Below are 144,179 nucleotides of genomic sequence, written 5' to 3' on the forward strand. Positions count from 1 at the left end.
AAAACAAAAAACAGTGACTTTCCAGAACTCCATTACATAATCACACTCAGCAAACAAATGTGGTGCCGTTTTTGGATTAGAATAACAGTATATACACTGGAAAGATGTCACATTTAAATGTTGTAATAAAATAGGTAAAAGAGCAGTAGAAAAATGTAAAAATTCATTTCTTTCATGCCTTTTAATCTCTTCAAGGTGCAGACCATGACAATAAATCAAACGTTTGCCTTGACATTGTGTAAATAATTAATGAATTGCACAGACTAATTATGCTATTTGATTAAATGTATAATATATCTCACTCTCAGTTTATAAACGATTATAAAATAGATCATCTTAAATTAGTTTACGTGAATTGGATTCACATCGCTCTGCGTAAATGAAACGCAGCAGTGAGTTTTCGGGTGCCTGTGAACGTATGAAGAGCACGTGGTACAGAGCTGGACCAATAGGATTGCGAGTCGTGTTGTACAGCCCACGGATTGAAAACAACAGTATCGGTTTTGATCATTTTCAACCGTGCTGACAGCGAGAGTAAGTACATACTCAAAAAACAAAACAAAAAATGTGTTGAAATTCAGGTCGTATCTTAACTGTATTTTTGAACAGTGTTAAAATAAATTTAAAGACCCGTCTATCTAAATGCTTCATCATGTTGATTAAATTGGGTTAGGATTAGAAGAAAGTCAGATATGGTAGTACACTTGCTAATGCATTTTCTTCAGTCTTGTGAAAGTTGTTTTTGTTTTTGGCGGTTTCGTAAGGTACAGCACAAAGGCATTCTTAATGAATGAGACATTACAGAATATCTACAGTAGTCTAGTACCAAATATTGCATAAAATGTATCAAAACATCTGTCTTACACTGTCTGGCACATATAGTAATGTTAAGCAAAAAATGCTCCGTAGGTACTATTACATGATATTATGAAATAACAGTAAAAAATAGTAGTCTAACATTTCACACACACACACACACACACACACACACACACACACACACACACACACGATTATGTAAATATTTGTAAAAAAAAAAAGAAAGAAAGAAAAGCCATTGTGTTAACCAAGGGGGCGTGGTGCGAATGTGCAAGATTTCACTGAAGATGTCTGCAAACGCCTAGACACAGCATCATGAATAATATTATTGACAAGCACATAATGGTTGAACAGAATATAGAGGACTCCATTGAGCTGTTGTTTAAAAAGCAAAATATGTTTGAATTTAATTTATTTTTTAATTAAATTTAGTTTGTGTGTGTGTGTTTCAATATTACTATTAATGCTGTATGAGCTATTGTAATTCATTTATTAGGGTGGGGTAAAACTGACAAAAGCTTTTGCTCTTCCTCTCCCTTATCAAACAGCCAGAAGAATGGCCACGGCTCAGTCAACACTGATGTTCGCAGTATGCATCTTGATGATAACAGAACTCTTATTGGCCAGAAAGGACTACTACGACATTCTCGGTGTCCCAAAAGATGCTTCTGAACGTCAGATAAAAAAAGCTTTTCACAAGCTTGCCATGAAATATCACCCAGACAAGAACAAGAGCCCTGATGCAGAAACACATTTTCGAGAGATTGCAGAAGGTATGTGTTATTTAATGGCTTCTGCAGTTGCCAATAACTGCGTAGTCATTAGTTTCATTTAGTGATCTAGAATTAAATCGTATGATCATGACCACAGAAGAATAGAAATTAGTTGTATTGGTCACAACCGTATATGTAAACTTGTATAACTCTTGTTCCTCAGCATATGAAACTCTATCAGATGAGAAGAGAAGACGAGAATATGACCAATTAGGACACAGTCCATTTGCTAATGAAGGCATGAATGGAGGAGGAGGTGGACAGCCTTATCATTCCTTTGATTTCAACTTCGATGATATGTTCCGAGACTTTGACATTTACAACCAAAACAGGCACGCTCGTCCAAAACGGCATTTCGACGAGCACTTCAGGGCTCACCAGCAATCACACAACCGTCACAAGAGACACTTTCAGGGTACTTTTGGCACCGGAGTCTTCGAGGACATGTTTGAAGATATGGAGAAAATGTTTACATTTGACAGACACGTAAAAAGGACTGAGAGCAGATTTCAGGGCACAGCCAAACAGCACTGCAGAACAGTGACCCAGCGGAGAGGAAACATGGTGACTACTTACACTGACTGCACCTCATCCTGAACATCAGAGTGGACCACAGCTCTGAGGATCATGCTATTTTTATTTTTTGTTTTAATTTGCTGCTGCAATGCATGGAGTTTGACTTTATCAGTGAGTGATCTATTATTTATGATAAGGAAGCATGGAGTTTTCTGTTTGTTTGACATTTATAAATGACACTATTTTATATAGCAGTTGGCCTCTTAATTGCCTCACAACAAACTCTAAATTCAGGCTCTTTTAGTTTGTTTTCATCCCTGAAGATGCAAAAATATTACAGTTGGCCTCTTAAATTAGAAAATTGGTCAGTAATTTGTCAACAACATTCTATATTTAATAATCTTAAACCTAAATGTGGAAATTTTGACCCCCTAAAATTAGCAGACATATATGTTTAAATTGCACTTTCTTGCCCGTACAAACTATTATATGCACAGAAATGAACTAAATTCACTTTAATCACCAGTTATTATACTAGTTAACAGCCTGTTATTAAGAAAACACCCTGATGTAATGTGTGTAATTTCTAAATCGTGACAAATAGCATCAAACAAACCACTTAGCTCTTCCATTACCTATCTACTTATCCATGATTTAATTTGATCATGTTGGTGCTAAATGTTCACAGTACGAATCTTTGAGATTCATATCTTCATGTACATCTGCTCTTTTAGTTTTGTGTGAAGCTAAACAAATGTTTGCTGCATTGCTGTGAATAATATAGTTTGCTATATTGAAACTGTTTCTTTGAAACTCGCACTTATTAGATAGTGAGGTGCCTTTCCCACTCATTGTGGTAGATTTAGTTTTAATGTAAACATATTGTAGCACTTTTATGACCTCGTGTGTACTATAGTTTGCAAGACTGAGAGAAATAGGGTCTCAGCTTTGTCATGTACATCGGTTGTCAAGTTGGGTTTGTAAAGAACTTTTGTTTAAAAGAAAGAAAAACAAGTCTGACATTTTTCTCTGAGTTGTTATTTTGACCCAACTCATGAATGTTTATGAGTTTTCATCATTCTGGTTGACTTGTTTTATTAACGGGAGTGTTACCCCTTAAATAATATCAGACACCAGGGGAATGTAACAACAATTTGCCTGAATATGTGAATAAGTAACTCTTTAAGAGTTGATTCCTGATGAACATGGACCATTTAAATAATATTCTTTTTTGTTGTTGTAAATAATATACATTGCCCAGCTGTGTCCCTTTATGACATCACCTATGACCTCATGTTTGTGTTGAATAATCTTGTGTGCAATATTTCAAGGCAGCTCTCCTGCTGATCAAACTGTTACCCGCTGACATAGTTGTAGTGAGTTGAGTCTCAGCCAACTCATCAGGCACTTTCTTTATTTTAATCCTATGGATGAAAAGTACAATTGAAATAGCCTATTTGAACCCACATCTATAATGTAATGCACTTGGGTAAACAATAAATCATGTTAAAAAATATTTATGCTTTGTGGCTTTTTCTTTAGGGATTTCAAATATAAATGTATTGCTGTCCCATTAGTGATCTGTGACCTCTTACGGTATACTTTTAATTATTGTATTTTAAATATTAAATTGCAGAGATAACTATACTTTCGACACTAATATCTACAGGGCTAAATGTGTCATAATTTAAGTAGAATTCCCACGGTCATGGGAAACTTCTAAATATCATGGCATTTTAAAACTTGTTCTTGGCCTGGAAAAGTCATGAAAATGTATCATTAAAAAATTATAAGATACAAAATGATAAAAAATTATGAAAATTGCTATAGTGAATATGCATTTTTCTAGTTACGCTCAACTTCTAAACTACAAATTTATTTCATTTCCAGAAATTGGAGGTTGAGTGCTAAATAAAATTATTTTTAAAATCCTTTTCTAGTAACGCGATTAATCATTATCATGGAAGTCCATTGGTCAAAAAGTGTAGGAATCATGGTTATGCAATATTGAGTAGGGTTTTTTTTATTTATTTTTTTAAATATTGACCACCATGCCACCTCTCTCAAAACATGTTTTCCTGTATGCTCCAAAATGTTTTTGTCGCAGCCCCTAGTTACGGTTGCCTTGGCGCAGTCACTCAGAACAATGCTCGGAAATGTAGTTTATTTCCAGAAATTTCAGAAGTGGATCAACAGCTGGTTTGCGCATAAAACTACATGTCCCACAATGCACCGGTGCGCAGTTTTTCCGCGGCTGAGGTTGGTTCATGGTGCCTGCGTGAGGGACATTGGATGACTTTGTGTTGTGTTTAGCCGGTGTAGTCGCCTTTCATTCATTTTGACAGTGAAAAGAGATCGTCAACACGATGGAGGCTCTTATTCCTGTCATTAACAAACTCCAGGATGTTTTTAACACAGTGGGCGCAGATATTATCCAGCTGCCACAGATTGCAGTGGTGGGAACGCAGGTAATGTGTTTTAGTTGCGCTTTCCAGTATAACTGCCAGCGTACATGTACAGCTGTGTGCCAAAACCTAGTGAGCTGCCTAGCCAGATAGCATTTTGGCCATAAGAGTTGAACTCGTGCGCGTCTTTTAGGCCCATAAATTTTGTGGCTGTCTAGCTCGGAAGTTCACTAGGATTTTGAAACACAGCCTATTTTAAGCTACATGTCTTTATTTGTTTGGCACTTGTTATGCATGGCAAGGTCAACGACAAATAAAAGTATGTCGCTTTGAATATATTGACCGTTTCAAAAAATAAAAACAAATCAATTGTAGTGACAAGCAAGCTTTGAAATAATATTATTAGCGCTATCTAGCTACTAGCGTGCTAACATTGAGTCCTCGCGCGTTTCCTCATCTCATTTCCAATATGAATGTTTGACATAGCGGGCATATTTTGTGAAAATCCCTATTGTTATGGGTGTATTTGAATTTTCAGCAGTACAAAATAGTATCAGGAAGTGAATTTTGTGGCTGTGGTGCTGTCAGTACAGTAGCTAACACATGAAGTGATGCGCCATGGTCGGTCTGAACTTGTCAGAAAGCGTCTCTGAACAGCTGCAGGTCTCATGTTGTAAAACACTGATCAATGTATAGATGAAGGACAACATGAGAAGATATAAGGTTAAAAGTGTTGTATTACTTGCTGTTTATCAACTAGTGTTTACTGTTCTGATAATACACAGGGTGTCCTGCTAGGTTTGTTGTGGAAAAAAACAACAAAAAACATCATGTCATGGCCTTTAGAATGCAGCATTCTATCAGCTCAAATCAGAATGAATTAATTAACTGTCATAGACTTTCAATAGTGATTCCCCAAGTTTGTCTCACACCTAATAGTCTTTTTAGAGACTGCGGTTCCTACAACATCACTACAGCAAAGGTAGAAAAGTTTCCTACAATCTGCCACACACACTTAAAGGGGTCAAGACATGCCTTTTATTTATGTTGCTTGAGGTTCACTCATAATATTAGTAACACAAAAAAACAGTCATATATTTGTAAAACAGGATCTTTTTCCACCCTCATTCTGACCCTCTGTCAGAAATGCTCTGTTTTGGTGCTGCTTCCCCTTTAAGATTTGACAGTAAACTAGAGGTCTGCACAGGCCTTAAAATGAAACCCAACCTGTACCCGAGTCCGTGTGGTAGACCCTACCCAGCCCAAAGCTTGTTATCTCAGAACTGTAAGATCTCTGGCTCTCTCCTTGCCATCTTATTGCTCACTGCTGCTGGCTGGGGCTACGGAAGTGATAAGGTAAAGTAAGCATTGATGTGTTGTTGTGGAGGTGGTCAGATGCAAATGTCTACCACAGTGTGATGTCACAATCTGGATGAAGTAGAGAACCAGTTGGCAGCTTGGTTTCAACAAATGCTCTTTTTGCAGTGAGGAGGAAGTTTTGAGTTCTGAAACTTACAGTATGTTTTTAGTGCAAAGACCTCTTATTTCTTAAAAGATCAAGTAAAATTTAATTCCTCATGTCATGACCCCTTTAAGGTGTAATAAGTTTAAAGAGTATTTCACTGACTGGTTAAGAGGATGCGTTTTTCTGGATTTTGCAGTGACATGAGAACAGCCTGCTGTGGTTAAGCTGTCTGGGCACAAGTTTGATGTCCAGCTAGGGGACCTTTATTTTCTACTCCATGCATACTTGAGTGTTTGATCTAAATACATTGATCCAATGGGAATTTTAGTTGTAATACATGACCAATGTGTCTGACCTATAAGATCCAACGTTGAGCATTGCTCATTAGGGCTGTCAATTGAGCAGAAAAACTAAATTCAAATTTTTACCTTAAACATTTTCAAAATTCGAATAATATTTGAATTTTAAAGTCAGCTGATTCAAACCATACAGCACCGTTATATTATTGCAAAGAACATTCCTGGCTGTTAAAAAAGAGCATTTCACAACTAATGTGCATAAAATAAATAAATAATTTTTTTTAGTCTGTCCATATTCTTTAAAGTCAGCTGATTCTTAAACTGATGTTGTTTCCTTAGTCCACACGAGGGCACTATAAATACATAAATCATACAGCACCATTATATTATTGCAAATAACATTCTTGGCTGTTAAAAAAGAGCATTTAATTTTCAGCGAGTAAAGACGCTGACTACTACCCCTGGAGTTGCGAGTTCAAATCCAGGGTGTGCAGAGTGACTCCAGCCAGGTCTCCTAAGCAACCAAATTGGCCCGGTTGCTAGGGAGAATAGAGTCACATGGGGTAACCTCCTCCTGGTCGCCATAATGTGGTTCGCTCTCTGTGGGGCGTGTGGTGAGTTGTGGAGGCTTCACGCTATTCTTCGCAGCATCCACATGCACTGTCTCTGCGGTAACACGCTCAACAAGCCACGTTAAAGATGCGCGGATTGACGTCTCGGACATGGAGGCAACTGAGATTCGTCCTCCGCCACCTGGATTGAGGCGTGTCACTACGCCACCACGAGGACTTGGAGCACATTGGGAGTTGGGCGTTCCAAATTGGGGAGAAAAAAAAAAAAAAGAGCATTGCACAACTAATTTGCATAAAATAAATAAATACTTTTTTTTTTTTTTAGTCTGTCCATATTCTCAAATGTTAAGTCAAAAGTAAAACGAGGGGTGAGAAACGCTTCAATATGCAGTCCACGTGGTGTTACACTTGCACTGATGCCAGTTTACTACCCCAGACACAAGCTATAATAACAGCAAAATACCACATTGTTTTTTATTCATTACAGTTGTATGTAGTGTAGCAATATTCCCAGATAGCAGAGGTATTCGGCTGAACTCGGTGGTGAAGAGAGTGGTTAACTGTATTTGTTGCGCTGTATCTAGCCTTTTTTAGCACAAGAATGTGATCGATCTGAAGTCATAGTCAGGTCTTGGCACACATCCAAAATTCGAATGCACAGTTTTAAAATTCGAATGTGCATTTATTTATTTATTTTTTAATTCGACGAATATTCAAATTTTGAATTTTAATTTGACAGCCGTATTGCCCATTCAGGGCTTAATTCTGTTAGTTTGATACAGTCCAGACAGATCTGGATTTCCTCTGTTTTAAAGTTCCTGATATTGTTTGTGACAGACTCGCCTTTGGCTTGCTCAATGGGGGCCTAAAGACAATAACTTATAAGGCATGATTTTCCATTGTTATTCATTTAAACCGCACAATGAGAAGCATGGTTTTCTGTTGTGCTGTTTTGAAATGATGTGTGTTGTGAAAAGCACTATACAAATAAAAAAGACTTGGCGTACTGTATTTTCTGTTGTGCATCTGGTTTACAGAGCAGTGGGAAGAGCTCTGTGCTGGAGAGTTTGGTTGGCAAAGACCTCCTGCCCCGTGGGACGGGTATCGTCACCCGCAGACCTCTCATCCTGCAGCTGGTTCACGTAGACCCAGAGGACAGGCGAAAGACTGGAGAGGAGAACGGTATATGATTTATTTTCCTTTATGTTTCACAGTGAATGCAAGGAGCATGAATTTGTGACGTTTTGCATGGAAAAATTCTAAACAGTGTGAGAAAATGACCGCTTGAGCTTGTTACTTGGTGTTTGTATCTTATTCCTTCATTCTAAGTTGGTTTGTTTTGCTCAATCAAACATTCAGAGGGAGTGTAGCAGTGTCAGGTAGTTGACTTGGCTTATGATCAGCTAAATTAAGTTAAAAGAAAAGGGGGGAAACCTGTTAGATTAGTGACCTAAGCTGATTTGTGCAGTAATAGCTGTACAGGAAACCTGAGATGTTTGTTTTCATAAAGCGCCAGTTTAATTTTTGTATTTGCAGTACTTAAAGAACTCAGTCGATCAGAATCTGTCATAACTTTGAGATTAAAGGGATAGTTCACCCAATAATGAAAATTCTCTCATAATTTACTTACCCTCATCCCATCCCAGATGTGTTTGACTTTCTTCTGTTGAACACAAACAAAGATTTTTTTAGAAGAATATCTCAGATCTGTAGGTCCATACAATGCAGGTGAATGGTAACCAAAAAGCACATAATGGCAGCATAAAAGTAATCCATAAGACTCCAGTGGTTTTCTGGAGTGATCCAATCATTTTTGGATGAGAACAAACCAAAATGTAACTCCTTTTTCACTCTAAATCTTGACATCAGCAGTCTCCTTGGCGATCGTGATTTCAAGCTCAGTTACACATCCTAGCGCCATCTAGTTCTGCGCATGCATCAAGCACTAGGAAATGTAATCGAGCTTGAAGTCATGATCATGCCGAGAGACATCTTCTATAGCCGCTTGTCCTATGGAGGGTCGCGGGTAGTGCTGGAGCAGTGTCTCGGGCCGAAGGCAGGGAAACACCCTGGACAGGTGGCCAGTCCATCACTGGGCAACACACACAGACATACACATTCACACTCTCACTCACACCTACATGTGTTTTAGGGTCTTAACCTGTATGTCTTTTGGACTGTGGGGGAAACCGGAGCACCTGGAGGAAACCCATGCGAACACGGGGAAGACATGCAAACTCCACACAGAAAGGCCCAGTTGAGCCGGGACCTTCTTGTTGTGAGGCGACAGTGCTACCTACTGAGCCACTGTGCCGCCCCTGCAATGGCAACCAAAACTGATTGGATCGCCGCAGAAGACATGGATTAAATCACTGGAGTTTTATGGATTACTTTTACCAAAACAACCAAAATTGATTGGATCGCTTCAGAAGACCTGGATTAAATCACTGGAGTCTTATGGGTTACTTTTATGCTGCCTTTATGTGCTTTTTTAAGCCTCAAAGTTTTGATCACTATTCACTAGATTGTATGAACCTACAGAGCTGAAATATTCTTCTAAAAATCTTAGTTTGTGTTCAGTAGAAGAAAGAAAGTCATACACGTCTGGGATGGCATGAGGGTGTGTAAATTATATTTCATTTGTGGGTGAACTATTCCTTTCAGCACTCAACGTGGTCTGTCTCTACATTTGTTTGGTTTTGGCTGCTCTAGAGTCTGCTCTATAAGAGTTCATTGCTGCACTTACAGGTGTTGCAGGCTAACCCTCTGTCATCTCTCTTTAAACACAGACCCCAATGCCTGGAAAAATGGACGCCTTTTCAAAGGTCTCCTTTTCCTTGTTCATTGCCCTTTTGCTTGTGTTGAGCAGCTTCATTTTTATTTTTTGTTTTTGCACTCATCCTGCCTCCATTATTTACAGTTGTGCTCAAAAGTTTGCATACCCTTGGAGAATTGGTAATATATGTACGATTTTTAAAGAAAACATGAGTGAGCAGACAAAACACATTTCTTTTATTTCTTATGGGATTCACATTCAACTGTAGGTTATAACAGAATGGCACAATCATAAAACAAAACATGGCAACAAAGAAAAAAATGAAATGACCCCTGTTCAAAAGTCTGCATACCCTTAGTTCTTAATACTGTGTATTGCCCCCTTTAGCATCAATGACAGCATGCAGTCTTTTGTAATAGTTGTCAAATTCTTGCAGGTGCTATAGCTAGCCATTCATCTTGGCAAAATGCCTCCAGGTCATGCAAAGTCTTTGGTCGTCTTGTATGAACCGCACGTTTGAGATCTCCCCAGAGTGGCTCGATGATATTAAGGTCAGGAGACTGTGATGGCCACTCCAGAACCTTCACCTTTTTCTGCTGTAACCACTGGAGGGTCAACTTGGCCTTGTGCTTAGGGTCATTGTCGTGCTGGAAAGTCCAAGAGCGTCCCAAGCGCAGCTTTCGTGCAGAAGAATGCAAATTGTCTGTATTGTAACCGGGCTTTTTTGTGGCATTGGCGCAGTAAAGGCTTCTTTCTGGCAACTCGACCATGCAGCTCATTTTTGTTCAAGTATCGTCGTATGTGCTCCTTGAAACAACCACACTGTATTTTTCCAGAGCAGCCTGTATTTCTCCTGAGGTTACCTGTGGGTTTTTATTTGTCTCCCGAACAATTCTTCTGGCAGTTGTGGCTGAAATCTTTCTTGGTCTACCTGACCTTGGCTTGGTATCAAGAGATCCCTGAATTTTCCACTTCTTAATAAGTGATTGAACAGTACTGACTGGCATTTTCAAGGCTTTGGATATCTTTTTATATGCTTTTCCATCTTTATAAAGTTCCATTACCTTGTTACACAGGTCTTTTGACATTTCTTTTCTGCTCCCCATGGCTCAGTATCTAGCCTGCTCAGTGCATCCACGTGAGAGCTAACAAACTCATTGACTATTTATACACAGACACTAATTGCAATTCAAAAAGCCACAGGTGTGGGAAATTAACCTTTAATTGCCATTTAAACCTGTGTGTGTCACCTTGTGTGTTTGTTACAAGGCCAAACATTCAAGGGTATGTAAACTTTTGATCAGGGCCATTTGGGTGATTTCTGTTATCATTATGATTTAAAAAGGAGCCAAAAAACTATGTGATAATAAATGGCTTCATAAGATCACTATCCTTAAATAAAAGACTGTTTTTTTGCATGATCAGTCATATTTTCAAAATCAATGCCAAAATGTTAAAATTTCTGCCAGGGTATGCAAACTTTTGAGCACAACTGTAATTGCAAGCTTTCATTAAACTGCCAGTATTGTAGCTTAGCTTAATTCAGACTCAAACAAACCCAGACAGTGGAATTTAAATTATCCTGTCTTGATTTTATTGAAGTGGTGAGTCTGAGTACTGTTAAATTAAAGTGATCCCAAACGTCCAGTTCCTTTGGGTTTATTCGCTACACTAATAGTCATTCTCTGCTATTTAAACTTCACCTTGTAGTGAAGATTCAAGGTCTGTGTGTGTTAGTGAGAGCCAAAAGCTTAGGTAGACTGTCCTATTCACAATGTACTGCACTTGGCCTGTTACATAGCTGTTTGTTTTTGTATAATTTGCTGTGGTGACGCTTTCTAAAAAAATACTTTTGTTCAATAGTGGAAATGAAATATAGCCAATACATCAGAATAAGCCAATATAGGCTTCTCAGCTGAGTAAACAAATCACAAAAAAGTGAAAATGAAACAGCTAGTGCACAAACCAGAATGTGTCATTGACAAAACTGTCAACAATTTTCCCACAGGAGTAGATGGAGAAGAGTGGGGGAAATTTCTACACACTAAAAACAAGGTATTTAAACCAGCACTATACACCATTGGACTAAGAGAAACAGTTGACACCCACTGAGGTCAAATGTGTGTGACCCTTGAGGGTAGCTGTTAGCAGCCATTGTGAATTCTTAGATTTTTAGCATTTTTGCACAAAAAAAGAATAATGTAGATATATTTGAAACAGGATTGACCAACATCCAGTTTGGAGTTTAGTACCTCACCTCTGAGAGAGTCCAAGTGGGAAAAGTTTACAGTTTAGTTTTACTCAGTTCTTGCCATCTTTATGTGCTATAAACCACTGTGAATTGAGTTTGTTTGAGGGTCTCATTGTCTGATGATTAAGCAGATGAAGAGCAAGCCCTTTAATTTATGAAGAACAAAAATGTATTGGGAAAAATGGTCACACAAAAATATACAGCAGTGTGGCATTGAGGGCAGTCACATGCTTTGCATTCACCTCATGTAACATTCACACTGTTTCCCTGTCTAAAAATTGCTCTGTAATTTTCTAGTGTTTTATTTCATTTAGGTTTAATTCGTGTCTATATGTTAAGTTATGATATTGTGAATATTGTACCTCTGCTTTTTAGATCTACACAGATTTTGATGAAATCAGGCAAGAAATCGAAAATGAAACAGAAAGAATTTCTGGCAATAACAAGGTATGAAAGAGCTTTCTTAAGAGGTAATCTAAAGAAGTACTAAAATAATCGAAATCAGATGTTAAACTGAAGTATGTAATTTCTGCACCACCAAATGGAAGTGCAAAAATAAACGTTGTTTTCAAACAGCTTTCTGAATATGCCTCCGTCTGCCATTGGTCAAACAAAGAGATAGTCCCGCCCCCAACTCAAGCCATTGGTCAAGTCAATGTAATTGTGTTTGTATAGATGAGTTACTTAAAACAGAGGATTTTCTTTTCTACTTTTTTTGAGAAAATTAACCTATGAATGGCTTACTTATAGTTGTCTCTGCATATTAAGCTGGGATAGGAGAAAGTATTTTAACAGAAAAAGTGACACTTCAGCTTAAATATTTTTAACCCTGTATGTAGTTTCTGTTGGCTTAAGCTCTGCAGTTTCACCAGTACTGAACATTGAGGACTGCACTTGTACATAAATATTCTGTCATGTGTTTTACAGGGGATCAGTGATGAGCCCATTCACCTGAAAATCTTCTCACCACATGTTGTAAACCTCACACTGGTTGACCTGCCTGGCATCACAAAGGTGTTTTATTCCACAACCAATACCACAATTACTAACCTGTATCAGTTTTTTATTTCTGGATCATGTTATTGGAGGTTTTGATGCTGATATTGATGTGTTGATGTTCAGGTCCCTGTTGGAGATCAGCCCAAAGATATTGAGCTTCAGATCCGTGAGCTGATCCTGAGATACATCAGCAACCCAAACTGCATAATCTTAGCTGTCACTGCGGCAAACACCGATATGGCTACCTCTGAAGCTTTGAAAGTTGCCCGTGAGGTGGATCCAGACGGTCAGCATACAGTATTCGTGTTTATTTTTTTCTTTTCATTATTTTTGCACACAATATCTGCATTAAGTTTGATTTTTAATGTGTGATGCATTTTCTGCACTGGCACTTTAATTTTTGTATTCAACTTGTCCTGCTGTCAGGTCGCAGAACACTTGCTGTCGTGACTAAATTAGATTTGATGGATGCCGGTACTGATGCAATGGATGTACTTATGGGAAGGGTCATTCCTGTCAAACTTGGACTGATTGGAGTGGTCAACAGGTAAAAATTAAAGCAAAGGAATTCTTATAAAACATGGAACTGAGGGTTCCAAAAATAATTTCTAAATATATAAAATATATTCTAAACCATATAATGTATAAATATATATATATATATATATATATATATATATATATATATATATATATATATATATATATATATATAACATATATTCTAAATTAATATAAACGGTCAGAATATTTTAATGAAAATGCATACCTTTTTTTCCACACTTATCAGGTTGATCTCATGAAAAATATCAAGAAATGTCTTGTCATATTTCACTCCAATGTAAAATTATATTATATCAAGTGTGTGTGTGTGTGTATATGTGTATATATAGATAGATATTCAGTTGAAGTCAGAAGTTTACAAACACTTAGGTTGAAGTCATTAAAACTCAATTTTTATCTACTCCACAAATTTCATATTAGCAAACTATAGTTTTGGCAAGTCATTTAGGACATCTACTTTGTGCATGACACAAGTAATTTTTCCAACAATTGTTTTCATACAGATTGTTTCACTTTTAATTGACTATATCACAATTCCAGCAAGTCAGAATTTTACAAACACTAAGTTAACTGTGCCTTTAAGTAGCTTGGAAAATTCCAGAAAATGATGTCAAGCATTTAGGCAATTAGCCAATTCGCTTCTGATAGGCTAATTGGAGGTGTACCTGTGGATGTATTTTAAGGTCTACCTTCAAACTCAGGGCCGCTTTGCTTGACATCATGGGAAAATCAAAAGAAAACAGCCAAGACCTCAGAAAAAAATGTGGACCTCCACAAGACTGGTTCATCCTTGAGCAATTTCCAAATGACTGAAGGTACTATGTTCATCTGTACAAACAATAGTACGCAAGTATAAACACCATGGGACCATGTAGCATCATACCACTCAGGAAGGAGATGCATTCTTCTCCTAGAGATTAACGTTGTTTGGTGCAAAAAGTGCAAATCAATCCCAGAACAACAGCAAAGAACTTGTGAAGATGCTGGAGGAAACAGGTAAAGTATCTATATCCACAGTAAAACGAGTCCTATATCGACATAACCTGAAAGGCTGCTCAGCAAGGAAGAAGCCACTGCTCCAAAACTGCCATAAAAAAACAGACTACAGTTTGCAAGTGCACATGGGGACAAAGATCTTACTTTTTGGAGAAATGTCCTCTGGTCTGATGAAATAAAAATTGAACAGTTTGGCCATAATGACCATCGTTATGTTTGGAGGAAAAAGGGTGAGGCTTGCAAGCCGAAGAACACCATCCCAACCGTGAAGCATGGGGGTGGCAGCATCATGTTGTGGGGGTGCTTTGCTGCAGGAGGGACTGGTGCACTTCACAAAATAGATGGTATCATGAGGAAGGAAAATGATGTGGGTATATTGAAGCAACATCTCAAGATATCAGCCAGGAAGTTAAAGCTCGGTCGCAAATGGGTCTTCCAAATGGACAATGACCCAAGCATACCTCCAAAGTTGTGGCAAAATGGCTTAAGGACAACAAAGTCAAGGTACCGGAATGGCCATCACAAAGCTCTGACCTCAATCAGACAGAAAATTTGTGGGCAGAACTGACAAAGTGTGTGCGAGCAAAGAGGCCTACAAACCTGACTCCGTTACACCAGTTCTGTCTGGAGGAATGGGCCAAAATTCCAGCAACTTATTGTGAGAAGCTTGTGGAAGGCTACCCAAAATGTTTGATCCATGTTAAACAATTTAAAGGCAATGCTACCAAATACTAACAAAGTGTATGTAAACTTCTGACCCACTGGGAATGTGATGAAAGAAATTAAAGCTGAAATAAATCATTCTCTCTACTATTATTCTGACATTTCACACTCTTAAAATAAAGTAGTGATCCTAACTGACCTAAGACAGGGAATGTTTTCTACGATTAAATGTCAGGAATTGCAAAAAACTGAGTTTAAATGTATTTGGCCAAGGTGTATGTAAACTTCTGACTTAAACTGTATATATAGATAATATATACAGTACATGTGTGTGTATATACATATGTATATAAATACTGTATATACAGTGTATATATATATACAGTGTGTGTGTGTGTGTGTGTGTGTGTGTGTATATATATATATATATACACACACACACACACACACACACACACACACACACAGGGGTCATTTCATTTTTTTCTTTGTTGCCATGTTTTGTTTTATGATTGTGCCATTCTTTTATAACCTACAGTTGAATATGAATCCCATAAGAAATAAAAGAAATGTGTTTTGCCTGCTCACTCATGTTCTTTAAAAATGGTATATATATTACCAATTCTCCAAGGGTATGCAAACTTTTGAGCACAACTGTAAATAATAACTGTAGGTTATAACAGAATGGCACAATCCTAAAACAAAACATGGCAACAAAGAAAAAATGAAATGACCCCTGTTCAAAAGTCTGCATACCCTTAGTTCTTAATACTGTGGATTGCCCCCTTTAGCATCAATGACAGCGTGCAGTCTTTTGTAATAGTTGTCTATGAGGCCCCAGATTCTTGCAGGTGGTATAGCTGCCCATTCATCTTGGCAAAATGCCTCCAGGTCATGCAAAGTCTTTGGTCGTCTTGCATGAACCGCACGTTTGAAATCTCCCCAGAGTGGCTCGATGATATTAAGGTCAGGAGACTGTGATGGCCACTCCAGAACCTTCAACTTTTTCTGCTGTAACCACTGGAGGGACAACTTGGCCTTGTGCTTAGGTTAATTGTCGTGCTGGAAAGTCCAAGAGCGTACCAAGCGCAGCTTTCGTGCAGAAGAATGCAAATTGTCTGCCAGTATTTTCTGATAACATGCTGCTGCATTCATCTTGCCATCAATTTTCACAAGATTCCCCGTACCTTTAGAGCTCACACACCCCCAAAACATGAGTGAGCCACCTCCATGCTTCATAGTGGGGATGGTATTCTTTTCACTATAGGCCTTGTTGACCCCTCTCCAAACATAGCACTTATGGTTGTGACCATAAAGCTCTATTTTGGTCTCGTCACTCCAAATTACAGTGTGCCAGAAGCTGTGAGGCCAGTCAAGGTGTTGTCGGGCATATTGTATCCGGGCTTTTTTGAGGCATTGGCGCAGTAAAGGCTTCTTTCTGGCAACTCTACCATGCAGCTCATTTTTGTTCAAGTATCGTCGTATGGTGCTCATTGAAACAACCACACTGTATTTTTCCAGAGCAGCCTGTATTTCTCCTGAGGTTACCTGTGGGTTTTCCTTTGTATCCTGAACAATTCTTATAGCAGTTGTGGCTGAAATCTTTCTTGGTCTACCTGACCTTGGCTTGGTATCAGTAGATCCCTGAATTTTCCACTTCTTAATAAGTGATTGAACAGTACTGACTGGCATTTTCAAGGCTTTGGATATCTTTTATATCCTTTTCCATCTTTATAAAGTTCCATTACCTTGTTACGCAGGTCTTGTGACAGTTCTTTCTGCTCCCCATGGCTCAGTATCTAGCCTGCTCAGTGCATCTACGTGAGAGCTAACAAACTCATTGACTATTTAAACACAGACACTAATTGCAATTTTAAAAGCCACAGGTGTGGGACATTAACCTTTAATTGCCATTTAAACCTGTGTGTGTCACCTTGTGTGTCTGTAACATTCAAGGGTATGTAAACTTTTTTGATCAGGGCCATTTGGGTGATTTTTGTTATCATTATTATTTAAAAAGGAGCCAAACAACTATGTGATAATAAATGGCTTCATAAGATCACTATCCTTAAATAAAATACTTTTTTTTTTTTTTTTTTTTTTGCATGATCAGTCATATTTTCAAAATCAATGCCAAAATGTCACAATTTCTGCCAGGGTATGCAAACTTTTGAGCACAACTGTATATATACTGTATATGAACAGTCTTGGGTGTGTTCTCATAAAGTAATTAGTTACTGTAATCGAATTACTTTTTGTCAACAAAAATAAGGAAGTGTAACATTACATTAAGTTCTTGTAATCAGATTACAGTTACTGACTTTCAGTTAATTACTTTTTAGTACATTAACTGGGTTACACACATTTCTGAAATAATATTTATTATGTAGAATACATTTACAACATGAATTTAGTTATGTACCTCTATTTGTTTGTCTGTGATAGCTAAATTGCCTCAAGACAATATAAGGGAGAAATGTGATGTTGAGTGGATGACATTTGTGCCAATGAATGAGGAAAAATATAAATGATTCTGTAATCTGTAAAGGAATCCAATTTAAAAAAAAAATAGATAAGTAATTAGTCATTTTAAGTGGATTACTTTTTAAATTATCATGGCTAACACTATATATATGAAATATATTTTTTCTTTTTTGATTTTGGGGTGAAATGTAACCTGGACATTTCATTGTGAAATTCCCCCTATTTTATAAATCTGGCATCAAACAAGGATCTACCAAAATGTCCATTTGTGCTAATGAATGTCTTTATTCAGGAGTCAACTGGACATCAATACTAAGAAAAGCGTGGCAGACGCTATCCGTAATGAGCACGCCTTCCTACAGAAGAAATACCCCTCCCTCGCCAACAGAAACGGAACCAAATATCTCGCCAGAACATTAAATAGGTAAGTGTCTGCTTTTAAGCTGTGGCCTGAATTATGCAACGAGAATTCAAATGGAATTTCAAATTTCTCTTTTTATCTGTACTTTGAAAATACTCTGTCTTTTCCATTAGGTTGTTGATGCATCACATTAGAGATTGTCTACCAGAGCTGAAGACACGTATCAACGTTCTAGCTGCCCAGTATCAGTCTCTGCTCAGCAGCTACGGCGAGCCGGTGGAGGACCAGAGCGCCACACTACTACAGCTCATCACCAAGTTTGCCACTGAGTACTGCAACACTATTGATGGAACGGCCAAATATATCGAGACAGCTGAACTGTTAGTGTCTCCCTAACAGTTCACAACCACAGTTATAATGTCCATATTGAAAACTATGTTTTACTGATGTGGTTATTCAGTATTGTTAGTGCTAAACTCAGCTGATTTGTGATTGTATTGTAGGTGTGGTGGTGCAAGAATTTGTTACATTTTCCATGAGACATTTGGCAGGACACTGGAATCAGTCTACCCTCTTGGTGGACTTACAACCATAGATGTGCTTACAGCTATCAGGAATGCTACGGTGTGTTAAAAACAGTCTTTTTTTTTTCTTGTGTAGTCCTGCATATCCATCATCTAGTATTAGAGTTCTTCACAACCATAGTTAAAAAGACTGCAGTCTGTTCCTGGACTGTCGGTTTCTATTTTAGCACTGGTCCTCTGAGAATTTTTAAGTTATAGTGTCTTGGAGAGGCTGTTGTGCACTGTAGAACTACATTGCAACAGTTTTTTGTGTGTTTTTTTGTACCATCATATAAAGGACTGCTGGTAATGTATTTCTTGTGTGTCTCTGCAGGGTCCACGTCCTGCTCTGTTCGTGCCTGAGATTTCATTTGAGCTGCTAGTGAAGAGGCAGGTGAAGCGTCTGGAGGAGCCCAGTCTGCGCTGTGTGGAGCTAGTGCATGAGGAGATGCAGAGGATCATTCAACACTGTAGTAACTACAGCACTCAGGTATTTATTTTTCAGAATCAAACTATGCTAAAATTACGAAACTGAAAGAATAAGCTTTTCTAATTATTATTATTTTTTTTTGTATTTGTTTTGTATTTTTGTATTTTATTTATTTCTTTTTGTCACTAGGAGTTGCTAAGGTTTCCAAAGCTTCATGATGCCATTGTAGAAGTGGTCACCTCTCTGCTCAGGAAGAGGCTACCGGTCACCAATGAAATGGTTAGTCTCGATTCTTGTTATTCTTTTTTCAAATATATGGGTCAGACATCTTAAACATCTTTATTAGCAAACATCGCTTTTCTAATGGTGATGTGCACTCTGTTTCAGGTTCACAACCTCGTGGCGATTGAGCTGGCTTATATCAATACAAAACACCCAGACTTTGCAGATGCTTGTGGACTCATGAACAACAACATTGAGGTTTGATTCGTTTTAATGCATTATGATTTCCATTGATTGGAAAACATCAGTGTTAAGTTGATCCTTTTTTTTTATTATTCATAACAGGAGCAGAGACGCAACAGAATGAGAGAGATGCCCTCAGCTGTGCCTCGTGATAAGGTATGCTGTTAGATTAGGGTGTATATTTTATGAGCTGTCAAGGGGGAATTATGGTTTCTCCCAAGCAGTGGGATTGGCTGCTATTTGCATCTTTTTTGTTTTGTTGCTGCTTTACTCTTAAAAACCTTTAGCTTCTTTTCCTCTCTATATAGAATAGTTTGTATCATGAACCTAAAAGCCTCTTGCTCTTTGCTCTAGACCAGAATAAGACTAAAACATGCTGCTTTCACCTCCAGCTAACTAGTCTCATTCCCCTCTCTCTCCCTATCTAGTCCTTAAAGGGTCCTGGTGGGCAGTCTGTGTCACCCACTGAGCAGCTGCCCGCTGAGGGCGATGGCCCCAAGGTGTGTGGCGCCCCTTATCTGTAGGGGCAAAGCATGGAGCTGATTTTCAACCAAGTTTCTTTGCTCCTCTTTTAACACCTAAACCCCCAAATCCCCTGATTCAGGGTTCCGCGGATCCTTAAAAAGTCTTAAAATGTCTTAAATTCAGTTTCCCAAAATGTAAGGTCATATAAAGTCTTAAATATCTTAAATGATACAACAGAAGTCTTAATTATCATTTAAACAGGTCTTAAATTTGGAGACAGAAAGACACGAATCCTGATATGACCTAATGTGATTATCAAACTTCAAAAGAATACGATTTAATTAAATAAATGCATGCGCTGCGTCCTTCAAAGTGAAACGCAGCACTGTTGTATTTTCTCCAAGCACACGGGGGCTTGTGAGTGTTTCCAGCTGTTGCAGAGCAGTTCACATTAGGACATATCGGAATTTATGACAAACTATCACAAATGATCACCTGTTGATTATGATGTTGATGAAATATGACAGTGTTTACTTGTAATTGTTTATATTGTAATACATTGTAGATTATAGTAGGAGTGCACATTTTATATCCCTTATTTGTTTGAATGAGCAGCTAGAAGCAGTGAAGCACATACATTTCAAAATAAGAGTCCCTGGTGTATTTCAGCCTTTAAAGTGAAAAGTTCCTCGCTATGAATCAGATCTTTATTTATTTATTATTTTATTATTATTTTTCTTGGTTATTATTGTTTTGGTTGCACCATAAACTGCATCTAGAATTTAATTAAATTTGGACTCTTGTAGCCTCTGTCTAACCCTCCCCATCACAGGAAGGAAAGACTGAGAACATTTAATGTTGGCTACCAATTTTAAAAACTATTGGCAGTTTAATGTCTTTCTTTCAACACATTATCATATCAGTGAAATACAATATTGGTCGACCTCTAATTTGTATTTATTTATATAATGGTACATAAACTAGGGTTGCACGGGACACTGGTACTAATAAAATACCGCAATACCAAAAAAAATTTAAACGGTAGGATGTTGTTAATTTCGGTATCAGATTAAAGTATGCTGCCATTAGCAAAATGTAATGTAATGTGAGAGTTTTGAGATGACATCAAAGACCATTTGAAAATAATCATAAAGAAGCCTCTATATGGCCAAGTGTGATCATTAAAAAGCAGAAGGATGTCATTTAATGAAATAATATACAGTCACATGCGCTGCACGCCACAGTATAAGAGTTGCCTCTCTGCCCTGTCATCTACACACACACACACACGCACACACAGGCACGCACATGAACACACACACAAGCACAACACACACTACTAATACTTGATTTTCATGCAGTGTGTCCAATAGTATCCATCTGCAGAGCCACAGATCAGTGTGTTTAGTGTATACATGGCTGTGAACTCTCAAATGAACTCTTTCTCCGTTGCAGCTCAGAGATTTTAGCTCGCAAGTTGCGTGAAGCTTGATATAATGAACGAACTCTTAACATCTTAAGAACTTCAGATATCTTTCAAAATAAATGTCCCACTGAAATGAGAACTCTATTCAACTGATTGCGTGAAATTGAAGACATTACAACAGAAAAATATTACTACTGTATAAAAGTGTATTATTCAAAGCAGTCACAATAATACTCATAGTAACAGTAATATAAAATGGTTATATTATTAGTATTATTATCTGTAAGCAATATCACATAAGCAAGTGTACTGAATATCAGCATGTTGTGATTCAGCCATGGCATCATTTTGCCTCATGTAATCAGATTATTTATATTTAATGTTTTCATTAATACTGTAAAGCTCTGTTGTGCATCTTTTCTTTTTTTTTTTTTTTTTACCAAAAATAATTTGTATGAGGATACGGTATTAATTTCATTTGTTCAGGTCTTAAAAAGTCTTACATTTGATTTTAAAAATGCTGCAGCAACCCTGCTGACTGCATGGTCACCAACCACTAAACCAATGGCAGATCATGTATTGCTGTGACATTTTATTTTACTAATAATTACCTACTTTCATTTTTTTGTGTAGTATATTCCTTGATTAATACTTTGCGTTTGAGTGTATTGCTCTCTTGAAAGGTGTCATGACGTATTTTATATATTATTAGCAATAATTAATAATTATCAAAGATAATTATTAAAATCAATAGAACATTGATGAGAATCAATGTTAGCTTTTCTTAATCCTTTAAAAAAACAATTATCAAAGATAATCGTTAATTGTTAACATCGATGAAACATTAATTAAAATTAACACTAGCTTATTGATCATTCAAATTCAATCATCAAAGATAATTGTCAATGATCAAAAATCAATAGAATATTAATAAGGATTAACATTGACGGGGCACCACCCTAGAATTAGGGACTAATAACCAGATAGTAAAACAGTCTCAATATTAGATTGTTTTCTTAGGAAAATCGACATCCGAAGAATATCGATTTTCGGGAAAAAAAACAATGAATCAAGGTTTGAATCTGAGCACTGACATCCCGTCAGCATGACACAGGCGTATGCAAAACAAACCAAAACACTTTTCTTTGTAATATAAACAAAAGTTTATTTATGCAGTAATATCTATTAATAATTAATACAATGCAGTCAATAAACTTCCGACTTACAACTACAAACTAAACAGTGATATGATTAGATATGGAAATAAAATAATCCTATAACACATAAGGTGTGTGTGTGACTGTGTGTGTGTGTGTGTGTGTCAGTGCGGTTAGTGAGAGAGAGAGAGAGAGAGAGAGATTATTAAGTGACAGCCCTAAAGCTGATTTCACGATAGCGGGAGAGAAAGCAGCCGTGTTCATCACTCAGAGACGCGGTTTTACGAGCGGGGCTCGTAAAAGTCCTGCGTTATTTGACTGTAATGGATGAACTCAGTTTCTGTCTCACCCGCGACGGCGAAATTTGCACAACAATCCAATTTGGTTGGACCACAATACAGCAAAACAAATTCGTGATAATTAATACCCTGAGTATTAATAATGAGCGGACATGGCGGTCCGTAAACTGTACAAGCAAAAACCTTGAAACACAAGAATAACACACTATAATATTCTATCTCTGCCCAGACGTAACCTCTTACTTGAATCGCATGAGGACACAGGTAGAATGTGTTTTCCTCCGTCCTTTAACTTTGACCCGGTTCCTTGAGGCTTGTGTGATGACGGGAGGCCATTTCCTCACGCTGTCGGCGGGCGGTACGGCTGTTGATTCTCGGCGGGCTGGCGGAGAACTCAGAAATGTCGACTTGATTGAAGAGGGAAGAGAAATCATATATATATATATATAACATTTTATTATCTTCCCTGAGGTCCACTTACAATGTTAGTAGAGTCATAACAGTCATAATTTAGTCATATAATTATTTTCCATCCTGTCTCTGGCACTCTGTCTGAAACGCTTGGTTTTAAGCTATCTGGCCCTTTAAGACTTTAATGTAAACGGCCACTGTTATGACTGACTAACATCATGCAGCCCCTCCAATACTGTCAGATTGGAAAACTCAATCGGAAGAAAATGAACAAGCTTCACAGCATTATAAAACTAAATTTCAGGGTTCATACATAACGTACACCCAATACATTGCATCCGAATACATTAAACTGTCCACTCAAGCACAGCAGCACCTTAACTATAAAACAGTCAATGACAATATTTGTGAATGAAACTGTTTATTTACAGTTTTGAGTCGATGTTGAGTTTTAACTTGCTGAAGAAGCAATCCTATGCAGAAGTATTTGGTCCTTGTGATGTCACAAGTTCCACAAATTCCAAACAAGCTGTTTCTAAAGCTTGGTTTAAATAAATGCTCTTTTTCTATTATGGAGGAATTTTTCAGTTCTGAAACTTACAGTATGTGTTTATAGAAAAATGACCTCTATATGTCAAAAGATCATGGAAAATTGATTCCTCATGTCATGACCAATTTAAAAGCACTTCCTGTTTTTGCATGCTGAATATTTTCTCCTGAGGATAAACCAGTGATTTGTTATATCAAGGATGATGTATTTTTAGCATGTTTTGTGAAGGCAGCTAGGGTTTTGCATCCAGATGGATCACAACTTACTTGTACAAATTTGAAATGAGTGACACTCACACTCTGTTTAAATAAAGGTTGATTTTGAATTTCCTTGGCAACTTTAAAATTATTCCTAAGTTGTATTTTCACAGCCATCATACACCACAGTTTGATCATGCAATATTTATCATACTCTACTAAAAGCAGAATATATAAAATAACTGTTTTAAGACAAATGTTTTTGTGACAAATATTAAATACTGTGTATATATAGACATAATATACTGTGTATATATTCTACATAGACATATAGAATACACCAAAATATATATATACTGTATGTATGACCACTAATGCAATGTACACAAAATTGCAGAATTTAAACTAACACTTATTTTACATAATAAATTTACTGTATATATACTGTATATATTGACCATTGGCCCCCTGCTCTCTAGATAAAGTCATTGGCCTTGGCCAAAAAAAGAAAAGCATATCGGTTGACCACTAGTATTGTTTTTTTGTTTGTTTTTTCCGTTATTGAGTGCTGTATGCTGCCTTTTAAGTTTTGTAGCCAGAAGTGTTGTTTTATGTGTGGACCATTATGTACATACTGCTGGTACCACTTTGTGTTCAATTATAATTTTATCAACACATAAAACATCAGTAGACTGCAGCGACAGTGAACAGAACTCCAGTGGCTCTTTTTCTGTTTGTCTCTGTTAGATGGCCGGAGGAGCTCAGGGGGAGCAAGAAGGAGGAACAGGGACCTGGAGAGGCATGCTGAAGAGGGGAGAGGATGGTCAGGGAGACGATAAGACTAAATTGTATAGCTCCATCCCAGCCAGCCCTCACAAAGGACATGCAGTCAACCTACTTGATGTGGTGAGTCCATAAAACTGCAAAACCTGACTAAACATGGTATATAATGACATAAGATCTGCATGTATTGTACAGTAAATACACTATAGTGTAAGTATCTGCAAGCGTTTGCATGTGCTCTGCTGTTAAAGAGTTGTTGGAACAGCACAGTCTAAATTAATTATTGTTGATTTGTTCTGATCTTCCAGCCTGTACCAGTTGCCAGGAAACTCTCTGCTCGTGAACAGAGGGACTGTGAGGTCATTGAGAGGCTGATTAAATCCTATTTCCTAATTGTCCGTAAAAACATTCAGGACAGGTATGTGACATAAACCAGCTCTTTTGAACTTCTAGATCTGGGGCTATTGAGACTGAATGCGTTCTTGCGCTAAAAAAGCTATGCCAAGTGCAACATATAGACAAGAATGCAGGTGTCTCGAGACTCGCTTTTAAAAGTTGATGTTCTTTTTAACCTTACATGACATCTAAAAAACTCTGCGCTCCTGTGTAAGACGCTGACAAAACAGCAAGACGTAATGGTCAAGAATGTCTGTTTCCATAGAAAAATCATTAAGAAACCACACACATAAACATAATGATCTCAGAATGCTGACTTGGAGATCTTGGATCTTAATATAGGAAGCTTCAGTAATACAGTCTCTGTTGGTTTGCATTTGCTCTTTGCAAATATCTGATATTCAGATCAGCACCCTGTCCCCATCTGTCATTGCAGTGTACCAAAGGCTGTGATGCACTTCCTGGTGAACCATGTAAAGGACAGCTTACAGAGTGAGCTGGTGGGGCAGCTTTATAAACCCGCCGTGCTGGATGACCTCCTCACAGAATCAGAGGACATGGCCCAGCACCGTAATGAGGCTGCAGATATGCTGAAGGTAATAAAGGGGTCTGGTGTGCTGATGCTACCTGAAATGCTACCTATAAAGCAAGTAATATAAGTCCTTGCTAAAATTACAAATTGAAGATGTAAAAGTGTATTCAAGCATGACAGAAGTGCAGAACACAGTTGTGTTTGTAATGTATGCTACTTCTAAGATCTAGTGGCTGAATTAAATTTTTCAAAGATCAGGAGTCTACCTTTCTGGCAGAGTGATTTCAGACCAATTTCAGATTTGCCTGCTTCTAAACATGTTAAAAAAAAATTGGTTGTTACATCTTAGTCGGACAGCCTCTTCCTGTCTAAATGGGCTGCTCTGTGCCAAAATAAGCTGCAAATGGGACAGTAGTTAATGTTTTTATACTCTCATCCTGTCTTCTCATAGGCCTTGCAGAAAGCCAGTCAGGTGATCGCTGAGATCCGAGAAACACACCTGTGGTGAAGTCCCGTGCAGATGCACAGCCCCCTTCTTCTCTCACTCAAGCCCTACAGGCTGCACAGGCCCTGTTCCTTCCTGCCTGGATTTCAGACACCCAACTTGAAAAATGCACTGGTGTCAATTTGTATGTAATGAAAATAGTTTTATTATGTATGCGATGGACTTGAACTACATTGAGTGCAGCACATATCACGTCACAGCTTCACATCCCATTCAGTGATATCTTCTCTCATGTATGTAAGCTACCATGTAAGCTCCAGATAATGTGTGTGGCTTGTTAAAGGACTGTGTGTCCCTGATGTAGATAAATTAAAGGTAGTGATATAAACAAACGCCTGAATTTTTGTGTTCTGGGCTGTGCAAATAGCTGTGCTCTAACTCGTTTTAAATGTCAATACGATTTTGTTGTACTTATGCCATTATAGTAATTTAAGAAAGGAAAAGTGTTATTGCTTCATTTGCAACTTTTGAAATGCTTTGATCTTTCATAATATTAAAAAAAAAAAAAAAAAGTCTACATTTAGGACCATTAAGAATTTGTGCTTTATCTTTACAGTAAAAATATTCTGTTGTATAATATTTTTTTTATTAAAATCTGCAAAAATGAAAGGCAGTACCCAGGGAATACTGCTGATATATTAATACTTTACAAATTATTTTTTAATTCATGAAAATGTCACAATTTTAAAAAAATCAGCTAGTGGCCTGAAAATATACTTCATTTTCAACATGCAAAATATAATATATGTTTCTTTTTATTTTAGAGGAATATAGGACCAGGTAATTTTTTGACAAGTGTTGTGAAAATCACACTTATGCTTTCCAACACAACTTCATCTTGTTCCTTAACTTGAATTATGAATTTTATCATGAATTGATCCAGACACAAATCAACAGTCATCATTTATTTATTAGTGATATCAAGAAGCAAGGCACTGCAAAGCAAAAATGTACAACTTGAGCAATTATGTGCTTTCAGAATAATGAATCTTTAAAATATCTCCATGAAACAAACAACAACAACAAAAAAAAAAACACTTATGTAAGAACTAGGAAGAAACAAACTCCTCTCAGACCTGTTGTCTGCTGTCAACACCTTTATCTCAGCCTGCCTCCCATCTTGCCTTTGCCACGTCCCTTGGCACTAAGATTAAAAAAAAGCATTTATTTATTTAATTAGCTTTTGCAGATTGTGGCTTTTAAATTAATTTGACTCACACAAAGCAGTTTGAGATTGTGAGCTTGTAATTCTTACCTCTGGTGATCCTGGACCCGTGAAAGGAGCTGATTAATCTGTGAGACAGGATCAAAAGCTGATGCAGTGATAATGAACACAACCTGTTTACCTTGGAATAGACCTCAAGCCATAGAGTTATTTGAAATGAAAGGTGCATTCAGTAATATTTTTCCTAAATAAGTTTTACTCCTAAAGAATTTTGAAACGTATAAAATCATGACCACTCAAGATATGAAGACTCCAGTCATATCAGTAACATTATAAAAGCTTTATATTTTACATCGAGAGGGTCTTCTTGTGGGGGCTGCCATTTTAGAATCACATGACCAGCTGAATACTACTCTAAATTTCAGTAACTGCCCTGTTATTCTACAATTTAACTCATGGATTAAATTAACCATGGCTGACTGTGAATAGTGAATTTGTACAAAGGCATCTACCTGAAAACTATTGATTTTGAATGATTCTGCATCCAAGCTACTAAGTGCCAGCGCCAAAACGACGTAAAAAATCAAATAAAAATACTGAGTGCACCTTTAAACCATCACTTGCTGTAAAACTGTGCTCAAAAACAACCAGTTTGACAGAAGCACTACAAAAGTACCATATTGCAAATTGTTTAACTGATCACTAGTTCTCTTCTGTAAAGTTCTCTACTCTTGAAGTCAATTCAGGTCGTTTGAAGCATATCTTGCCTTTTTGCGTAGTAACAAATGTTTAAAAAATGGGTGAGGGACAGCCTTTGGTCACCCCTGCATCATAATGGATCTGGGTATACAGTTAAAGCAGTCATTCTGTTTGATGTTTGATAGATTTTTTCTTTCTTGAAAACCATGATGGGCTGTACCAACATCTTAAACCTGGAAAGTCACCATTTACTTGGATCTTAATAAATTTAGACATCACTTACATCATATTTCTGCCGTTTAAATTTCTCGTTCAGATCATATTTTTCTGCCTCCAGCTCCATCAGCCACTGCCACAACTCGTTGGCTTTATCCCTGCAAAGAGTGACAGTAATGGCAGAATTTCTTTTTGAAAGTTGATTTGAGATATTGAGTGCAGTTTCTCATAATATTAACTGGTTAAGGAGAGATCAATGGTAAATGACAACTATCAACCAGCGGACAGTGAAAGAAAGAAGTCTTAGAATACTATCAAATTTACAGGGTTGCAAGGGTCATTTAAAACCTCAGAATTTTAAAATTGTGATTTCAAGGCCTGGAAAATACATGGAAATTTCTGTAGTCAATACAGATTTTTTCTATTCATGCATGTCTAAAATTTCTATTTGCTAAAAATTTCTCTTTTTGAGTACTTTCAATAGAATGATACATTTAAAAAGCCTTATCCAGTAACCATGAACGACTGGAAAAGTCATGAAAAAGACATGAAATTCCTTGATTTCACTTGTCAGAATCCTGAATTAAAATTACTGTTAGCAGAAAATGTGGCTTCTGAGATTTGTCTTTAGCATATTGTAGAACAGTCCATAATGTGAATGTAAAAAGACTCGTACTTGAGTTTGTCCTCACTCAAATGGTCAGTGTTAAGTGGTTTTCGTCGCTCAGCCAGGATCTTCTTCTTTTTCTCCCTTTCTGTCTGTTTCTTGGCACCTTTGCGTCCTTCACCCTTTTGGTCCAACAATAATTATAACATTAATGGGAATATCAGCATAGAATGAACATGTGACTTGAGAATATTATGGTCTTAAATATAGTGCACACTGACCTTCTGTTGTATGCCGCCGTACTGATGGGTCTTGTTAGTGAGAGCTTTCTTCTTCTTGGCATCTTCATCATGTTTCTTTCTGTGCTCTTCCTGTTCCTTTCTCTCTCGCTCTTCCTGTAAAGATTTTAGATTTTAAAATGATTTTTTTTTTTTTTTTTAATTATGTATCTTTGGTTTACTCATTAAAGGGATAGTTCACCCCAAAATGAAAATTATCTCATGATTTACACACCCTCCTGGCATCCCAGATGTGTATGACTTTCTTTTTCTGCAGAACACAAATTAAGATTTTTAGAGAAATATTTCAGCTCTGTTGGTCCTCACAATGCAAGTGAATGGGTGCCAACATTTTTATGCTCCAAAATCCACATAAAGGCAGAATAAAAGTAATCCATAAGACTCCAGTAAATAAATCTGTGTGTTCAGATATGATAGGTGTGGGTGAGAAACAGATAAATATTTAAGTAATTTTTTATCATAAATTCTCCTCCCTCCCCAGAAGGGCGATATGCACGAAGAATGTGAATCACCAAAAACAGAGGGAAAAAGTGAAAGTGAAGGAAAATAAGACTTAAATATTGATCTGTTTCTCACTCTCACCTATCGTATCAATTTACAAGATATGGATTCAACCACTGGAGTCATATGGAGCACTTTTATGTTACTCTCAGAGGCGGACTGGCCATTGGGAGAACCGAGACTTTTCCCGGTGTGCCGGCCGTGATATGCCAAAGTGGACCTACAGAGCTGAGATATTCTTTTAAAAATCTTCATTTGTGTTCAGCAGATGAAATTTAGTCATACACATCTGGGATGGCATGAGGGTGAGTAAATTATGAGAGAATTTTAATTTTTGGGTGAACTATCCCTTTAAGCAACTGCAATGCTAAGCATAGCATAGTGTTTCCCATTAGCATGCATTTATCATGCTAGCATTCACTGTACTAACTAGTTAATCACAGAAATAGGTTTGAATTTAATTTACAGTAGTTCAGTTTACTCTGTTCAATTAGGTTCACGCTACTTGAAGTATTTAAGAAAACTCATTTTAAACATGTGGAACCACTGTCCATGACTGAATCAAGTTCAGCCAAAGAGTTATTTTTTAGAGTGCAGCCCTGAGTTTAAAACATTTGTACATTTAAGTTTGTACATTGTACATTGAGAATTCTAATAGTTTAGTCTTTTATTCGTAAGGATTTGGTCCATGTTGAAATAAGCAGCAAGTGTCTATGCCAAAGACAGAAAGTGGTGACAGTTAATATCTGCAGGCACTCACGGCAAGTCTGGCCTGACGCTCTTTCTCTCTCTCGGCTCGTACTCTCTGCTGCTCGGCTCTCTCGGCACGCCTATTCTCCTGGTAAAACACAGCATTTACATATATATAAGGAGCTGCATAACAGGAGTATAAACTCAAGACATTTACATCAGCAATAAACAAATGCTCAGTAAGAGAATAGGAGAAACTCACAATTCTGTTAACCAGAGCAATAAGTTCCTCCTCATCTTTCTGCCTCTGGATGAAGTGAGCTTCAATAAGAGATTGCAGCTCAGATAAATCCTTCTCTTGACGCTTACGGTGGATGTCCTGTTACATACAAATGCTGCAGGTTACAGAGAGTGTGTGTGAGATTAAACGGGATGTCACAGATAGAAAATCTCAGACTTACATCAAAATCTACTTTATCTCCCTCTGGAATCTTTGGTGCTTGGATATTTGGTAGAAACCTTAGGATAAAAGATTATGACACAGTTAAGGAACCAAACAGTTTGTTCGAAAGATACATCTGATTGTTTGAAGAATATAATGGAACTCACTTTGGTTTAGACTTGGAGTCATCCACTACATTTGGAGAGTTGGTTGTTTTTTAACAGCAATGGAAATGAAAAGAAAAGCACATAAAAAAGCAATTTCAAGTCAGTAATATAACTTATTTTAGTGGAACAAATGAACGTATTGCACGTGATGCCATGTGATACAATACCTTCCTCCCTTTTTAAATAATTGGACAAAAATCACACACACAGACAAAAGAGAAACAAAAGATTTGCAAGTGAAAATGCAATACATACAAAATTAATTGCATGGTTTATAATCATTTGTCATTGATTACTGTCAGATTCTATTCCATTCTATTCTATTATTAAAATGCTAAAATCAAAAACATTGCAAACTGAGGAAATTAAAATATTGTTACTCACTGAACCCCCTCATCCATCACATCTTCTGTATCAGACATGTCTGTCAATCCATCAAACATTACAAGCAGGTTAGATGGGCAATCTGCATCTACATTTACTAACACATCTACAGAGCAACATCAGTGTGCAAAACTTGTATATCAATATATTTGAGCAAACAACCCTCTAAAATATTTTGAAAAGCACTTTTGTGGATGGTCCATGTTATTGTCATTTACATAAAGAATTGAATGTAATGAACTCTAGCTAAATGTTCCTATAATGGAAAAAAATGGGAGAAAATACCTAAACTTAAAGAATTATTTTTATTTATCTCAAAATTCCTCTTACCAGGTTCTTTGTCAATCTCTGAGGTGGAGCAGCTCTCCTTTAGAGTGCAGCGTTGAGGCAGGTGACTCAGTCTTAAGGCTAACATACTAACAGACCACGTGACCACATTGCCCTCTCATTGGTGTGTGTGTGTAGAGAGGCTTCGTCTATTGTTAGACCTTCGAATGCATTTCAGTGAAATTCTAAAAGCACACATTCTATACAACCTGTTCATAGCTGGCCTTGTTTTGCTGCCCCATGAAACCCAACACATTCACAGAAAAGCAGTTTCTTGAAAGTAGACAAATGCCAAATGGTCTACTGGACCTGTGAGTGCTGTGCACAAAATACACACAGTGAGAGAGATACAGTATGTGTGGATGTATCTGTGAAAACTTGTTTGGCAAATACAGTAGTCGTACACTCATTGTGTTTTACACTGACAATTTAAATTTGTAAGAAAAGAAATAGGACATACAGCAAATTAATGGATTTTATTGATTTTGTGCACGGGTTTAGCTATAGTACTACCAAACTTCTAAACACTTTATAATGCTGAAACTGAAGTTATTTTTCTTCTCTGAACACAAGGCATTTGATATACAGTGTCCCTAAAAAAGTATTTGGACACTTAACCACACTTGAAAATGAATGAATGTTATTGTATTACATAAAATATCAAACCAAGTGGATTTTATGTATGTATTTATTTATAAAAGAAATATTAATATGCATTTATAAATAATTAATATAAATATTATAAATATTTTTATTATAAATAATTGATATTAATATGAATTATTACTATTATTAATAATGCATTTTATTTTATTTAATCACTAAAATGACTTTGGAACCAATTGTTTAAAATCAATTACACAAAAGTACGTTCTGAGAAAAGCTCTAACATGATTTGTTTACTGTTGCCACTTGACTTTGTTATAATGTATCATGTACAATCATTTAAATGTGATTAATCACGATTAATCATGATTAATCACAGAAAACTGTGCGACCAATTAGTAAAAAAATCATAATTATCGATTCACAGCCCTAATTTTATTATCTATGCAAGGAAAAGTGTGGCTTAAGTGCAAATACTTTCTGGTAAAGCAAAAAGCAATATGATCAGCACAGCACAATCAAAAACCTACAAGTCATATGTTAGATTGAGCATGGGAGTTCAAACATTTACACTTGACAATTGAACTACACAACAGGACTTAAAAAACAAAAAATCAACTGAGCCACAAAGTTCTGTTTTCGCTAATCAGTTTTGGGAGTCAAGGGGAGGTGATCCCCTTGAACTGGTTAGTATGTCAGCAATGATAACATATCACAAAGTATTGCATCATGAGGGTAAAATTAACAGCTACTGTATTCAGTCATTTGATCCTCCATGCACATGAGGCTAAACTGAGAGAAGTGGGAGTTCCAAAGTCTCAAGGCATCATTATGTTTATTTAATGAATCAATGATAATAAAGAAGGAAATTATATCCAGGGAAATTAACTTTTTTAATCAAGGCTAGATTAAGCTCAAGAATTTTGTTTACTGGGAGGTATTATAATTCTGCTCAAGAGAGCAAAAATCTCCTATGAATAATTACATTTAGCTGTAATTATTCAGATGTACTGTAGTGTAAGAGTTTATATGATTCAAATGTGCAAATGACCTTTTCATCAGTAAGAAAAGGAAAAATGGTGTGCTTCAAGCACAGAGCCAAAAGATGATTTTAACCTTATATCTGTCCTTTATTACAGGTTCTGTCTCTCCTACTTATTATTTCATCAGATTAAATTTATAAAGCATAAATCAGTGGCTCCCAACTAGTTGGTTGAGACCCAACAACATTGCCGATCTGAACTGGTAAGGTAGCAGACAGCAGGGTAAAACATGTCTAAATGCAAATAATAAAATGCAACTAACACATACTGTATATATTAATGCATAGCTAGCAAAACAAACTAAATAGGTAATCAACATTCAGAAATGTTCCGGGTTCAGTACATATTAAGCTCAACTGACAGCATTTGTAGCATAATGTTGATTACCACAAAAATATATATTAAAAAAGCAAAAACCAGGGTCAGTGAGAAACTTACAATGGAACTGAATGGGGCCAGTCCATATACATTAAAATACACACTGTTTCAACAGTATAGCCACAAGATGTAAACATTATGTGTTATTCTGTACTTCATAATTTTAGTGTGATAAAATCGCTTACAGGGTTTATTGGTGTTACATCGTTATGGCAACAAAGTTGCAGGCTATTATTGAATATACCTTCACAAATAAGGTTAATAAGCAATTATATCACACTAAAATCAAGTAAACACATATAATGTTTGTCTTGTGGCTGTGCTTTTTGAAACAATGTGTATTTTTTTACATGTATGTATTGACCCCATTCACTTCCATTGTAAGTGCCTAACTGTAACTGATTATTTACTATTATGGCACAAATACTGTTGATTGAGCTTAACTTGTACTGAACCTGGAACGTTTATTTGAAAGGGAGGTGAAAATGCTTCCAATATTTTTAGCTTCAGCAATCAGACTTGATTGTGTTTTGGCACAAATTTATCTGTCACTTGGTATAATATCTAATACTAATTCTAATAGCCCAGTATTTGTTCCATGTGTCAGGCTGGTAAATCACAATTCTGCAGTAATTTTTGTTAACAATTCTGCATATTGGGGGGCCTGGGCAGCTCAGTGAGTGTTGATGCTGACTACCACCCCTGGAGTCATGAGTTCGAATCCAGGTGTGCTGAGTGACTCCAGCCAGGTCTGCCAAGCAACCAAATTGGCCCAGTTGCTAGGGAGGGTAGTGTCACATGGGGAAACCTCCTCGTGGTCATGATTAGTGGTTCTCGCTCTCAATGGGGTGGAATGAAAGTTGTGCGTGGATCGCGGAGAGTAGCATGAGCCTCCACGTGCTGTGAGTCTCCGCGGTGTCATGCACAGTGAGCCACGTGATAAGATGCGCGGATTGACGGTTTCAGAGGCGGAGGCAACTGAGACTTGTCCTCCGCCACCCGGATTGAGGTGGGTAACCGTGCCACCACGAAGACCTAGTAAGTAGTGGGAATTGGGCATTCCAAATTGTGGGAAAAAAAATTAAAATAATTCTGCATGTTGTTTGGCCTATGCATTACATGATAATTGTAATACATTTCAATGTTTGATTTTGAGGACTTTTGTTTGTTGTACAATAAACAATTTTGCTACTGGGTCGGGTTGCCACTTGACGTCTCATGTAAAATCTAGATCCTAAAGCAAAACCAACTGAGAACCACCTGTACAAATCACTGCATATTTTATGGATACGTCTTTAATTTTGCCTGATCTGGGGTCTGGTCAGATGTCTTCATTTTCTTGTTCCTGCAAAATACAAGGGAATAATGCGAAGAAGAGAACTGTGTTAGTGAGTGAACAAAAAAAAAAAAAAAGAATAAGAGAGCTAAAGAGAAATCAGTGGATACATTTGTTCTTCATGGCTACTGTATGAGTTACATCATATTCATAACTTACTTTTTCAACACATCCTCAAATACACAAAAGCAAATAGATCACTCCTCTTCACCTGTTCCCAGTTAGTTTGTTAACATGTTGGTGTCATGACCCAGATAAACACACATGACTTGGTCAGAGGTCTCAAGTTATCATCTATGTGACTTTCAAGGACAAATTCAGCTGAAAGACCAGAGCTGTGGATAGCCTAAGTTCTTACTAAAAGAACTAAACCACATAAACATGGTCCTAGCCAAAGTATATGCTACATTTGGGTGTTAAGGCAGTTAATGTGACACAATCTATCACAAAATACTTTTATCCATTCCCTAACTCTGAATATTAAAACTGCATTAATGCAGTGAAATGCGTCCATGCAGAGTGACAACAGAACAGCTGCGCCAGGGAATGCGATGCGTCACGGGCCTCTGCCACACAATGCTGCACGGGTGGTGCAGTGGGAATCGAACACGTTGGAATTATGCCTGACACGTCGACAGCCCACAGAGTACCAATGCAGGAGGACATGGTCATGCCTTTAAATATAATGTGGCGTGATGTTTGAATGAGAGATTTATGACTGTGCTGGCCAGTTATGATTATGACTTTAGAAGACATTTACATTTACATTTAATAACATTTAGTAATCTAGCAGATGCTGTTATCTAAAGTGTCTTACAAATGAGGAATAAAGCAAAAGCGATTCGTCCTAAGGAGGCAATAACATGAGAAGTGCTGCAATCCAGAGTCTCAAACTGCTCAGAGAAGTACAAGGGAGGAGGGTGAGAGACAGCGGTAAGAGAATGCACAAAGTTTTTTTTTTTTTTAAAGAAAGACAGTTAGTGCATTAGTAGAGTTTATGCTGTCACCACGCTGTCAGTTAAAACCCCTCCCACTTCAACACCACTTTTTTAGTTTGTTCGTTTTTTGGGAAGAGCAGGGATAATTTTTTTTTTTTGTGCCAATTTATTCACATAATGTCAAGGCCAAACCTACAAAATCAAGCCACAAAACAACACAAAAACATAAGTCACTTTTGAAATAACAATAACTGTTTAAAATGTCTTATTGTTAAAATTATGAAACAACTTGCTCAAAACTGTTCTTATTGAAACTGTCCATTATTTTGGGGAAAAGTAGAGGATTGAATTGTGTGTGCACATACCTGATATAGCCACTGTGTGTACATAATGCTTTAAGTTATAATTACTAATTTCAATTGTACCTGCTCTCCCCTATACTGTGTAATCTTATATCAGAACTTTACAAATATAAAATGCAAATGTAAAAAATTGAACTTAACAAATGTAAACTTTACAAATGTAAAGTTCTTTACAAACACCTTGTAAAAAAATATAGGTATATGGAACTGAATTGCTGAAAAAAAAGAAAGAAATCCCCCCACACTAAAGTCACTCACCATTAGTGACGAATTTACTCCTGGCTGTGAACACCTGGAAGAAAAGCAACACCTCAAGAACGTGATATGAAATAAAGCCCTGTCCACACTATTCTGTTTATGTTTGAAACTTCCATTTTTCCAGACATCATCGTTTTCCAAATTATGCGGTTAATGGAGAGTTTTTTCCATAAAGGATAATGGCATTCTAGTGTAGATGAGAGGTGTAAACATAGCAAAATCAAAGAGTTTTCATACGAAAATGTGTTAATGTGGACGTGGCCAAAGTCAGGTAGAAGAAATTTTTGGTACTTTTAAGGAATAGTTCACCCAGAAATGAAGGATAGAAGAATGTCTCAGCTCTGTAGGTCCATACAATGTTAGTGAATGGCGACCAAAACTTTGAAGCTCCTAAAAGCACATAAAGGTAGCATAATCCCTAAGACTCCAGTGGTTTAATCCATGTCTTCTGAAGCGATCTAATCAGTTTTATGTGAAAACAAACCAAAATTAACTCATTTTTCACTGCACATTTTGCCATTGCAGTCTCTAGACAAGATAATTATTTTAAGCTTGATTACACTTCCTAGTGCTTGACGCATGTGCAAAGTGCTAGTTGGCGCTACGAAGTGTAATCGTGTTTGAAATCATGATTGCAAGATGTACAGTGAATTAGGAGTTACATTTTGGTCTGTTCTCACCTAAAACCGATTAGATAGCTTCAGAAGACATAGATTAAACCACTGGAGTATGGATTACTTTTATACTACCTTTATGTGCTTTTTGGAGCTTCAAAGTTCTGGCTGCTATTCACTTGCATAGAATGGACCTACAGAGCAGAGAAATTCTTCTAAAAATCTTTGTGTTCTGCAGAAGATAAAAGGTCATACACATCTGGGATGGCATGAGGGTAAGTAAATGATGAGAGAATTCTTTTTTATTTTTTTTGGGTGAACTAGTATTAACAGTATAAACAGTGTTTTATACATAATTTTATCTATTTGATTTGTTGACCAAAAAAAGGGAAAAATTAGCACTGCAAATAAGTGATCATTGTTTTTGGAATGGGGGTGAAAGGATACAGGTGTGGTGATGGATCATTGTACATCAAACCAGTGCCACAAAAAATCAAGTCATACAAAACTAATCACTGAGAAGGTACAGAACCTTGAAGATGGAAGAGCAGCCACACTTTGAAACAGACTAGGCAGAGTAGTAACTAACAATGAAGCGGGTATAGGTGAGCTAATAATATTTGTACAGTGAATAACAAGCCATAAAACAAAGTGAAATCAACAAGTTTCAGGCACTTCTTCTGTACTCACTGATACCTCAAGATATGGGGGTTTATATCAATGCTTTTTCTGGGTAAGTCAAGGAAAACAGTGAATAAATGGAAAGTTACTTGACTTTGTCGAACTGTACACTGTGTAATGTTTGACTCTGCTTACCTTGGCAGGTGATGAGCCTTTTGTTTCCCATAGACCACGTGTTTTAGTTACATCAGCTGGCTTCTGGTCCTGTCAAAAGCACAAAATAGAATCACAGATAATAGGCTGCCAGTGGCTTTGCCTATTAAAGCAAGCTTGATTTAAGTTTACCTTTCATGGATTAAGTAGAAGCAGAGGAAAGACAATGGAAAGTGTAACAGGAAAGGTATAAGGAAAAGGCCAAGTCTAAAGGAGTGGGAAAGAGACAGTTAAAATCAGTAATGAAAGAGGAAAAAGTACAGTGACTGTACCATTGCACAGTGATGGTATCAGATGGCAATACCATGGTACTTTGATATACTGTATATAGTTCTGAATGATTACCATATTCATAATTTTGCATGAAAAGATAATGAGAAACATTCATTCAGTCAAGTGTGTCCAAACTTTTGCCCAGTAGTGTAGTTTATGTAGTGGCTTGTAGGAAGTTCAAAATAATTTTGATTAATGTAGTACTTCTTAAATCTAAACCACCAACAGATGGTCAGAAGCAATACATTAAAGACTCACTGGAGGGCCACCATGCACCATACAAAATATAATAGACTGTTCAGCTGAATATATTCTTGCTAGGACAACAACCTGTGTGAAATCACCCTTGACTGTTCCTGTGAGAATTTTGCATTGTCTGATTTCACTGAAAAGTTCCCTAATGTTTTGCAGTCTAAGAGAATTGGTTAAGTTAAACCTGATACAATGTCAAATGAAAATTGATTAAGCTGAATTCTGTTTGAACTAAACCTAGCATAAAACAACTTTTAAAAGAAATCCCCTCTTAGACACTATATCTGTGTTGTATTTCAGTATTTATAACATTTTGCAGACTCCAACCACATATATCATTTTAAGTGAAATCTCCACAGAGAGGGTCATCTGATGGTCATAGATGATGGTTTGAGCAAGCCACAGTATTCAATGTCTCCTTCATATACAGTTACTGAGCTCTGTTAGACTCTCATTCACTTCTAACTGTATGTGTTTTACAGTAAGAGTGACTCTGATCTTAAAGGTTGGTAAGAGAAGCTTGAAATAAACATGAGTGAATGTGAAATAGCTCGAGAGAGAGAGACAGAGAGAGGAGAAGACCAACACATCAGCACAAACGATACAGAATTGCAACAGCTTAACCTCTTATTCATTTCTACTCAATATTTATGTTTTTGTGTTGCAAAGACAAAAATTCGCCAAGGGGTTGACAAGAACATTGGCAATTTAAAAAAAATCTGCTATACCTTTGGATTTCATTTTGAGTTGGCTAATTTCTGGTACCTCACTAGATTTATGTCCACTATATGGCCAATAAGTGCCGTTAAACATATATAAAGCTTCTGTCCGATTCTAGAATCTAGAACTAAAATCTTTAACATATGCCAGTACAGAATGGTCATTATTCATCGCATACTACATATTATTCTATACACATAATATTTTATATTATTAATACAATTTGTGAGTACTTTTCCTTTTTCTCAAATAAAAATATTTCTATAAATATAGGTAATTTAAGTTGTCAGCCTGTAAGATTTGTTGTAAGGGAAACAAATAATGTTGCAACAGCATGTTATTTCCAGTAATTACTTTTATTTTAATTTATAAAAGGTTTTGTGACTATTTTCCTGTCTGAGATAAAATAAAAAAAATAGTTGCAAACATCTTTGTTTTATTAGCTTGCAAGTCTTTTTTTTTTTTTTTTTTTTACACTTTTTATTGTTATCACACAAGCTGGACTTGAAATAGCATAGTTTATATTGCATGGAGCACAGGTGCTTGCTAACCTTTAAGCCAAAGTTTTGACTTTCTCTTGCATGGCAACCCGTTCTCACTCCTGAGGCGTCAAAAACTGCCGCTTGTGCAAGAGCCCAGTGCGTCAAATAGAAAAGCACCCACTGGCATCTGTATCTGATGCATGCAGAGGGCAGTCTAAAAGGGAGGTGTCACTGTCTTCGGATAGTATTGCGTGTGATTAACCGCAATACACTATCATGTCGATTATTTTAGATCCCCTAACCCAACCCCGTTCCTGAACCTAACCAGTTATAAATGATATAAATCATGAATAAGGTTTCATGTTTAACATTGTTGATAATTGGTTAGGTTTAGGAATGGGGTTGGGTAAATTTATATACACCCGGAACTGAATAGGTCACTTCAGCAGAGCAGAATGTGTATATAAAATAATGCATAAATGTGAATAAATGTGGCTGATTTCAAACATAATGAAAATCATACACCAACATATCATGTCAGAATGACAAAATTATACCCTAACATTTAATTTGACAATGATAAAAATTGGATTCCCGTCAGTCTTTGACAATGAAATTTTGTCATTGAAAGCAATGCGCTTGCCGAATGCATCAGAAACTGATGCCAAAGGGTGCTTTTGGCGTCCACTTGTTGACGCTCTGGGCTCTTGCACAAGAGGCAGTATTTGACGCTTCGGGAGTGAGAATGGGTTGTGCATGTCTATAAAGACTCATTCAATCCTTACTGTTTTGGTGGCTGGTTTGTCTGGTTCAGGGGCTGGCTTTGGTTCAGCGGGTTTCTGCTGCTCAGGAGTCTTGGTCTTCCAGCTGTTAATGCGACCAGCCATGCCAATGTTCAGGCCAGCTGTTTCCTGAGTGATTGGCAGAAATGTATACTTTCATTTCGACTGGAATTAATACAAACTATTTAATAATTCTTTATAATTTGCTGAAGGTTTTTCGTAGGTACAACTTTTAAATAGACAGTAAAGCACAAACTTTCTCTCCTCTCACATACCTTTGTGACAGCAGGGGGGCTTGCAGGACTAGAGGTGGGACTGACCACGTTCCCCTTCTCCCACATACTCTTGATGTTCCGCACACCTTCAGCTACAGGTACATCCACAGGAGATTTGGGTGATTTGGTCACTTCTTTAGTCTGGTGAACAACAGATGAAAAGTCACAGATTATTGATGTCATATAAATGGTGGAGGCTGCTTCAGTGCTCACTATTTCTCACCTGAACAGCAGAAGTGTACTGCTCCAGTCTGTTTCCAATCTTGCATACTAATGGTGTGTGTGGCATCTTCACTGGACTAGTGTGAATGCAGACAGTAGCATGTCAGTATGTCTCAATAGCCCTTATTCAAGCTAGCGCCATCTTTGATTTTGAATGGGAATGACAACGAGGCTGTGAGGGATAGACTTACAGTCTCTTCAATGGCACGAACAATATAAAGCTGTAAAAAGCTCCTAGATTTTCCACAACTCATGTTGTCTGGAGTTCTTTGTATACTAAATGTTCTTGGACAGATATTCTATCAACATTTTGTCCGCGGAATGATCCAAAAACACTTTAAACTGCAGTAGAGCCCATTGAAGAGACTGAAAGTAGGCCCAAACATACTCTACGTAAGTACATGAACACAGATGCATCTTGCTACGCAAGCTCGATTTCACACTTCGTTGCGTTGTGAAATATGTCAGAGCGCAATTCATAACCTAACGCAAGTACATGCTGTATTATCTGCGTATCCCTCACAGCCTCGTTGTCATTCCCATTATAATATCAAAAATGGCTACTGTGAATAAGGTCGATAGTATCTCTATCACATTATCAGTCGGAACCCCAGAAGGTATTCTACTGTTGAATAAACACATATCCTAAAAACAACTTCATGCGGCATTGACTTCTTACCTTTTAAGTGCAGATTTGTTCAAAAATTCAGTTTTCTCCCCAATCTGTTAAATATTAAAATGTTACATATAAAATGTTACAGCGAGCTTACTCATTGACTGACATACAGGATATATAAAAGATACAAATGTAATATAAAGGATATGGAATAAAACATTCTTAAATAGATGTCTAAGCATCCACATGGCAAAACTATTTACATATACAGTATATATACATAGAACATACTGTATACTGTGGCAAACAGCACACATCTATAATTATTACGTTCCACATTACACTCTAAATAATGAATATTTCTTTCAAAAAAGTACAGTGGTGGTTCCACAGTACAGTATTTGATATATACCATTGTACTGTACCATATTTATAGACCATGGTATTTACATGGTACTCGAAGATATATATATATATATATATATACAGTATATTCAATTTCCATCATAATAGTGACCAAACACTACGGATTACCATAGTGCCATGTACAAAAAAAAAAAGAAAAGAAAAAAAGGCAATACCATTGTACTGTTTTGTAAATTACAGTTCTGTTAATTGGGTCATAGACCCTTTGACCTTGGCGGAGGCACCCTTTGGAGCGATGAATGGAGCTTTACTCCCTTCTTTGGACTCCTCCTTTTGCTTCTTTTTCTCTGCTGCCTCTGATCTCCTTCGCTCAATCTCTTCTTTCATCTTCCTCCTCTCTTCCTGTTCATTGTATTGGTAGGAGGACGACAAGGGCACAGCAAAATATATGAAGATGTATCATGCGGCATCAAAACATAATTTTATTATGAATGACTTGCTTAGTTTCAATAAAATTTTGTGGTATTGAGTAAATACAAAAGCCCTTTTAAGGCAAATTAGTTCATTAGGCAGCCATATTGCTTCTTTAGCTCAAAGCACACTGAATAAAACTGTAATTTCAGGCTAGTCGAACTAATGCATATGTCTGTTCAAGAGTAAACAAACAGGCAATTCTTCTATCAAAAAGGCATTTGGCTCTTTTAAATAAAAAGCATCATTTCCATTCCTTCAGCTACCAGGACCGGCACATTGAGGTTTGCGATTGCTTGCATTCTGTCTTACTACAAAATGTCTTATAAACACATACTTTGGAACTGCAGTACACAACATACTTACAGTTTGTTTGAGTTATATTCCGGGATCAAAACAAGTTAAACTCAATCGACAGAATTTGTGGCAAAAATTAATTTAAACTCTTCACTACTTTTCTTTAGAAAAAAAAAGCAAAATCTGGGTTACAGTGAGGCAATTACAATGGAAGTGAATGGGGCCAGTTGGTAAACTTTAATACTCACCGTTTCAAAAGCTGAACCAAAAGATGTAAACTGTATGCTTGTTAACATGATTTTAGTGTGATAAAATCGCTTACTGAACTTTTCTTTGTAAAGTCACATCTTTTTATTTTATTTCTACAACTTCGTTGCCATGACAACTAACACCTTAAACCCTAAAACAACCATAAAAACAAAGATTTTTAACCATGTTACAGCTCAAAGAATACACAAGTTTTAACAGAAGAATTGCCACACTGTAAACTTAATTCTTGCTTTTTTTAAAGAAAAGGAGGGATGAGTCAAAATTGTTTTTTGTGGTATTCAACATTATGCCACAAATGCAGTCGACTGAGCTTAACTTGTATTGAGCCTTGAATATTTATTTAAGTAGAAACTAGAAGTATACAAAGTACGTAGTAAGGAGAAGTAAATTGGGATTCAGCCATGTTCTCTAACAGTGGTTTACAGATGGAGGGCAGAGTACTGCTGTTTCCATTTGACTTTTTCTACCTCTTCCTTAGTCTTCTTTTCTGCCAGCTGCTGTTTCTTCTGTTTCTCCTCTTCCTCCAGAATCTTCTTCCTCTCCTCCCTCTTCTTCTTAAGCTCCTCCAGCTCAGCCTCAGCCGTTTGCTGTTTCTGCTTCATCTTCTCCAGCACCTCGCTGTCCGTCTCATTTCTCCGCCGCTTCAACTCCTGTAGCTTGCGTTCTGCCTCCAACTTGCCGATGGGATCCTGCTTCTCTGTTTCAGGAGAGCGTAAACCTATGGGGCTAAACAATTGCTCAAAATTAATCATGACTCTCAAAAAACTGGATACCTGGAAATGTAAAAAGAAAAGTTCTTACATGAGAAATTAATCTGTCTGTACCTTAGCGTCTTCTCTGGTTTCTTGGCTTTTGCAGTGCTGTCAACTGCATCCTGTGGCTTAGTTGTCACTTTCTGCTCGAATGGAGAAACAATAAATTGATTTTATTATTTATCATTTTATTCTTAGGTTGTGGTGTCATTCTATCAAACCTAAACTTGTACAGGGATAGTTCACCCAGAAATAAAAATTCTGCTATCATTTACTCACCGTCTTGTTGTCCCATATTATTATTATTTTTTATTTTTTATTTTTTTTTACATCAAACACAAAAGGGAGATGTTAGGCAGAATGACAGGCTCAGTCACCAATCACTTTCATTGTATGGAAAAACATTTTTTGCAATAAAAGTCAACATTTTAGGTTAACATTCTGCCTAACATCTCATCTACACAAAAAAAAAAAAGAAAGTCATATGATTTGGGAAAACCATGAAGAGGAGTAAATGATGACAAAATTGTCTTTCTTTTTCTTTTTTCTTTTTTGGTGGTGGTAGTGGTGGTGGGGGGAGGGGGGAGTTTCTGTATCTTTTTAAATAGATCCACTGGTGTTAACTTGGCATGCAAAAATGAAGGTTTTGGCTTTTCTGCCACAACCTAAAGAGAGGGAATAAAAACAAGCCTTTAATTTCTTCCAGAGAATTCTGTGAAATTTGTGTTTGCAAATGCGTTTTTTAACCTAATGATCGGTGGATATAGCATTGATAGTAGTGCTGCCCAAGGTGGAGCACAGATTAGCTAACATGTTGTTTGTCATTCAAAGTTAGCACCACCAGTAGAAAACTGACCACACCACATGCAAATGACACTGCAAAAAGGCGGTTTTAAGGGTATTTTACACAGTATGAGGTAACTGCAAGTTCCCAATTTCTTTTAAAAGGTAAGAGACAACAGGCCAGACCGGAGGTGGCATTGCTTGTCAAGCTCGGTCACAAGAATTCTGCCGCTTTCATTGCTTATGATTGCTTGCTGCCGAAATCCCTTTCAAGGCAAGTTAATCCACTCGGCGGCCATCTAGGGAACACACCCAGGCGGCTATTTTCTATGGATACAAGTGGCATAAAAGTACAACTCCAATCTTCTTGAATGGGGTATGACCGCAATTTCCAAAACAGTTGGTCAATCATAAATTTAGCTTAGATTATACTAAAAAACTCTATTTTTCAGGCTGATCCAGCTAATGCACTTGTGCGTTCTCAAAATGAATTGACTGGTGATTGACTCTTTTACCTGTAAAGGCCTTTCACACCAAGAACGATAACTATAACGATAACTATATTCATAAAGTTTTAAAAATTGTCCACACCACAACTATAACGATAATGTCACAGAGGAACACTATCATTTGGATAATTTCAGAGCGATTTTCTTCCAGCTGATGAACGATAAAATCATTGAAAACCAATCAAAATCCATCCAACTTTAAAGGGCTCGAGCCACAACGTGGACTCATCGTAACATTCAAAATAACACACTCCAGCACCGGATCACCACTTATTATATCACACGCAAACGAAAGGGAAACTCCTGCTCAAGAACCGCCAATGCTTCATCTGCATTCTTCTTCAGTATTAACGGAGATGAGATAATGAAAAGCTAATGCAAGCTGGTACCAAAAATTATCTCAGGTATCTAGCACTAATGTTGAAAACATTTTCTATTATTTTATTTTTTTTACATTTTCTTGACTGTGAACGTAACTGCAGCGTGCTTAGAATAAGCAGAACGTTATCGTCTGTTGCTGTGGACGCTAATATAGTTGTCATTACAGTTATCGTTGTAGTTATCATTCTTGGTGTGAATGGGCCTTTAGGCAGGATTTCATTTTCTACACCCATATTCTCACATTCACTTTAAAACAAGTGCTCCATCTCAGGCTAAATAGTCTCTGTGGCGGCACACACCGCACAAGATAATTATTTTTTAAAATCTTTTCATGGCTGCCGTGTGTCATTAAGTAATCAAAAATGACTATAAACAACTGGCATTTAGATCTTATGTGGTTCGTTCTCTTCAGAACAGCCTGTAATCACTCTATTTTCCCTATATATAGTCCACTATCTGGCATAAATAGTGAATGAGTAAACAAGTAAGTGAATTTTAGCACAGCAAATGTCTGCCCTCCATCTTGGCATCTTGAGCTTGTCCTAGAACATTTCAGACCGCCTCTTGTATGTATGGAAAGAGGCTGGAATGGAAAAGGCCTACCACATACCATGTAAAACTGCTTAAAATGGCAAAACACCAGGCCGTCTTTTCAAAAACACAGCAAAAACACTGCATTTTCAGAACTGCACATTTGAAGCAAAGAAGCGGAAAAGTAATTTGAGAAGACGCTGTGTCCATATCCAGGGAAAAACTGGCAAGCAATGCTGGTTGACCACAAATTGTATAATAATAAAAGCGTGGACTGTGCATACATTTGTGATAAGCATGACCCAGCGTAAGAGGTGAATACCTCTTCCTTCTTTAGTTTAGCTTTTTCTTCAGGTTTGGGCCTAGTTTCTTCTGTCACTTTCTTCCATTTTGGCTTTTCCTCACTGTCTTGCTTTGGAGTCCCAAGTTTCTCCTCAATTTTCTTCTGTGTTGATGGTTTTTCTTCAAGCTGCCTCTTCATTTGTGGTTTCTTCTCTTCTTTCTTTGGGACTTGGGCCTTAACCTCAACTTCTCTCATTGACTTTTTAGGCATTTCTTCAGAAGTCTTCTTAGGTACATAAGGTTTTTCTTGTTCTTTTGTAGGTTTCTCAGCTTCCTTCTTTGCAAGAGGTTCTGAATCTTGAGTTCTAAACTTCACCTCCACAAGTTTTTCTGCAGGTTTCTTCTCAGGTTCCTCTTTCTCCACAGGCTTTTCTTCTTCATTTTGTGATGTAGCTGGTTCCACTTTGACCTCAACTTTTACTGCTGTGTCCTCTTTTGCAGGTTCCTCTTGCATTACCATACTTGATACCAAACTTTCAGCCTCTTTCTTTTCTAAATCTGCACTTGCTAAATCTGCTTGTGTTTTTTCTTTAGTCTCTCTATTTGCAATGAAAGATTCTTCCTACAAAATATAACAAATGTTAGGAAATCAATTCAAAGCAATTCACTCCAATGTTGTGGTTAAAAAACCCAGACAAATCTTAAGACCTTCATACCTTATTTGTAACAGCTGGATCTTTGTGTTCCTCTGTGGATTCCTGTAAAAATGAAGCGTCAAAACAGATCTTAAACTAATATCGCAGAAACCACATGAACCACAGAGCTAAAGTACTGGACTTTCATCATAAGATGAAATGACAGCAAAATAATTTACTGTTTGAGGAAATTACCTGTTCTTTGAGGTAGGACCTCTGTGGTCTCTCCTCCTCTTCCTGGTAGTCTTCTACTATCTTCTCAGGAGTTTCTTTGGGTTCTTCAGCTGCTGTGACTGGTGCTGGCTCCTCCTGTACCGTGGTTGTCTCCTCAACCTCTGCCTTAGTTTCTTCTATCTTTTCTTCTTCTTTTTTCTCTTCCCTTTCCTTCCAGTAGTTGGTTCCTGTTGAAGGGACCTCGTTTTGAGAGGACTCTTCCTCACCATTTCTATCACTTGGCTCTGTGGTGGTGGTGACATTTCCATCCATGTTGTTTGGGTCAAGTTCCTTCTGCCTCTCTAAAGCCTCCCTCATTCTTTTCTGTCTCCGCTCTTCTCTCTGAGCAATCCTTTCCAGGAGAGCCTGGTCATCATCCTCAGTCGGTTCAGAACTAGTGATCAGTGTTGATGTCTCAGTACTGAAAACAACATCACTGGTGTTCAGTATCAGAACAATGCAAAGTGTTTGTTTTAAGGAAAAGTTTTTGGTTTAAGTTTAAGGGTAGACTTGTCTAAATTTTAGTTACGTTTAGAGGTAAAGTGTTTAATTTTTTTAAGGTTAAAATACTTTCTCCAATCACAACTTATAGACTTATAATGTGCAGAATGAATTTAAGTAAGCTATTCATAGGCTGATTTCCCAGAAAAGTGTAAACACCATGGCACTATAAAAAAAAATGCTCTGTTGGTTTGGGTGTCCTGACCTGCCTGACGTAATATATAGCCACATTGGCTAAACCAATTGCATGAGTTTGGGGCTTGAGTGCCTGTTTTTCTGACCTATGGAATATGGTAGGTGTGTTTACGAAATTACACATTTCAACTTTAATGAAAGTTTCAAGATTTTAAGTAAGGGTGGACTAGATTTTAAAGTGAGGATTAGGATTATTTAGGATTTCATTTCATAACCCGTCAGTGAATCAGATTTAGTTTTTCCTGCATGTGAGAAGCAATAGGGTGGATTTACCTATTAGTTTCTGTTGCAGTGCTGCTTGACTCCTCATTCTCCTTATTGCGCAGGCGTTCCTGGTGGGCTCGTCTACGACACTCTCGAGCTGCCTCCTCGTCATCATCCTGAGAGTTCATCCTGTAGCGGGACAAACACACTCATTATTCAGTATGAGTGCAGACAGACAATACTGACAGATATATGAATGCCTCCTGGCTGAATGCAGAAAAAGCACATGGGAAATAAACATTATCATAAACTTTATATCACGCTGAGGAGTCAATAATGATTATACGACCAAATGAATATGACACATGGAGTGTAAATTACATAAATTACTAATACATGCAACTACAACACAAACAAATTCTTACACTAAAAGAAAATAATAAATGTTTTCCTTACAGTGATGGTGTCAGATGGTAATATCATGTTACTTAGACAATGGTACTAAATGATTGCCATATTCATATTTCCTGGTATTTACATGGTTCTTCAAATGCTCAAGGTATTACCATGATACATATCCAAAAACACATGATACAGTATAACCATGGTGCATTTCCATAAAATTATTATATTCTTATGGATATAAGCAAAAAATGTACGGGAGAAAACAGTAAAATGTGCAAACCTTGAGATTCATATAAACTGTGTGTGATTCACAAGCTTGAAGACAACAGTCAGACCCAAAAACCTCAACTGTAACAAAATTTTGAAAAAAATGGAAGTGTGCAGAGAGTGGTTTGGAAAGCAATTCTAAGAAGTGAGCCTTGTTTGCATCCTTGCGGTATGGCAAATTAGCCAGACTGTAAACTTAAGGCCGATACCAAATTCTACAAAAAGATCTCCACATTTTTGTCCTCATTGCTGCTTCAGATGTTACCCACATTCTTACCGCTCTATTGGTCTGAAATACTTTCCCATCTTGCACTTGAGGAAGTCTGGCCTGGCTTTAGTTTGCCATGGCATGCTGGTGTTTATAAGGCAATATGAGCACTTGAAATAGCCAGTTGATAGAGGATGGGTTTTATTTTCCCTTTCTCCTCTTCACTTCCCTTCTCAATGACTTGCAGATGTTGTAGATGGTAGAGAGAGACCCATTAACAGGGACCACAATTCTGTTTCTCCATTCCGGGACAACAGCGGAAATCCAAAAGAATCCGTTCATCTCTGGGAGTTCCAAATGGGGAAAGGTCATCCTGACAGACAGATGGAGTATCTGTGATTTTCTTGGAAGAATATGTCTTCTGTGAGAAGGATTGCTGAATGAATACAATAGCTTTCAGACCTCTGGTGTTGAGGATGAAATGCAGAGATGGAGAGAGAAAGCTAACAGTACTGACAGAGACTGAAGCATTATGGCTGAATTTTTAGCCTTGAAAAAAAAAAAAAAGAAAAACAGCAGTCAAAACATTCCAAAGTCTGTGGAGTTTCCTTAAACTAGTGCAGAGAAACATAGTACTAGACAGGCCTGATAAACAGCACTTATCAATACTGCGCATGTGTTGACGACCCTCTTTAAAAATGACCAGAGTTGACGGTGTTGGTTGACTTAGATAAATAGGTGCAAGTACACTGAAAAAAGTCGTAACCTGCAATTGTAACCTTAAGGATATATTTTTACCTGATCTACTTGTTGGTGTAACCTACTGCAATTTGTCATGTACATTTATTCAGATTAAATAATATTTTTCAATTGAGTAAAACCAGTTAATTTAGATGTTACCGCATTAAGCACATTTTTTGGGTTACCTGACAAAACTGATGTGAATTCCATTTTTTGGACTGTGGCATTGTGGAACAAGATGAATGGAGAATAAGTTGCTTCATTCCCAAATTACTTTGCCAATATTGTTGATATTTAGAATTTTTAATAGTTAAAATTCAGTTGGACTGAATTACGATGCCAGTGTTCTGAAGTGGAAATTTACTGAAACTATTGAATGAGTAAATGTGTTTGGTAAAATGTTGAAGCATCTGGTGAAATGATTAATCAAGTGCTAGGGATTTACGGGCGATGCCACGATCACTTCCTTTGAAATAAATATGTGGGTTGTGAGGAGCTGTTTTGAACTGAAAACCATGACAGGCAGCAAGGATTTGAGGCAGTTTAGATTCTTTTCATCAATAATTTCATAGAGAATATTTCTTTTCCAGATATGATTCCAATAAAGTTTGTTTTCTTCACTACAAAGCCATGGATGTGGTAGAAATGCCTTGAGGTTTCTGTCTTGAGACTCATCCATCTTAATAAACATTCCCTCATGGTTACTGCAGCACATATTCACCAAACAGTTCCAAAGAGCAGACTGAAATATGGCAGTGCATTAGAAGAGAAATATATCCTCCTCACTTAGTGTTTAACATGCACACAAAAAAAAAAAAAAAAAGAAAAAAGAAGCCTTACAGTGTCAGAATTGATCATTTCTCCAGATGAAAGGCTGTTATAAAGTAAGGCGTGGTGGAGTTGGCCAGACTATCAGCTGGATTTGAAACTGATTTTTATCAAAGGTTTGGTTTCCTTTTCAGCTCAGATTGTTTGTACAGCTAGGCTTGTGAAGCTTATGTGTGTAATTTTCCTCAATGTTAAAAATACTTTCTTCTATCACTGTTTAATGAGAGACAAACATGCCAAGTAGCTACAGTAGTTTCTCTGGTAGTACACTTTGGACCTTAAAGGTGGTGTCTTATCCTTCTGTATTTGAATATTTATTACAAAGACTTGTAAAGAAATGAAAATGTCCCTTTAGGGGTTAACACTGCAATCAGCTAGGCCATCAATACTGAGAGTGCAAAGATAGAAAACTTTGGAAAGAGTGAGATTTGAATCTATGATGTTGGCGCAGCAACTAACAACCAAAAATTGGAGAGTGGCCAATTTAATATCCACAGAACGGCACTGTCCATTTACACTAACACTAACTAGGTATCCCAAATACACAAGGAATATATATATATAAATATTTTCACTCATTTAGTTTGAGGCAAGTCCATTGTTTTACCATGTTTTTCCAGACCAGGTCCCTTTGTTTCAGTTGGCAGATCTGGCAACACTACAACTGGTATATCACCAACCCTTATTTCATTCTAACCGGTTACCAATTGGAAAAGAGGCAGCGGAACGCAGAAATCCTGCTCAGAAAGAATTGAAATAAAAAAACATTTTGTTTTTAGTCCCTGTCTGACTGTCACATGTAATGTTAGCATATACTTTGATATATTCATTTGAACAAGTTATATCCCTCACAAAGAGTTGCAAAGGATCTGTCATCTTCAATAGTACACATCTGCTGAGCAGGCCTTATATGGACTGCTGGACAGTGGGAGTTGTAGAAGAATGGAGAGACTGCAGCTCTCAGTCTATGAGTTGGGCAAGTAATCTTGAACTATAAACATTAGGAAAAGACCTGGCCTGACAAACCCACAGTGCACATTGCCCATGCTAATACAAAACCTTTTTATACTGTATTTGTCAAAATTGCATTAAAATGAATAGTGAAAGGCCTGTGGAGCATAAATAAACATTTTAAATGTACATACTTTTGTGTGTTACATGAAAAACATAACTGTTCGCTGCAGGAAAGCACTGCAGGAAAATACCTGAAATGGACTGATGAATAAATCTGACTCAAATCAGGTTTAAACAAGCCTAGGGTAAAAATAAAATGACAAACTATTATTTACAAAACAGCACTAATGCGTGGACATGCTATTTCTCTTTTCTTTAAAATGCCATTAAACATTTCTTCATTAGTAAACCTTACTCTATCTACTTACAGCAACATGTAATCTAATTTATAAACTTACACAGATATGTGGGTGAATCTCATGAAAACATGTCCAGGTAACATTTCACCCAAAAATCAAAAGGATTTTTTTTTAATTACGATTATGATTTGTTGCATCGTGAGATTATTTTTTATATGACAATCAATGACTAGCACTGTAAAACACTGTTTTATTTTAATTAAAATGAGCCTCAGCTAAAGGGGGTAAAACAAAATACTACCATTATGTATGAAAACATATTATGTACACATTTTTAAAATTTTACAGTTTACAATTTTAAAAAATATTTGTAAAAAAATTCCACATTATAGTACTGAGAATGACATTATATCCAATCCATTCCTGTCTAAAATCAGATATTATCTGGCTTCACTCTACCAACCCGTCATCTGTAATGATGCACCATAAACAAAGTAAGACATTTACAGCCATATCAAGTCAACCTTTATAAGGAAAAGAGTTGAGAGAGGCACGGTTGTTTGGAACACGCAGACACAAGCCTCTCCAACTTGGCCAGACAGTACTTCTGTGGCTTAAAATAGTATAACACACAACATCGGCACTGATCTGATTTTTATTGCATCATCTATAAATAATGAAACTCAAGATATATAAAGGTATATAGCTCTTATAACCATTACCATAGCATAATAAGATATAAAAACTAGACAATAACTGAGATTTTATTTAATTTGAATGTTTCAAGAAAGTGGGGGATGGTCAATGTGTGTGTGTGACTTACTTCTCTGTCTCCCTCTGCATTTCTTCACGCTTTTGTCTCCGAAGCTCCCTGCGGCGCTCAAAATCAAAGTCCTCATCCATGATAATTCACTCAAATTTCCTTGATTATAAGCTGAGAGAGCAACAGAGAGACAGACACACAGGGATGGATTTACAGTAAAACATTTGAACTGCAGTGTCAAGGTGATCACCCTGATTTAAACTGAGGTTTAAATGTTCCCACTAAGCTGTTTGGTCAATAACTTACCAGGGCCACAGCATTTCAGTTTGATTCCTGTTTCCCTGGGAAAACTAACAGGTAAGTCAACCTTTGTCACCTTCACACCCAATCCCGTTTCCCACTCCCTCAACCAGATTTTCGAAATCAGCTCTACTCATGGAAACATTATTGTAAGTTTCAAAAAAGTTATAAGCAAAAGTGCAAATTTGCTTACATTCCCTTAGATAATGACTGCTGATACATATTTCCCAATTTAAGAGGCATAATAGTACTTGAAGGCTTATGTAGCTCACTCTCTGTTAGTTCAGAGAATAGTTTCCTAACCAAATTCAAGAGCTTCGCCAATAGCCCCTAGCCAGCATGACACAAAACAAAATAATCTGAGACAAAGCTGATACGCAAATGCAACAAGATGATTCTTAAAAAACAACAACAACAACAAAACACTGGACTTCATAATACTATCATCTTGACATTATCTTCTATGAAATAAAGAACTTGGGCCAATCCATGATGAAGCTGTAAGTGACCTACAGCTTTCCCTGGAATGTGAAAGAAAGCCTGGCTTTGTGGGTATGGAAACATGTCTAACAAGCTGCCACAGTGTGGGTCAACAGGGCAAATGTTCACAGGTGCAAAGCATGCAGGTATCAGCCAAGCAGACGTTTCACAAGGGTTTGTTTATGTGTGGCCATCAGACATAGCTATCATCCGTCATTACCTCCGGAGTGCTTCTTATTAAGAGAAGCTTTAGGAATGTCTGCTATGCGTACTGAGGCCTTTGATTTTTTTAATACAGTGGGGTTCGGGTTGAGTTAGAAAGCACTGTTATATTTGTGACAGGCAATTTAGTTGGATAATTCTGGTAAGAATTTTATAGTCAATCTTAATGCTATACATAGTCCTTCATTTTACATTATATAACAGTTAGTTTCAGTGCTCTAATTTGATTGGCCAAGCGGCATTCCAAGCAACACTTTTTTTAATTTTTTTTTAATTTTTTTTTTACAGTTTTTACATTTTCATTTAGTTATAATCTTTTCTCTTTTTTTCCAATGTATCCTTTCAATTTAGTTACATTTTCATTTGTTTTTACTGTCTGATTGGTAGTTTAAATTTGTTCAGTGATTTCTGGTTTCAGTTTAGTTTTATATTTTAGTTGAATTATTTAGTTTTGTTTTCTGTTTATTGTTTACTGATCTCATTTAAATTAGAGCTGTCGATTTACTGTGTTAATTTGGTGTGATTAATTATATATATAGAAAATAACACGTTAAAAAAATTAACGCAATTAATCATGCCTCCAATCTGTATGTAAATTCCGTAATAAGGAATGTTCCTACGTTCGGAGCAATTCAAGCTTGATGTACAAGCTTGATGCAGTAGGGGGCAGTCAGCGCTCCAGCTGTACAGGCAACATGCCTCATCAAACCAACAAGAGCAACAGGCAGCTAAGCCTTCCACAGATGCGATTTGCACTCAAAGATAGCTACACCGAGCTGGGACCTTGAGACGTGTTTTTCAAAGTTTCAAACTATTTTTTCTTGGCACATCGTCCTAAAAACACGAACTACAGGCACTGAAAACTAGTGAGATGCAATGCAACCAAAGTAAGATGCTCCAAATGTGTCCTTCTGATACACAAGTACATCAGCATAATCACATGGGAAGTTAGCATGTTGTTTCAGAGTATCTGTACCGTAGGATCGGCAAACATTATTCCGACTCACTGACAAGCACCGTCTCCTTTCAGACATGTTTGTGTCGGCTCCAGTTGCACTGACATGCATGATTTGAAGGTTGAGATTTTTCCTTCTAACTTTAAATTTTTTTATACCACTTATGGTTAGGTTTAGGTTTGGGTTGGGTGGTCTGTACCTACTTTATAAAATATACATTGTTGCTGTTTGCATATAAAATAGAGCTTAATAAAACCAATCCATAGTTCCAAGTGGTTTGTGGAGTTTAAAGGTACTTTTTTTTAGACCCAGTTTCCTCTGTTCTTCTTAACTCTTGCTTATACTTGAAAGAAATAACACAATGCTTTTGGGTGAAGTGGGCATGCTATACATTTCCCAGACTCTCTTTTGCTGTCCAGCCTTAGTTCCTACCACAAGGTACTGTACAGTCAAGTCCACAAATCATTCCCACATTACAGAGATGGAGAACACATTCTAATCTACATATCTATGACTGATTCTAGGTCCTGGGGATTTTGCCCTCTGCATGGTTCTCATTTCTTACCCTGAAATCTTGAGAGAAAATGCCAAAGCTTGCACTGGAATCTACTAGTGTAACCAGTCCAGCCCAAAATGCCCTTATTCTCAAACACAGATAAAAAAAAAAAAAAAAATAAATAAAAAATAATGAAATGAATATCTGTAAAATATCTTTATAGTAAAGAGTGACAGATGATGTACAAATCTGTTAACAAGATTAATATACCCTGTCTAAAGCCCGTAATGGAAGCCTTTGTGTGAGGAAGCCATTTAGAACTACATAACGGGGGCCTGGGTGGCTCAGCAAGTATTGACGCTGACTACCACCCCTGGAGTCGCGAGTTTGAATCCAGGGCGTGCTGAGTGATTCCAGCCAGGTCTCCTAAGCAACTAAATTGTCCAGGTTGCTAGGGAGGGTAGAGTCACATGGGGTAACCTCCACATGGTGGTTCGCTCTAAGTGGGCACGTGGTGAGTTGTGTGTGGATGCCGCGGAGAATAGCATGAAGCCTCAACACGTGCTATGTCTCCATGGTAACGCGCTCAACAAGCCACGTGATAAAATGCACGGATTGACGTTCTCAGACAACTGAGATTCGTCCTCGGCCACCCAGATTGAGGCAAGTCACTATGCCACCACGAGGACTTAGAGCACATTGGGAATTGGGCATTCCAAATTGGAGAGAAAAAGGGGAGAAAAAACAACAACAACTGGATAACATTGTATCAGTCATGAGTCTCAACTTCTGAGGTTTTCAACAGGCCACATGCAGTAGTTTTGCACTCTGTTGCCTCTCTGCCTCTGTGTGCTGCTTCTTTTTTAGTACACCAGCTATAAGCATTAAAAATTGTGGGAAATGGGATTACTTAATGCACCCTGGCAAAAACTGATTTCAGAGTACTAAATCATGGCTTTCCTAATGTCTCTCTCTCCCTTAAAAATGATATCCATTTCTTCCAGAATTAAGGGGAGCTGCACCTGTGCCACTTGTAGAACAGAAACCTTCTGTTCCAGAACAATCCCATCATACAGTATATCTTTGCTAGTTGTATGCCAAGGGCTACAACCTTTCAGTCAAGGTGCAATAGATCTCATATGATATATGTCTGTAATTAAATGATGCTAGGAAACAAAAATTCAGTTGTGCTTTCTAGGATCATGTTGGGTTCAGAACTTTCATACAACAAATACATCCACAGTCAACTTGGAATGCCAGGTAAGATCTTATTACTATCAGATTTAAAAATAGCCAGTAGCCTTTTTAAAATAGCCAGTAGCCTTTAGTTTACTTCACAGACATGAACATAGTTTGCTACTATCTATTGCTAAGGAGACGAAGGTGATATTTGGAGGCGGGGCATTCTCATTCCAGAGGGAATTTGATTGGAGAAACATTTGCATATGCCCCTGTGTGCAAGATGTGTCATCAATAATTTTGGTCTGTTTTCCCGGAAGAGAGAGACTGTAAATTTTAAATGTACAGTATATATTTGCCAAAAGTTAATTACAGTAGATTATAGATGACTTCAAAGTGAAAAGACATGGATTAAAAGTTATAAAACTTCCATTTTGATTTCATGGGGTCTTTAACTGAACACTTCATAAATCAGATAGCAACGCAAGTCAGGATTCCAAAGTTTGAATCACTGCATTACTATACATTCTTTCAAAATGTTTAAGGCCTTTAATCTCTCAAAGCTTATGCTCTCCCTTAAACATTTCCCAGTTTGCAAAGAGGAAACATTTGCAGGCATACCTACAGTATGTCCATTTTAATGCATTCCAGGAGATCCCCCCAGGCTGTATGAGTCAAATAAGAGTGCTTTTGATTATAATTCAATCTGTGCTTCCTAAATATGATCATAAACAATAATTTCCAACATGCCATATTCATTAAAATGCTGAAGGAGCTTCAATGCACTATTGAACAGGTGGCTTTGTACCATCTTGTAGGTAATTAATTATGCTTCTCTCATGGCTCAGCAAGAACTATGACCACCTGCCCTGAAATGGGCTATTTTCATGGTTTTGTTGAGCAATATTATTCATTCTCTCTCTTTTCATTTGGCCGAACAGACCAAACAATGACCCCACTTTAAGCTATGTAAGAAATTTCCCAAATACAGAATATGTCCTCAGAGTTTCCAGATTGGTTTTGCAAGGGAAGAAGACAACAGGACACTGAGATGCTTGAAAAGGAAATGTAATTGCAGTTAAACACATTCCAGGTCTCTGGGCAACAAGACATTGATCATAGCCAGACAGATCCATGTGTATTGGGAAGGAGATGGTGTAATGCCTAGTTGCTTACACCATGTAAGGAAAAGACCTGACTTGGCACGAGTGTGCTCCAGCCCCAAAGCTTTTCCACAGCGAGACTCCTGGATAACATATGATAAACAGTATGTTGCAGTGGAACACATTCAAGGTCTAAACCTCAAAATGGAATTTGGGATTTCTGTCTTACTCACAAAATATCTGCAAACTTTTCCATGCATATTTGATGGACCTACCCAATGAAAATTTGGTTTCATTTTACTCTGACCTCACGACTTGGGAATATTGAATGTGCCAATTGTCCATCATCTTGGGTTAAGTGGTACATTGCAGGTCCAATATGTACAAGTCCATAAAAAACTAATTTAAAAAAAGTGTGCTGCATAATTCAAGGCAGCTTTTTAACATCTGGCAGCAGTGAACTGTGTATCAAATAAGCTGTCTGAGAGATTTGTCTTGTTTTATATTTAACTATGCGAACAGCGCTAAAGGTCCAAATCCAGCTTCTACCAAGCACAACGAAAATAACTATAGATTTCACTGAGCACATATTCTGGTTCTTATCCAATTCAACACCGATGTCAGGATAAAGCCAATAGGAATTGTAGAGTTTTCGGCAGACAATTTAATAGGTGACTGTGATTTGATTTGATTTTTTTATATGTATAAGAAAACCCAGAAAGTATCTGGACACTTAAGCCACACTTTAAAATATATGACTATCTTTTCAATATATAACAAAATATCTAACCAAGTGCCGTTTTATATTAAAGAACACTTTTCAAGCATACCATTGCACAAAAAGGATTTTCTTTTAGTTGTAAGACTTAGTGTCCATACTCTATGCACTACACCTGTGGTTACTCTGCTAGGACACCAAGTGTGAACTTGAAGGGAACTGACTTCATATATCCACTAATGATCACCTTGAGACCAGTTGCTAAAAAGTCATAGTGCAAATGGTATAGTTCGTTCGGAGAAAAGCTCTAGCATCATTTGATTGCGGATGCCACTTGGTTTGATATTTTGTTTTGTATATTATGCAATGGCTTATGTATGACTTAAGTGGACTTAAGTGTCCTAAAGTGCCAAATACTTTTTGGGACCACTGCAAGGGTGTAGATTTTGGTTTGAACATTGGGGGCTTGAACATTTACATGTTTCTATTGATCATTGTATAAATATTGGTCCCCCCCTGGAATCTACACCCCTGGACCGCTGTAGATGGTTGGTTTAAATATATAAACACTTAATTTTTAAAAGCAAATTGGAATTTCTGCCAAATGATGTTACATTACCATGCCGTTGCATCCATCTCAGTATAATTCCTATAGGCAAAATGAAGTTACCTGATCCTTCATGCGCCCCTACTGACCCAGCATCCTTGGCTCTCTGATTTCCCAAGAGTCTGGGCAGTAAGGGCCAACAGCATTCCCAAACTTGATCCCATCCCACTCCGGAAGGGCAGTACTCCTAACATCCTGCCTGCAGCCTGTGCCAATGCCCTGTTATCACTGTGCACTGAATTGCCTCCAGATTCTGTACAGCCACACAAAACACACATTGCTGGTGCTGCTGCTGCTGTTGTGCATTGCACATACTGCTTCATTCATCTGTCACCAGATCTGCACTCTGGGATATAAGACTGAGGCATAATAATTTCCAACTGTCTATGTTTCATGTTTGTACACAGAGGGGAATATATACAAATTTCTAAGATTGTTTTCATAAAGTGTATGTATCATAGAACCACTATAACACTGTTTGATGAAGCTGCATCAGTTGCATTCAGTGGGTGCTTTGGCATGGTAAAGTTGAAACTACAACAGAAAGGGTAGAACCTGTTTTAATTCAAAGTATGTGATGCAGGTGTATTGAAAAGCATTTGTGCTGTCACATGCACACAGAAAACCAATTAAAAAGATCCAAAGGCGGTATGAACTCATTCTTAAAGCAAGTAGTAGTTAGTGAATTTCTGGGAGACCCTCCAATTAACGAGACTGGTAGCCTAATTTTAAAGAAAGGTAGACAGATGTTTTTGTCAATTATAGAAAATGAAGTAGTGCAATCCACCTCTGAGAACAAGTTGCAAAGCAAAATGTAAAAATTTTCCAAGCCAATATATTATTTTAATTTTGTTTCATTTTCATTATAGCGTGCTTGGTAATTTTCTCATGACAAAAGCATCATTCAAATAATACTGTAACAACATGATGCATATACTGTATTTCAATTTAAAATTCATTTTCAAATGGTTAAAATGAATCATGATGCTAATAACCCCTACCTGTTGCAGGACTGGAGCAGGTTTCAGCTTGCTTTCCAATTTAGCCTTCAAGTATGATCGTCCTACTGAAAGAGGGCACACTGAAGAAATTGCATTGGTCGTGACTCCACATTTTATAAATCTGCAGCCATTCAGACTCCGCCTCTGCTTAGTTCCATCACTTCAAAGCATTTGCCAACAGACTTCTGGTGCTTTCCTTCATCCATAGGTAATAGTCATCTATTACACTCTAATATATCACTCCCATCACAATTTGGTACAGTTTAGTTTTTGCTGATTAGTTCTAGGTGTGTCAACCAGAATCTTACCAAGATGTGACTGGCATAAAGTAAGTGTTGAATAGTCCAGAACAAATTGATCTTGGCTGGTGACTTTAGTGATAAATAGCCTCACTTAGTGAAAGACAACCAAAGATAGTCTTTCACAAATAATTGTTCATGTTTAAATTATATGCAGCTTTAAGTTTAATTTGATTGTTGTTTTAACATGTCTGAGGTATTTCTGCCAAATGATGTAGCCTGTCATATAAGCAAGAGTGCTGTTTTTCCATATCAGCGCAGCTGTGATTTGGCCGTAGAGGCACGAACAGTTCAACAAACAAGAAAAATAGTAATACAAAGTTTCAGACAAATATTGGCCAGTTAGTTAATGCTTTTTTTCTCTGCCAATGAAAATAGTAAAAAACGAATGATTATACACCAACCAATTGCAAACGTTTTCCACGTGTCCTTGTAGACCCCGATGTTTCATTTGTTCTTTACTGAACTAAATGTGTGTCGAGGCAAAGGTAAGCCTAACAATTAAGTCTTAACACCTTTTCCAGCAGCCTAAACCATAACCATGATAGTAATGAAAAAAGCCAGTTGTGTTTGAAATAAGAAAGAAAAAACCTCAGGGTTTTGAATGCACGTTTGTAATATCTTTCCAACTTTTAACCCCTAACCCAAAACACTATACCTAAACCTAACCATAAAGTGTAATGCCTTAACCAGAGCATAAACAGAAACATGATAGTAATGTAAAAAGCCTTGTTGCATACGATGGACTAAAGCGAAACTTCCGGGTTCAGAACATGCATTAGTGTTATGTTATTATAATCCCTAACCCAAACCCCATACCTAAACCTAACCATACATTTTAACCTGTGACCATGATTATAATTATGTTTTGTTCATGATGGAAGAAAGGGAAATATGGGAGTTTTGAAGGAGACAAGGGAAGTGTATGTGATTGGTTGGTGTATAAGTTATATGCTTTTGTACAAATGAAGACATACACTATATTGCCAGAAGTATTCGCTCACCCATCCAAATAATTGAATTCAGGTGTTCCAATCACTTCCATGGCCACAGGTGTATAAAATGAAGCACCTAGGCACGCAGACTGCTTCTACAAACATTTGTGAAAGAATGGGCCGCTCTCAGGAGCTCAGTGAATTCCAGCGTGGTACTGTGATAGGATGCCACCTGTGCAACAAGTCCAGTCGTGAAATTTCCTCGCTACTAAATATTCCACAGTCAACTGTCAGTGGTATTATAACAAAGTGGAAGCGATTGGGAATGACAGCAACTCAGCCACGAAGTGGTAGGCCATGTAAAATGACAGAGCGGGGTAAGCGGATGCTGAGGCGCATAGTGCGCAGAGGTCGCCAACTTTCTGCAGAGTCAATCGCTACAGACCTCCAAAGTTCATGTGGCCTTCAGATTAGCTCAAGAACAGTGCGTAGAGAGCTTCATGGAATGGGTTTCCATGGCCGAGCAGCTGCATCCAAGCCATACATCACCAAGTGCAATGCAAAGCGTCGGATACAGTGGTGTAAAGCACGCCGCCACTGGACTCTAGAGCAGTGGAGATGCGTTCTCTGGAGTGACGAATCACGCTTCTCCATCTGGCAATCTGATGGACGAGTCTGGGTTTGGCGGTTGCCAGGAGAACGGTACTTGTCTGACTGCATTGTGCCAACTGTGAAGTTTGGTGGAGGGGGGATTATGGTGTGGGGTTGTTTTTCAGGAGCTGGGCTTGGACCCTTAGTTCCAGTGAAAGGAACTCTGAATGCTTCAGCATACCAAGAGATTTTGGACAATTCCATGCTCCCAACTTTGTGGGAACAGTTCGGGGATGGCCCCTTCCTGTTCCAACATGACTGCGCACCAGTGCACAAAGCAAGGTCCATAAAGACATGGATGAGCGAGTTTGGTGTGGAAGAACTTGACTGGCCTGCACAGAGTCCTGACCTCAACCCGATAGAGCACATTTGGGATGAATTAGAGCGAAGACTGCGAGCCAGGCCTTCTCGTCCAACATCAGTGTCTGACCTCACAAATGCGCTTCTGGAAGAATGGTCAAAAATTCCCATAAACACACTCCTAAACCTTGTGGAAAGCCTTCCCAGAAGAGTTGAAGCTGTTATAGCTGCAAAGGGTGGGCCGACGTCATATTAAACCCTATGGATTAAGAATGGGATGTCACTTAAATTCATATGCGTCTAAAGGCAGATGAGCAAATACTTTTGGCAATATAGTGTATGATTACTACGAATTCGCAATCTCATACTATTCTTATGAATTCTTATGAGACTGTGTTGGAAAGAAATCAAAATGAACAACGAATTAAAATCCCCACCACTATTTGGAAATACAACAAACAATGAAAAGTGGAGTAATACAAATAGATTCAAGATACCACTCAGATCCAAAGATCATATTTACAGTATATTGTATTAAACTATGCGCAGTGATGGCATTTTTAGACACTTTTCTATTAGACTGTTATATCATCATAAAAAATACCAAAGAAACAAACGTTTCTGCCAAAAATACTAAAGTTGCTACAATAGACCTTTTTCACACACCGGGTTTTGGAATGCGGAAGTAAACGTATGTAGGGTAAACTTCGACAGTGGTGAACCGGAGTGAATGGGAGATCACAGCAAATATTATTTTCACTTAACCGTTTGCTCCAAGACCAAAAGAAAAAATCCACTATTACGTTTGAATGACTTTCCAGAAGAGGAAAAAAATAGAGATCAGTGGATTAAGACAGTCAGATGGGAGAAGATGCCAAATTTACTGTCACTCTCTCAGCAGATGTAATCAAAACCCCCTCGCAGCTGTGGTAATTCATTTTTTAAAACTAATTCCAGGGTAACATAACAATACGCATAATGTTATAAATTTACACTCAATTTTTTAAAATGTATAATATAATTTTTTTATTTACACTGCTCAATAAGGCGGAAACGCGTCATCACAGTCTGTGGAAAAGGTCTATTATTGTTACTTCTCTAAAACCATAACAAATGAATCTGGCATATTTCAAACTATGTAAAAAGCTTTCACGATCTTCCCTTTTTTTCTGACAGTGATGGGTAATTACAGTTTTACAGTGGATACACCACAGTGCATACAGTACATATGCGTCTACACCACGCCCCCTTATCTGGATATTGATTGCTCTTTCGCCCTCTATTAGCTGCTCATTCCAAAGTTTCAACAATAACCATTTTAAGAGAAACTGTAAAACCGGTCTCTGATTGGCAGTAAAGAAGAAGCTACTTTGTGTCCAGGCCTGTATGGGCTTCAGCCAAACAGAACACTTCTCAAATTGGATCCTTGGCAGAGCTTCTTTACTGAAATTCCCATGATGTTTTTGTACTGTTTCAAATCCATGTTTTAAAGTAAGGACATTTCCTTGTTTTAGAAAACTGTCCATGACATATGTTGTCTTATGAGGAGTTAATATCATATGCAATTAGAAAAGGACTCTGGTCATGTTAGTGAAAATCACATTATTTCTTGAATACGTGTAATTCCTTGCATGGAGGGAATATTATTTTCCCACGAGCATGTAATATGTTAAAGAAATGTGTGCTTGAAACACTTTTATAACAGGAGCTTCAAAGAGAACTTTAAATAGATGAGATTTTTTTAGCGCCTTTTTTGAGAACATACCAGCTCAACATGACTAATGTGACAAATTTCCCATCTTGCCCTCATTATTTGTACCACTGTATAAATGTCTCCTTAGAAAACACTTTTGCAATGTACAGTAGCACCTCCTCCTGGTTTACTTGGGTTCTTGGTTTAACATAGAATAAACACATTTCATGCTTTATGCATTTCAATAAAGAAGCTACTTTTTCCTCAAAGACTCATCTCAATGCTCATTAACCACATTTATAATTGTAATCTTTATTCTTTTACATTATTCTACAATAAACTATTTCAAAATGTAATAGGTGTGAAATGTTTTACCACTTGAGAACTTCTAAGATAAGGGATGTGCTAATCTTAGCATACCAGTGCTGCAGAATGGTGAAAAATAAACCATGAATTATAATGTCCCAAAACTCTATCATAGAAGTTAAGCAGGAGTAGACATGTAACAGTGAAATCCATGACCATTATAACAAAGGAGTACAAACATATAACATTTTCTCTATTGATACAGTACAGTACAGTGTTGTGCAACATTAAATACACAAAATAAACAAAACACAGGTATTACAATGCACATATATTTCAAACAACTATTTGTGCAGAGCAGCTGAGCGCACGCTATTTGCTGTTCTCTTTGCACAAGTTTTGGTTAATGTTGGTTGGTACAACATAAAGAAGTACAGTAAAAAAGAGCTAGTGAGAGTTGCATTTGCTGTTGCATGAGGCGGCTCATCTTAAAACTGAATATAGGTTAGTCTTAACACTTACATTCATATTTCTGCTAATAAATACATTCACTTAAAAACAAAGTGTCCCTTTCTAAAATTTAGCAAGCATATGCTACCAGTGCAAATGGCACTAAATATTTTTTCAAATTCAGAAATGAACCCTACATGCTTCCAATGAAGTCCATCATACCAAATAATAGGGGCTGGTTTCCTGGACACAGATTACACTTAATAAAGCTTGATTAAAACATTTTGGGATACAATTAGGTTTCAGCTGTGCCTTGGAAGGTCCTGACAGTGGAGTCAATATATCAAGGTAACTCTGGATGGTCACATATTGATTTCTGCAGGGATAAGCTCTTTCTCTTTTTGTACTACTTTTTCGAATGATCCCTTTCTATTTGGAATTCTCCCAGTATTTCTTGTTTTGAAAACACAAATGGTTAGAATTAGCTCTACATTACTATCAATCCATTTTTATTAGACAATTTACAGATTCTATTTTTTCCAAAGGCACCACTGTTTTTCAGAAAATAACAGGTTTGGATGAAAAAGCTAACAAAAAATAAACATGTTTCAGTAAAAGACCAGTTTAAATAAATTGATATCAGTATCTACTATTGCATTTTACTTCTACTGCAATGAGAAAATATTCGTAATAAATCTGTATTTTGAATCAGAAACCTGTGCCTCAATAAAGACTCCAACAGTTAGAGGAGCTGACCTATTTGCTGCAACTATCCTTACCTGGTATAATGATCAGTGCTTCAGGACATATTGAGCAACTTTTAGTGCCAATAACTTTACTTTTTGAATAACTCCTTTCTGCATGGTTTTGACTCTTCACAAAGAATCCTTATTTAGTTCCTGCACTGACCTTTCCCTGATCCTCTACCTTTTTGATAGCTGCCTGTATTTTGGCCTGGTCACCCAGGAGCTGACGGGGTTTGATGGGTCGAAGATCCTCATCCAGCTCCAGTAAGACTGGTACTCCCGTGGGCAAGGTTACACTGACAATGTCTGCTTCCGATATATCTGTTGAGAAAAATTGCAATAATATGTATTAAGCACAATAAAGTATTTTGAGGGGATGTTTGAATGTTTTTAATACCAAATTTATAGCTATATACTACTGCACACTGTCCACTCTTTGTGCTCCATAACTGATAACATTTATTAATGAGCTCCTAAACTAATAAAGAATTAACTTAAGTTTTAAATTGAAAAAGTCTGAATAGCAACTCTGTGTAATATCGTTCATACTATATTTAGAATTTAGGATTTTTTTATTCTTTTAAAAACAAAAATAAGCGAGTTATGTTTACCACTAGGAATTCACAATTAATAAAAAAAAAAAAAATTGAGTTTACAATTACAGCTGCCACAATTATTTAATCGTCAATTACAGTATTCCAATTAGGTGTACTCCCATTGCGCAAAACATTCCTATTCACAAAATATTTTTTTTTAACCGTTGTGTGCATGGATGCCAAGGCAAATCAGAGGCGTTTAAATTAGTCTAAAATCATATCAGTAATGCTCACTATCTAAATTGTACTGTGTATAATTTATTCAAAATGTGAATAACACTTTGTTTTTCATGCAATTAAAATAATAAAGCAATTCAGGAACACAGTTCTCAACTTGTTTTGATGCATAGCTAACATAGAAAATATGGCATGCAGCTGCCCCAAACCAAATAAGTACTTTAATGTAAATTCTATTAATCAAAATTAATAATCGTAATTACACAATAAAAGGAAATAATCAGCAATTATGATTTACGCCATAATCGTGTAGCCATATTTACCGCCTTATCTTCCAAGTGACGAAAGGTCAAGGGTTATAGCAAAGAGTGCCAATGTAATTTTACGGCCTGATGTCATGAACAATACATGACCGTGGCAACATTTTTGCAAAACAAAATGACATGCCTTACGTTTCGCTGCAGTTTCAGAGTGAAATGTCCAGCGGGGGCGCCAAAAGCGAGTGAAATGTTGTCGTAATCAGACGAGGTTAAGGTGAATGTTACATGGAGGTGTTATGAGTGAAATGTACCTACCTAACCTAAAACTTGAATGTAAACCTAACAACAGTGATCTAAAATCAAACGAAAGGTAGATACAAAACAAACATCTCCATAGCTTAACCAACGCCTAAACCTAACCGATAGTTTCTTAAACGCAAATGAGAGGTAAACAAAACAGACATCCTTACCCTAAACCAATTCGTAAAACTAACCGATATCCAAAAACAAAATACAAAATGGAAAGCTCATTTTCTGAAGCAAGCACATAATTTCATGACGCTTCTATGACATTTCATCTCACGTGTCTGCTTGCCTGTTTGGCTGGGCTCGAACGCGGACTCCCAACATCAAAGTCCAACACCATCAGGTGAGCAAATGCGGAAGTTAATCATATTGGAATAAGTGTATACAAGCATGAAAATTTATCATTTTCAAATTATGCATTATGCTAAAAGTGCTTAAATATCATAACATAGCAGTGTTTGAGTAATAGTGCGAAAAATAAGTGTTTATAAAGTCATAATCAGACGTAGTCATGATTTGTGTGAAAGTGAATAAAACGCAGTTGTTGTAGCGCATCTGGTGTTCATTTCACCAGGAAACTGTGACGAAACGTAGAATTCGGCACATAAAAGTCAGTTTGCAAAAATGCAGTTATAGTAACGTTCATTCTATGAGACTAGGTAGTAATTTTAACTCAGTAGCCTTTAGGGGGATGTTATATCTTAGTTTTAAGGAGTTTGAGATGTTCTTCCAAACAAATATTAATAGTTTTTGTTATGAACTAGAACATATGCCGTTCATATGAACATAGAGTTAACCCATTGTGCCCCTGATGGTATAATTTCAGCTGAACCTATATAAAACTGGGTTTAAAACAGCTTGAAAAAAACAAATATCTTTTACCTTCCAAATGTTTAAGCAAGGCTCTGCAGCTGTTGCCATGTGCAGAGATGAGGACAGTTTGGCCAGTCTTGATCACCGGTACAATGACATCATTCCAGTATGGCAGAAGTCTGTCCAACACCTCCTTCAGGCTTTCTGTTTTGGGCAGTTCCTCTTTCGGAACATCACACGTACTGTATCTGCGGTCGTTATAAATTTCAGCATAAAAGGGATGTGACTCATTTATGGGGGGTGGAGTGATATCATAGCTACGCCTCCACAGTTTAACCTGTTCCTCACCATGGTTCAATGCCATTTCAGCCCGGTTAAGGCCGATTAGGGCACCATAATGCCGCTCATTTAACCTCCAGGATTTGGTGACTGGGACCCACTCTTGGCCCATGGCCTCCAGCACCAACCAGGCTGTCTGGATGGAGCGGCTCAGTATTGAAGTAAAAACATGGTCAAATTGGTACCCCTGTTCTTTTAAGAGCCTACCACACTCTTGGGCTTCCACCACCCCATTCTTGCTAAGTTTCTGGTCAACCCAGCTGCAGAAGCGGTTCTCCTTGTTCCAGGCCCCTTCTCCATGCCTGAGCAGGAAAAGTTTGTATTTGGACATCAGGAAGATGCAGTATGGAGGCCTGAAAGGGTTTTACAAGGCAATGAGATGTAGAGACAGAAATTAAACCCAAATATACGCAATAATCTAGCACATGGACTATGTAGTGACATTATATACATGCTTTAATAAGATGTCATCATGTACTCACCCTCAAGTTGTTCCAAACCCATATGACTTTCTTCCATTTAACACAAAAGGAGTTTGAATGACTGAATGTTAGACTTGGTCACCATTCTTTTCATAGCATCTTGTTAAATACAATTAAAGTCAGGGCTCTGGTAGAGAGCATGCCAAGACGCATGAAAGCTGTGATTGAAAATCAGAGTTATTCCACCAAATACTGATGTCTGAACTCTTCCTAAGTTAAAACATTATTATTGTGTTGTTTAAAAATGAATATGAACTTGTTTTCTTTGCATTATTTGAGGTCTGAAAACATCTTTTTTGTTATTTTGACCAGTTTACAAGAGCTATAAGAATGCAAATTGAATTAAATCCCAGAAGCAGCTTATTGTGCTACGCCAGTCCCAATCTATAAAAACCAGAAAAAAAATGTGATTTGGTACATAATGCGGGACTGTTAATACAAAAGTCTAGAAATACCGAAATACACATGGGACTCATATTTTGAAATGTCTGCGCTCTCAGTTAACTCACTTGTGGCTGATTTGCTGAGAAAGTAACATTGGGTGATTCACTAAAAAGACCTGGTTCAAAAGTCATTTGTTGACGAATCGGACATCATGGTTCAGCATGTGTTTTGTTGTTGCATGCAGCAAGCTCATCTCAACAGAAAGAGTGAAAAGTGGCTCGAGACACACTGGTGGATGCTCTAAAGATGTATTCAATAACTCACAAGATGATATCTGATGAGACTGCATATGAACATACACAACCCGACTGTTGCCAATGGCGACAACAAGATATTCAATTATTATCGCAATCATTTATTTTTGGTCAAATTTGCAACAATTTAAGTCGCAGTCTGGAGCCTTAAAAGTGAATGGTGAAGCTGTGATTGTGCCTAGCATCTCTTTTTGTATTCCACGGAAGAAAGAATGTCATATGGGTTTGGAACAACGTGAAGGTGAGTAAGTGATCACAGAATTTTAATTGGGGTGAACTTTGCCTTTTAAGACAGCTCAGATATGAATGAATTAAGGAATAGCAATTTGTAGTTGCCTTGAAGAAATAAGGTCAGCAGGTATAAACATAATTGGAGAACAGAAAGGTTAAGGGTCAACTAAATGTCAGCAAGGTGCTAATTCAATCAGTAGTCTGACCAACTCTTATTTTCATAGGATAAAATTGAGAAGTTTTTGCATTCACAAGCTAAAATCTAAAATTATCCTGAAGTAAAATACCTAAACAGAGGCGATATGACGAATTAATACATAACTACTGCATTACTGTATGAAAACAGTATTCGACAAAACTGGACTAGCTTGCCACATTATTATGAAATCGTTCCGTACTAGCGAAAATGAATCTTCCAATCATTATGGATTTTATCGAATAGTCATGAACCTAAGTGATAATCGAAGAAGCTGTATGCACAGAAATCTACAATGAAGATCTCACCTTTAGATGAGAATCCGCCCAGCCCACAGTAAACAGCAGCACTGCAGCCGAGGCTAGTGCCGCTATCAACAAACACATACAGTTTGATTAAGTGACACTTGTGTGAGCCAATCAGATACGCGGATCTCCAGAAGTAGGCGTGTTTAACCCCATGGTAGCGAATTGGAACTGTAACGTTATTTTTGGGGTGCTGAGGAACTTTAAATTAGTTTGTACAGGACTGAAAACTTTATTGACCTAATTTTCAGCACGTAGGTCCAGCTGTACTATTAAATTCCAATAGCTAGCGTTGAATTTTGACCTACTTAATCTGAAATGTTAGTTGTCTTTTGTTGACACACAGTGTATAATAGACTCTATAATAATGGAAAGCGCCATTTACACACAGAACCCTCGAAAATGACCATTTGGTGCATTACCAAAGCAAAGCCTGGAATTACCCTGGATTTTTGTAAACAGATGTCCATTTATTTCTTGTCAAAATACACACAATTAATCACATATAAATATTATGATATAAAAATTATTATATAATGACAGGATGAAATTATAAAATAATCATATGTTATCATAAACTACTGTTTTATATGTGTCATAAAGAACATAATGTGTAACGATATCAGCTGAGGTATGTACAACAATAGTGCAGATCTGCACTATATTTCTTTCTCATTCATCTAACTCACACAATAAAACAAACACATAACCACAGTTAAATGTAGTAGTTACACAACAGTATATTTAAACTGCATTAAACAGCCTATTTAAATGGGATTTTATTATTTGAAATGACCCTATGTTAAAATTCATTGAGCATTTGGTCCAGCAAACAGTTTCTTCCTGCCCTCCATTCCTGACATAGCATCCACATTTTTACGCCAGTCAGTTACTTCCTCTTTCTGTGTGGATTAAAGTTAAATGCATTAGACACAGTTACTGTTTCTAAGTAAACAATCCCAGTTTTCAGAAGTCAAAGAAAGCATGTTTAATAGGTAATAGGTTTATTAACCTTTAATAAAAGCTTTAATATTGTTACAAATCTTTAAACATTATTTAATTTATTATTGGAATAATATCATATTTCAAATGTTGTGTTTCAGTAATAAAATCTTGATAAGCTATTGATGTTTTTGTATCGAGGTACTGTATATTGATTCTTACCTTTTCCTCTTCTTTCTTCACTGTCTTAAGGTTTGCCTTGAAGTCAATGGATTCTTTGTGTTTGGCACCTAGCAGGGCACCAAGCATGGCATCAGCAGACACCCTCACTCTCTTCAGGGCAGGTCTCTTCATTTTACCCTTCAGGTCAAAGATTTTGTGGCTCAGATCTGCAATCTACAAAGAAACCATTAATTATTTAGGACTGACTGTATTAGGGCTCTTCCCAACCAAGCTAAAGTAAATTATGTGTAATTATGAGAATTTATAAGATAAGTAATTTGAGATTGCTTTTCAAATCATGTTTCCCTCCCTTTACTTTTCAAATCATTCCTACACCTCAGATTCTAATTGGCAACTTTGGTAACACTTTACAATAAAGTTGTATACCGTACATTACGGCTGAAACGATTATTTGAATAAATGGAGCCGGAGCTATTTTTTTTCCCCCTTTAATTCAGTGAATGTCATTTAGAGGTATTTTTAAAAGATGATCTTGTCCTCTTTATTGTTAGTAAACACGTTTAATATAACCTTTTAAGTCGGGGCACAAGCTGAATAATCGGTTAAGAGCTAATGATTAATCGTTACAATAATCGCAGAATAGTCAAATAATCGTTCTAATGATCATTAGATTAATCGATTATCAAAATAATCATAAGTTGCAGCCCTACCATACATTAATATTAGTTAACACAGTAACATGTTAACATTAACTTATTTTGAACAATGCTTTTACAGCATTTATCAATCTTGGTTAATGTTAATTTCTACATATTATACTAATACATTTCTAACATTAAAAGTTGTTTTTGTTAACTTTATTTTATGCATTTTAAGCTAACATGAACTAAAAAATAATGAACTAAAAACCAAGATGAACAAATACTGTAAAATAATAATAATTATAATTTTTCATTGTTATCTTGATACCTAATGCAACTAATGGTAACAAATAGCACCTTAATTTAAAGAGTTACCACAGTTCCGTCAGACAAAACTAACTATTAAGTTGTTTACTTTGTTTACTTTTGTCGCATAATGTGAACTTAATTGTATTGTCAATTTCTCAGTGTTAAAAGTTACCTCCTTTTCACTTTTGAAAATTTTAGCTTCAACGTCATATCGTTCCTCATCCACAACATCAATTTTCTGATGTATTTCTTTGCACAGATTCTGTAAAAAGAACATTGGCAAGTAAGAGTCAAATGAATCTTGACAAAATATGAATGGCTTTCATCTTGTTTCACTATGGAATAACAACCTGTAAGTCCTGTACAGATAGTCCAGACAGTTTGAGTGGAGGAACTCTCTCACTGAGTGTTCCTTCTCTCTCAATCTTTTTCTGTTCCTTTTCTTCCACAAGCAATGTGCTGGCCTTCTTCAGTATTTTGGTCTGTAAATCAATGCATCAAAATGATGGAGGATGCTGATTCACATGAACAATGATCATTAAAGCACACCAGTACAGTTGATCAAATTACACCACATCTAACTGTATTCATAAGACTTTTTCAGTAGGGGACATGTGATAATGCACTGTATAATATCACGATTTTCATTGCCATATAACAATTATGGTAAACTGATTATTCCAAATGGTTACTTTATGTAAAACATGTTCACTTACAACACGAGTACAGACAATGTCATAAACACAGAGTTAGCACAATGTACATATTTCTAACATCATTGATACTCACCTTTAAGAATAACCGACGAGATGCGGTAATCTTTGACTTTCTCTAAGGAAGAGAGCCAATATGACATGAACAACAATGTGACCCTGTCAAAAATGTAATAATGTTTAATTATTTGTTATTGAAGTACAAAATGTACTCAGTAATATGTGTCAAAGAGTTTCTATTTTTAAAACTTGTAGGATACTCACCGGACTACAACACAAGATACACACATATGCACATACAGACACACACATACAAGAGAATGAGATAAACTATTTAACTATGGAATATATTTAAAATATAAATAGATTAAAATATTAAACTGTTGCTGAGTACATAAAAAACTTACGTAGACTCAGACATGTTAGTGCCTTTGTTTTTCCTGTAAACTTACAAATGACAGAATATTTCAGTTTTCTGTAAGCAATGCATAATGACAGCATATTTTTATGTACAGGTTCACTATTACACACCAAAAACTGGATAAAATGTGCTTTTTGACTTCCTAAAAAATCAACTGAATGCAAAATGCTCTGTGTAAACACATCTTTTACTCTTTTAAAGAGTTAGGTTTTGGTCCATTTTCAAAAAGTATTTTTTGAAATGTTTAAAATTGAGTCTTTGCCAGATTTGTTAAAGTAAAGAAGACATTTAGTTAAGAAGCTAAAAACTCTACAATTACTTTCTGATTCTAATGAACAAAACAATATAAGGTTTATTTGTTACTAACTCATCAGTGTCAATAACCTGACAGTACTTACCTCTCAGATGATGGAAGCACAATATGACTTTGTTATGGCCAGAGGGAAGAAACTCTGCAAATTTATAGAGTCTGATGCCCTTAAAAGAGGCTTACTAAAATAGATTACTGTCCACACCAATGCAATTCTCAAATGCTTTGCATTCCAGACAGCTCCAAGCATACGCGATTCAGCAATGTTACGAGCCACCTGATACTGAAGTATACTTAGTATTCTGTAGACTAAAGGTGAATGCAACAATACTCCACTATTATTGAAGGTGTATTGTGCACTAGGTCTTGTATACACTATTTTTGGAAGGGAACGATTGCCACATGTGACAATTGTTTACACTGAAAGTTTAAAAATATCATGACCTCATTGAAAGGACATGACCCTGATAGCACACACACATCATTCAGACATCTATTTGGTGTGTGTGTTTACATGTGGAAGATGTATTTTTTGTTTTTCATTTATTTTGATTGTTTGCTTATCTGCATTATGTCTAGACAATTCCTGTCGGATGTCTAAAGGACATTAGGCAGATGTCTTTGAGACGTTTATGATACAGAATGTATAAAGATGTTTATCAGATGTTAATGCAGTGCTTTCCAGATGAAACACTCTAAATCAGACATCAGTATGTGTGCTGTCTGGGTAATGGGGGTATTCAAATACAATTGAGCAATGTGTGAGGACAATTAATGCAAGGATATTAAAGAATACTTGAAGTCTGTTTGGAATAATTTGGTCAATAAAGATTTAAAATTATAGATATTTCCATATTTATGAATTTGAAATCTAAGTGATGGCTGAGAGCAGGTGCGGGGCCAGAAGGGTGGCACGGGGTGGTAGTTGCCACCTCACTTGCCACACAACTTGGACCCCACTCGTGTCCTGGAGACAGTAAACAATGGCTTAACCCGTCCGTGTCACGCATGGTCCATAACAACGTTCCACACAGTGTTCCGCCTCAATAGACAAACTAACCTGCCGTCTTCGAGCATACCGCTCTTCCTCAGACTGACGTCAGTACTTACCTATTAAAAATCATTTATGGGTGCTTTGCAGGTGTGTGTTTCCTTCTTTCTTTTTTAAGAGATTTTGATCAGACATTGATATGCTTTTAACTCTTTCAGGTAATCTATAACACAATCTATATTTGTACCAGTCATTTAACCAACTCGCTTGTGATATACTTTGAACTATGTCTGTGTAATAAAATAAATAAAATAAAATTATGAAAAACAAAAACAATGCAGTTAAATTAAAATATAGGCTTTAAATTTTTGTGGCCTCTGTGACCATTAGTTTTTACCTTTTATTGCCCAGTATCAGATAGCTTCTTCCTGCCTTCCATAACAGACATAAAACTCCACTTTTTTACCTCTTCTTTCTATGCATAAAGAGACAGAAATAATTGAAAAACATTAAGATTTTTTCCTTTTATGAAAGCAGTTTCATAAAGTTTTTATATTTGTATTAATCATTTTGTTTACATGTACTGCCTTGAAGTATTTTATTTTAATTTTTTTATGGAATGTATCTGTTGACCTCAAGATGTGCTACATTTATGAAAAATGTTAATGTGACGAGGAGGAGGGCGGGGCCGGGCCGTGAGGACACGCCCGGCCCTGAATCGGGCTAATCAGCCGGAAGGGAGCCGGAGGCGCCAGTTCGAGAGAGAGACACATGTGGCTGCGCTGTTTGTGTTTGTTTTATGTTGTTATGTCTGTCATTAAAGTTTACGTTGACTGTTCTGCCGGTTCCTGCCTCCTCCTTGCCCACCTTACTGTAAATAACCCTCAGTTATTTGAGTAGTTTTTGTGGTTTAATATATTGTTCTAATATCGTACATAATAATTCTATATTTTCTTAATAATAGTTATGTGTTTATTTTATTTGTAAATGTTATTTTGCCCGCTTTAAGTTATTGTGCCTATATAGACTTATTCTGAAATGCGGCTCGCCGGAAAGGCGCGGAGATCGCTTGTGCACAGAGAGTGCGCATGCACGGAGATCGCTCATAGATGGAGACAAGGAACCATGCGGTCACGTAGTCACGGAGTTTAAATAGAGCATTAAAGTCAGTTTAAAGTAAATGTTGGACATTTAGTCATTGTTTATTGTTTTATTTTCGTATTATTTTTTGTATATTTTCATCTTTGGCTGTTTAGTACCTGACTGAAAAGGTACTAAACAGCTCTTGTAATGGGGTACTAAACTTACCCCATTACAGTTAATTTTATTATTATGCAATTATTGAAGATATTGTGGTTTGAGCTTGTGGCTCCAGTCAAGTCCTCTATGCTGTGGTAGGAAACCATACATAGCTGGCTGGCATTACCTTCTCCTCTATTTTCTTCAGGTTAGCGCTTGTTCGCTCTCTTTTTCTTTCTCTTGCTTCATACTCTCAGCATTTCCAGTGCAGTATTCAGCAGTCTGATCTTGATGATGACCGGTCCATTATATTGTCAAAATTATTGTCAAAAATTGTACTTTTGCTATATCAATACAGTAAAAATTAAACTACTATGATTTTTCTGTCTCTGCTTAAGCACTTATTGTAAAAGAAAAGGTTTACAATAGGAGAATGAGTTTTTCAGCTGTGGCTGACAGGTGGCACTCGTCATCAACCTCAACCGACGAGCTGAGGTAGTCTTGGATTATGGCTTTGATTGGGGGCTTCAGTTTGAAGCAGTCAGTGGAGCACAGAAAGAAGAGAATGTTGATAGAGACACATGACAGATATCATAAATCTTAAATGCCTGTGATGGTTGAGACAGTTGTATTGCTCCCTTTTCTGAGAAAGCAGAAAACAATATGGTAACAACTACTCAGAAACATATGGAAAGGGACAAATGAGAATATTTAAGCTAAAAAGCATTGCACACTCATCTCTTTGGTTTATTGTTGCCCTACAAAGTTAAATAAAGTCTTATTTTATGATTAAAGTCACATATCTCTAAAAGGGAATGTTGAAACCACATGCTGTATATTGCATTCAAGTCACAATTGTCTATTGAAATGACAAAATAAGTAAATAAATAATATATTTTGAAATGTTATATTTCAAATGTCTTATATTGTGGATGTAGAAAATATGGATAGGGATTTCCTAATACATCCCATTTCCATGTTTACTATTGTATAAATAATTTATGCAATCTTTTAAGGATAATGCATAAATTAATTATAATGTGTAACTGACAGTGGTAACTGGACCCTTTAATCCATTTGACCTTTTTCCTATTTGTCCTCTACACAGCGGTAAGACTGTCTGTTTTAGCATATAGTTGAAAATCTTCCTAGATTGTCACTAATTTGAGAGGTATCTATATAAAGGCATACTTGTAACCAACTGCCTTCAAGTTTTGGATAAATTATATTTAAATCACTCAATATATAGCCTACTTTCACAGTAAAAAAACAAAACAAATCTCTGCCTCTTCCAAAATAATTGAATGCTCTACAAGCAAATGTTATTGGTACACAACACATTTGCTATCAAAACATAACCAAACACATATTTATTAATCTTATATCACTACTGAAAAAGACATACCTGGTAGAAGAAGAAAAGACAGGAGAGTTAACAAAGTTACTTGGCTGCTGAAGGAAAGGAGAAAATCCTTAGATTTATAGCTTTAGCATCCATAGGAACGTCTCACTAAAATAGACCCCTGCCTGTGCCACTCTAATGACATTCATTGTTCACAACAGTAAACTAGTGCAATAAAACAACTTTCATTTGGACAGAGACACGTAGCTATGCAGCACTGAATGGTTCAAATGCCTCTTTTTGGTGATCAGAGTGCCCAGGTCAAAGGTCTGAAGATGAGGGATGCATGCCTTGATAAAATAAATGTGTGCCACTGAGTATTTGTAAGAGGGCATTTGATGCATAACATGTCAATTTTTTTTTTTTTTTTTTTTTTTTAATCAGACTCAAGTTTTTAGGTTATAATGTAAACGAATGTAAAAGAAAGTGTTTATTTTACAGTAGGTGCTGAACTGGTCACCATTTCTCTTATGCAGTTCACCGGTATATATATATATATATATATATATATATATATATATATATATATACACTACCGGTCAAAAGGTTTGAAACACTTGACTGAAATATTTCTCATGATCTTAAAAATCTTTTGATCTGAAGGTGTATGCTTAAATGTTTGAAATTAGTTTTGTAGACAAAAATATAATTCTGCCACCATATTAACTTATTTCATTATAAAACTAAATGTAAAAAAAAAAAAGTTTTTGAAATGGATGACTTGGACCAAATAATAAAGAAAAGCAGCCAATAATTGCCCAACATAGATGGAAACTCCTTCAATACTGTTTAAAAAGCATCCCAGGGTGATACCTCAAGAAGTTGGTTGAGAAAATGTCAAGAGTACATGTCTGCAAATTCTAGGCAAAGGGGGACTGCTTTGAAGATGCTAAAATATAACACAGTTTTGATTTATTTTGGATTTTGTTTAGTCACAACATAATTCCCATAGTTCCATTTATGTTATTCCATAGTTTTGATGACTTTACTATTATTCTAAAATGTGAAAAAAATTATAATAAAGAATGTGTAAGTGTTTCAAAGCTTTTGACCAGTAGTGTGTATATATTCATACTATATGTATTCATATATATATATATATATATATATATATATATATATATATATATATATATATATATAGTGCTGTGAAAATTTATTTGTCCCCATCCTGATTTCTTCTGCTTTTGTATCTTACTAAATTGTGTCAAAAATTCAAACAAAATCTTACATAAAATAAAGGCAATTTGAGTAAACACAAAATAGTTTTAAATTATAATGTTATTTATTGAATCAAAAAGTTATACCCCCCCCCCCCATGAAATCTATGAAACTGCATTCATAATGGGGTTCAGCTGAACTAGACACACCCAGGCCTGATTACTGCCAGTCCTGTTCAATCAAATCAGCACCTAAATGGAACTTTTTCAGCAGCATGAAGTTGGCTAAAAGGTCTCACCTAGTAGTACACTATGCCAAGGTCGAAAGAAATTCCAGAAATGATGAGGAAAAAGGTGATTGAAATACATCAGTCTGGGAAGGGTTACAAAGCTATTTCAAAGGCTCAGGGACTCCAAAGAACCACAGTGTGAGCCATCATCTCCAAATGGAGAAAACTTGGCACAGTAGTGGACCTTCCCAGAAGTGGCCGTCCTTCCAAAATTCCTCCAAGAGCACAGTGATGACTCATCCAGGAAGTCACAAAAAAGCCAAGGGCAACATCCAAGGAACTACAGGCCTCTCTCGCATCAATAAAGGTCACTGTTCATGACTCCACTATCAGAAAGACAATGGCCAAAAATGCCATCCATGGAAGTGTGGCAAGGCGAAAACCAATGCTAACCCAGAAGAACATTACGGCTTGTCTAAATTTAGCCAAAACACACTTTGATGACCCTCAAACCTTTTGGAAGAATGTTCTGTGGACTGATGAGTTGAAAGTGGAACTGTTTGAAAGACGGGGTCCTGTTACATCTGGTGTAAATCAAACACAGAATTCTACAAAAAGAACATCATACCTACAGTCAAGCATGGTGGTGTTAGTGTGACGGTGTGGGGATGCTTTGCTTCAGGGCCAGGGCGACTTGCAATAATTGAGGGAAACATGAATTCAGCTCTCTACCAGAAAATTCGTAAATCAGTCCGTGAGTTGAAGCTCAAGCGCAACTGGATTATGCAGCAAGACAATGATCCAAAGCACAGGAGTAAGTCCACCTCTGATTGGCTCAAAAGAAGCTAAATTAAAGTTTTGGAGTGGCCTAGTCAAAGTCCTGACGAACCTGATTGAGATGCTGTAGCAGGACCTTAAACAGGCAGTTCATGCTCAAAAACCCTAATGTGGCTGGACTAGAGCAGTTCTGCAAAGAAGAGTGGGCCAAAATTTCACCACAGCGTTGTGAAAGACTGATCTCCAGTTATCGGAATCATTTGGTTGCAGTTTTTGCTGCTAAAGGTGACACAACCAGCTATTAAGTTTAAGTGGGCAGTTAGTTTTTGACATGGGTGATATAGGTGTTGGATAACATTTTTGCTTCATAAAAAAAAAAAAAAAAGTACATTTGAAAACTGTATTTTGTGTTTTATGTTATATAAAACCATTTGGTATGAAAAATACACAAAAATAGAAGAAATCAGGAAAGGGGCAAATACTTTTTAATATATATATATATATATATATATATATATATATATATATATATATATATATATATATATAGTGAGAAAAGTTGACCTCTCAGTTGATATATATACACTATATTGCCAAAAGTATTCGCTCATCTGCCTTTAGACGCATATGAACTTAAGTGACATCCCATTCTTAATCCATAGGGTTTAATATGATGTCGGCCCACCCTTTGCAGCTATAACAGCTTCAACTCTTCTGGGAAGGCTTTCCACAAGGTTTAGGAGTGTGTTTATGGGAATTTTTGACCATTCTTCCAGAAGCGCATTTGTGAGGTCAGACACTGATGTTGAACGAGAAGGCCTGGCTCGCAGTCTTCGCTCTAATTCATCCCAAAGGTGCTCTATCGGGTTGAGGTCAGGACTCTGTGCAGGCCAGTCAAGTTCTTCCACACCAAACTCGCTCATCCATGTCTTTATGGACCTTGCTTTGTGCACTGGTGCGCAGTCATGTTGGAACAGGAAGGGGCCATCCCCAAACTGTTCCCACAAAGTTGGGAGCATGGAATTGTCCAAAATCTCTTGGTATGCTGAAGCATTCAGAGTTCCTTTCACTGGAACTAAGGGGCCAAGCCCAGCTCCTGAAAAACAACCCCACACCATAATCCCCCTCCACCAAACTTCACAGTTGGCACAATGCAGTCAGACAAGTACCGTTCTCCTGGCAACCACCAAACCCAGACTCGTCCATCAGATTGCCAGATGGAGAAGCGTGATTCGTCACTCCAGAGAATGCCTCTCCACTGCTCTAGAGTCCAGTGGCGGCGTGCTTTACACCACTGCATCCGACGCTTTGCATTGTACTTGGTGATGTATGGCTTGGATGCAGCTGCTCGGCCATGGAAACCCATTCCATGAAGCTCTCTACGCACTGTTCTTGAGCTAATCTGAAGGCCACATGAACTTTGGAGGTCTGTAGCGATTGACTCTGCAGAAAGTTGGCGACCTCTGCGCACTATGCGCCTCAGCATCCGCTGACCCCGCTCTGTCATTTTACATGGCCTACCACTTCGTGGCTGAGTTGCTGTCATTCCCAATCGCTTCCACTTTGTTATAATATCACTGAGAGTTGACTGTGGAATATTTAGTAGCGAGGAAATTTCACGACTGGACTTGTTGCACAGGTGGCATCCTATCACAGTACCACGCTGGAATTCACTGAGCTCCTGAGAGTGGCCCATTCTTTCACAAATGTTTGTAGAAGCAGTCTGCATGCCTAGGTGCTTCATTTTATACACCTGTGGCCATGGAAGTGATTGGAACACCTGAATTCAATTATTTGGATGGGTGAGCGAATACTTTTGGCAATATAGTGTATATTTAAGCTGATATTTCACAGCTAGTACTCAGTTCCTATTTTCTTGTGTGTGTGTCAGTAACGGAAATATGTGGAAAGAGTTCCCTGTTTTTCTTCTCTGAGTGTCTGAGGTCAAAAGTTGAACATCACTCCTCTATTCTAGAATATTTTGTTTAATTTACATAATTAATGCAGAATCTTTATGTATGTCTATCCAAATAAGGTAATGTTTAATCTCATTGGATAATGTAGTTAGTGTACTGCTTTTCCTGTTCTTACAAATGTATATAATGCTGTGCTGAACAATAAAGTACAATAAAGCATACTTAAGTGTCTGTGTCATTCATTTCTCCCCTCATGAGGATCTGGATCGAGACAGCGATTGCAGACCTGACTAGATACTTAAGGGCCAATCCTGAAAATTCCTAACACACACACACACACACACACACATATATATATATATATATATATATATATATATATATATATATATATATATATATATATTGCATTTTAATCAAAGTAATTGTAACATTTTTAAAAGAACTGCATGAATAATAATTAAGAAGAAGCTTAAAAATAGTTTTTGATCGAGTAAAGCATGTCACACAGTAGAACATACTGTATATGAACTACCACAGAGTAAATAAGGCAGATTATATTAAATAGCAAATGCAGATAAAATCGTTGTATATGGAGAGAAATGGTGTGTGATATCAGAACATTAAAATATAGAGAGAAAATGAGAGAAAGAGATGGGAATAAAATAACAAAAACAGGATAAGGTTGATCCAAAAATAGCCTAGCAAATTGTTTCTGCAGTATCAGTTTATGCCAGTTAGTTGTGACAGAATGTTATGCAATGATAGTCATCTCATGATGGTGCTAATTTCTATACACATTAAGCAACTACGCAACAAATAGCTGGCAATGAAACAATGGAGTATAAATCATTTTTTGTTTAGAGGACAGTGAGCAGGTGGAGAAATTGTCTGATTGTAATGTGAGCTGCCCTAGTCACACCTCATTCTCTCTGTGAGGTGACACTCCTATTGACATGTAATATATTACCACCTGTCATTTGTCCTAAATTTATTTTAGTCGATGAAGGGATGCCAAATGCAAGAAGTTCTTTTCTTAAAATGGATTTGTACAAGGGTTCATTGCAAAACTGCCTGTGTGGCAACAGCCAGTATGTATCCTCTAAACCCAGCTTACTCCCTTCTGTATCATAGTATGTTCCTTGTTATACAAGACAGACCGATAATCAGTTTGACTGATGTTATAAACTGATATTTATACTTTTTCAAATAATTGTTTGTCGGTTCTTTAATATCAGGTTTACCGATAAATTCAGACATAGCCCTGCCCAAAACAATGATGAACTTAGATAGTGCAAGACGTATTGTGCAGATTTTTAGATTCTTAAAAACTTAAAGCTAAAGTGATCTGAATTTTTTTGATGCCAAAATATTTTCTCCTATCCCAGATTATGCAGAGGCCACTGTAATAAACCATTCGTTTGTTGATTTCTCTAAACATTTTAAACACTGTAGCTTTATGACACCTTCGATTCTTCAGCCGTGACATTCACCATAAGTTAAACAAGGTCTGTGGTAAGCATTACATAAAGATGTGTGGACGTTTTGTTCTACGACATAAATTACACGCTTTCATACCCCAAACATAAATATGACTTCAAAATTCACATTTGGGTTATGACTATGTGTAATTATTTATGTTATAGAACAACATGTCTAAGTATCTACAAGTAATGTTTACCACAGACCTTATTTTATTATAATTCCAAAATTGCCATTATAAAAACCCATAGGAAAATTCAGAGGGAAACCATGGCGAATTCTTTTCCAGGTTTGTGGACTAGAACCTGAACAGCTCTATTGCTGTTTGTTTTTTTAAACATCCAAGATGTGTATGACTTTTTTCTTCTGTTGAAAACAAATTAAGATTTTTAGATAATCTCAGCTCTGTTGGGCCTCACAATGCAAATGAATGGGTACCAAAATTCTGAAGCTCCAGTATACACACAAGGCAGCATAAAAGTAATCCATATGACTCCAGTGATTAAATTCACGTCTTTAAAAGTGATATGATAGGTGTGGGTGAGAAACAGATCAATTTATAAGTCCTTTTTTACTATAAATTCTTCTACCTTCCCAGTAGGTGGCAATATGCATAACCAATGGGAGTTGCAAAAAACAAAAGAAAAAGAATGTGAAAGTGGAGATTGATAGTAAAAAAGGACTTAAATATTAGGTGCGTTCCAATCGTTTAGGGTCCTCCGAAGTGGACTTCACACGGTATTCAGCCATCTTAAGTCAGATTCCAATCCGAAGGGAGTGAACATGTTCAGGATGGAAGGGCACTCCAAACGGCATAGGGAATAAGTTTACATTAATACATCACTTCACAGGAACACTGAAAAAAATGGATAGCATCTCTATTGAATATACTAAACCAGTACACTTAAAATCAACCTAATACATTTATGTTTGAGATGAGAACATAAATATGTTGTGTAATGTCCAACTAAAATTCAACACAGTCATAAAAAAAAGTGATATTACATTGATATGAAATGATCAAACTGATTCGAACTTCTAACGGATAATGTTCACTCAACATGATTTTTTACTTAATTAAATTGAGTTAATTCAACACAATTCTTTAGCATTGGTCTCAATGTAATTTCATTGTGTACAATCCAACTATGTTTACTTAATCCAATTGTGTTGGGACTATGTGAAAAAGATTTGTTGCATCAAAGTATTCCTGAAATGGGACAGAGGATTTACATTTCCCAGCATGCTTTGCATGAGACTGGATTGGGAGAGTCAATTTTGAAATTATGTGTTATTTTAATGTATTTCTACACAAAATGAAAGTAGGGGACTTGTTAGTGTTCTGTTATGTTGGGATTTAGAGAAGTTTCTGTCATGGTGGATATTTTTCTGAGGTTACCATTGTGGAGAAGTGTGAAGCTAATGGTTAGGTCGAGGATGGGTGTTTTACATCATTTTACTTTGTAGAATAATAAGTGTATATTGCTTTAGTCTTGAAACAAAGACTGAAGGATCATTGGCATACAGACTGATTGAGAATCAATAGACCCCCAAAAGCATCATCTTAGTTTTACTGAACAAAAAAACATCTATAAGAAATTAATGTGTATTGTTGCTTGATAGAGATGGGCGATACTACTTCTTTTTTTTTTTTTCGAACAGACACCAAGTGCTTTTAGGCCGATATCGCCGATATCAATACCGATAACGCTATTAAATTTAATTTTTACGAATTCTTTTGATAAAATTTGTAACTTTATTATTACTTACATTTTGTATACATTTATGGGCCTAAACATGAACATTATTAGGCTGCTTTGTTTACACTTTAAAAATTTGTTAGTATAAGCCACATAGAAAACCTCAAAATGAACCATAGATATTATTATATGGTTACTATTACTAAAACCAAGTTACCATATGGATACTACAGTAATGCTGTAGTAAAACCATGGTTAATTGTATCAAAACCTTGGTTAGTGCCAAAAAGAAAAAAAAAAAAAAACATGGTTACTACAGTCATGGTTACTAGTAATGGTTAATGCTATATTACTACAGTAAATCAATGGTAAGTTTTCATAATTGTGTCATTTATTAACAAGGATTAAAGATCATTATCAATGATTTAACAACTCTGAATTTAAATAAACCTGTAAAAATCATCTAACAAGCCCATTATAATACACGTCATGTCTAGCTTTTTCATTACTTAGTGTGAATAACTCCAGATGCTGTTTTTCTGTCATTACCTCAGGAAAGCTCTGCTCCCTCTTTGAATGAGCGCTGTGACTGAAAGGGTGAGCGCTGTCTGACTGCTAGTGTATTTTAGCATTTCTGGCACGTCAAGATGAGCGGAAGAAAAAATAGTTCTGGTGCCATGCAACTATTCGCTAATATAATTATTTTTTTCCACTTCGAAGCTTATGAGATGCATTAATATTCATGTAATCTAAATAATAAGATCACTTGTTAAAAAACAGCAACTTCAGAATCGATATTTTTATGTGAGGATCGATATACTTGATACCACATCAGTATCGGAAGTATCGATACTTTAGTATCGATTCGCCCACCCCTATTGCTTGATAGCAGAAAGCTGTTAAACTGAGTGGAGTAAATTGGGCAGATCTAATTTAAGTGAGATTAACTTAATTCCTTTGGGTTTATGCTACACAAAACATTTAAGTAGAGCCTACATTTTCATTTCATATTAAATAAACTCATTTTCATTATGTGGAACCGATGTCCATAACTGAATTATGTAAAACCAAAAAAAATTATAAATAAATAAAAATGTTTCAGTGAAGTGGAGAGGGAAATTTACCCACCAGTCACTGCAAACCAGCAGAGTGCAGATGAAGACTGACTAAAATAAATACTAAAATAAAATAAACAAACAGGATTTAGGATGCTGGTGTTTTAATTAAGCATACTTCACCTCAGGTGTGCTTTCTGTGATTGTGCAGCATTGAAAAAGTGCACGAGATGTGACCGTTACAGCCATTAACATGACAAAGGGTCATATAACAGTTAAGATGACACACATATTATTAAATAACCACATAACATTTATCTTTTATGTTGAACAGCAACAGTCATTTAACTTATGGGTTACTAGTCTGGAGAACTATATTAATTTAAATTTATAACAATACATTTTTATATGTGTACACGTGGATGTACTATATAAACTTATATCAATGGATGTAAGGTTATTTCCCAGCTAACATGTATATCTGGGCCCCATGTGGGTTATGGCTGCATGGGTTCCGAGTGGGCATGGGCTGAAACTGGGCATTGGCTATTATGCGGTTCTCATATGGGTTAAGTAATGTGGGTCCCACATAGGCTTTCCCATGTTGTTGTACTGTATGGGACCTTCATGGTATCTATATGGGCTAAATTAAATTTGGTTTTCCATGCATCTTAATGCCATTAAAGACTTTCAAATGGTCACATTTTGGCTATTTGTTTATTTGAAAGTAGACAAGACTTAATTAATCAAGATTCGATCAGATCCTAATTTGTTATAAAAACAAATACAGTAAATTTAGAGTTTTGTATTATGATGTAATTATGTAATACCCAGTATTGTGTGTTTTACCCGATGCTGTCTTAGTTACATGTTTTTAAGTATATTAATGGAAAACAACACCCCTGCCTGTTCTGCTTGGCAAAGTAGTTCAGCTTATTTCATTCAGCTGGATTATGTTAATTTTTTTTGTCTTAACACCTAATCAGTTATTTAAATTACAACTTCTAAGGCTAAAAGAACAATAATCAAGATGTGATCGCAATAAATAATAACTGCTTTCCCGGCGGATGGATATAGTCTATGCACAGAGGACAGGTGGAAGACCGGGAGTCGTTTTGCTGCGTCAGCATGGCGTGCAAGTTCAACGGTCGAGGTGAGCAGACAAAATCAAATATTTCGTAGTATTTTCTAATCTTATCTCATTTGTCTGGAGATTTAAGTGTCGCAAACTTTGTTATCGCTGTCATGAAATGTCCGGGAACTTTAGCAGAAAAATGATTGTATAATTTAATCCCTTTAGGAGCAGTCTATGGAGATAGAATTGTTGCATATTAACATACAAATGGAGAGATTTACAATTAGAAAGTTGGTTCACAAATCATTTTACTATCAGGGCAGGACCAGAGTCACAGCGCTCTCATAAGAATGGAATCAAGCACATACAGATAAGCTCCAAGGCCGCAAACTTTTAAAGAAACGGACACCATCAGAGGAATACTGTGATTTAAGGTGCATATCATTTTCTCTTGGTTATAAACGTGTAGTGTCTTGTTAAATGTCAACAGCTGAAAATTGCCCATTTGTAGAGTGTCCTGATCATTAGCTTTATAGCTAACCTGGCTGACTGTATGAGTCAGCTATTTTAATTTTAACCAAGTTTCTTGACTGAAATGTGTCGTCAAATCCTTTATTCTTAATGTTACATGGCAGATCCAAACAGACACACTACTAGACACTACGAAAGATCAGTAGTACAGATAGTGCCATTATCAAACATTAATCATATTAGATGATCTTAGGAGCACAAACCATAAATTATTACCCTAATATTACACAGTGTACAAGATCTGTTATGCCATTAATTTGGTTTCACATTGTTAATGCATTTAATAAAAGCAGTTGTAAGGTAATATTTATTAGATTTTTGCATTTTAGCACTTTTGTGTGAATGTTTTAGGAGATACCATTACGGGGTCCCTTTCTAAAATACAGCATCATGTTCTGACAGTGATAACTGACTCATTAGTTATTGCTATCTTTTTCACATGTTTCCCCTGTGTACTGCCCATCAACATTGAGCACTTGACTCACCTGCTCAAACTCAGTGGTTCCAGCTCCAATACAGGACACCTTTTAAAATGTGTAATATGAGATTGTCAGATTTCTTAAGTTACAATGTCATGTCTTGAAATGAAAGTGCAATACAAAACCTAAATAAACCGTAACATTGTCTTAAAAATTAAAATTCTGTCATTTACTATTACCTTTTTTTTAAATTTATTAAACCTTTACCATTTAGATTCTTCTGTGGAATATGAGAATACATTGTAAAATGTAGATGCTGCTAATGAGGCTGAAATGAAAGCGTGGCTGTCAGTCCCTATCATAATTCCTGACATCTACTTTTGAGTTCCTCCCACAGAAGAAAGTCAGTCATCTGGATTTGGAACAAAATGAATATGAGTATAAATGATGACTCGTCGCATTTGACAAAATATTTGTTGTCATCTAGTTGACAAATCTTTTATTGAGTTCTGTCAAAGCATTTTGAGGTAAATAGGTTTTAAGAGGGTCTGTTGTAACGGTGGTGGCCCCCAGAAAAATGTAATTAAATGATTTGAATAAGCCTTTATTTTGGTCACCCATTATACATACATTTTTGCATATATACAGTGAAATATATTTGTTTTCACTTATCCCAGCTAAGCTGGGGTCAGAGTGCAAGGTCAGCCATGATACAGTGCCCCTAGAACAAATAGGGTCAAGGGCCTTGCTCAAGGGCCCAACAGTGACATCTTGGTAGTGTTGGGGCTTGAACCCCTGACCTTCTGGTCAGTAACCCAGAGCCTTAACTGCTGAGCCACCACTGCCCCACTATTAATGCAATTAAATAATAATAATTTAACATAAATTCAGGCACCAGACAGGTATAGGCCTGTCACCAAGTGTAATTTGACCCTGGATAGCTCTAAGCCACCTGTTACACAATATGTTAAAATGAATACAGTTTTGTTTGAACTCAAAGAAAGAAGAAGAAAGAAAAAAGATTAATTTCTCACTTGTGTATTTTTTCAAAAGAACAAAGGCAAACAGATCTCACACAAATGAAAGGCAAAAGGATGAATGATACAATAATTCATAATACACAATAAACAACATTAATTAAGTATCCCCAAATAAATGTATGCAGATGGTGGGGGGGGGGTAGCAATAAATGTGTTGAGTTAATATGCGTTATTAATACAAATTGTATATCCTTTCTTATTTGCTAAAATGAGAACTTTCCTGACCCATGACTTAAAAAAAAAATAATTAAAAAAAAAACATGTTAAAAATATATATTTTATTTAAATTGTTTTGATTATCTGTATTCTTTATCATATTTATGTATACATTTTGGATGGTTTATACATATTGTTTTCTTTTTTTTAATCATTTTAATTTCTTTTATTTATTTATTTTTTTCCTTCACCTGTACTGGTCTTTATGATTGTATTCATACATTGTTTGATCTTATTGAACATTTATATAGAAAAAACTCCACAGTTTTACCACCATTTGTGGACTTTTCAGACGGTCCCTTACCACACCCTCCACAGTATTAGCAGGTTTTAGCACAATGTGTGGACTTTTCAGACGGTCCGTTACCCACCATAGGCAAATTTTCCAACTTATATAAATGTTAAATGGCCGATCTGGAACGATTTCACCATGACGCCATCTGAGTAGCTTAAATACGGGACAAATCACGTCCCGTATTGATTCAATATGGGACGTATCATTTTATCTTTAAATACGGGATGATCCCGTATTTTATGGGACAGGTGGCAACCCTAGTGTGTATGCGTGTAAGCGTGTGGGTGCAAAGAGGGAGTTTCTAGGCTTTGGGGGGATATCCAACACTTGTAACTCTGCTACAGAGCACTTCAGTGGGTTAGTAATCCTCTGCTACTCACACCATTCCGTTTTAAACATTGAGTCAATGATTAGATGGTTTGGTCCATTCTTTGTATCCAGGCAAAGAATGTTAAGCACTAATTAGTACCTTTTTGTAGTCCTCTTTGTTCTTTTCTCACTCCAGTGGCACTCCTGATATCACACGTTCACTGGGCAAACTTTCTCGAAGCATTAAATCTGTTCACCCCACACTTGTTTCACACCATCTCTCACACTTCTGTCTCACACATATAGTGCACTCAAAGGAGAAGCCATTTTATATACTCGTGTTGGGGATTGGCGGCAGATCTTTAAAGTGACAGGGCACATTTTCTCTCACCCACACAAGTCCATTACTGTACAGAAAAGAACATGTTACACAAACAAGATTGGGCCATGGAGCTTTGTGATGTCTTACCACCAGTAGCACAAAAGTCCCACAACTGTTTCCATCTTTTTTTGATGTGGAGCAGAGAGCACCAGTTCTCCAGTATCTTCGCAGCTCTTTTATTATTATTATTATTATTATTATTATTATTATTATTATTATTGTTCTCCTGTATCTCACAGCCCATATACTTCCTGAGTAAATAAGTGAAACACGCATTGTTTTACAGGGTTAACAATTGGACTGGTCTGCCATAACACTAAGTGCTAAAAATATAAATTCTTTGAAATATTACTTGAATTAATTTTCTTTTTTTAATACATTAACATAATGTGAAACCAAATTATTGGCATAGCTGATCTTGTACACTGTGTAATATTAGGGTATTAATTTATGGTTTGTGCTCCTAAGATCATCTAATATGATTAATGTTTGATAATGGCACTATCTGTACTACAGATCTTTTGTAGTGTCTAGTAGTGTGTCTGTTTGGATCTGCCATGTAACATTAAGAATAAAGGATTTGATGACACATTTCAGTCAAGAAACTTGATTAAAATGTAAATTGCAGACTCATACAGTCAGCCAGGTTAGCTATAAAGCTAATGATCAGGACACTCTACAAATGGGCAATTTTCAGCTGTTGTCATTTAACAAGATACTACACATGTTTATAACCAAGAGAAAATGATACGCACCTTAAATCACAGTATTCCTCTGATGGCGTCCGTTTCTTTAAAAGTTTGCACCCTTGAAGCTTATCTGTATGTGCTTGATTCCATGCTCATGAGAGCGCTGTGACTCTGGTCCTGTCCTGATAGTAAAACAAAGCATGATTGTTTGGAGATAGAACATGCTATGATTGGTCAGAGTAATTTGGCCATTATCTGACTGGCTTGAGTAGACGATGAATGGAGTCCACCTGTTTGTAGATTTGTGTGCACGTCTTGATGCTTGATTTGTTTCAAAATCGACAAATGCGTGTAGTGATCCGCAAATGCACAAGCAGCGATCCACAAATAAATGTGTGCGATTCACAAATGAATGCTGGACAGAGTTGCGTTTGTGAGTTACAAAAATTATTTGTAAATCATTTTTTTATTTGAAAATCTAATTTTATTTATTTGTAAATTCACTTTATTTTTGCAAAACTCCTTACATTTATTTGTGGATCTGATTCAGTTTATTTGTGAACCAACTTTTTATTTGTAAATCTCTTTCTATTTGTATGTTAATATGAAACAAAAATAACCCCATAGCAGTCTGTCATCTGACAAATGTACAAGATGTGGAAGCCATGAATGAGACGCTACGAGGCCACAGATGTATAATTAATTTTAGTTCTATGAGTAATTATTTATTAGACAGTTTTATCAGCTAAGTATTCAAGTATTTCCCATCTAACTTTCAAACAAACATGATACGGCATTGTTTCGATCACGTCTGTCCAACGTGCCTGTTTAAAGTCTCCACAACTGTTTAGGTCTACAATGATGTGCTATGACACATGTTAATGAATGTCTGACAAAACTAGCCAATATTCAAATGCACTGTAAAAATGGCTACCCTGAAATTGTTAAGGAGCTATTTCCTAACAAACCGTTTTAAATTAATTTTGTTGTTGAAACCTGATGTATTCAGGTTGATTGACACGTTAAATAATATTTTTGAATAAAATTTGTTATTTTAAATGTTACCACATAGCAAATTTTAGATTACAATTTTTTTTTTTTTTTTTTTTTTTTTTGTCTGTGTATGTGAATATGTGGTAACAACTAAATCAGCTTGTTTTATTCAAGTCAAAATGTTGCTTAATATGACTAAATCAACCTGACAAATTGGTTCAACAAAATTCATTTTTGAGAGTTAGATCAAGCAATAGAAATGCTAGATATCCTGAGGTTACCTCTTTTTTTATTTGACTGTGTATAAAACATCTGTGGGCCAGTTAAAAGTGTTGTCTGCTGAAAAGTACTGCCCTCATTACTGTGTAATGAATTATAAGTTCATGTTTAACATTTTTATCATAAAGGCTGCAATGAAGAAAAAAAAAAGATTTTGGTGAGTGTTAAATATTATACATAAAAATTGGTTAGTAAATTTAGGTAGAGCTCACACTGTTACTTAAGGTTTAACAGTAAAATAAAAAAATACTAAATTAATGAAAAGCATTAAATTTCCCTTGATTAAACTGCATAACATAAACTTTAATAATTTAAGTTAAATTTACCACATACAAAAAAACTCAAATTAATTGCATTCGTGTATGCATGCGCTATCCAAGACAAGAGACACAGTGAGAGAAGTAACAGACATCCAGCAGGATCAACAGAAAAATGTTAATTGGACACAGAATTTAAGGAAAATACATTTTTTTAAATTAACTTTGTGTTTATGCTATTATATATGGCATATTCAAAGGAAATTTACTTTTTATCTGAGATTTATATCAGTTTTTCCAAGACCGTATTAAAGATAGGTTGCGGTTTGTATGTAAAATTCAGCTATCAGCTCAGGAACGTTTTACAATGAGCTGAATGAATGATGATAAAGTGATACATTAAAAGAACAGTTCACCCAAAAATAAAAATTCTCTCATTATTCACTTACCCTGATGCCATCCCAGATGTGCATGACTTTCTTTCTTCAGCAGAACACAAATTATTTTTAGATGCACATTTCAGCTCTTTATGTCAATACAATACAAGGAAACAGCTACCAAAGTTTGACGGTCCAAAAGTCACATTTAGGCAGCATAAAAGTAATCCACACGACTCCAGTCGATTAATGAATGTCTTCTGAAGCAAATCGATACATTTGTGTAAAAAAATAAATCAGTAATTAAAATGTTATTAACTTTTAAAAAGTGCTTCCTGCCAGCAGTTGACACATCATGTAGCTGTCACGTGACATAAGCGCGTCAGCAAGTTCACATGAGAATTCAGAAGTGCCGCTTATTTACAACAGAAGAACAAACGTCACGTGAGAGTTCTGCAATTTCAAACAGCATCAGAGCCTTGGACGGAAGTGCTAATTTAAAGTAAAAAAAATTTTAATTGTCGATTTGTTTCTTACATACTTATCAGTTTGCTTCAGAAGACATTCATTGATCGACTGAAGTCGCATGGATTGCTTTTATGCTGCCTAAATGTGACCTTTTGGACTGTCAAATTGCTGGCACCCGTTTACTTGCATTATAAGGACCTGACAGAGCTCTACCTTCTTCAAAAAATCTTAATTTGTGTTCTGCTGAAGAAGGACAGTCATACACATCTGGGATGACATCAGAGTAAGTAAATAATGAGATAATTTTCATTTTTGGGTGAACTATTCCTTTAACATTATATTTGTTGTTTTGTTGCTAAAGTGTGACTAAGCTTTACATTAGTGTGAGATGCACATTTCGAATCAGAGTATTTCTCATGCTGCAGGTTTTGCCGCCATTTGGAATTCGGATCAAGTGAGACCAGAAATATTGAGAGATGAGATGCTTTTTGCTGTCAATGGAAAGTAGAAAAACATATTTCTGATTTGATTTTAATAATGTGAAAAAATTGTAGCATATTTATCATGTTATGAATTTGTGACTCTATATCAGGATAGTCTAATCTGAAAATATTTCCTTGCTTTACCATGCATTCTACTCGTGTTGGCCATGCTGTTAAAAAACTCTGGGAAAGTTAGCAGCATTACTCAGTGATGCTCAGGTATGTATTTATCAACAATAAAGAAGTCATGGTTTTGCCACTGTTTGTATGTTTCTCAGTCTAATCCTTGTTAGCATAAACACACAACATTACTGTAGACGTGGAACATTTTGAGTGATCTCTCATTTCTTTGTTTGTTTGTTTGTTTGTTTCCTTAAAACAGGAATAAGTGTTTGTTGTTCTCAAGTAGTAACTTTTTCTATTATTATTATTATCACGGAAAAGTTGTGTCTTTATGTTCTAAAAAAAGCAGATACTGTATACAATATTCAAAATCAATAATACAAATTTACAAATATTGTTGTTTGATGTTAGAACAACTGCAGGTATTTCCGGGACACTACAGTTATGTTATGTCTGTTATAAAGTGAGGTCAAACAGACATGGGGTGCATGGGAAGAGGTCCTGCTTTATTTGGGGCCATTGTATCCAAACATCTCCAAAGGTCTGAAAAAAGTAAAAGGCAAATTATTTAGTTTCTCTTTAAACTGTGTTTATTTTTAAGACAAAAAATGAGCTTGACATCATAGGAACTATTGTGACACTAAAAGAACAAAGGGTTTGAGACATAATTTCAACTTTAAATATCTATGAAAACATGCAGTGCCTCTATCAAGTGAAACGAAACACTGACAATCATTAACATTAGGTCATGATCCAAAGCTATGACCAACAATGGAAAAAAACATTCACATAAAAGGTGGTTGTTCTAATAATATATAGATATTTTGCATTACATTGTACATTCATTTTCAGTAGTTTTAGAATCCCTGCACTTATCATTGATTCCTGATGTCAGTTCTGATAGTTTTCACCTGTAAGAAAATAAATAAAATTCAGTGCTGACAGTCCAGCTGTAATATTTCACAGCTTCTTAACCAAAGACATTCTTAGACATAATATCAGTGGAAACATTAAGCAAAATATGAAAGTTATTTTTCTTTTACCCTCTATTGACCAGCATCAAACAGCTTCTTCCTGCCCTCCATTCCAGACATGGCTTCCACATTTTTACGCCAGTCAGTCACCTCTTCTTTCTATAAGTGGAACATGTGTACAAACAGATATGCTGTAAAATATCACATCATAAAATACATCATTGGTACCACTTCAACTTAAGTGAACATGTTTTAAACATGCTTGCAAATCATTTATGAATTGTCAAATTATATTAAATGCATTACCTTCTCCTCTTCTTTCTTGACTGTTTTGAGGTTGGCTTTGAAATCTACAGACTCTCTGACCTTGGAGCCCAGAAGAACTCTCATCATGGCATCAGCTGAGATCTTCACTCTCTTGAGTGCAGGCCTCTTCATTTTGCCTCTAAGTTCAGTAATCTTTATGTTCAAATCTGTAATCTGAAGTCAACACACTTTCATTAATTGTTTATAGTCAAGCAACACAAAGCTAGTTACATAGTATTTGCACTGAAGCCTAATATGATTCCATCCCTGATGGTGTCACTATAGCATGCTTATCAGCAGAGGGTGTAGTACCTCCTTTTCATTTTTGGCCACCTTGGAAGAGATGTCATACCTCTCCTCATCTACAACATCAATCTTTTGAAGGAGGTCTTTGCAGAGAGCCTGAGGACACAATATTGTACAATACTAGTAATAATAATAATAATAATAATAATAACTGGAGTAAGTTACTAGAGAAAGTGTCATGTAAAAATGCAATTTCTTGTCAAGCTACACAGAATAATTTGTTATGAATTTCCAACACATATTCGCTCAAAGGTTATCTTTTTAGTGGTACAGCATACTATAGATTGCAAATGAAGCAAAACTGGGGAACTTCAATTAATATATTGTACCAATATTTCCATATTAATTTCCATATTTTAAACAGCATAATTGTAGTTATCTGCACACACCTGAAGCTCTTGAACAGACAGACCAGACAGTTGTAGGGGTGGCACTCTCTCACGCAAAGTGGTCTCTCTCTCCCTTTGTTTCTCCTCTTCCTCAGTTACGAGCATAGAGGTTGCCTTCTTCAGAAGCTTCGTCTTAAGTAAAATATATTAGAAAAGTAGCTTACTGTTAAAAGCATCATTGTTAGGATGTATTTCTTCTTCAATGTTAAACTGAGAAAACCAAATTATACCTTTAGAAACAACCTCCTGGATGCCGTAATCTTAGATTTGGGTCTCTGAATAGATTTAAAGAGGAAATTGCGTTGGAATTAAAAATATTGATATTTAAGACATATAAAGAAGAATCAAGTTATTAAAGTGAAAGTAATGAAGTCCACTAACCAGTCTAAACCAGCAAGTTTCAATTGATGAGAAAAGGAATAAGTAGGAAAGTTTTAAACATGTTAATTTAAGATAACAGATATGAATCTAGAGATAAAACTTGAAAGAAAGAGTACTTACGCTTCAGACATTGTGACCTGATAAGTATTTCCTTTAAAGAAGGAAGAGAGGAAACCCTTGTGACTAAACTGGTGCAAATCACTTGTCAAAATCTGCTCAAATCTGAAAAATGCGGATCAGTGACTGGTAAACAGCAGTTACATTTAACACTCAAGATAGAGTAAAGAGGAAATGCACTTCATCAGCACCATTTTTGAGGTACATGATACTTTCACAAACTATGCATTCTAAACCTTTTTTTAACCCTTATGAACAAACATATACAATACCTGACTGATACACTAAATAAAAAGCCAGCAAAATCTGAAAGTCAATAGGGGATAAAAATCGCTCATCTTTTTAATATCTTAATTGTTTCTCAGAGACAGCAATGCAATTAAATGAAAAGCAAATCAACCCATTGCATATTTCTCCTGTTTCTCAAATTTTTCTCCCTATCTCAACTGCTCAGAATTGCCAAGACACCAAAGCCAGCAATCATCTTTCATCAATTTTTCCAAAGATCAAATGATCTACGCTATTCTTTCCACATTCATTTTATAACTCAGTACTATTCATACCTGTTTCTCCAAAGACCACTCCAAGGCAATGAGCAAAGTGTGACAATGTCAGGGGACAAGGAAGCCAGGGACATTTTATGGCCTTTTTGGTCTCCTCTGAGTGGCTCACTAAAATAGACTGAACCCTTTACCCTGAGGCTCACTTTACTTAGCATCATCAAAACACAATTGCACACATTGTCCAGAGCCAGGCTCTCTATTTCTCATTGTTTGACCCTACATGGCTTTTCTGAAGTTTGCCAGGAGCGGCATGATGTCTATGCAACTCTGAAAGTGATCAGAGAGTTGCGTTTGAATTTATCACCAATAAAAGTTGCATTGCTTCAGCCACCTGTTTAATTTAGATCAGCTTGTAGATGTTAAGCTGGGGTACAAGTAAGTTGTCTTGTTGTTTTAAGCTCCATTCTGTCTTGTTTTTATTCCCATTAGGTTTCCAAAGGTTTTCTGAATGTTTAGAAAGTACTAATATCAAATGCACTTGAAGAATCATCCCTAACTAGGCTGCATCACATGGAATTTGGGTAATATACACACAGCATGTGGTAACATAAAAGCCAGTTGTCCACACATTCAAGTACATACAAGATACACAACCATGAGTAACAGCGGTAACACTTCAATAAGGCTCCATTAGTTAACATCAGTTAATGCATTAGGTATCATGAAAAAACAATGAAAAAAATATTTTTTTACAGCATTTATAAATTTTTGTTAATGTTAATTAATAACATTGTTATTAATTAGTAACTCATTGTTAGTTCATGTTAACTCATAGTGCATTAACTAACAACTTTTGATTTTTAAAATGTATCAGTATATGCTGACATTAACATTAACTTAGATTAATAAATGCTGTATTAGTATTGTGCATTGTAAGTTCATGTTAACTAATGTTAACAAATTGAATCTTATTGTAAAGTGTTACCATAACAGCAATGCTTGTCACTGAGGACACGCAAGGGAATTGCATGTTGACACAACACATTTTGCTTCATCGTATGGGATCATTTAATTTTGGAATGCCATTACATTGCATTTTGTACTCTCATTAGACTAGAAAGTGTTACAATTTCTGACATCTATTTCCTTAACAACACTGACTTCTTCTAGTTCACAACAATGCATACAATTTATCAAATAATTTCCAGTCTGAATGTTTCTCATGAATAAAGTATGCATTTAGCATTTCAATAAACAAAACATCACATTTTGTTTCAGAGTGCAAATACATTTGTCCAGACTGTATACAAATTGCAGCAAAGGGCAGAAACTGGTAAAGACAAACCAAGTCCTAAGGCCTTCCACAAAAACACTCATACCTATGATCATTATTAACAGTTTTTGTGTGTTCAGTGCACATGATTAGTCAGAATAGTATCTTTAAAATCACACTTGTACAATTTGGATTTTATTGCAGCAAATCATAAGTGAAGTGGGAGCCTACTTGTCTTGGTATACACATGTCACTCCCCTTTCTTGTTACAGAGCCTGAAAGTTAGTTAAAAGTAAGAAAACTGTATCATCTTCTTTTCACAATGCTTGTTTGTTTGTTTTTGTTTTTTGTTTTTGTTTGTTTGTTTTTTTTTTTGTTTTTTTGTTTTTTTACAACACTCAATATCTGAGAAATGCCAACCATTAAATATGTTGGACATCAAGTGATAAAAGCTGCTTTTATACTTTTTTTATTGATTAGCATTAAAGAGCTTCTTCCTGCCCTCCATTCCAGACATAGCCTCCACATTCTTACGCCAGTCAGTCACCTCTTCTTTCTATAAATGGGTAAAATGGATGTTAAGAATGCTTGCAATAACAACTGTGATTTATTACAATGATCAATTTAAAATTCTAGAATTCTAAAGGGCTATTCACACCGTGCACATTTTTGCATCTATCTGCACTGTTTCCTAATAGTCTATGTAACCATGCGCTAGACGGATGTCTTTGACCGTTGCGACACATCTCACTGTTTTTAGCATTTTGTGACTTAAGTGCTGTGCTTTTAAGATGCCATGTCAGACACCTACGTTCTATTATCTTCTGTTGCACCATTTATTGCTGTTTTTGAATTCAAGAATGCATCCTGTGTGAACGGCTCGTGACAGAACACAATGCATTACCTTCTCTTCTTCTTTCTTTACTGTTTTCAGGTTGGCTTTGAAATCAGCCTTTGATGACAGTTTGGATTCGGTCAAAGCACCAAACATAGCATCAGAAGACTTCTTAACCCTCTTCAGTTTGGTTCTGTTCATTGAACCTTTCAGGTCCCAAATCTTCTGGGTCTGAGTCTGGATCTGAAACAGAACACATGGATGGGAATTTGTAAAACAACAGTATTGATGTCAGTTTTACATTTACATTTATGCATTTGGCAGATGCTTAAATGTCTTATAGTGCATGCAAGATACTATAGCATACCTACATTTTATCAAGTAATTGCAACTCAAGTCATTTTCATTTTTTTAGTGCTTTTCACAACACATCGTTTCAAAGCAGCTTTACCGAAAATTATGCTATATAAAAAATTATAATGTGATGTCTCATTTTGCGGTTTAGTTGAAAAACAATTGAAAACCATGCCTTAAAAATCATTGTCTTTAGGCCCCCAGTGAGAAAGCCAAAAGCAACTGTGGCAAGAAACACACAAAAGAAGTTTATGGAGAAAAATAACCTTGGGAGAAACCAGGCTCCGCTGGGGGAGCCAGTTCCCCTCTGGCTATACAGCATGACTATAATGCAAATATTAATTAACTGTGAAGTACAAGTCTTGTTTTATGTAAGCATGAGTAGATTTTGGTGGGAAATGTTTAAAACTAAAGGATTGTGTATGAACTGTAAGATTTATTATATATTGATAGATTAATGATAAATAGATAGTGTCTTGAAGTCCATCTCAAATTTACTGCGGAAGTGTAGTGTCCTTTTTACTTGGCTGAAGAAGGCTTTTATTGAAATTAATTTATTTTCTATATATTCCAATTTAAGAGGGTGGAGTCCATCCTGTGACTATTGACAAGATGAAGCAGGCAGTGGTCAGTGTGTGTGTTCCCTGGGAATCAAACCCATGACCTTGGTGTTGTTAGCAACTTGGTCTACAAATTGATCTACAGGAACTAAAACAGCTGGTAGCATATTCATACTAACCAGGAACTAAAAACTCATTTCAGAGTGCTCTGGACAGAAACAGTATTTTTTCATTCCGATTCTGGCATTCTGTAGCTAGGGTCCTTTCCAAATGGTAACCGGTTGGAACGAAATAAAAGAATGGTTAATAACATTATTTTCAAAATAACAGAATTTGTGCTAAGGGTGTGTGATATACCAGTTGCAGTGTTCTCAGACCTCACATAAGAAATAAGGGACCTGATCTGAAAAACAATCTCAAATTGTTGGACTTACCTCACCAAAATAAGTGAAAATATGAGATCCAATTTTTTTTCCTCGTGTGGGGGATTGATCAGCATAGAAATCATAACAAGTATAGCATATAGTAGCCAATATAAAAATAATGTCTTTTTTCAATAAATGTATTCTTGGGGCCTGGGTAGCTCAGCAAGTAAAGACGCTGACTACCACCCCTGGAGTTGCAAGTTCAAATCCAGGGCATGCTGAGTGACTCCAGCCAGGTCTCCTAAGCAACCGAATTGGCCCGGTTGCTAGGGAGGGTAGAGTCACATGGGGTAACCTCCTTGTGGTCGCTGTAATGTGGTTCTCGCCTCTCGGTGGCGGGCGTAGTGAGTTGTGCGTGGATGCTGTGCTCAACAAGCCACTGATATAATGCGCAGATTGACGGTCTCAGACGCAGAGGCAACTGAGATTCATCCTCCGCCACACTGATTGAGGCGAGTCACTACGCCACCACGAGGACTTAGAGTGCATTGAAAATTGGGCATTCCAAATTGGGGAGAAAAGGGGATAAAAAAATAAATAAATGTATTCTTAATATTAAATATATCCCAAATATTTTTGTTATTATTATTATTTATTTTTTGTATTTTTGTATTTTTTTTTTTTTTTTTGAAAATTAAAAATATTTAATTCAACAATGTGCAATTAGGCAAAGAAATGTGTGATACAACAATTTCCTTTAGGATCAAAGCACATGCTAAGATTCTACTATAAAGACAGTGTCTAATTACACATCTCTGAGGATCTTTCCTGGGCCCTCAACACTTTCATCCTGATCAAGAAAGCGCAGCAGTGTCTGATCTCATCTTTCTTGGCAGATCCTGCTGAACTTTTACCGCTGCACTATTAAAAGCATCTTAACTAACTGCATCATAGTGTGGTATGGTAACTGCACTTCTTCAGATCAGAAATCACTCCAGCGGGTGGTGAAAACTTGCCCACAATATCATTGGTGCCTAGTTACCCTCAGGGTTAGGAGGGTTACTTTTAAAATGTATTCCACTACAGATTACAGAATACATGCTGTAAAATGTAATTTGTAACATATTCCGTTAGATTTCTCAAGGTCAGTAATGTATTCTAAATACTTTGGATTACTTCTTCAGCACTGGTAGATTTTTTCACTTGTTTTGACTATAAAAACTCTGCCAGTACAGTAAGACAAAATACACATGTTAAAAATACATTCTCTGAAAACAGACTAAATATCTTATGCAGTGTTGTTTCTAAAACAAGATAAAGCAAATGTATCTTGTTTTAAGGATTTTTAGATATTTTACAGAAAAACAAACAAAAATTATCAAGAAAATTTTTTTTGTCCTAATGTCAAAGGTCTTACTAGAGAGAGAGAAAAAACAAAATCTAATGTGGATGTTCATGATAAAAAAATAAAATAAAAATCATGCCTGGTAACAGGTGCATGTAAAAGGGCTAGAAAAAGCATTTTAGCTTAGCATAAAGGTAAATGATCACGTGACAATTTACACAAGGTTTATTTTTATTTCTGCTGCTCCAAACTTACTTCAAACCTCTCTGTCTGCTCGAATGAATGCATCACATCTTAAGAAAGTGTTTCATCGCTGTTCAAAAGCTCCTCTGATCGCATCATTTTTATGGACAAATGTTTTTTCAACTGAATAGACTAAATATTAAATTAAACAAATGACAATAAATTGCAAAGTAATCTCTTCAGTAGTCAAAATACTTTTTGAATGTAACTGTACTCTGATTACCAATGATTAAAACTGTAACTGTATTGGAATACAGTTACTAATATTTTGTATTTTAAATACGTAATCTCGTTACATGTATTCCATTTCTCCCCAACCCTGGTTACCCTATTTTAAAGACATCTACCACAAACGCTGCCTACAAAGGAAGGAATACATCAAAGATATCTCACACCCCAACCATGGATTGTTTACTCCTCTCCCATCTGGGAGACGCTACAGGAGTTTTCACTGTCACACCAGCAGACTCAGAAACAGTTTCTTCCCTTCAGCGGTCAGCCTTATGAACTCTGACACTGAACCCCCCAACAAAACAAAAAAAAAGTACTGTACAATATTACTGCTATTTGCACACTACTGTAATACTTGAATCCTATGCACCTTCTGTCTTGCATTTAACTGTAATTAAGCATTGTAATTTGCACTACAATGCTAAATGCCTTTTTATACCTCATCCTCAATCTCAATCCCTTTTTGCACATTTTGCACTATTTAAACATGATGCCATATATACTCAACAGTCACCATCCATTCACACATCTCTGTACAATGCATCATATCTATTACATACCTTGCACAATTACTGTATCTCTCTCTCTCTCTCTCTCTCTCTCTCTCTCTCTCTCTCTATATATATATATATATATATACAGTTGTGCTCAAAAGTTTGCATACCCTGGCAGAAATTGTGAAAATTTGGCATTGATTTTGAAAATATGACCAATCATGCAAAAAACTGTCTTTTATTTAAGGATAGTGATCATATGAAGCCATTTATTATCATATAGTTGTTTGGCTCCTTTTTAAATCATAATGGTAACAGAAATCACCCAAATGGCCCTGATCAAAAGTTGACATACCGTTGAATGTCTGGCCTTGTTACAGACACACAAGGTGACACACACAGGTTTAAATGGCAATTAAAGGTTAATTTACCACACCTGTGGCTTTTTAAATTGCAATTAGTGTCTGAGTATAAATAGTCAATGAGTTTGTTAGCTCTCATGTGGATGCACTGAGCAAGCTAGATACTGAGCCATGGGGAGCAGAAAAGAAATGTCAAAAGACCTGCGTAACAAGGTAATGGAACTTTATAAAGATGGAAAAAGATATAAAAAGATATCCAAAGCCTTGAAAATGCCAGTCAGTACTGTTCAATCACTTATTAAGAAGTGGAAAATTCAGGGATCTCTTGATACCAAGCCACGGTCAGGTAGACCAAGAAAGATTTCAGCCACAAATGCCAGAAGAATTGTTCGTGATACAAAGAAAAACCCACAGGTAACCTCAGGAGAAATACAGGCTGCTCTGGAAAAAGACGGTGTGGTTGTTTCAAAGATCACAATACGACGATACTTGAAAAAAAATTAGCTGCATGGTTGAGCTGCCAGAATGAAGCCTTTACTGCGCCAATGCCACAAAAAAATGCCGGTTACAATATGCCCGACAACACCTTGACACGCCTCACAGCTTCTGGCACACTGTAATTTGGAGTGACGAGACCAAAATAGAGCTTTATGGTCACAACCTTAAGCTCTATGTTTGGAGAGGGGTCAACAAGGTCTATAGTGAAAAGAATACCATCCCCACTATGAAGCATGGTGGTGGCTCACTGATGTTTTTGGGGTGTGTGAGCTCTAAAGGCACGGGGAATCTTGTGAAAATTGATGGCAAGTTGAATGCAGCATGTTATCAGAAAATACTGGCAGACAATTTGCATTCTTCCGCATAAAAGCTGCACATGGGACGCTCTTGGACTTTCCAGCACGGCAATGACCCTAAGCACAAGGCCAAGTTGACCCTCCAGTGGTTACAGCAGAAAAAGGTGAAGGTTCTGGAGTGGCCATCACAGTCTCCTGACCTTAATATCATCGAGCCACTCTGCGGAGATCTCAAACATGCGGTTCATCCAAGACGACCAAAGACTTGGCATGACCTGGAGGCATTTTGCCAAGACGAATGGGCAGCTATACCACCTGCAAGAATTTGGGGCCTCATAGACAACTATTACAAAAGACTGCACGCTGTCATTGATGCTAAAGGGGGCAATAAACAGTATTAAGAACTAAGGGTATGCAGACTTTTGAACAGGGGTCATTTCATTTTTTTCTTTGTTGCCATGTTTTGTTTTATGATTGTGCCATTCTTTTATAACCTACAGTTGAATATGAATCTCATAAGAAATAAAAGAAATGTGTTTTGCCTGCTCACTCATGTTTTCTTTAAAAATGGTACATATATTACCAATTCTCCAAGGGTATGCAAACTTTTGAGCACAACTGTATATATTGCTACTTGCACTTCTGGTTAGATGCTAACTGCATTTCATTTGCTCTGCACTTATACTCTGCACAATGACAATAAAGTTTAATCTAATCTAATCTAATTCAGAAAATGTACTGTAATAAACCCTTTGGTCTTTGGTACAATTAAAAGATTATTGGAACAAAATTAAATGGATATTAACTGGTTACTTGCTTTAAATCTTTTTTTTTTTTTTTTTTTTTTTAATTCATTCCGAAACAATTGAATTGTTTTGCATTTAGTTTTGGTTTACAGTTATATGCACAGCAAAAAAGGTGGGACAAAATGCTACCTCTGATTCATTTTTAGCCACTTTCACTTCAAGGTCATATCGGGCCTCATCAACTACATCAATCTTGCGGTGAAGCTCTTTGCAAAGATCCTGCAAAGAAACATTCCATACATTTAGTAATTTAAATCGTGGATAAATTTGCATATTTTTGCAAATTGCTGGAGCAGATAATTGATTTATAAAAAAATAAATAAAAAAAAGATATTAATACCTGCAGTTCCTGTACAGACAGTCCAGATAGTTTGAGAGGTGGAACTCTCTCATTAAGAGCTTTATCTTTCTCTCTCTTATTCTGCTCTTTTTCAGCTGCTAGCATAGACGTCGCTGCCTTCAAAAGTTTGGTCTGTAATTTAACAGCACTGGTGTTAATATAAAGTTTCAGCAGACTTTGCACACAGGTCGGCACATAAAGAAGGACACTTCCATCAATTGATCATTTATCTTGAAAATTCTATTGGGGATTGCCTTTCCATAAGGAGTTCCAAAGCTATGTTTAGTATGCAAACAATTTATATTCACTTCCCAAAGCATTTTATTAAAGGTATAGTTCACTCAGTTAACTCATCCTCATGTTGTTCCAAACCCATTTGACACAAAAGGAGACAGAATGACAGCCATAGTAACGACAGACTGATATCACAGTGAAATCAGAAACAATGGCTGTGTCTAGTTTCGAAGGCTATGTGCTCCAGAAAGCAAGAAGGACACTTCGAATGCAGCCTTCGGATGCCTCAGAGGTTTACCTCAGAGGTTCCCTTCTCACTAATAGCGCACGTGCAAGCTGACACATTCTGTTTCCGTTTGTCCAACGAAGACCATCTCGTTTCAACGAAGGTAATTCGAAGTAGAGGAAGCTCGGTATACCGCTGCCTGCAAAGGACGCATCCTACCTAGCACCAGCCTTCGAAATGAGACACAGATTGTAGGTTGACTCTTCTTTAGCTAAAATTGGTCTGTATTTACCAAAATTCAAAGCACAATTTTCGTGCCAGTGCAAGTGGGCGTGGATGGGAGTGCTTGTGATATCTCTAGGTATACAAAAACTGTGTGTGTATTGTATCTTAATGAAGTGGCTCAAAGTGCAATTTGCTATTTTCATGAGATATACGTCATACGTCAAGACATCTGTGAAGCACGTCTAATCTTGGCGCAAAGTCCAAATTCAGTTCCTTCATTTACAGTTTGGGGATTTCACCAACAGAGAACAAGATGGCAGAAAAACGAGAGGGAGTTCAGAGCAAGGACGTAGTTATTGCGCAAACGAAAGTACGATACAAATGGTCCTTATTTCTATTCTTCTAATGCATTACATGCAGCCCATTTACACAACCAAATTATTATGAATAGGCTGTATTCATTTATTTAGACACTGCTTGACAGGGAATATAATAGGATGTAGATGGAACAATACCTCCCAATTAAACTGCACTTGACCCAGCGCATTAGCGCTTTGCGCACGGTTTCGCCAACCCACTTGTGCCCAGACCTAGCGCATGCTTGCACGGAAATATAAAAACTTCTTGGCCATGCCCACTGACTTTGCGCGTATTGCAAAGTGCTGTACCTAACGCATAGCACTCTTAAATATGGCATGTAATGTACAGTAAGAGGGAAAAGAAAGTTATAGGGGTTTGGAACAATGATGATAGAATTTTCCTTTTTCGGTGAACTATCCATTACAGATGAAAAAGAAGGAATCACTGCACTCTACCAATATAGGGTGTGAAGATCCATAAGCCTTTATCAATTACTAAAGAAAAAATTATCTGCATTCCTTTTTTCATTTTATTTTTTTCCACCATTCAGCGGACACAAACGTTTCAGCCTCACGGCCTTCCTCAGTTACATAAAAAAATAAGCAGAGAACTTACCTTTAAGAGAAGCCGCCATGTGGCAGTATATTTTGTCTTTTTCTGAAAGAGATGTCAAAAAAGTAATGTCAGTTCATTCTAGTCTCAATACACAATAGTTCTGTCCATTGCTAAATAATTCTATGACCTTCTTAATCTTAATCTGAGTGGTCATACAGCTTGCCAAAAGGAAAGTGACTTACCGGTCTACAGTAATAAAGTGTGATGCAAAGCAATGAGGGAAAAATGAAACAGCAATTGATTAGCAAAAGAGACAAATCTATAAACTCTACAATTTATTTATTTATTTATTTTCTCACTTTTTTCTCCCCAATTCAGCTCTAAGTCGTCGTGGTGGCGTAATGACTCGCCTCAATCCGGGTGGTGGAGGACGAATCTCAGTTGCCTCCGCATCTGAGATGTCAATCCGTGTATCTTATTACGTGGCTTGTTGAGCACGTTACCGCGGAGACCTAGCACATGTGGAGGCTTCACGCTATTCTCCGCAGCATCCACGCACAACTCACCACGTTCCCCACCGAGAGTGAGAACCACATTATAGCGACCACGAGGAGGTTAACCCAACATGACTCTACCCACCCTAGCAACCGGGCCAATTGGTTGCTTAGGAAGCCTGACTGGAGTCACTCAGCACACCCTGGATTCAAACTTGTGACTCCAGGTGTGGTAGTCAGCGTCTTTACTTGCTGAGCTACCCAGGCCCCCCAACTCTACAATTTATTAACCATTATGATGTTTTGAAAATAAAATCATCAGAATATTTACCCTTCAGACATAGCAGGTCCTCCTTATGGGCACTGCAAAAAGGAATATATTTTGTAAGAGTGCTCAAAAATGCTTTTTTGGAATAGCATATAGTTTTATTCTGTCATTTCAAACATAAGCAATTCTTTAAAAAGTTCCAAACTTCAAAGCAACCTATGTTCAAATATTCCAATATGCTGGAGGTCAAAGCCAAGCAAAGTCATGTGATTTCCATATGAAATTTTTTTTTTTAAATGTCAGATGATGATCGTTCAGTGTAAGAAATGGAGCTTCAATCTGTGCGTCAGACTTTGCTTGGAGTTACAATCCAGACGTTGTCTGCAAAGGTGATGACTGCAAAGTATTTAAAAGGCACTGGAGTGATACCATCACAATGTAGAGTTTAATTTAGGGACCTTGTGAAGATTGTTTATAGATGGTCAAACACAGTGCTCCTACAGCGTACTCCATCCGTACCTATTTATTGTGTCCGTACCTATTGTGCACATGGTTGTTAGTGTTCCCTGGCTGGCTAAATTTGAACATTGCTGCCATTCTTTCATATGGCCCAGTTTCTAGCTCTAGCCTTGACCCCATTACACTGGATGCTAACTGCTAACTAGAAGCCAGAAGCAACATTTTGCAAATGTTGGCCCCCTTTTCCCTGATAGATTCTAAAAAGAAGTTGGCAAGAGTTGGAGCATTGGCAGTACTCTTTTGTGTATGGCTAATAATTCGTACATAAAAAAAAGAAGCTAGCAATTAGGCAGCCATTGAAATAGTACAGTCATAGAGCAGCTATTTTTTGCTCGTCATTCACCAGAGCGAATTGTATGACAGTTTGAGGGTGACTTTAGTAGCACATGAAAGAAAACTTACAATGAAGGCACTAAAGTGTTTGACATCCCAAGGTCTACTGTACTCTGAGGACTGGTTTCAAGGTCTAATTGTTGATATTGCTCCTTGCCCACTCATGGGCCCTGTTTACACCTGATATTACTTTTAGATGGGTTTGAACCTGGACATGGTAAAGAAGATTCTAAATGGGCTTCAAAATATTTTGAGATTTGTCCACTTCAACCACATTCCAAAAACGCACGTGATCACATTGAGCTCATAGTAAACACTCATGATCCATCCAAACGCATTTGAACAGCAGCGAAGCACTGCCTACTAACCTGTCAATCAACCACAGCCCTAAAACAAGAGTTTTAAACTTTACCGGATACATGCGGTTTTGAAAGGAAATCACCACCTGATCGGAAAATTACAAAGTTGGAGCCAAACCTTTGGCTAAGCAATGTTCTCCAGTTACATTTCCAAATTCTCAATTCAAAGGACACTTGATCTTGGAACTGTGCTCCTCCAGGTCTCTCTGCTAGAAACCAGCTTCAGTATTTCATAACACACAATCCTTAAAGTTGACAAAGGCAGCTTATTACAGAAATACACAGTGCAGTCCTTGCTAATCCCTGCAGGGAGCCATGCATGGCCCTGACATGGGAGAATGTAAGATGTATATGCACCCATCCCAGTTTACAGTGCAGGTAGGATTATTTACAATGTGCTGTAAATCTAAGAGTGATGAACAGAATATACAAATACAAATCCCTTCAAATGTTGAGTAATAAACTAAATACCCATATGTATTTATGATAACATGTGTGAATCTATTAAACTTGATGCTATCAATGTGATCGCTTGTCTGACTTACCTTGAACTAGTACGCAATCAGGGTAGAATGAGTTGTGTAGTGGTGTCGAAGCAGAAAAATCGTTTTATGAATTTCATGACGGATTTATGGGTTGAATCCTGCATGTGAATGGCCCACCAAAATAGAACTCCTGTTACGCCTCTTGTATTCACAAATATCTAGACAATTTTCTGAGTGGCATTTAAACAGTGTGTAAGTCCTCCAGGACGAGGACATGCATACAGTGCACACACTAGCACAAGGGTCATGCAATTCCATTCTCTCTGGTCTATTAGACAACTATAGAAGGCTTGATGTTGCTGCCTAAAGCAATAGTTCACCCCAAAATCAAAATTCTGTCATCATTTACCCATAAACCCACAAGACTTTCTTTCACTGAATATAAAAGATGTTTGGCAGAATGACAGCCTCAGTTACCATTCACTTTCATCATTTGAAGAAAAGATACAATGTAAATGAATGGACTGTGCAGTTTTCACACGTTTTGACCAATATATTTTCCGTGACTTGTCCATGACCTGTATAGTTGTTCATAATTATATACAGTATATTACATGATTATAATATCAAGTAAGTCTTTCAAGTAAGTTTTACTCTACACGCACACTCACAAAGTGCAATACCTAGCCAGTGAAATATTTAAGAGCAAAATATTTGTACTTTCATTTCCTAAATTCACAAAATTCCCATGATTTTTCCATGACTCTTTAAGATTTTACTTATTTACATGACATTTCCCTTGGGCCTGGAAATTACAATTTACAAATTCCCTTTTATTCTTTAGGTTTTCATGAACATTGGAACTGTTAATTGTCAAAATGTAAACTAATTATTTAAAAAGTTTATCCTCTTGACAGGCCTGACTCACTAACTTTTACAATTGTAATGAAATGCTCTCCTTGTAAATGCTAAAGTTAACTGGCCTCATTTATTAACCTGTGTGCTTGTATTTGAGGAACATAAAAGCAGAGTCTTTCCTAATGCTATGCTGCATGCATGCCATGTAAAAGGGGGTGAGTGCATATAGTAACTCTGCCTGAACCTTTTAAGAAGGGAATGACAGCAGAGTCAAATTTTAATCTATACAAGGGCATGTAAATGCCTTTCTATTCCACAAAGAGCAAGGAATAAACTGTAGAGACACTGCTAACATTTGACATAAAAAAAATGTTGAATAGTTTCACAACATTGTGGCATTGAGATTTTGAAAAAAGGACACTTTTAATGACAGTTACCTTTTCCTTATAAACAGATATGCCATGTAGGCATGGTATGCTGTGATCATTTAGTGTGTCTAATTGACTCTAACTGATAACATTCTGCTATGAGCTTTTAACTGTGTGACAGTATGAGAGCGGGGATTTTGCAATAACTTTACAAATCCTCTGCTGACTGCTGGCATGTAGCGGTAGTTATCAATGTCAACAGACCTTATGAAGTTATTTAGGTTTTTAAATGTATTGGTTCTCTTGTTGCTTGTTAGGGGTGCGGTGCTCTTCTATTTAGAAGTGCAATGAAAACTGTCAGTTACTCAACGAACAAAAAAGCACCACAAAATAGCATTACAATGTGTGTGTGTTATTATGCCATTGTCGAAATAACTGAGATTACATTTTCTCAACCAAATTCTTGAGGTATCACCCTGGGATGCTTTTTAAACAGTATAGAAGGAGTTCCCATCTATATGCTGGGCACTTATTGGCTGCTTTTCTTTATTATTTGGTCCAAGTCATCAATTTCAAAAACTGTTTTTTTTTTATTTTTTTTTATTAAATTTTAGATATATAATGAAATAAATTAATATGGTGGCACAATTATATTTTTGTCTAGAAAACTAATTTCAAACATTTAAGCATACGCCTTCAGATCAAAAGATTTTTAAGATCATGAGAAACATTTCGGTCAAGTGTTTCAAAATTTTTGACTGGCAGTGTATATAGATATATATATATATATATACATATATAAATATACTGAATATATGTAAGTACAGGTAAAGTAAAGGTATTACCAATCTGATGCCATTGCTATACAGTGGCACTGGAAAGGTCTGCAGTTTGTAAATTGAGAAAAATTAAAGAGCTTTGTGTAGTCTCTGGCTAAGGCTGTACATACAGTAAATGTGCATAAAAAGTTTAATTTCCCACATTTGATTGAAAGACATTGTGTTTAAACACAGACTAAAGAAATACCATAATCCAAATAACACTTTTAACTACTCTTTAAACTAACAAAATATGCACAGCCCTCTAGTGGTAATGCATAAAATTGTTAGGTCCTGTGCTTCACTAGACTAGAGTTACAGAAGAAACCTAAAATGGTTTGCAAGACTTAGCTGATCTCCCAGTCTGGTAAGGCTGGTCTGTTGGCTGTACAGATTTGGGTATTTTTCAGCTTATCATGCCTGGAGGCCAGCTTGCTGACCAGCTAAACGAGATTAGCACCAGAATAGACTGGGTAAAATGTTTTTTTGTTTTTTTCAGTAGTGAAGTGATTAAAACCCAAATTCAGCATCAAATATAATTGTTTGTCTTTTTAGACAAATTGCTAAGTCTAGTTTAGTCTAGTTTAGCTAAGTCTAGTCAGAATTAAAAAACATTTTCTTTATTTCTCGAAAGCGCAAGTTTCAAAAGACGAAATTGTGTGATATACACTTGCAACTGCTTTAAATAATTTTTTAATCAAAAATCTTTATATCAAATGTTAAGTCAAAAGTAACATTTGAGATGTCTGAGTTGTGCTGTAACAGCAAAACTTTTATCATAGTTTTAACACAGACTCTGTGCAAAGGAGAGATGAAGATGAACATTTTTGTGAAAAGGTTTCTTTTTTCATTTTAACTAAAGTTGTAGGTGTTCAAACCCCTCCTTCTCCCCATTATCTGATCTCCCTGTTTCCTCTAAACACAGAATCTGCAAAGTCTGCCATGAGATGCTCTATTCTTTCCGCCATAACTTCAAAAATAACTTGTTTCTGTTTCAGAAATACATTACTAAATACGAGTCATGGGCGTAACCAAGGCCTCGGTACATTTTTCATATTTAAAAGTACTTTTTGAAGTTATATACAACAATAACACGTGACTGCAATTTTTAATTGCCTTAGTTCAGTTCATATCAGACAATTTAGGTTAGTATGGAACAATCACAGTCATTTATTATCACTGGATGAGAAATGATTGTATAGATACTGCTGTGGCGGATTTCCATCAACAGGTACGAATCATTGCAATTGTCCTTTTTTACAAAAAATAAAAATAAAATATTAAGTAATTATTCAAAACAAACTAATTTTATTAATTGCCTGTAAATTACTGTCCAGAGGTCCAGACCGATGCTAAAGCAATGCCTGTTACTTTTCTCAGCGCTGGTTAGGATGGACCAGTCACAGTCATTTATGATGAGAAATGACTGTATTCATACTGCTGCAGGGGGATTCCATCCACTGGTATGAATCACTGCAATTATCGTTTTCAATTAAAAATTATTTTCAAGTGTAAAAATGTCTCTAATTAGAAATAAAAACGTCCTGAGATTTGAATGTGAATTAATAAAAGATTTGTTTTTTCTTAGCCGTCAAGCGCCCCCTAGAAGAAGAAAGTTTTGAATCTCAAAGGTAGCAGTTTCACAATTTCAGTTTGTTCCAGCAATTGTTTCACTTTAGAAAACATGGAAAATAGCACATGAGTCGCTGAAGAAAACAAACCTCATATCTTCTATTAGAAAACTCAATTTCTTCATGTCAAGGAGCACTAAGGAGTCTTAATATGGTCCTTATGATCATCATGACATTATATGAAACATTCAAAAACAGTAGCACACTACACTAGTACACCATCTGTAGTACAGACATTATGAAATACAGTATGTCAAGTATGACAGTTTGCATCATTACTAAATCTTTCATGGAGTCCATTACCTGATGGTAAGACATGTATGATGACGTAGCTATTAACAATATTATAATATAAAAATATTCTAAATAAATACTTTTTTAAAGTGTTCTGTTTTTGGTTCTATCACATGATTTTGCTTAGGTAGTATATTCTCCCTAAGAGGTACTGAAGTGCGTGTGGTTGAAATGGCCACATATTACAGCGTATGTGCTCGCTAAATTTTTCTCAACACACTTCAAGGGATAAAAAACCCAAATGACGATTACCCATGCTTTTTAAGTGGGTATAATCATATTATATTCAAGCCATTTTCCTCATGTAAAATGTGTTCTTGCTATTTAAAATTATGTTTCACCTTTGTTTACTTTTTCCTTCTTTTTTTTTTTTTTTTTTTTTTTAAGTGGACTTTTTCTTTGGACAGAGTTGTGGTCAAGACACACTTGAAATACCAGGTTTTTGTAACCAATTTACCAAAGCCAGACATAGGGAGCTATACAGCAATAACCACTATCACAGTTGCCGGTATGAACTACTATTATCATTAAAAAATTTTGAGGTTGACAATTAGGTATATTTTCAGATTTTTAGCAGTAATTGTAATAATCATATTATAATGATAATTATATTATACTATGAGTTAGTTATCCAAATCAAATTCTTTGATGACTGACTTAAATACAGGCAATCTTGTGGTTAATTATAAATGATTTTGTACACAATTATAACTCTTTTTCTGTTGCATTCTAAAGGAATTAACTACTTGAATTAAATTCTCAAATTTTAATCTTGAGTTCTTAAAAATAAAACATCAGTTGAGTTCAGTCTGTTTGTCATTTCAGAGAGCATCTGGGATCCTTATCTCAGTTGGTCAGTGGTAAATAATAAGACAAATGATTTGGATCTAACCATACATTTTGAATACTGTCCGCAGCCTTGGTATTTATCCAAAACTTTCTAAAGTTGTTTAGAAGGTACCCTCAAGTCCAACATAAACACTCTATTAGCAGGACCACACTATACGCCACCTGTTGTATAATCCTTCACAAATGTACAGTATATTCACATAAAGCGTATATAGCATATAGCAAAAACGAAATGGTTCTTTATACAATTTTTGAGTATCAGCTGTTACTTCTTAAAGAACATATATCAATTGATAAGAATTCAAAAGAGATTATGATTACAATTATGTTTTAAAGGACAACCAGACACGTCTCAGAGTTACTTTCACACTGGAAGCACGGCGGATAACTAACTGCAGTTTGGACTTGGAGGTGGGTTCCTATATCATTACAGTAGATATATAAGTCCTGATTGTTCATGATAGAGCCCAATCAAATAAAGTGATCTTCAATCCCTTTTCTTTCTTTCTTTCTTTCTTTTTTTTTTTTAACAGATTAAACCACTCTCTGAACAATGCATAAATAACTGTCTGGATTACAAAGAGAAAATTGATATCTGTCCCTGTAAGTATTACACAGTAACACTAAAATTCTTATTTACTGTACATTGCAAGTTTTGTAATTATAGCCAGTATTCCAGAGCAATTTACAAGTGGCCATACAAATTAAAGTTCAAAGCAATGCAATCTTTTTATGAATGGTTTTGACATTAGTGCCAAATTAATCTTCTCTATTTACTAGAGTTGATACACTGATTATTGATTATTATGCAGTGTTTTGCAGTGCATTTTTGCAGCAAAGGGTACATGTGGTCATAATCTCTTTTAACGTATTGATGGCAGTTCTTCCAGATACCCCAATTGTTTTTATTGTTTTGATCATTCTGGGACCATTGCTGGCAATATTGGCTGCGGTTGGTTGCTGCATTGCATTTTTGCAGTACAGAAATGTACATAAAGGTCAGTGCAAACAAAAAGAGCAATACTATATATGTGACTTTATAGAATATGATCCTGAAAACACAATTTGCCTAAAAAAGAAAAAAGAAAACACACTTAAATGTGAAATCAACTGTTTTCAATGCTAAAAGTGAATTATATCACAACATTATAATATATAGTATGAAAGATAGATATTTATTTTGAGATCTGCTAATTACATTTAAAGTGATATTGAATTATTAGTGTTTTGGAAAGATTAACTTTTAATTAGTGCTAGATGAGAGCAAAAGTAATCTACATCTAAAATAGGTGGAAATGGGCATCCACAGTTAAATGTCCAATATCAGCCAATAAACATCCAATATCAACCAAATACTGATACCAATATCATTAATATGGGCAGATAACTGATACTTTTCCTACAATAACATGCATCCCTGCTCATTATTTTATTAAAACTCAACAATTTCAAGTTTCAGCATTTTTATATCTCATTGTTAACCATGTCTTTTGATTGGCACGCCATCCATGGACAGCTCTACCTGTGCGAAGATTAAAGTGGAATGGAATCCCGTTCAAGAGCTTAGAAACGTCCTCATTAGTCCCACACCCCCTTTACAAAGAGATCATCCTGAAATTATGTGCCTTATTGAGGGCTAAATGTGGCACAGACGTGATCCTGGATCTCCTGGACTCTGCCTGGCTCAGCACCATCGGAAAAATTCAGTGGCTGGATATGCAAAGGGAATGGATCTCCAAGACCTCAGATAAGGTTCTGATCCTGTGCTCTCCAGGCGTGAACGCAAAGTGGAAGGCCATGTGTGGTGGGCACAGAGTGAGACTAAAGGAAGACTCATCATACTGGATTTTGTTCAAGCTTCATCTTTCCAGAAGTACATAGTAGCTTATTTTGAAGATGTGTGCAGTGAGGACGATGTTCCAGCACCGTTTAACATTTTAGTGAAGTACAAGCTGAACTGGAACTGTACTTCCGAATCTTGGACATGGAAAAACATGAGCCAGGATGGATTAAATGCACTGAGGATATTAGGGAGAATGATTACTTCAACTGTCCATCATGAAAAGCCCTTTGGAATGCTTTTGAAACTTTTCAAAATTACCAGTTGAAGAATCCAAACTGGTTTGAAATGGAGCTTTTGGACAATGTTCAAGAAAAGGCAACAAGCCTCGAAGCAATCTTCCCTACACACATTAACTATAATGCTGTCACTGAATGTTATTAATTGATTGAAGAGCATAAAGCTCAAACACTCATCAATGTGATCACGTGTCAGAGTGAAGATGAGCATGTTTTAATGATTTCCATTGAAGAGAGGCATAATTCTGAATGAGCATTCTTCAGTTGTTACCACAGATGTCCAGTACAGTAGTCCAGTACTGAACAGTTTTACAGCCATTGATGTGAAAGTTTTATCAGCACAAAAAAACTGTAGCACACCATTCTTTATGTTTACCACATCTTTGAGTCTATTTTTTATATATTCAGATTACTGTGATGCTATGATGTTAGACTGACAGATTTTTTTTTCTTCTAATTTTTTTAATGTTACTTGTTAATTTTTGCATTTTAATCTGAGTAAGACATCCCTGAGAAAAAGAAAGGAAAAAGAAAAACAGCTAAAAACAGCCTAAACTGGCTGGCTGGTCTTAAAAGGATAGGTACACACAAAAATGAAAATTTTCTCATCATTTACTCACCCTCATGCCATTCCAGATGTGTATGACTTTCTTTCTTCTGCAGAACAGAATTAAGATTTTTAGAATAATTTTTCAGCTCTGTAGGTCCATACAATACAAATGAATGGTTACCAGAACTTTGAAGTTCCAGAAAGCACTTATAGTCAGCATAAAAGTAATCCATATGACTCCAGTGGTTAAATCTAAATCTTCTGAAGTTGGTGTGGGTGAGAAACAGATTAATATTTAAATCCATTTCTTTCTTTTTTTAACTGTAAATCTTCACTTTCACATTCTGGTGTGGAAGTGACTTTCACATTCAGCACCTACTGGTTGAGGCTGGTCAAAGGTGGAGATTTAAGTAAAAAAGAGACTTAAATATTGATCTGTTCTCCCCCTCGCCATCATATAGCTTCTGAAAACATGGATTTAACCACTGGAGTCATATGGATTACTTTTATGCTGCCTTACCTTTATGTACTTTTTGGAGCTTCTGGTCACCATCCACTTGTATTGTGACTACCAACAGAGCTGAGGTATTCTTCAAAAATCTTTGTTTGTGTTCAGCAGAAGAAAGAAAGTCATACACATCTGGGATGGCATGAGGGTAAGTAAATGATGAGAACATTTCTGGATAAAGTATTCCTTTAGATGGTCTCCTAGCCTGACCAGCTAAAAAGTGCCCAAAGCCCCTCTAAAACCAGCCAACTTACCTGACCAGGCTGGGCAACCAGCAAAAACCAGCCAACCAGTTTAGGCTGGTTTTAGTGTGTGTTTTTTTATGTTAATTCTAAACAATTGTCACAGTTATTTATTCTGGCTAAGTGGATAACCTTTTACATTTTTAAAGTTGAAACATTGTAAAAATGAATTAATAAATAAATCATATTTAAAATCAGATCTCCATGCTGTAAAACGTGAAATTTTATTTAATTTAAAAACAAAATGTATGCATGGAAATCAGACAAAATTCAGGCCATTCTCAGAAATGGCCATAAAACGATTCTCGGCTAGCTCAAACATAACAGCCAGTCAGATCAAAGTTTAACCCAATGGAGTCAAGCAAAGAAGAATGTTGCAAATAGCTTCAATTGTGTACAAATGTATTAATGCATAGTTTTGGATATACATGTGTTGATTTAAGCTGCATCGTGATAGAAGTAACTACTCGCGTGGACAGATTGAGGTAGCATGCGAGAAGTGTTTTAATGAGTACATGCAGCATTGTTTCAATCAGTCTGTATTTATTGGACATTGGCGGTGCTATTGAAGTGTTTACGTAGAGGACTCGAATGTTGCTTTTATGTTGGGGGGATTTTGGTCTTTCATCTTCAACATTCTAACAACAACCTGCACTCAGAAGCTGTAACTTTACTCAAGCACATGTAGGATTGTTACTATTATCTCTGCATGTAACTCAGTTCTCTCAAGCAAGTAGAGCATGACAAATCGATCCCTCTGACTGTTTTGGAAACTTGCCAGCATAGACTGGACTGTGATGGTATTTTATGTTGTTTTCTAACCATGGAGTTGTGCTAACCTGAAGATCCAGTTCTGAAGATGTTGTAGAGATTTTCTGCAGTTTTGAGACATTACACGTCAACTTTACCCAGCAGATTTGAGAAAAATTGTAAAGCAGCACAAACTGCATAGCTCCACATTCAGTGACATAGCTATAATATTCAGAGCTGTAATAAATGTTCAAATGACATGTAAATATGCATTGCATCTTTCAGACTGATGGTACAACTGTAGTCTGTGTTACAGTCAATCACTGATTAATTAATCAAAATTAAAATTTTCTCACTGCTTACATTTTGTCCCAATCCTAAACAAAAAAGAACATATTTTACAGAATTTCCAGGCTGCTCTTTTCCATACAATAAGTAATGGGGAGTGGTGCTGAGGCCCTAGCTGATCACAGGCCAGTTGTGGCTCTAGAAATCACTATTATTACACATAGAATGCCTTACCCTCACAATCTCAGGTAGCAAAATATGATAAATCTTCACAATGAGTCATTACACTTGTTTTACGGTGCTGTGTTGTCAAATACTCATCATGTACAACTTTATTTCCTCACATTGTTCTAAAGTTTGCTAGGGTTTTCATCACTAGAAAACAGTCACATGAAAATAATTTTTTTTAATTAAAATCTGCATAATTAAAGGGTGTATAACAAATACTGTGATACATTTTTTTTTTTACATTACAGTACTATTAATTAATTATCAATATATTGTCATTGAAAAATCTAAATGCAAATTCATAATAGTACAAAAACCAGACCTCATTTTGTTTATGCAAAATATAATTTATGTGAACTGGTTGTACATCTGTTTTTGATGATGCAGGGTCTATCTGGTGGCACCACAGTCTCACTATGATTGCAACTCACAAGGCCGGCATCCCTATATTTGTAGCGGGAAGCATTGGAGGAGTACTGGAAAGTAAAAAACTGTCAATATTTTGTTATATTATATATAACTTTTTTTTAACTTTATATAAAATTAATATGTGTAACTTTATATTTTACAAATATTTATGTGTAACTTTAAGGAATATTCCAGGTTCAATACAAGTTATGCTCAGTCTACAACATTTGTGGCATAATGTTGATTACCACAAAAAATATTTTTGATTCGTCCCTGCTTTTCTTTAAAAAAAAGGTTGCAAGGCACTTGCAATGGAAGTTAAAATGGATCATTTTGGAGGGTTTAAAGGCAGGAATGTGATGCTTCGAATTTTTTTAAAGCATTTACATTCATTCTTCTGTCAAAAATCGTGTATAATTTTAGCTGTAAAGTTGTTTAAATCATTATTTTATAGGTTGTGTTTGGGTTTACGTCATTACCTTGTCATGGCAACAATGTTGTAAAAATGAACAGAACTTTACACAGAAAAGTTTAGTAAGTGATTTTATCACACTAAAATCAGTGTAAACACACATAATGTTTACATATGTGCCTATATATGCCTATGAGTAGAGTTATGAGTATTTAGAGCATTAACAGATTCACATTCACTTCTATTGTAAGTGCCTCACTGTAACCCAGACAAGTCTAAATGAATTTTTGGGGTAATCAGAATTATGCCAGAAATGTTGTCGATTGAGCTTAGCATGTATTGAACCTGGAAAATTACTTAAATCACTAACTCGCTTGAACATTTTGCTCATATGCATAACATGTTATCTACAGTAGGTTTTGTTGCATTTAACTGTAGATTTTAAGTGAAATTTAGTTTTAACATGGTCTGTTCTATACAGTATTTAATGACCAAAACATTATCCTTCATAGCAATGGATGTAACCGCAGATCTCACTGAACTAGGTCAAACTCCTATTGCTGTTGTGTCTGTTGGGGTGAAATCTGTCCTTAATAAGCGTACAGGCCAAATCACTATTTTAAAGGGGAAGTGTTTAATATCAGTGCCATCAACAGGACCAAACGGAGTTGCAGTCTGTTTGTTTGAATGTCCAAAATGGACATAACATAGTTCAAACAATTATTTAAATTTGGAGCAGGGCAACTTGTTTATCCAAGCAATGGTAGATGGGGGAGATAATTTGCTGTTCCACACTTCACCTTAAAGGTTTTCTTAAAACATTGTTGTGATGAAATTCTTTGCATTTATATTCTTAATCAATGTTTTATTGATATCACTGATATTCATTTGAACTTAATGCTCCTTTAGTTGCATCAGTGTGTTGGGATCTTTGAGAAATGACACTATGTGCCTATTGCATCATTTCACTGTCTTTTCCTGAAGTTCATTCATTTTCAGATATAGCCCTCATCCATAATAATGCCAAGGTGAGCAGTCAGATAGCATGTGCCCTTTTTAAACACAAAGAAAAATGAGGAAGCATCTTTAGAGGTGGCACCAAGACCCTAAGGGCCAAGAAATGGACTCCAAAATGGTAATTGGTATATAAAATTTACTTGCATGAATTTTGAATGCTACAGATGGTATTCACAAAAAGTGTTGAGCTTGTGTGTAAAGACTAATGCACAATAAAAAGTATTTGTCTCTGATTGTTATAGGTGGAATAAATGTTGATTTAATTGCTAAAGGAACAACAAAGAAATTGGTGGCAAGTCTAATGATAATATGTTACTTTTTAAAATATTTTTTTTATAAATTTAACATTTTTTTTTTTTTTTACATAGTATTTGTTCAGATTTGTTTAATTCAGTTTGGTCAGACAATTCCAGAAAGTGTGTGCCAGTCATTTGGAGGAGTGGGCAGAAATATTGCTGGTTGGTATGAATGGCACAATAATATTTTCTGATGTTTCAGAATATGTACAGTTACTCACTTTTTCTGTATTTCTTGTAGACTGATTGAGCCATTTAGGACAAAAACCACTCATTATCTCTGCCATTGGAAAAGACTCTCATTGCGATGCTTTGTTAAACTATTGTAAGCACATGGTAAGTTGGCACATTTTGGCTGGACATTTTGCTACTAATCAATTTTTTGCACTTGTAGCCAATTTTTGGTCACAACTTCTACTCATTAAATGACTAACAGTGTTATTAATAACAATAGAAGTTTGGATCTATAGTATTTTGCTTTATACTCATCAGGATATGAGTGGAGTTGCTGTATTACAGGATCAAAGGACTGCAACTTACTGTGCTGTCATAACTGAATCTGGAGAGTTGAGCTTGGGATTGGGTGACATGGATATCCATCAGCAAATACAAGAGCAGTATGTATGTACAGTTGTGCTCAAAAGTTTGCATAGCCTGGCAGAAATTGTGAAATATTGGCGTTGATTTTGAAAATATGACTAATCATGCAAAAAAACGGTCTTTTATTTAAGGATAGTAATCATATGAAGGGATTTATTATCACATAGTTGTTTGACTCTTTTTTAAATCATAATGATAACAGAAATCACCCAAATGGCCCTGATCAAAAGTTTACATACCCTTGAATGTTTGGCCTTGTTACAGACACGCAAGGTGACACACACAGGTTTAAATGGCAATTAAAGGTTAATTTCCCACACTTGTGGCTTTTTAAATTGCAATTAGTGTCTGTGTATAAATAGTCAATGAGTTTGTTAGCTCTCACATGGATGCACTGAGCAGGCTAGATACTGAGCCATGGGAAGCAGAAAAGAGCTGTCAAAAGACCTGCGTAACAAGGTAAAAGGAACTTTATAAAGATGGAAAAGGATATAAAAAGATATCCAAAGCCTTGAAAATGCCAGTCAGTACTGTTCAATCACTTATTAAGAAGTGGAAAATTCGGGGACACCAAGCCAAGGTCAGGTAGACCAAGAAAGATTTCAGCCACAACTGCCAGAATAATTGTTTGGGATACAAAGAAAAACCCACAGGTAACCTCAGGAGAAATACAGGCTGCTCTGGAAAAAGACGGTGTGGTTGTTTCAAGGAGCACAATACGACGATACTTGAACAAAAATGAGCTGCATGTTCGAGTTGCCAGAAAGAAGCCTTTACTGCACCAATGCCACAAAAACTCCCAGTTACAATATGCCCGACAACCCCTTGACACGCCTCACAGCTTCTGGCACACTGTAATTTGGAGTGACGAGACCAAAATAGAGCTTTATGGTCACAACCATAAGCGCTATGTTTGGAGAGGGGTCAACAAGGCCTATAGTGAAAAGAATACCATCCCCACTGTGAAGCATGATGGTACATATATTACCAATTCTCCAATGGTATGCAAACTTTTGAGCACAACTCTATATCCAAAATGTATTGTATCGTAAAGGTTATCCTGTTTCACATGAAAACACCGTATGTCACATTATGGAAGTAAAATGGGTTGCGCATGACATTTCATCTTGACTTTAAAGTAACAGTAAAAACTAGATTTGTAACTTGTAATATTTTCATTTTGCTTAGTAGGACTGGGATCGATGCCTTTTTCACGCATCGATAATCAGAAAATATTTATCAATCTATATCGGCATAGGGCTCCTCATTTACAATAGTCTTTGTCTCTTCATATTTCTCAACACAACTTTGGTAAAGAGTGAGCAGAAGGGGGACTAAATTTGAAACAATTATTTTCTATGAAGGTACGCACACCGCTGCCGCTCGCCGTCTGTTGGTGAAGCCCAGCTATGATTTCGGAGGCTGCTCAAAATTCTGCAACATCACGGAGTGCAACTCGCATAGTTTTCCATTAAATTCGACCCAAATCATTATCAAAGGACATAGATTATTTACTCCAGCCATCACTGAATAATATATTGTATATGTTTAACTTTCATATAGCCTACACAATGGCAACTACAATGCATGTATCTTTGTGATTTGACAGCTTGAATGAAACCTATTCAAAGCTACATATAGAGAAATTGCATAATAAACATTGGCATTACTAATCGTTCAGTTTGCGCAATTACACTAGTTTTATACACTAACATAGTTTAGGTGGGTTATGGTTAAGGTATGTTTCGTGGGGCCCCCTAATTTATAACCGTGTTTTGAATGGTTGCACCACACAAACGACAGACCTGGCCACAGGCAGCACTGATTCAGAAACATCATCCAGAGTTCTTTCACACTAAATAATGCTACAGTACAGTATGTCATATTATAAGATATTTAAAGTGTTATGTTATGTTTTGTGATGTTTGTCATAAATGTACTATAAAAGTATGGAAAATTAGATTTATCATGTTCTGAAGTTGTTAAATGCTATGGTGGTGGTTGAGGATAGTCCCCTGTTCTCTATGTAAAGCACTTTGAGTGAAGCGTCAGAAAAGCGCTATATAAGTTTAACATTGAACGTTCAACTAAACAAAAAAGTGATAATTTGTAGTTATGTTTTATTTAATGATGGCTTTTAACCCCTGTGTTGTTTTTTTGTGCTAACACATTTTGTGTTCCCTGTCAAAAAAAATGACGGCCCCTTAAGATTGTTTAAAAATCCCTCATATTGCATATATTATCACAAAATATTGCATTTGATTTTTAGATTAGATTATATCAACTTCTTTTTCAGTAAGTATGACAGGTTTTTTTATTCCTTTTTCGAACTTATACATATATATATATATATATATATATATATATATATATATATATATATATATATATATATATATATATATATATATATTTTTTTTTTATTGATAGAAGGATTAATGGAACTGAGCTTATACAGAGCCAGTGGGGGGGCACTCCCTGCAAATTTTTTTAGGGAGTGCATAATAAAACTGCATAATAAATGAATAAACACTTGCTTTATCTGCATAAAATAGGTGTTGTTTTAAAGCCTAGAATCTGTACTTTACAATACATATTGCTGATCCTACCAGTTCTTAATTCATGCTTTTTAATTTGCTGACAAATAAGAACTGTTTCGTTCTCATCATTTGCAAATTTGTTTTCATGATAATTATATTCAGAGTTGGTAAAACCATAAAAAAAAATGAGATATGTTATATATCGTTGGAAATGTCTCAATTAGTAGAATACAATGAGCAAATTTGTTTCACTCAGAAGCCAAACTGCAGTGAATATTAGTGTATGAAATTCACACTGACACATAAATATAATAAACAGCAGTTTCTTTCTGTCACGTTTTTCCTTATTACTTCCTGAGACAGAAATATAACAATGACATATCCTAACTCACAGCAGACTATCCCAATTCAAACGAGACAAAACGCAACATAATATAAGTAGATCTTGAAATATTCCTCAAAGAGTGTACATGGAAAGACGATACACAAGAGGGCACTCAACACACAATGTATGTACATATTTGTATGTGTGTCTGTGACTGTGTGTGTGTGTGTGAGTGTATATATGTATGTGTGTGTGTTGTGTGTGTGTGTTTGTGTGTGTTTGTGTGTGTGTGTGTGTGTGTGTGTGTGTGTGTGTGTGTGTGCACATGTCCGAGGACTCTGTTCACACACTGGGATGCTCCTGAACACTTAATATTTCTATATTTTGTAGCCTAATCTATTCATTTTTAATGGCTGGTCATTGTTGACCAGGAACACGAGCGTAACAAAGTGATATAAAACCAATTAAATGTAAAGAAAATGGTCAACGTTTGTGTGTGTGTGTGTGTGTGTGTGTGTGTGTGTGTGTGTGTGTTTTCAGATACCGTATGTGAACAAAGTCAATTAATTTTATTCCAATTGCATTAAGGAAAGAAAAAAATAAAAAAAAATTGTAAAAAAAATAAATAAATAAATCCAGGTCAAAATGCCCAGAACATAGTATAATGTTAAATGTCTATAAATTCCCAGGTTATCTTCAGAAAGCAGTAGATATTGGCCCTGATAGTACTTGTTATTGGATTGCAAACAAAATAAGTGGTATCACCCATCACTAACACACATACTGATAAAATGTATATATTGAATGTAATGTAAACCTATTTGAATAAAAGCATCTGCAAAATGCAAGTGTTAAATTTCAAATATAATCAAAGCAAGCTTTTGTTTTAGATCTGCCCAAATCACTTGAGGAAGTCTTGGACTGTGTACCAGCTCTCTCCCGCCCCCTGCTGGAGCATCTGCACTGTGTGGTGGTTACTCTGGGTTTGCTAGGTGTGCTAGTGTGTGGAGAGCATGAGGATGGCACTGTCAATTTGCAATAATGAAAGCAAAAACAGGTATGACATTTCTGGAGTTTGCAGTAGCGGTTCTAGCTTGTTTGGCACCCTGGGCGAAACCCTCTTCAGCACGCGCCCCCCTGGGGGGGGATTGTAAATGAGATGGTTGGTGGAGTTCAGGGTGCCCGCTTGTCTGTGTGGGGTGGGGGGTGCTGCCCATGTCACCCATGTCTAAATCCACCACTGGGAGTTTGAGAGCACTTATCAAAAGTGGCCCTGTCAGTAAGGATGTCTTTGCCTTATTTGTGATTTTATTTGAAATAATAAAACTGTCTTTATTTTAAATAATAATAATACAAAAAAAAAAATTCTATTCCGTTTAAACTTTAAATTATTTTCTTACATTTATTGTAGCTCTATACAGTGCATAATGTTGCACAGTGATAGCTAACCAAATATTCAAGACATTTTATAAATGTAAAAAATGTAAGAATTGGTCATTGAAAAGCCCATATTGATCGACCACTATTGTGAATACTGGGATAGACATGTCCCCCTCAGTGTCTATGGCGGTTATGGCTCTAATGTAACTATAGAATATACTACAATGTAACTATAATATGTACTATAGAAAATGCTTTTTATGACAGAAAGGACGATTGTGTGCTGTCCATTATCCTGCATTGGCTGTGAGCTCTAAAGAAACAGTAAATATATCCAGAGCTGGTGACAGGCATTTTGATTTGTGAATTTTTAAGTATTTCAGAACACAACAAGCTTACTAAACTCACTTTAGCCTGCTCATTGAGTTGCTGTCTTTCTGTACCAGATTTGCTGGAGCATTGATGGTTGGGATCCTGCAAGGAAGGGACTCAGACAGCTGTGTGCGTATGGGTCTCCTTGCTGCCCGCATGTCCTTGTTGTTACCTCACCCAGTAGATCCATCTTTGACAACAGATGCCATCCATTAAGAGAGGTCACACTCTCAAATATTGTCCAAGCCTACATGCATGTGGATAGAGGACTGATGATCTTTACAGAGATAAATCTCACCAGCTGCTGCGTTAAAGTCACTCAGTGCCTCAAATGCACATATAGGTACATCAAATTAAATGTGGTACATTTGTGGGCTTTTACTCAAACTCAAATATGGTGGTTAAGTATGTACATGCTTCATGTGTGTTAATTACTTGGTTGTATTTTGATATGGTTCAAATGAACAGGTCTAGCTAGACCTCTGACTCTGACCATTTCACTTGTATTTACAAAGACTCTTGCAGAAGAAACTAAAATTTCTACCTCATAACTATAATGAAACATTTCTGTTTTTAGCAGTTTACAGTCAAACAGTTTAGGGGTTTACTATATTGTATTATACTTGGTTTGACACCTGGCATTTTTGAAAAGTTCCGGTCTTGGTGTGATTATAACAAATGTATGAACATTTAATGAACATTTTTAATTGTGATTTTTACAGATTTTTATTTATGTCAATTAAAGTTTTTACACTGCATTTTGAAAGTTGAATTTTTTTTTCTTTCTTTTTTGTTTTTATATTTTATTTGCAGTTTAACATACTATACTTCATGGATAACTTTTTAAATAACAAATTTCTTTTCTTTTTTTTTTCTTTTTTTTTTGGGTACAATAATTATGCATGCCAATTTTATGACATCATATTAATTGACTTCAAGGAATATTTTTCTAAACTGTAATTTGTTACACCTCAGGACTATTTAAAAAATTATTAAAAATTAAAAGGTGACCAGTTACAGTACCCCCCCAAAAAATACAGTTTCTCTTATGCAGTCATATACATTTTAACCTAAAAACGTGATGTTGAAAAAAGTTATTGTCAAAAATACTTTTAAAGATATTCAATTTATTATTTTAAATGGATAAAATAAAAGCGAGCTCCTATTTTTAAGTGTTAAATTATTCTCTTAAATTGAACAAACCACCTATTTTCTTAAAAAGCATTTTTCAGATGTACCTTTGCAGGGGTTTTTGAACTTTTTTTTTTTATGCAGAGGACCCCTAAATATGATGATCCTTTGCAAAAAGAATCATTTTTATGCATTAAAGACCCATTTATACCATGTGATTTTATGATATTAACAACATATTTTGTCATTGTACTGAGCCAAATAAATAATTAAAATATTATGATTATCTTATAAATATTTAAATATGTGGATGATTTATAAGCACAAGTTCAGAGAAACAGAAAAGTTCTATTCATCATTAACTTGGTCAAGAAAACATTTGATTTGAAAAGTCAAAAGTTTAAATCATTGTATCTATAACAAACTTTAGTGTTATTGTTCAATACATTTTTAGCATCAGTCTAATTTATTCTCTTTTTTTATGGACCAATTTTAAAAGCATTTTTTAGTTTAAGTCTCTGTATTTTATTTTATTTATTTATTTATTTATTTATTTTCAGAATTTCTTGCTGGAAAATTTTTCTCATGATAAAGAAAATAATAATAATTAAAGATATAAACACAGATGTATTATTTTTATAGTGAAAAATATTATAGGCCCATTATAACAATATATATGATATCACAAAATATTCTGGCTTGGTCCGCATGCCCCAAAGATTTTTTCTATCTGGCCCACTTGTTGAGGAGGTTATAGCCCTGCAGGAACAATTTATCTGTGGACAACTAAAGAAACCCTTTTTGTATCGCCCCCTGTGGTGACAGTTTCTTCTAAAAAAAAATAATAATTATTATTATTATTATATGCAAAATAAACTACATCCCCCACAATGCATCGCTCCTCGCATCTTGCGCAAACGCAATGTTAGGTGACTGGTTACTGTATTCCCTTCTAATTTCAATGTAAGATGGTGGTAAGAATCTGCTACCTAAATAAACAGTAAAACTGAGTAAAAAAAAACATCTCATCAATTCTGAAAATCTGGGCTGTGGAACAGTGCTCATTTCAAACTATCAGATAGGTACATCTGATCAGTTTAAAGGCAAAAACCCCCTCCTAAACTAGAGTGAATATTCCTTGGAGTGGAATCCCTGCAATACAGGTCCAGCTAGTTGAAGTGAGTACCCTACAAAACAACTGCTTTGATTGAGGTTAGTGCATCTGTATATAACTGTTTCATCAGAATTAGGTTTGTATATGTGTCTGAGACTAGACTCACTCTGTGCTGAAGGCATCAATACTTGTGTTTGAGTGGAGGGTGAAGTCAAAGGTGGGCAGGCGGCGGTTCCTCCGCTGTTTGCCGGGCCGATCACTGGGAGAGTCGCAGGCTTGTGTCGCGTGTAGGCCGCAGAACTGAAACGCTCATAAAACAGTCATCAACAATCGAGTATTTGAGGGAAAGCTGTCGTTTTATTCTTACAATCATTTCGAAATACATAAGAGCACAAGGTTGTGTGTTAGTTGTTGTGGGCTAGGTTAAAGTGATGCTTTTAGACGTTGTGTTGTGTGTGCCGCACGTCCGCTGAAGTCTGTCCCAGCTCTAGAGGCACCTGACCGGCATTCAGCGCATCTGACACGCCGCTAGACATAAATGATGTAACATGTCAACAAATGCACTTTTAACAAACATTCAGAGACGTTAAAATAATGTTTGAGTGATCTGTTTGTTTAATTAATGTATTTTTGAAGCAGAAACAGGCTCTGCCGAAGTGTACGTATTTAAATATTGGCGTATGGCAGCATTTACACAGTAGTGTTTTTGTCTGGACAAATGTGAAAGATTGAGAGAGATTTATTTACGCTGTCGTAGGGGGAAAAAACATAATGCTGATATACATTTTTTTCTACACTTTCTAGTGTACATTTTAATAAAGTATCAGCGACATATTTTTAAAAAATGCGTTTGTTGTGATATTTAGGCTATGCCAGCGTAAGATAAACCTGAGACTGAATCAAAGTTTAAAAATAATGTAGTCTTTTTCTGAATAGTGATCGACCGAAAAGGGTTTTTTTTAATGGCCGATGCCGATATCCAAAAAGCAATGTGGCCGATAGGCTGATACAATGCTGATATATCACATAATTTAATATAGTAAATAATAAAAACATAAAATTGTTAAAAAAATGAATAAACTCTTATTAAGTGCTATATTTACTAAATTTCACACAAAACTTTCACTTGTAAAAGATATAAATTTAAAACTGGAAAATTTATCGGCAGATGCCGATAATTAAAAAATTCTGAATAAAGGGGGCCTGGGTAGCTCAGTGGTAAAATACGCTGGCTACCACCCCTGGAGTTCGCTAGTTTGAATCCCAGGGTATGCTGAGTGACTCCAGCCAGGTCTCCTAAGCAACCAAATTGGCCCGGTTGCTAGGGAGGGTAGAGTCACATGGGGTAACCTCTTTGTGGTCGCTATAATGTGGTTTGTTCTCGGTGGGGCTCATGGTGAATTGAGCGCGGATGCCGCGGTAGATGGCGTGAAGCCTCGACAAGCGCCGTGTCTCCGTGGCAACGCGCTCAACAAGCCACGTGATAAGATGCGCGGGTTGACTGTCTCAGACGCGGAGGCAACTGGGATTCGTCCTCTGCCACCCGGACTGAGGCGAATCACTATGCGACCACCAGGACTTAGAGCGCATTGGGAATTGGGCATTCCAAATTGGGAGAAAAAGGGGAAAAATCCCCCCCCCCCAAAAAAAAAATTCTGAATATCATTCAACTTGGCGATATATCAGTCAACCACTAATTCTGAATATAACCTTGGTGTGGTAATAATAATTTATTTGAAGTAGACATACAGTACTGTGCAAAAGTCTTAGGCACAAAAGATGTTTCACAAAAGCATTTGTCTTAAGATGGTTATTTATATCTTCAGCTTCAGAGTGTCAATAGGAAATATAAATGTTAGACTCCCAAACATTACTTTTGCAAATAGAAAAGATTAGAATAGAAGAACAGGGAGCCCTGCAACAGATGTCATGGCCCCCACAAAGCCCCCCACTGAACATCGTGTCTGTCTGAGATTACATAAAGAGACAGAAGCAATTGAGACAGCCGAAATAGATTGAAGAACTGTGGCAAATTCTCCAAGAAGCTTGGAACATCCTGTCTGCCAACAACCAAGAAAAACTGTCCAGGTCTACCTAGGAGAATTGATGCTGTTTTAAAGGCAAAGGTGGTCGCACCGAGTATTGATATAGATTTTTTATGTTTACTGGACTTTGTATGACATTAAGTTATAAATGAAAACTATTTATTTCATTATGTTTGAAGACATCCTCACTCACTATGCAACATTTTTCACAAGCGCCTAAAACTTTTGCACAGTACTGTATTTCAATCTAGATATTGCATTTTTTATCTTATAAGTGGATATTATATATGTTACGTGTTGTATATATATAAAATTCTCATCAGACTGATTCACCGATACATGATCCTGTCAGTATCGGAGCCGATAACGATCCTGGATTGGTGCATCCCTAGTTGATCTACAGTGTTAATTAATACAATGGAATTAATATGAAAATGAACTTAAATTTCAGGATCAATTAACACCATGAAAGCCCAAAGTCAATGTACATACAGTATAATCACTGTAGAATATTTTTTGTGATCGAAAACAAGGCTGTTAGGCATGTTATGTGCTGTATTTAAAAGGTGCTACTGTGATCCTTGCATGTGCAAATTTCTTATGTGACCCAGTGCTCTTTTTTTGTAAACCCAATACATAGCATGTAAAGCAATGCCACAATAGACTGTTATCATTTGGTAATGATAATACTATAAATAGGTTTAATGGACCCTCTGGTAACTTAATAGTATAAACCTTCTTACTATGACAGCTTACCACATTCATTTGTCATGGCAATAGAATGTGTTCTGAGCAGACTGCTTGTAATTTGTAAATAAATTAATGCATTACCAAAGGCATTTATGGACAATAGCTTTAGTCCCTCTGTAGTACATCCTCTCCAGCCAGTTACTTCTCTTAAAGCATTGTGATCATCCGGGCTGTCACATGCTTAAAAGCTTGCCTTAGAAAACAAATCTCACCTCTCCACTGAACCTCATTCCCACATCATTTCTGTCTCTCCTCTAACTCTGCGTCAGCCCCTTGGCCAACCAGCCTGAGTCTCTCCTGAACCTGCTGTGTGATAGGATGTCCTGCAGTCCAGAGCTGAAAGAAGATCCAATGGAGTGCCCACTGTGCATGGAACCTCTGGAGATTGACGATGTCAACTTTTTCCCCTGCACCTGTGGCTACCAAATCTGCCGTTTCTGCTGGCACCGTATCCGTACAGATGAGAACGGCCTCTGCCCTGCCTGCAGAAAGGTAGAAACCTTTAAAGTTTCTTCGAGCTTAAATGGTTCTGGTGATTGTGACTTCATGTGTTGTTATTCAGCTATTTGCAAATGGGTCAGTGACATGATGCTCATTCTGAGGGCTGAAACGATTAGTCAACGTTATCGACAACGTTTTTCGTTGTCGAATAGTCGTTTGATCTCATTTAACATAACATGAGATCACATTAAACTCTAATGATGATGCGCAAGAGCATCACTGCAGCTCGCGCCTGACTGAGAAGAGCAAGAATTACACAGCTCACAGTCCAGATGCTCTCTAAACTTTCCAAACAGCTTCAGGTGATGTAGATCGCAAAGTATGAGGGAATTATACAAAAATACCAAATAAGTAAATAGAGAAGCACTCTCGTTGTGGAATAAGCGGAGCCGGAGCTCTTTAAAGGAAACACCCCGGCATTACATCTTAAATGCAGTTATATTTAATGCGTTATAGCTTTAATAAAGTTAGAATAATATGGAAGCAGGTCATGTAAATAACTACAAGCTCCGAAACTGTCATTTCTCTAGGCGTTCAGCACCTCTTCTAGAGTTGCGTTAATGTTCCGATCTAAGGGGGAGAGATTGAAACTGCATCCGACTGAGGCACACTCTGTCGTGGGGACGCTCATCCCTCGAGCGCACACACTTAATGCAGCTAAATTATAACGTGATGGCTTGTGACTAACTGAATCATAATATGTCACTGTGCATTTCTTATCGTGAAGAAAATTAGCAATACGCAGCTTTATTAATAAGAGACAGTTTTTTTTGTGTGTGTGAGTTAAAGATGGACTGAAGTGAACAGAAAGGTGAGTGAGGTTAGTCTTCGCCCCATTATACACTGCAACAAAATACATTTTTGATTTGTTTTTGTTTTGGTTTGTTTTCCAATATAAAAATCTAAAACTCCTTTAAAACAATGTACATTTACTTTAGGAACTATACTGCAGAAGACATTTTTTTTATTTGAGAATGTTGTATATATCATTAAAAATACAAATATTTTAAAATATCTAAAAATCCTTTAAAAAAAAAAAAAAGATGCATTCACCTGAGAATAAACGTATAAAATATTTAGACTTGCTTTTAGAGAATAGATCCTGAATATATGTATACTTTGTCTTTACTGCACACGCAGAAGTATAACCAAGTGAAAAATACACATATACAAAATACACTTATATTTAAGATACATTCTCTTAAAGCAAGTGTAAATATCTTATATGTTGCTTCTCAATTAAACGTATCTTGTTTTAAGGACTTTTAGACTATTTTAAATGGAAAACAAGACAAAAACACTTGATAACAATAGAATTTTTTGCAGTGAATTTCTTTACTGAATTAAACTTAATAAAAAGTATTTTTTTCCCCTTTAATTCAGTGAATGTCATTTAGAGGTATTTTTAAAAGATGATTTTGTCCTCTTTATTGTTAGTAAGCACATTTTATTCAATCTTTTAAGTCGGGGCACAAGCTGAATAATCGGTTAAGTGCTAATGATTAATTGTTGCAATAATCGCAGAATAGTCGAATAATCGTTCTAATAATTGTTAGATTAATCGATTATCAAAATAATCATTAGTTGCAGCCCTACTAAGGGGTCTGTGAAAATGTGCAGGGAAAAATAGAGTAAAATATTGTTTAAAAATAGATTTTAAAAAGTTAACATATACTGTACATATTTGACATTATTAATTTTTCCGTATGATTTCTAAAGACTTGCTGAAAATCATCAGATTATTTGTGATTTTTTAAATTCTTTTGACAGTCATAGTTTCTCCTCACCACTCACTACAGCCTTTTACATTTCTCAATGGTGTTGCAAGACAGTATTCTCTGTAAACTTGTTTTGGGAAGATATTATTTGTGAAAAGCGCTATACAAATAAATTTGAATTGAACTGAAAAAAAATTTCTCCTGAGATTTATACATCCAACATAAAAACTAAATACAAAGTAAAAGTATTCAGTGTATGACAATGTTTTAATAATTCTTTTTGGCTTTAGTACAATGATACAATGATACATATGTACCAATTATATAATTTTGCAAACAACTTGCTGTCTTCATTATTCCATGCTTAATATTTCTCTCACACAGTATCAATGGGTCTTTATACATGAAAATATACAGCTGTCGTTATTTTTTAGGAAGGGGGTCCCTCGCAGTGGGAATCAACATATTTGGGGGTCCTTGGCATCAAAAAGTTTGAAAACCACTGGGTTACAGCACTTGACATTTTTAAAGTCATTAAATTCATTTTATGATAACATTTAAAAATGTATGAAACCGGGCCTGGGTAGCTCAGTGAGTATTGACGCTGACTACCAACCCTGGAGTCACGAGTTTGAATCCAGGACGTGCTGAGGGACTCCAGCCAGGTCTCCTAAGCAACCAGATTGGTCTGGTTGCTAGGGAGGGTAGAGTCACATGGGGTAACCTCCTCGTGGTCGCTATAATGTGTGGTTCTCGCTCTCGGTGGGGCCCGTGGTGAGTTGTGCATGGATGCAGCAGAGAATAGCATGGGCCTCCACGTGCGCTACGTCTCCACGATAACGCTCAACAAGCCACGTGATAAGATGCGCGGATTGACAGTCTCAGTCACTACGCCACCACGAGGACTTAGAGCGCATTGGGAATTGGGCATTCTAAATTGGGGAGAAAATAAAAAATTATGAAACCAAATTGGACACACAGATTACAATTCTACACATTTGACACGTGTTTTATTAACTACATTTTAAAAGATTTCTCTTTTAGATCACCTTGGACAACTTTATTTTTCAATGACCCATTTGGTTGGGGCATTTCATCGCCGGACGAAGAAAATAAAATTGATACACTCGCCATTAAAAAAACTTGCTTTGTCAGAATCTTCACTCCTGGTGTGAGTGGTACCATAGAAATCAATTGTTTCTATTCAAACTGTTGATCGCGACAAAAATTCGTGTTTTGTGTGAAAAGGCGTTTAATGGCTGCTGAAAGCATAATCAAATTAGCTAAAATATTTTGTAAACCACAAGGGGGGGAAATTTGTGAACAATGTAAGTCCCAAATTTACAGAAATCTGCATACACAGATTCCGTATGGGCGTGTATCTTATGTTTTTAAGCCATTGGGTCACCATTAGCAACATAACTCTGTGAATGAGAAACTGACCTTGTTCTGTATTGTAACAAGTATCAGTTTGCTGATATGAGTTTTTAAATGGTGGATACTGATATTTAAAGAGCAGGGTGGCTGATTTCTGATAAAATGCTAATATAGTATACGTAATAATATAATACAATTTAATGATGCAATGACCACTTATTTTGATATGGCAGCTGAGTACTATCATTGACTGATGTTGATGAAATATTGACTGATTAAGCAGCCTGACTGATCAATCTATCACTACTCTCAAGCCTGGTTATACAATGCTTAGGCTAAAGCCAGTTTTACTACTTACTTGGAAAGCTGCACTTCCCAAGTGTTAACCAAATGTAGTTCATTTCATTCACTCTCACAGTGTCAGCATGATAATTTGACCTATTTGCAGAGTTCTTTAAGCATGCTACCTCTCAGGACAGGGGTTTAAGCGAGGTAACTGACTCTGTGTTCTGTAGCCTTACCCGGAGGATCCGGCAGTATACAAGCCGCTGTCACAAGAGGAAATCCAGAGGATAAAGAACGAGAAAAAGCAGAAGCAGAATGAAAAGAAACAGAAGGTGACGGAGAACCGCAAGCACCTGGCCAGCGTCCGCGTGGTGCAGCGGAACCTGGTGTTTGTAGTGGGCCTGTCTCAAAGGCTCGCAGATGCAGAGGTGATTGCTCCCATTTGACATAGACTGTCATTGTTAGTTTGGCTTTTTTATATAATGATTAGTTTAAGTAATACATTTTACACTTAAATTTATGCATTTGGCAGATGCTTCTAACTAAAGTGAGTTACAGTTCATTCATGGTGTATATATATATATATATATATATATATATATATATATATATACATACATACACTGGTGGCCAAAAGTTTGGAATAATGTACAGGTTTTGCTCTTATGGAAAGAAATTGGTACTTTTATTCACTAAAGTGGCATTCAACTGATCACAATGTATAGTCAGGACATTAATAACGTGAAAAATTACTATTACAATTTGAAAAAAAATGTCAGAACTTAAACTACAAAGAGTTCTCATCAAAAAATCCTCCACGTGCAGCAATGACAGCTTTGCAGATCCTTGGCATTCTAGCAGTCAGTTTGTCCAGATACTCAGGTGACATTTCACCCCACACTTCCTGTAACACTTGCCATAGATGTGGCTGTCTTACAGTCTACCTGATCCCATAAAAGCTCAATGGGGTTAAGATCTATAACACTCTTTTCCAATTATCTGTTGTCCAATGTCTGTGTTTCTTTGCCCACTGTAACCTTTTCTTTTTGATTTTCTATTTCAAAAGTGGCTTTTTCTTTGCAATTCTTCCCATAAGGCCTGCACCCCTGAGTCTTCTCTTTACTGTTGTACATGACACTGGTGTTGAGCTGGTAGAATTCAATGAAGCTGTCAGCTGAGGGCATGTGAGGCATCTGTTTCTCAAACTAGAGACTGATGTACTTATCCTCTTGTTTGGTGTACATCTGGCCTTCCACATCTCTTTCTGTCCTTGGTAGAGTCAGTTGTCCTTTGTCTTTTAAGACTGTAGTGTACACCTTTGAATAAAATCTTCAGTTTTTGGCAATTTCATGCATTGTATAGCCTTCATTCCTCAAAACAATGATTGACTGACAGGTTTCTATAGAAAGCTGTTTCTTTCTGCCATTTATTGGCCTTAAGACATGCCAGTCTATTGCATACTGTGGCAACTCAAAAACAAACACAAAGACAATGTTAAGCTTCATTTAACGAACCAAATAGCTTTAAACTGTGTTTGATATAATGACAAGTGATCTTCTAGTACCAAGTTATCAATTTAGCATGATTACTCAAGGATAAGGTGTTGGAGTGATGGCTGCTGGAAATGGGGCCTGTCTAGATTTGATCAAAAATAACTTTTTTCAAATAGTGGTGGTGCTGTTTTTTACATCAGTAATGTCCTGACTATACTTTGTGATCAGTTGAATGCCACTTTGGTGAATTAAAGTACCAATTTCCTTCCGAAACATCTAAAACTGTATATTATTCCAAACTTTTGGCCACCAGTGTGTATGATTGGTATATATACTGCATATAATCAGTGTGTTCCCTGGGAATCAAACCACATGACCTTGGCATTGCAAGCTCCATGCTCTACTAGTTATGCTACAGGAACAGTGGTAATTATTAAAATAGAATCCATATGAATATTACTGTAAACTTAGTATATATCAGGTGCAAGTAACACCGTTATAGACCTTAGTCAATGTTGATGCTATATTTAATTTTCCACGACTGAAACCAAGGCTGTGAGGGATGGATGATATCGGTTTAATGGGTTGTACTAAGTATTGTGGATCAGGTCTAAATGTCACAACCCGTGTTTTCTGAATTGTTTTGGGATGACGTATTTTTAAAGTTTTGTCAGCTTAACGATCAACTCCAAAGTGTTAAACAGTACAACTTATGAACAGACTGTACATCTATCCCTCACAGCCTCATTTTCATTTACGAACAATTAAATATTGTTCCCTTCATCTTGAATAAGATCTATGAACACTTAGTACACCTTAGATTTGTAGTCTCTTCTAGTGCCTTCATGAAATGTAGGAAGTTAATCAACTTATTAAATGGAAGTGGAAGAATTTTGTTCAGTTGTTTGTATTATTATCCCTTTGAATAGACATTGGGATCGATATGAACCACTAGAATAAACTTGAGTATATTTTAATCATCGGTCATGCAAAGTCAGCTGCCTACTTTGGCTATATTAAATCAGCAATAAATGTAACACTCCCTATTGGTGGTAAATTAGATTATTACAAAAATAGAGAGTTTTCATTAAAACTGGGTCATTTACATTTTGCTGAAAATTCTCACACATTCCTCCCTCAGAGTTGCACAGTCTTTTCACAGTTTGATTTTATGGTAAGATGAACCAAATAAATTCAGCATAGTGTCTTGTGGCTCATGTTCACTTTAGCAATACGAGAGGCTGTGCTAAATTTTGAATATAGTCATGGCTATAGGGTGTTGTTTGCCATGACATGAATCAGAGTTTTTTTTTATTTATTTTTTTATGGTTACCATATAATGAAAATATCAAGGATACAAATTTTAATAATGTTATCAAGTAAATTCATTACGTGCCATTTTTCCACTTGATGATAAAATCCTTGACTTGTAAACTAAGGTTAACGGTTGGCCTCTATGGTAGTAACTAGATGAACAGGGGTTTCATAGCTGTACTGTACTGACTGGAACTATTAATTTTACAATGTTCTATCAATAGAGTAAAACCTCAGTGTTTAGACTCTAAATCAAGGCAGCAACATTACATCATTATGTTATCATTGAATTTTAGAAAGCTTGGTTACAGCAATAAATTGCTTGAAGAATAATCCTTTTCTTTACACATTTTCTAGATTCTAAAGCGTCCAGAATATTTTGGAAAGTTCGGCAAAATCCATAAAGTTGTCATCAATAACAGCACGTCATATGCAGGTTCACAGGTAAGAAAAATCACTTGTCTCAATTTTGAAACTTTACAGTATATGCTTCATATGTAAGCAGCACCTAGTATAAAAGCCTGGCCACCCCCACGTTTTTTATCTTTAACTCCACAGGGTCCTAGTGCCAGTGCCTATGTAACTTACATTCGTTCAGAGGACGCCCTTAGAGCAATACAGTGCGTAAACAATGTCATAGTGGATGGTAGAACACTGAAGGTAAGCACAAATCATCACAGAACTGTCATTTCTTTATAAAGTTGTGTTTGAGTGTCTCTTAGAAGTGTCATGACACTTAAGTGTATTATTTTGTTGATTGAATATTTATTGTGTCTACTATAACTTTGAAGTTGTTTGTTATTGGAAGTGTTATGTCTGTTGCTTTTTTGTCTCAAAGGCTTCTTTAGGTACAACAAAGTACTGCAGTTATTTTCTCAAAAGCATGCAGTGTCCTAAACCGGACTGCATGTATTTACATGAATTGGGGGATGAAGCAGCTAGTTTTACAAAAGAAGAGATGCAGGTGAGCGCTCATGTTTAGACTTCAAAACAATTAATTCAGAGCTTTTACCAGTTATTTTCTTGATATTTGTTGTTATTCCTGCCACATAAATGTAAGAAATAAAATACATTTATAATATTAGGTGTGCAGTCCCTGTTTTTCCATCTGGATATTACACATATGCTCTTTTTTTTTTTTTTTTAGGCAGGGAAACATCAAGAGTATGAGCAAAAACTTCTCCAAGACCTTTACAAATTGAACCCCAACTTTTTACAGATCTCAACATGCGGAGAGAAGTCAAAAAGCAAACCCAACTCAACTCAGAGGTGTTTTTCTAATCCAATTTTCCATTTTGTTGCACAGACCCAGTCAGAAAACCATATTAATACCAGATTTATAAATATCAGTCATGATATTGGCACTATTTGATTATTCTTAAAAAAATGTAATTAATTTTAAAGATAACATGTAAAAGTAACATGTTTGAGAAGCTAGTTATGAACATTGTGTCAGTTATGATACCCATTTTTAACTTATAACATTATTTTATTCCCAGACCCAATAGCACCAATAAAGAAGGGTGGCCATCATTACAGGGCTATGGAAAAATGGTAAACGGTTTACCCACAGAGCATCGCAAGTCCTCTCCTCTTTTAGACTGCCTAACAGACTCGGATCACATGACTCCAGATGAACAAGACCCTGAACAGGTCACAGATCTGAGCACAGGCCTCCCACCCTTCCCCTCAGCCTTAGAGCCAAACAGGTGTGGTGCTGCAGAGGCCTCTCCAATGATTTCTCTAAAATGCGACAGTATCCATTGACTTGTATCATATGACACCACTCTCTTTCTTTGTAGTTGAATGAGTGTTTCATTGTATGCTTATCTTACACTGTGCTTTCATTTCAGTCCAATTGACAAACCATCAGAACCCATAAGTATAGGAAATGGGGAAACTATATCACAGGTAAAATTGCAAAAAAAAAAAGTATATTAATCTCTGAGAATAGGTGGTATTTTTTTGGTTTTGCTCCATCTCTCTGTATCTTTCTGGTTTGGCAGACATCCAGTAGCGATTCCCCATCTCCTCCACCTGGCCTTACCAAACCCAGTCTCGTCATGCCCATCAGTGTGGCTGAGCTCACAGCACGCTCACCTTTTGAGGGGGCAGCAGCAGAGTCTCAGTCACTTTTCTCAGACAACAGCAATTTCAGGCATCCCAACCCCATTCCCAGCGGCCTGCCCCCTTTCTCCAGTTCACCACAGGGAGCCTCAGACTGGCCCATGACTCCAGAACCACAGAGCCTTTTCACCTCAGGTAGGCACATGTAGTTGGAATTTAAGGATTATTAAAGTTTATATGCAAGTTCTATTGGAGCCAAATAGGGCTGGGGATCAGTAGAGAATTCCCCAAATTTATTCACAAGCTCTCGATTCAATGGATAATGAGCACTGTTCCATCTAAGCCACGCACTTCTGATGTTGCTTCCACGCAGATGGGAAAAAACATCTGCGAAGATGGCAGACTCGAGTGTGTGAGGAAACCTAGAGATTTTCTTTAATCAGAAATAAATGGAAATTTTTTCCACTGTGGAGCTAAAGCTATGAGTGAAATCTTGGAAATGCACATTATTGAGTTGGAAATGCACATTATTGAGTCATGCAACAACACATACACATTTATCACGCGGTGCGAGCGTTATTGGTGAATGCGGAAATGCAAAGGACAGAGCTCTTGATGTGGGCATTCTAAAGGGAGCATGGTAACGCTGTATGAATCTACTCTTCGCTAACAGTCCTGCGGTAGGGCCCTTTGTGAAAAACATAATTTTCTTACTTTAGTATGGAACGACCCTTTGAGTGGTGTCCCCTTCACACAGTGCCCTTCAAGGGTGCAAAAATTGCAGTTTGGAAAATGCCTAAATGCTCTTCCCATGAGTGATTAACATAAACGGTTACTGGGAGTCACATGACGCCATGCAAGGGTCAGATGTGTGAGTGGCGATCTCTGCGCACTTTGCTAGTTTTTAATTATTTTTATGTCATAAACCGGTGAGATTCGATACACCCTGATTCTTAAATGTTTTATGAAGATAATATGTCAAAGAATTCAAAATCCTCGGGCTCTGGAGATATTAAAAGACACTTATGTGTTCAAGTTGATACCCCAGACAGGCTCACAGACCAGGGATTCGGTTTGGATGGTGCAGCAGGAAAGATTCAGCGTCAGCTGTCCAGTATGTCTGTAATGCTGATGAAAGTCATCGCAGACTTGGAGGATTTGGCTGTAATACGTCGATCGATTACTTCCATGGAGGCGAAATTCTCTGAGTTGGATACAAGATTGTCGGACGTCGAAAAACGGATCGATTATCTGGAGTCATCAGAGAGGGAATTAGCTGCTAATCCGCTTGCGACCAAGACAGACTTGCAGCGCGTTTGGGGAAAAACTGGAGGATTTGGAGAATCGTAATTGACGAAGCAACATCCGAAATTTTGGAATTCCTGAGCATGAAGAAGGCAGAGATATGTTGAAATTCCTAGACGAGCTCTTCCCGAGTCTGCTCAACATATCAGGCCATAAGCTGGAAATCGAGCGAGCTCACAGGGTCCCAGTTGCAGATCCGTGGAGGGAGACAGGCCCTGAACAATTCTGGCCAAATATCTGAGATTATCCGATAAAGATCTTGTTACCAGAGGCGAGGAGTAATGGAAAGCTTTCTTGGGAGAACCACAGCATTTTCTTGTTTCCAGACTTTGCGAATTCGACAAGAGAGAAGCGTGATCGATTCAAGGAATGCAAGAATCTATTACATCAGCGGAAGATCGTGTTTGCTCTGATGTTTTCGGCCAAGCTGAGAATAGATGCTAAGGATGGCCATAGAGAATTTACATGCCCACAGCAAGCTCTGCCCTTCATAAAAACATTGGAGTGAGTAAGCCCTTTGGTGATTTTCATGTTGTTGTTTAGTGGGCCTAAATCACTGAACATGCACTCGACTGCCCGAGGAAACTGGGCGCCGCCTTTGTTTCTTTTTGTGCTGGTTCCGCCTAGCGGCTGGAGTTTGTTTTGTGTAATATAATTTCTTTGGTACAGCTTCTGGATAAATCTGCACGTTTTTGGTGCTTATGCCTCCTGTGGCCTGGAGTTTGTTTGGGACAATCTCTTGCAGGACATTGGAGTGATTGGGTATTTTGTTGCACTCATTTATCGGTCAAATGGGCCGGCTTACTGAACATTCGTTTTACTGTCCAAGGAAACTGAACCTTTGTTTTTTTTTCTTTTTTTCTTTTTTTTTTTTGTGCTGGTTCTGCTAGTGGCTAGAGCTTGTTCTATGGAGGAACAGTTATGTGGATATATCTACATGTTCTTTGTGTTTATTCCGCCTATTGGCTGGAGTTTGTTTTATAGATAATTTTTGTAATTCTGTCTCACAAAATCTGTATAGAAACACCGGACTTGGGCAATCCGATGGGAAAGTTGTCACGGGGACTCTCGTAGGCATGCATGCACTGTTTGAGTTTAGAGGGATGGACGCCAGTTGACGCTGTCGTGCGCGGGGTTAATGTGCACATTTTTCTTTTTCTGTTTGCTTGGTTCGGGGGAGGTTTGGGTTTGATTGTTACACTAATGTTGGAATGTAGTCTTTATAATTTTGTTTTTGACACACAGTCTATTTTTTCTAATATGTCAAATGTTAATATGAGTGGATTGTCCCTCTCCACATGGAATGTGATTGGGTTGGGGCACCCCATAAAAAGAAGGAAGGTTATTTCTTTTCTTAAACATAAGAAATATGATAAAGTGTTTCTTCAAGAAATGCATCTTTCCCCGCAAGAAGCTGAGAAATTTGGGAAGATATGGGGTGGACATGTTTTCTTTAGTGCTGGCTCAAGTAAGAGCAGGGGAGTCATTACATTGATAAGTAAGCATCTACAATTCAAATGTCTTAAACAGATTAAAGATAAATTAAGTCCCTCATTTCATCTGTTGTTCATTGCTCAATTGGAAACATCTTAGTCTTAGATCACGCCCTGGTGAGTTTAGAGGTGTTGCCACATATGGAGAAAAAGAAATCATATAGTTGGGGCTTTAATGTATCCCTTATGCAAAATCATGATTTTCAACAAATGTTAAAGGCTGAAATTAATGTTTATATGGAGACCAGCTGGTCCTCAGTATCCTCTCTGGGCATGGCTTGGGAGGCACTTAAGGCAGTTCTTAGGGGCCGGATCATACAGTGTGCATCATTCACCAAAAAAGCCAAAGCAAGAGAACTCGTGGAGTTGGAAGGGAATATTAAAAGTGCCGAGGCAGAGCTGAAGCGCCGAATGTCGTCTGATGGCCTCAGAGAATTGACCCGATTGAAATACAGATATAATACTATTTTGTCACGGAAGGTGGAGTTTTGGCTATTCAGGGCAAGACAGTCATACTTTGAGTCGGGGGACAAAGCAGGGAAGCTTTTGGCTAGATACATAAAGCAGAGAGAGTCTTTTTCTACCATTCCCTCAGTGAAATCTGCTGGTGGGGAAATATTTACCTCGGCCGTTGATATTAATAATGCTTTTAAAGTATTTTATCTTGATCTGTATAGTTCCACATCCTCGTCTACTGATGAAGATATTAGAAACTTTGTGGAACCATTAGATCTCCCTAAACTGATGACTGAGCAAAAAAAGTCTCTTGATTCTGAGATAACTTTGGAAGAGCTTGGTGAGGTAATTAATGCTTTGCTTACAGGTAAAGCTCCGGGGCCAGATGGTTTTGCCGCTGAATTTTTTAGATCTTATGCTACAGAATTGTTAGAAGTTTATACAGAATCATTAAAGAATGGAAAGCTTCCGCTAGCCATGAAACAAGCTCGGATCAGTCTGATCCTTAAAAAAGAACAAAGATCCAAGCAAGTGTAAGAGTTACCGTCCAATTTCCCTGATCCGGCTAGACGTAAAAATGTTGTCAAAAATTCTGGCTAACCAATTAAATCAAGTTATGACATCTCTTATACATATAGATCAGGTGGGGTTTATTCGGGGATGCAGCTCTTCGAATAACATTAGGCGTTTCATCAATATTATGTGGTCAGTGTTTGTTATGGTAGAATGGGATTATCTTTTAAGATTTTGGAAATATTTTGGTTCGGGAATACTTTTATTGGATGGATTAAGTTATTTTATAGACACCCGGTAGCGGTGGTACAAATAAATTGATTATTTTCAGATTATTTTACTCTGGATAGGGGCACCCGACAGGGTTGGCCTCTTTCCCCATTATTGTTCTGTCTTGTCCTGGAACCATTAGCAGCCGTGATAAGAAGGGAAGATGATTTTCCAGGGACAGCGTATTGCCCAGTAACGGCTTTCCAGCCAGGTGCCTTCCAGTGGTCTAAACAGGGCATTAAGTATTTGGGCATTTTATTCCCAGCAAATTTGTCTGATTTAGTTTGTTAATTTTGACCCTTTAATAAAAAGGTTTTCGAGTGATGTGGGCAGGTGGACTTTATTACATTTATCTATTGGGAAGGTTATTGTTATTAAAATTGATTGTATTCCAAAGTTCAACTACCTGCTGCAGTCTCTCTCTGTAGATGTCCCCCTCTCTTATTTCAAGCAATTTTATAGCATAGCAAAGTCCTTCATTTGGAATGGTAAGCGTTCCAGATTACATTTCAATAAGTTACATAGACCGATTGACAAAGGTGGGCTAGGCCTACCTAAGATTTTGTTTTATTATTATGCATTCAGTCTCAGACATTTGGCCCATTGGTCACTTCCACCTGAAAGAGCCCCTCCCTGGTTTTATATTGAACAGGAGGTTCTTGCCCCTATTTTGCCACTGCAAAGCCTTTCTATCAAACTAATCGGAGAAGTTACACCCCGTTATCTCGCATTTGCACTCAGTATGGACAAAAGTGTCCAGAGTGTTTAATTCAGACATTTATTTAAATGTTGCCTCAGCATATGGCTGAACCCTACATTATGTATTAATAAGTCCCCTTTCTGCAGGTCAGAGTGGATTGTGAGGGGGGTTACTACACTTGGTGACCTATATGAGAGTGGAGTGTTGAGATCTTTTGAGATTTGGTTCATCATTTTTGGATTCCCAGATCTCAGTTTTATAGGTATTTACAGCTGCGCCACCTGCTCTGTATTGTTTTGGGAGTAGCCCCCCCCCCCCCCCCCCAGATACTGGAAGAGGTATTGCGTGAAAATCCCAGGAGATCAGCAGTTACAGAAATACTCAAACCAGCCCATCTGGCACCAACAATCATGCCACAGTCCAAATCACTGAGATCACATTTTTCCCCCATTCTAATGGTTGATGTGAACATTAATTGAAGCTCCTGACCCGTATCTGCCTGAATTTATGCACTGCACTGCTGCCACACAATTGGCTGTTTAGATAATCGCATGGATGATTGTTGGTGCTAAACAGGCTGGTTTGAGTATTTCTATAACTGCTGATCTCCTGGGATTTTCATGCACAACAGTCTCTAAAATGTACTCAGAATGGTTCCAAAAACAAAAAACATCCAGTGAGTGGCAGTTCTGCGGACGGAAACGCTGTTGAGAGGTCAACAGAGAATGGCCAGACTGATTCGAACTGACAAAGTCTAAGGTAACTCGGATAGCCGCTCTGTACAATTGTTGTGAGAAGAATATAATATCAAAATGCTATTCTGAGATGCGGGTTGGCGCTGTTTTTGTGGCACAAGGGGGACCTACACAATATTAGGCAGGTGGTTTTAATGTGGCTTTTTTTTTATATATAATTGAAATAATGTTTGACATTTTTCTATGCCAGATATAAAATGTACTAAA

General features: G+C 36.6%; 8 protein-coding genes, 1 long non-coding RNA gene and 2 pseudogenes across 16 annotated transcripts in view; 4 read left to right on the forward strand and 7 right to left on the reverse strand.

Annotated features, from left to right (window-relative positions):
• The first annotated feature begins 402 nt into the window (after positions 1–402).
• LOC127437300 (dnaJ homolog subfamily B member 9-like) lies at positions 403–3,608 on the forward strand. 2 transcript variants are annotated; one of them, XM_051692149.1, is made up of 3 exons: positions 403–534; positions 1,368–1,592; positions 1,756–3,608. In XM_051692149.1, the coding sequence occupies exons 2-3, from the start codon at positions 1,376–1,378 to the stop codon at positions 2,187–2,189; spliced, it is 651 nt and encodes a 216-aa protein (XP_051548109.1). In that variant the 5' UTR covers positions 403–534; positions 1,368–1,375; the 3' UTR covers positions 2,190–3,608. The 2 variants fall into 2 exon arrangements, with proteins under 2 accessions (XP_051548109.1, XP_051548110.1); XM_051692150.1 differs by having other exon boundaries at positions 472–538.
• A 742-nt stretch (positions 3,609–4,350) lies between these two features.
• On the forward strand, positions 4,351–26,720 carry LOC127437297 (dynamin-1-like protein). Of its 2 annotated transcripts, XM_051692143.1 has the most exons (19): positions 4,351–4,576; positions 7,887–8,031; positions 9,639–9,674; positions 11,634–11,680; positions 12,252–12,323; positions 12,804–12,890; positions 12,999–13,161; positions 13,302–13,422; positions 17,875–18,006; positions 18,117–18,323; positions 18,447–18,567; positions 18,841–18,996; positions 19,126–19,215; positions 19,324–19,416; positions 19,504–19,557; positions 24,654–24,812; positions 24,998–25,107; positions 25,522–25,681; positions 26,069–26,720. In XM_051692143.1, exons 1-19 carry the CDS (start codon positions 4,475–4,477, stop codon positions 26,123–26,125), a joined length of 2,112 nt encoding a protein of 703 aa, XP_051548103.1. In that variant the 5' UTR covers positions 4,351–4,474; the 3' UTR covers positions 26,126–26,720. The 2 variants fall into 2 exon arrangements, with proteins under 2 accessions (XP_051548103.1, XP_051548104.1); XM_051692144.1 differs by lacking the exon at positions 9,639–9,674 and having other exon boundaries at positions 26,069–26,715.
• Positions 26,721–28,254: 1,534 nt separating this feature from the next.
• On the reverse strand, positions 28,255–31,707 carry LOC127437338 (troponin T, cardiac muscle isoforms-like). The gene is made up of 8 exons (XM_051692175.1): positions 31,623–31,707; positions 31,293–31,398; positions 30,761–30,818; positions 30,562–30,678; positions 30,370–30,447; positions 29,091–29,204; positions 28,879–28,991; positions 28,255–28,360 (listed from the first exon to the last, which is right to left on the reverse strand). Exons 1-8 carry the CDS (start codon positions 31,705–31,707, stop codon positions 28,255–28,257), a joined length of 777 nt encoding a protein of 258 aa, XP_051548135.1.
• LOC127437566 (non-muscle caldesmon-like) lies at positions 30,588–59,794 on the reverse strand. Of its 5 annotated transcripts, none has more exons than XM_051692564.1 (19): positions 59,648–59,794; positions 52,646–52,756; positions 48,130–48,249; positions 47,143–47,581; positions 46,969–47,010; positions 46,293–46,874; positions 43,839–43,909; positions 43,482–43,740; positions 42,247–42,378; positions 41,674–41,717; positions 40,996–41,071; positions 40,773–40,913; positions 40,501–40,626; positions 37,971–38,039; positions 36,541–36,574; positions 31,623–34,991; positions 30,909–31,332; positions 30,761–30,818; positions 30,588–30,678 (listed from the first exon to the last, which is right to left on the reverse strand). In XM_051692564.1, the coding sequence occupies exons 2-16, from the start codon at positions 52,723–52,725 to the stop codon at positions 34,978–34,980; spliced, it is 2,229 nt and encodes a 742-aa protein (XP_051548524.1). In that variant the 5' UTR covers positions 52,726–52,756; positions 59,648–59,794; the 3' UTR covers positions 30,588–30,678; positions 30,761–30,818; positions 30,909–31,332; positions 31,623–34,977. The 5 variants fall into 5 exon arrangements, with proteins under 5 accessions (XP_051548524.1, XP_051548525.1, XP_051548523.1 ...); XM_051692565.1 differs by adding an exon at positions 37,851–37,883 and having other exon boundaries at positions 30,909–34,991; XM_051692563.1 differs by adding an exon at positions 58,710–58,899 and having other exon boundaries at positions 30,909–34,991; positions 59,648–59,716.
• Positions 59,795–63,808: 4,014 nt separating this feature from the next.
• Positions 63,809–69,526, reverse strand: LOC127437701 (bisphosphoglycerate mutase-like). The gene is made up of 3 exons (XM_051692785.1): positions 69,434–69,526; positions 67,249–67,871; positions 63,809–65,348 (listed from the first exon to the last, which is right to left on the reverse strand). Exons 2-3 carry the CDS (start codon positions 67,847–67,849, stop codon positions 65,170–65,172), a joined length of 780 nt encoding a protein of 259 aa, XP_051548745.1. The 5' UTR covers positions 67,850–67,871; positions 69,434–69,526; the 3' UTR covers positions 63,809–65,169.
• A 359-nt stretch (positions 69,527–69,885) lies between these two features.
• On the reverse strand, positions 69,886–73,199 carry LOC127437340 (troponin I, slow skeletal muscle-like; annotated as a pseudogene).
• Positions 73,200–74,331: 1,132 nt separating this feature from the next.
• Positions 74,332–76,625, reverse strand: LOC127437802 (uncharacterized). The gene is made up of 3 exons (XR_007896615.1): positions 76,585–76,625; positions 75,367–75,822; positions 74,332–74,415 (listed from the first exon to the last, which is right to left on the reverse strand). It is a non-coding gene; the product is annotated as an uncharacterized LOC127437802 (long non-coding RNA).
• A 15,771-nt stretch (positions 76,626–92,396) lies between these two features.
• LOC127437719 (troponin I, slow skeletal muscle-like) lies at positions 92,397–95,856 on the reverse strand. The gene is made up of 6 exons (XM_051692818.1): positions 95,042–95,856; positions 94,812–94,943; positions 94,429–94,518; positions 94,117–94,290; positions 93,880–93,969; positions 92,397–93,747 (listed from the first exon to the last, which is right to left on the reverse strand). Exons 2-5 carry the CDS (start codon positions 94,914–94,916, stop codon positions 93,883–93,885), a joined length of 456 nt encoding a protein of 151 aa, XP_051548778.1. The 5' UTR covers positions 94,917–94,943; positions 95,042–95,856; the 3' UTR covers positions 92,397–93,747; positions 93,880–93,882.
• Positions 95,857–96,836: 980 nt separating this feature from the next.
• Positions 96,837–105,630, reverse strand: LOC127437718 (troponin I, slow skeletal muscle-like). Its single transcript, XM_051692816.1, has 5 exons — positions 105,475–105,630; positions 103,815–103,946; positions 103,604–103,693; positions 97,990–98,163; positions 96,837–97,641 (listed from the first exon to the last, which is right to left on the reverse strand). The coding sequence occupies exons 2-5, from the start codon at positions 103,917–103,919 to the stop codon at positions 97,555–97,557; spliced, it is 456 nt and encodes a 151-aa protein (XP_051548776.1). The 5' UTR covers positions 103,920–103,946; positions 105,475–105,630; the 3' UTR covers positions 96,837–97,554.
• A 2,072-nt stretch (positions 105,631–107,702) lies between these two features.
• LOC127437341 (uncharacterized) lies at positions 107,703–127,234 on the forward strand (annotated as a pseudogene).
• Positions 126,758–144,179, forward strand: part of LOC127437564 (CCR4-NOT transcription complex subunit 4-like) — a 23,378-nt gene continuing 5,956 nt past the window's right edge. The window contains exons 1-10 of one of the 2 annotated variants that reach the window (XM_051692559.1): positions 126,758–126,994; positions 129,995–130,217; positions 133,837–134,034; positions 136,771–136,857; positions 136,972–137,073; positions 137,252–137,377; positions 137,561–137,682; positions 137,913–138,122; positions 138,267–138,324; positions 138,420–138,675. In XM_051692559.1, the coding sequence (XP_051548519.1) occupies positions 130,044–130,217; positions 133,837–134,034; positions 136,771–136,857; positions 136,972–137,073; positions 137,252–137,377; positions 137,561–137,682; positions 137,913–138,122; positions 138,267–138,324; positions 138,420–138,675 (1,333 nt within the window). In that variant the 5' untranslated portion in view covers positions 126,758–126,994; positions 129,995–130,043. The remainder of the gene's footprint in view (positions 126,995–129,994; positions 130,218–133,836; positions 134,035–136,770; positions 136,858–136,971; positions 137,074–137,251; positions 137,378–137,560; positions 137,683–137,912; positions 138,123–138,266; positions 138,325–138,419; positions 138,676–144,179) is intronic. The other variant, XM_051692560.1, reaches the window with a different exon arrangement.

Source organism: Myxocyprinus asiaticus, chromosome 48 (genome assembly GCF_019703515.2).
Source record: "Myxocyprinus asiaticus isolate MX2 ecotype Aquarium Trade chromosome 48, UBuf_Myxa_2, whole genome shotgun sequence".
NCBI lineage: Eukaryota > Metazoa > Chordata > Actinopteri > Cypriniformes > Catostomidae > Myxocyprinus > Myxocyprinus asiaticus.

What these genes read in the sequence shown, in the direction of transcription:
- LOC127437300 (XM_051692149.1), top strand. Translation starts at nt 1,376, where the DNA reads ATGGCCACGGCTCAGTCAACACTGATGTTCGCAGTATGCATCTTGATG. An exon ending in TTTTCGAGAGATTGCAGAAG is followed by an intron (nt 1,593 to 1,755) that starts GTATGTGTTATT and finishes CTTGTTCCTCAG; the next exon opens with CATATGAAACTCTATCAGAT.
- LOC127437297 (XM_051692143.1), top strand. Translation starts at nt 4,475, where the DNA reads ATGGAGGCTCTTATTCCTGTCATTAACAAACTCCAGGATGTTTTTAAC. An exon ending in AAAGACTGGAGAGGAGAACG is followed by an intron (nt 8,032 to 9,638) that starts GTATATGATTTA and finishes CTTTAAACACAG; the next exon opens with ACCCCAATGCCTGGAAAAAT. An exon ending in CCGTGAGGTGGATCCAGACG is followed by an intron (nt 13,162 to 13,301) that starts GTCAGCATACAG and finishes TCCTGCTGTCAG; the next exon opens with GTCGCAGAACACTTGCTGTC.
- LOC127437338 (XM_051692175.1), bottom strand. Translation starts at nt 31,707, where the DNA reads ATGTTAGCCTTAAGACTGAGTCACCTGCCTCAACGCTGCACTCTAAAG. An exon ending in GAGATAAAGTAGATTTTGAT is followed by an intron (nt 30,679 to 30,760) that starts GTAAGTCTGAGA and finishes TGTATGTAACAG; the next exon opens with GACATCCACCGTAAGCGTCA. An exon ending in TTGCTCTGGTTAACAGAATT is followed by an intron (nt 30,448 to 30,561) that starts GTGAGTTTCTCC and finishes GTGTTTTACCAG; the next exon opens with GAGAATAGGCGTGCCGAGAG.
- LOC127437566 (XM_051692564.1), bottom strand. Translation starts at nt 52,725, where the DNA reads ATGGATGAGGACTTTGATTTTGAGCGCCGCAGGGAGCTTCGGAGACAA. An exon ending in ACTGCAACAGAAACTAATAG is followed by an intron (nt 47,582 to 48,129) that starts GTAAATCCACCC and finishes TGTTGTTTTCAG; the next exon opens with TACTGAGACATCAACACTGA. An exon ending in CAAAGGGTGCCTCCGCCAAG is followed by an intron (nt 41,718 to 42,246) that starts GTCAAAGGGTCT and finishes AATATTTAACAG; the next exon opens with ATTGGGGAGAAAACTGAATT.
- LOC127437701 (XM_051692785.1), bottom strand. Translation starts at nt 67,849, where the DNA reads ATGTCCAAATACAAACTTTTCCTGCTCAGGCATGGAGAAGGGGCCTGG. An exon ending in CTTGCTTAAACATTTGGAAG is followed by an intron (nt 65,349 to 67,248) that starts GTAAAAGATATT and finishes TTTTCTCAACAG; the next exon opens with ATATATCGGAAGCAGACATT.
- LOC127437719 (XM_051692818.1), bottom strand. Translation starts at nt 94,916, where the DNA reads ATGCTCGTAACTGAGGAAGAGGAGAAACAAAGGGAGAGAGAGACCACT. An exon ending in TGTCTGTTCAAGAGCTTCAG is followed by an intron (nt 94,519 to 94,811) that starts GTGTGTGCAGAT and finishes TTGTGTCCTCAG; the next exon opens with GCTCTCTGCAAAGACCTCCT. An exon ending in TGGCCAAAAATGAAAAGGAG is followed by an intron (nt 94,291 to 94,428) that starts GTACTACACCCT and finishes TGTTGACTTCAG; the next exon opens with ATTACAGATTTGAACATAAA.
- LOC127437718 (XM_051692816.1), bottom strand. Translation starts at nt 103,919, where the DNA reads ATGCTAGCAGCTGAAAAAGAGCAGAATAAGAGAGAGAAAGATAAAGCT. An exon ending in TGTCTGTACAGGAACTGCAG is followed by an intron (nt 103,694 to 103,814) that starts GTATTAATATCT and finishes GTTTCTTTGCAG; the next exon opens with GATCTTTGCAAAGAGCTTCA. An exon ending in TAAAGAAAGAAGAAGAGAAG is followed by an intron (nt 97,642 to 97,989) that starts GTAATGCATTGT and finishes ACCCATTTATAG; the next exon opens with AAAGAAGAGGTGACTGACTG.